At 53.1% G+C, this 125,113-nt stretch overlaps 5 protein-coding genes and 1 long non-coding RNA gene across 10 annotated transcripts; 4 read left to right on the top strand and 2 right to left on the bottom strand.

Moving 5' to 3' along the window:
* The first annotated feature begins 38,434 nt into the window (after window positions 1-38,434).
* On the top strand, window positions 38,435-71,718 carry SMARCD3 (SWI/SNF related BAF chromatin remodeling complex subunit D3). Of its 2 annotated transcripts, XM_070368913.1 has the most exons (14): window positions 38,435-38,515; window positions 40,030-40,170; window positions 65,390-65,601; window positions 67,310-67,352; window positions 68,216-68,338; window positions 68,450-68,572; window positions 68,817-68,912; window positions 69,112-69,213; window positions 69,464-69,625; window positions 70,384-70,481; window positions 70,647-70,782; window positions 71,030-71,152; window positions 71,261-71,362; window positions 71,538-71,718. In XM_070368913.1, the coding sequence occupies exons 2-14, from the start codon at window positions 40,132-40,134 to the stop codon at window positions 71,589-71,591; spliced, it is 1,413 nt and encodes a 470-aa protein (XP_070225014.1). In that variant the 5' UTR covers window positions 38,435-38,515; window positions 40,030-40,131; the 3' UTR covers window positions 71,592-71,718. The 2 variants fall into 2 exon arrangements, with proteins under 2 accessions (XP_070225014.1, XP_070225013.1); XM_070368912.1 differs by lacking the exons at window positions 38,435-38,515; window positions 40,030-40,170 and adding an exon at window positions 62,095-62,549.
* On the bottom strand, window positions 55,732-61,342 carry LOC138987580 (uncharacterized). The gene is made up of 3 exons (XR_011463919.1): window positions 58,924-61,342; window positions 56,424-56,506; window positions 55,732-55,942 (listed from the first exon to the last, which is right to left on the bottom strand). It is a non-coding gene; the product is annotated as an uncharacterized lncRNA (long non-coding RNA).
* A 260-nt stretch (window positions 71,719-71,978) lies between the features above and the next one.
* CHPF2 (chondroitin polymerizing factor 2) lies at window positions 71,979-77,899 on the bottom strand. 3 transcript variants are annotated; one of them, XM_070368910.1, is made up of 5 exons: window positions 77,530-77,896; window positions 75,897-77,215; window positions 74,871-75,435; window positions 73,991-74,173; window positions 71,979-73,294 (listed from the first exon to the last, which is right to left on the bottom strand). In XM_070368910.1, exons 2-5 carry the CDS (start codon window positions 76,175-76,177, stop codon window positions 71,996-71,998), a joined length of 2,328 nt encoding a protein of 775 aa, XP_070225011.1. In that variant the 5' UTR covers window positions 76,178-77,215; window positions 77,530-77,896; the 3' UTR covers window positions 71,979-71,995. The 3 variants fall into 3 exon arrangements, with proteins under 3 accessions (XP_070225011.1, XP_005907798.2, XP_070225012.1); XM_005907736.3 differs by having other exon boundaries at window positions 75,897-77,896; XM_070368911.1 differs by lacking the exon at window positions 73,991-74,173 and having other exon boundaries at window positions 75,897-77,899.
* A 6,812-nt stretch (window positions 77,900-84,711) lies between these two features.
* On the top strand, window positions 84,712-99,795 carry ABCF2 (ATP binding cassette subfamily F member 2). 2 transcript variants are annotated; one of them, XM_005907735.2, is made up of 15 exons: window positions 84,712-85,130; window positions 85,839-86,041; window positions 90,445-90,657; window positions 91,306-91,488; window positions 91,572-91,743; window positions 92,883-92,978; window positions 94,236-94,338; window positions 95,795-95,890; window positions 96,033-96,152; window positions 96,244-96,333; window positions 96,695-96,805; window positions 97,435-97,497; window positions 97,702-97,830; window positions 98,298-98,501; window positions 99,172-99,795. In XM_005907735.2, the coding sequence occupies exons 2-15, from the start codon at window positions 85,882-85,884 to the stop codon at window positions 99,307-99,309; spliced, it is 1,878 nt and encodes a 625-aa protein (XP_005907797.2). In that variant the 5' UTR covers window positions 84,712-85,130; window positions 85,839-85,881; the 3' UTR covers window positions 99,310-99,795. The 2 variants fall into 2 exon arrangements, with proteins under 2 accessions (XP_005907797.2, XP_014337655.2); XM_014482169.2 differs by lacking the exon at window positions 84,712-85,130 and adding an exon at window positions 85,436-85,652.
* A 146-nt stretch (window positions 99,796-99,941) lies between these two features.
* Window positions 99,942-105,406, top strand: H2BK1 (H2B.K variant histone 1). The gene is made up of 2 exons (XM_070368908.1): window positions 99,942-102,991; window positions 105,147-105,406. The coding sequence occupies exons 1-2, from the start codon at window positions 102,860-102,862 to the stop codon at window positions 105,381-105,383; spliced, it is 369 nt and encodes a 122-aa protein (XP_070225009.1). The 5' UTR covers window positions 99,942-102,859; the 3' UTR covers window positions 105,384-105,406.
* Window positions 105,407-107,415: 2,009 nt separating this feature from the next.
* Window positions 107,416-124,696, top strand: IQCA1L (IQ motif containing with AAA domain 1 like). The gene is made up of 19 exons (XM_070369925.1): window positions 107,416-107,426; window positions 108,137-108,464; window positions 109,721-109,840; window positions 110,095-110,280; window positions 113,156-113,227; window positions 114,577-114,782; window positions 115,727-115,811; window positions 116,236-116,358; window positions 116,493-116,568; window positions 116,918-117,024; window positions 120,177-120,260; window positions 120,356-120,414; window positions 121,097-121,179; window positions 121,342-121,449; window positions 122,076-122,275; window positions 122,717-122,803; window positions 123,054-123,231; window positions 123,942-124,180; window positions 124,589-124,696. The coding sequence occupies exons 1-19, from the start codon at window positions 107,416-107,418 to the stop codon at window positions 124,694-124,696; spliced, it is 2,460 nt and encodes an 819-aa protein (XP_070226026.1).
* Window positions 124,697-125,113: the final 417 nt, after the last annotated feature.

Genomic DNA, 125,113 nt, shown 5'->3' with positions numbered 1-125,113 from the left:
GTTTGCATTTTGGTTGCTATAGGTTTTGTGGTGATAAAGAATCAGGGGACTTCTGCATAACTGGTCTTATTTCTGATGCAATAAAACCAGAAAATCCTTAAACATTCTTTGCATGACCATGAGATTTAACACTAAATGTTAAATCTATCAGTTCTTCCTAGAAAAACCAAAAAGAAACAGGAAGTTTTGGCAGTTCAGCTTTATTTATAGTTGTTTGGATCAGAACAATATACATGCATTGGGATAAATTATGTACTTAACTAATTTTTTTATAGCTGGGAAGATGGATTTTAAAAGAAAATAACGTCATTCTTGACTTTTTCTATTTATAAATGGAAATTTCCGAGTGGTTATAAACTAGAATTTGGGGGGAATTTGAGTGATGATTCACACTTTGGTCTTGCAGGTTTTCAGTTTCACTGCTATTTGGAGATGTGGTCTTTTTATTCAGCATCTTGGCTGGATGAAAAGAAAGTGGAAGGAGCAGAGAAAACAAGCAGGTGGACAGGGAGCTTTGTTCCCATCTGATTGGGAATACATAATTTCCTTCATCCTTAAAAATGATAGAAGCTGTAAAAAGGTATGGAGAGATCCGATAAAAGAGTTACCCAGATGCTCAGGAAGCATGGGCTGGGAAGACGGATCTCAGGTCCTATTAGAAAGTGTAAAACAGTATTATAGTTAAAAGACCCTCCAACCAGCCACTGTTCGCCATCCTCCAGTGAATACCATGGTCATGCAGTATCACACAGGAAGATCAGCATGTCTTCTTTAAGCTCTGGGGATAGACTCTATCCCAGTTTTTCAGGATACAGTTCAAAGGAGTAATGCTGAAATTGTTAACTCCCATCTGTAAGAGAGAAAAAAGCAGCATCCAGTGCCTTTGCCCTTTTCCACCAGAAGTGTCCCTCCCTGCTCTAGACGGGGGTGGAGACAGGTCTTCCACCTCAGCGTCCTTCCCTGGCCAGAGTTAACCTGTCCCTTACCAGCACAGCTGTCCCATCACCATCCCTCCCCATTCTACCACCGAGGTGGGGTGGAGATACATCAGGGATAGACCTGATGGTGTCCCAGACTGATGTCCAATTCCTCACCAGTAAAACCTTTGCCCGCCTCTTAAGTCACCCAAGGTGCAGTCAGAGTAAGCTTCCAGAATGCTTCCCAAGCTAAGACTGCCAGGAGAAACATTCATCTCCTGGATTCCTGGGCATGGTCCCGAGTCTATTCCTGACCACAATAAGACTGGTAAATCATAAGGGGACCAACATAAAACCAAGGTGTCCCTTCCGAGCATCACCACACCTGTATAAATGATAGCAAAAGAGATGGTGAAGGCCCGGCCAGTGAGGAAAAGGTGATTTTTGTCAAGTTATTAGGGCCAGTCCTTCCAGTTCATCCCCACAGATTCAACAGAAAGAATATCTAAGGAGTTGAGACAAAAGCCACTGGAGAGCCTTCTCTGGCCCCCTAAGAGCTAGGGTTACCAAAGGAAGAAGCCTGCTGTACTTCCAATCTGAGTAACTTTTAGCCTGGAAGATGCTTTTGGAGCTAGAGCTCCACCTGCCTTCCAAACGTGCTCCTGTTGTAAATCTCAACTAAGCTAGGCGCTTCCTGTGGAGAAGGCAGTGGCAACCCACTCCAGAACTCTTGCCTGGAAAATCCCATGGAGGGAGGAGCCTGGTAGGCTGCAGTCCATGGGGTTGCTAAGAGTCAGACACGACTGAGCGACTTCACTTTCACTTTTCACTCTCATGCACTGGAGAAGGAAATGGCAACCCACTCCAATGTTCTTGCCTGGAGGATCCCAGGGACGGGGAGCCTGGTGGGGTGCTGTCTATGGGGTCGCACAGAGTTGGACATGACTGAAGCGACTTAGCAGCAGCAGCAGCAGCGGCAGCAGCAACAGCAGGTGCTTCCTGACTACCAATCTAAGCTTGGGCTCTAAGTCAAAGTGCATAGTAACAGCATAGATCACAAGTCCCTTGAAAGTTTATGATTCGACAGATTAGGTTAGTAGTTTCAGTTTCCAAGGCAGTTATGAAATGGTCAAAGAGACCAGGAAATGTTGACTGAGAAAGGAAAATTCAGTCCACATGCTTTGCCCATTTCTGGCCACTCCCCTCTCGGGGATGTTGGATGCCTCTTGGCATCGGCAGGTTGGTATAAACCCCCCACAAGGCTCCCCTTTTGGGGCTGCCTTCAGTCATTACGAGGCATCACAGAACCGCAAAGCAGGGCTCAATGCTCGCTTCGTGGTCAATTCCATGTCTCTTTGATGCTACTTTCACAGACGGGCACACGGTAGAGTTAGTAAAGTACAGCAGAAAATGTGTGTAATAGGAGAACAAAGAACTAGAGCTCCAAGCATCCTTACCTGTCTTAAAGATCCCAGATGAGCCCCCAATATGAAAGGTTGTGGCTGCGATCTGTGAGCTATGCCAGGATTTGTGACCTCCGGAGAAGAGGATTTCAATCTGGGGCCAGAGTCGAGGCTTGACTACTCAAAGTTTTTGTGTAATAAAGTTTTATTAAAGTATAAAAGGGATAAGAGGAAGCTTCTGACATAGATATCAGAAGGGGACAGAAAGAGTGCCCCTTTTGCTAGTTTTTAGCAAGGAGTTATATATCTGTTAGCAAGTTTCTAATCAGATAAAGTGAAAGTGAAAGTCGCTCAGTTGTGTCTGACTCTTTTCGACCCTCTGAGTTACACAGTCAATGGAATTCTCCAAGCCAGAATACTGGAGTGGGTAGCCTCTCCCTTCCCCAGGGGATCTTCCCAACTCAGGGATCAAACCCAGATCTCCCGCATTGCAGGCAGATTCTTTACCAGCTGAGCCACAAGGGAAGCCCAAGAATACTGGAGTGGGTAGACTATCCCTTCTCCAGGGGATCTTCCCGACCCAGGAATTGAACCGAGGTCTCCTGCATGGCAGGAGAATCACCTGCAATGATAAAGAATCACCTCAAAATTGAAAGAGTTGGATCATTCACTTTGAGATAGCATTGGCAGAAGGTGAGTCATCCCCAGCCATAAAACAATTGACATGAATCTTAAAGAAAGGCAAATTTCCAAGCAAATGCATAGTTTTATTAACATAGCTTAAGACAACATTTCTATGAGGGAAAATGCTTTGGTTAGCTCAAGGTTTGAGAAAAACTAAGTTCAGGCAGAAGCAGGTGTTGTCATGGCAACACAGAATTTAAAAGAAGCCTCCTTTTAATTTTGTATTAAGAAATTTAAAAAAAAAATGTCTGCCACTTGCAGTTTATTTCCTCTGCTTGAAGACCCCTAGCCTTCCTACCTGTTACCCTCTCACAACCTTCCACCTCATCAGATGCACACAGCTATTTCACAGCTCTAACTGTAGGTAACTAATAGCCACGCAGAGTTCTTAATCTATAACTAAGCAGATTCTGCCCTTTAAGGTAGAGGTTCAAATGTCTTGCCTCCCACCCTGTGGAAAACCAGATTTACCTCCATTTTCCATTCATTTCAGCATTCCTTTCCTTTCCTCCATATGAATCTGTGCTTCTTGGAACCATATAACATCTGCTTAGTTCACTCATGAGTTCAATAAAATCTTCAACATATGTTCATTTTTATATGTGAATTGAGTCATGATTTTACTTTTTTCTGAAACTTACCTTTTAACACTTTTTATGCCAATGATAAAAGATGGCAGCAGCACCTCCAGGCATTGTTAGTGGTCCAGATGAAAAGAAAAGGGAAAGGCTAAGAATGAAAAGTATGTCAACTAACTCTGTCCGTTTTTATCTGGAAAACCATAGCTTATCCAGAAGCCCCAACCCTTAGCTTCCTCTCACTTTTGACTGATTAGAAGAAAAAAAAAAATGTCTCCTAGTCATTCTTAGGAGACTGTGGTGCTGGAGAAGACTCTTGAGAGTCCCTTGGACAGCAAGAAGATCAAACCACCAACCCTGAATATTCACTGGAAGGACTGATGCTGAAGCTGAAGTTCCAATATTTTGGCCACCTGATGCAAAGAGCCAACGTACTGGGAAGACCCTGATGCTGGGGAAAGATTGATGTCAGGAGGAGAAGCAGGTGACAGAGAGTGAGATGGTTAGATGGTATCATTGACTTAATGGACATGAGTTCGAGCAAACTCTGGGAGATTGTGGAGGACTGGGAAGCCTGGCATGCTGCAATCTACAGGGTTGCAAAGAGTCGGACATGACTTAGTGACTGAATGACATTGCTGACTCGTGGAATCTGATATAGTACACAAATGAACCTATGTATGAAACAGAAGCAGAGACACTGAGAGTAGACTGGTGGTTGCCAAGGGGGAAAGGGGTGGGAGAGGCTCAGACTGGGAGTTTGGGATTAACAGATGCGAACTGGTATATATAGAATGAATAAACGACAAAGTCTTCCTGTATAGCATAGGGAACTATATTCGATATCCTATGGTAAACCATAATGGAAAAGAATATGTCTATATATGTATAACTGAGTCACTTTGCTCTACAGCAATAACACAAAATTGTTTACTACACTTCAATGAAATGAGTGAATTCAACTGTCCATCAATGAAAAATAAATTTAAAAAAGAAATCTAGACTTCATAGTCTAGAAGATATGAAAGCTTTTCTTATTTCATTTGCAAAAGAGTGGCAGGATAGAAGGGGCATAAATAAGGTCAATCTGATGACCACTTGCAGGAAGGACTAGAGAGAGGGGTCTGGAGGGCATTGCAATGATTCAGGTAGGAAGAGATATAGATGTGGCTTATAGCAGTAGTTCATGGACTACTGCTGGATGCAAATGCTCTGGGTGGGGAAACATACAGTATTTGATGACTACTCAGATGAAAGAAAATAAAGGAGCAAGTCAAGTTCTACGATCTTAAATTTTTTTTTCCTCATGTAATTTCACATGTAGGCAATGTAACTGAATTCATGGACTCCGATGACATTGTTCAGAGGCTTTTATCCAGTCCCATGGCTTTAAATAGCATCTTGACCTTGATGGCTCTTGTGCCAGTGTTTTTAGTTTCTAGGTATGTGTTTATATATGGACTTCCCTGGTGGCTTAGACAGGAAGGGATCTGCCTGCAATGCCAGAAACCTGGGTTTGATCCCTGGGTCTCAAAGATTCCCTGGAGAAGGGAATGGGTACCCACTCCAGTATTCTTGTCTGGAGAATCCCATGGACAGAGGAGCCTGGCGGGCTACAGTCCACGGGGTCGCAAAGAGTTGGACACGACTGAGTGACTGATACTTTCACTTTCATATGTTTGTGCATGCTTTCGTGCCAAGTCGCTTCAGTCATGGCACTTCAAGTCGCTTCAGGGCTTCCCTGGTGGCTCAGCTGGTAAAGAATCAGCCTGCAATGTGAGAGACCTGGGTTTGATTCCTGGGTTGGGAAGATCCCCCAGAGAAGGGAATGGCTACCCACTCCAGTATTCTGGCCTGGAGAATTCCATGGACTGTATAGGCCACGGGATCACAAAGAGTCAGACATGACTGAGTAACTTTCACTCACTTCGCTCTCAAATTGTTATGGTATTTAGATATCATTGCATACATAAGCCAAGAGTGGCATAATAGTTTCATTTTAAAATATGTTAGTATCTCCACTAAATTTGGAGTTGCATTCTGTAGAGTCTTTTAAGTGGCGTGACAGTCAGTCAGTCGTGTCTGACTCTTTGTGACTCCATGGACTATACAGTCCATGGAATTCTCTGGGCCAGAGTAATGGAGTGGGTAGCCTTTCCCTTCTCCAGGGGATCTTCCCAACCCAGGGACTGAACCCAGGTCTCCCACATTGCAGGCAGATTCTGTACCCACTGAGCCACCAGGGAAGCATAAGCTATGTGGGAAATTGAAAACTGTGAGGGGTGCCTTTGAAGAGACCACCTTGCCAAACTTAGTAATCATCCTGAGTTCAGGGATCCTTCTTGTGGTGAGATTCAGAATTTGTGTCTGTCGAGGACAGACACGTGCTCTGAAAATGCCATTTTTGGCAAGCCACACCGTCCTGGGTTCATTTCCTGGCATCGGTGTGTATAGATCGTGAACCCAGTAGGGGTTCAGTTCACCTGTTGGTAACGGACCATCATGTTCCATCGTCACCTTGGCTCCCTTCCTCTCAAAAGCAGGAAAAGATTTCACCCCTCTACCCAAGCTCAGAATCAAATAGAGGCGAGAAAAGCACCCTACACACCTCACCAAGCAGGCTGTTTGATGATCATTCATTCATTTGCCACATGTTAATTCAGTACCTACTATGTACAGGCATGATGCGTGGTGATCTAGGGCAGGTCGCCATCTGCTAGTAGAATCTACCCTCTTCTCTTTTAAAAAGCTTAAAGAAGTTCTCAAATAAAAGAGGAATCCAGCAGTAACTAACAACCACAGGTTTTCACCACCCCCCCCCAAAAAAAAAGATTAAAATGGTCCCAAACATTTAAAAAGACATTCAACCTTTCTGGGCTTTCCAGGTGGCTCAGTGGTAAAGAACCTACCAATGCAGGAGGTGCAGATTTGACCCTGCAGTTGGAAAGATCCCCTGGAGGAGGACATAACAATCCACTCTAGTATTCTTACCTGGCAAATCTTGTAAACAGAGGAGCCTTGCGGGCTGCAGTCTGTAGCGTCACAGAGTCAGACAGGACTGAGCACACATGTGAAATGGTTAACGGCTAGGCAGGTCTCACTAGGGAGGCCAGAGGTCCCCAAGACCACAGGAGGAGACAAGTGGCAGGGAACTGGTTTTTTTCCCTGAATTTCTTTCCCCTGCTTTAACCCCATAGGAAAGTGAAAGTGAAAGTCGCTCAGTCATGTCTGATTCTTTGCGACCATACAGTCCATGGAATTCTCCAGGCCAGAATACTGGAGTGGGTAGCCTTTCCTTCTCCAGGGGATCTTCCCAACCCAGGGATGGAACCCAGGTCTGCCGCATTGCAGGCAGATTCTTTACCAGCTGAGCCACAAGGGAAGCCCAACCCCCGTAGGAGGCTGCTTTAATTCTGTGTTGCTATGACAACAATCAGGTCTGCCTAAAAGTAACTTTTTTGCAACCTGGGAAATGTACTTCTTTGTACTTTGCTGGTGAAAATAGAAATTGGCACAAAAACTTGAGGGAAAATGAAAACTATTAAGGTTTTTTAATTAAGTTCATATCTTTTGACTTGTTGATTTCGCTTTTAAGACTGTCCTCATGACCCTGGCCCCAGCCTGCTTCTGGGATTGTCAGGACTTTGCTAAGACTTTGATTACACGTCCCCAACCATGCCCCCCCCCCATTTTGGGGGGCCCTGCCACATGGCATGTGGGATCTTTGTTCCCTGACCAGGGATTGAACCTGCACCCCCTGCATTGGAAGCATGGAGTCCTAACCACTGGCCCTTCATAGAAACCCAGCCACGCCCACTTTTGAAGACCAGCCTCTTAGGGCTCTGCTCCCAACACTTTCTAGTGTGGAGAATGGAGAGGGGACGGGGTGCTGACTCTGCCACCCAGATGCAGGGGCTCAGGCTGCCCTGACCTCTATCCCTGGCCTCCTTCCCCACCCCATCCCCACACACTGGGGAGAAGGGCTTGAATTTGACACCCAGGAGACCTGTCCCGTATGCCTCAATTGTCCTCCTGTCCACAGAGGGGTAGACTGAACGCCCTTCCAAGTTCCCCAGCTTTAACCCTACTTCTGCCCTCAAGGAATTTATAACGTAGGAGAGGAGGCACTAGTGGCAAAGAATCCACCTGCCAATGCGGCCGTAAGACACGTGGATTTGATCCCTGGGTCGGGAAGATCCCCTGGAGAAGGGCATGGCAACCCACTCCAGTATTCTTGCCTGGAGAATCCCATGGACAGAGGAGCCTGGTGGGCTACAGTCTGCAGGGTTGCAAAGAGTCGGACATGATTTAACATGCACACACAGAAGAGGCAGGCAATATACCTTAATGTGTGGGAACACTGAACGCTGTGAGGCAATAAAATGTTAAATATATATATAATTTTTAATTAATTTTAAAACTTTTTGGTGCCCCACATGGCTTGTGGGATCTCAATTCCCCAACCAGGGATTGAACCCAGGCCCCTGCAGTGAAAGCCTAGAATCCTAACCATTAGGCCACCAGGGAACTGTAAAATAGATATAATTTTCTAAAATTATTTTTCATAAAGATAAATAATACAACTACAAATAAAACATTAGGAATGAAAGTAAATATTCAGAATGAGAAAAATATTTTATAAACTTTTTTAAAGTTGAAAAAATAAACTGTGGGAAATTCTGAAAGAGATGGGAATACCAGACCACCTGACCTGCCTCTTGAGAAATTTGTATGCAGGTCAGGAAGCAACAGTTAGAACTGGACATGGAACAACAGACTGGTTCCAAATAGGAAAAGGAGTACGTCAAGGCTGTATATTGTCACCCTGTTTATTTAACTTATACGCAGAGTACATCATGAGAAACGGTGGACTGGAAGAAACACAAGCTGGAATCAAGATTGCCGGAAGAAATATCAATAACCTCAGATATGCAGATGACACCACCCTTATGGCAGAAAGTGAAGAGGAACTAAAAAGCCTCTTGATGAAAGTGAAAGTGGAGAGTGAAAAAGTTGGCTTAAAGCTCAACATTCAGAAAATGAAGATCATGGCATCCGGTCCCATCACTTCATGGGAAATAGATGGGGAAACAGTGGAAACAGTGTCAGACTTAATTTTTCTGGGCTCCAAAATCACTGCAGATGGTGACTGCAGCCATGAAATTAAAAGACGCTTACTCCTTGGAAGGAAAGTTATGACCAACCTAGATAGCATATTCAAAAGCAGAGACATTACTTTGCCAACAAAGGTCCGTCTAGTCAAGGCTATGGTTTTTCCTGTGGTCATGTATGGATGTGAGAGTTGGACTGTGAAGAAGGCTGAGCGCCGAAGAATTGATGTTTTTGAACTGTGGTGTTGGAGAAGACTCTTGAGAGTCCCTTGGACTGCAAGGAGATCCAGCCAGTCCATTCTGAAGGAGATCAGCCCTGGGATTTCTTTGGAAGGAATGATGCTAAAGCTGAAACTCCAGTACTTTGGCCACCTCATTCGAAGAGTTGACTCATTGGAAAAGAATCTGATGCTGGGAGGGATTGGGGGCAGGAAGAGAATGGGATGACAGAGGATGAGATGGCTGGATGGCATCACTGACTCGATGGACGTGAGTTTGAGTGAACTCCGGGAGCTGGTGATGGACAGGGAGGCCTGGTGTGCTGCGATTCATGGGGTCGCAAAGAGTCGGACACAACTGAGCGACTGATCTGATCTGATCTGACCGCAAACATAATAAAACCCAGAAAAATAAAATATCTTTATTAATTATCTGCTACATCTTTGTAACATTTTTTTCCTTAGTTGTTGGCTACAAGTTCTTTGGCAAACTCTTTAAATGACAATAGTCTTATCAGGGAAATTCGAAAGATGGCCTAGCCTCCATCATGGTGGTTGAAGTTTCCTCAGTTTTGGGGCTAGTTATCAGTTTATTGCGTCTCACCTCCCAGTAGCCCTTCACTGTTCTCCTATAATTAATTAAGCTTGTTGTTCAGTTGCTAAGTCATGTCTGATTCTTTGCAACCCCAAGGGCTGCAGACCACCAGGCTTCCTGGTCCTCCACCGTCTCCCGGAGCTTGCTCAAACTCACATCCATTGAGTCGGTGATGCCATCCAACGACCTCACCCTCTGTTGCCCACTTTGCCTCTTGCCCTCAATCTTTCCCAGCATCAAGGTCTTTTCCAATGAGTCAGCTCTTCGCATCAGGTGGCCAAAATGTTGGAGCTTCAATATCAGTCCTTCCAATGAATATTCAGGGTTTATTTCCTTTAGGATGGACTGGTTTGATCCCCTTGCAGTCCAAGGGACTCTCAAGGGTCTTCTCTAGCACTACAGTTTGAAAACATCAATCCTTCTGTACTCAGCATTCTTTATGGTCCAATTCTCACATCCCTACATGACTACTGAAAAAACTATTGAGCTGGACCCTGGAAATACTTGCCTTTAGCTTCTCTTCTTTTTTCAGCTATTTGTAAGTCCTTGTCAGACAACCACTTTGTCTTTTTGCATTTTTCTTAGGGATGGTCTTGATCACTGCCTCCTGTACAGTGTCACAAACCTCTGTCTGTAGTTCCATATACAAAAAAGATCTTCATCACCCAGATAACCACAATGATGTGATCACTCAACTAAAGCCAGATATCCTAGAATGTGAAGTCAAGTGGGCCGTAGGAAGCATCACTATGAACAAAGCTAGTGGAGGTGACAAAATTCCAGCTGAGCTATTTCACATCCTAAAAGATGATGCTGTGAAAGTGCTGCACTCAATATGCCAGCAAAGTTGGAAAACTCAGCAGTGGCCACAGGACTGGAAAAGGTCAGTTTTCATTCCAATCCCAAAGAAAGGAAATGCCAAACAATGTTCAAACTGCCACACAATTGCACTCATCTCCCACACTAGCAAAGTAATGCTCAAAATTCTCCAAGCCAGGCTTCAAAGGCATGTGAACTGAGAACTTCCAGATGTTCAAGCTGGATTTAGAAAAGGCAGAGGAACCAGAGACTAAATTGCCAACATCTGCTGGATCATCCAAAAAACAAGAGAGTTCCAGAAAAACATCTACTTCTGCTTTATTGACTACACCAAAGCCTTTGACTGTGTGGATCACAACAAACTATGGAAAATTCTTAAAGAAAATTTTAAAAGAGAATTCTTTTAAAAGAATGGGTGGTGGGAATACCAGATCACCTTACCTGCCTCCTGAGAAATCTGTATGCAGGTCAAGAAGCAACAGTTAGAAGTGAACATGGAACGACGGACTGGTTCCAAATTGGGAAAGGGGTACATCAAGGCTGTATATTTGTCATCCTGTTTATTTAACTTGTATGCAAAGTACATCATGTGAAATGCCGAGCTGGATGAAGCACAGGATAGAATCAAGATTTCCAGGAGAAATATCAATAACTTCAGATATGCAGATGACACCACCCCTATGGCAAAAGTGAAGAGGAGCCAAAAAGCCTCTCTCTTGATGAAAGTGAGAGAGAAGAGTGAGAAACCTGGCTTAAAACTCAACATTCAGAAAACGAAGATCATGGGATCTGGTCCCATCACTTCATGGCAAATAGATAGGGAAACAATGGAAACAGTGGCTGACTTTACTTTTCTGGGCTCCAAAATCCCTGCAGATGGTGACTGCAGCCATGAAATTAAAAGACACTTGCTCCTTGAAAGAAAAGCTATCACCAACCTAGCCAGCATATTAAAAAGCAAAGACGTTACTTTGCCAACAAAGGTCCCTCTAGTCAAAGCTATGGTTTTTCCAATAGGCGTGTATGGATGTGAGAGCTGGAAAGAAAGCTGAGTGCTGGAGAATTGATGCTTTTGAACTGTGATGTTGGAGAAGACTCTTGAGAGTCCCTTGGACTGCAAGGAGATCCAATCAGTCAATCCTAAAGGAAATAAGTCCTGAATATCCATTGGAAGGACTGATGCTGAAGCTGAAACTCCAATACTTTGGCCACCTGATGCAAAGAACTGACTCATTTGAAAAGACCCTAATGCTGGGAAAGATTGAAGGCAGGAGGAAAAGGAGACGACAGAGGATGAGATGGTTGGATGGCATCACTGACTCGATGGACATGAATTTGAGTATGCTCCAGGAGTCGGTGATGGACAGGGAAGCCTGGCATGCTGCAGTCCATGGGGTGGCAAAGAGTCAGACACAACTGAGCGACTGAACTGAACTGAACTGGAAATGTTTGCTTGCCAGCAGCTATGCGTGAAGCTTTGCCAGGAGAGGGCGCTGGAGGGACACTGGATGAGAAAGAGGTTTCCCTTCCTGGTTCAGGAGCATTCCTGGTGGCGGCTCCTGTAACATAGGGGCTCCCCTAGCATCTGGCTCCTGCAAGACACACGACTTCTGCAGAGTCTGACTTTTCTAGCAGTACGTGTGGCTTCTGCAGCACTCAGGTCTCCTGATACCCAGCAGTCAGGAGCTCCCTTGGTACCGAGGCACTGTCCTCGGGCAGGTTCTGCTTCGAACAGCAGAACCTGGAACAGCTTCCTGCAGGCATTTTCTCCTGTGGCTTTGGGGCAGGTTCTAAGACTTGACATCTCCTAGTGGATGGTTCCTCTGGTACTCCAGCCCCAGATTTCCATTCTGACAGAGGTGAGGTCATATCTCATCGTGGGTTACATTTCCCTGACAATTAGCGACGTTGAGCATCTTCTCATATGTCTTTTTGCCATGTGTATGTTTTCTTTGCAGGAATGTCTATTCAGGTCTTCTGCCCACTTTTTAATCATGCTGCTTTTTTTTTCTTTGTGATGTTGAGTTGTATAAGTTGCTTCTATACTTTGGATATTAACCCCGTATCAGTCATACTATTTGCAAATATTTCCTCCCATTCAGTAGGTTGTCTTTTCATCTTGTTGATGGTTTTCTTTGCTGTGCAAAAGCTTTTTAAGTTTAATTAGGTAGGGTTTTTTTGTTTTTGTTTGTTTTTATTTCATTTGCTTTAGGAGATAAATCAAAAAAATATTGTTATGTTTTATGTCGAAGAGTGTTCTGCCTGTGTTTTCTTCTAGGAGTTTTATGGTTTCTGGTCTTACTTTTAGGTCTTTAATCCATTTTGAGTTGATCTTTGTATATGGTGTTAGTAAAGTAATTCTTTATGTTAAACTTTCTTGTTTAAGTTGTGATGAGGTTTCTGCCTCCTGATTGGACCCTGACTAATACATCTTTACCACCCACTGTTGGTAACAATCAGTGTAAATTTTAAGGATTAGTTTTGCATTTAAGGAAATCTTTATCAAGTTTTGGCCTTACCAGGTGGTGCTAGTGGTAAATAACCCGCCTGCAAATGCAGGAGACATAAGAGACTATGGTTTGATCCCTGTTTCGGGAAGATCCCCTGGAGGAGGAAATGGCAACCCATTCCAGTTTTCTTGCCTAGACAATTCCTTGGACAGAGGAGCCTGGCCAGCTACAGTCCATGGTGTTGCAAAGAGTTTGACACAACTGGAGCGACTTTGCCCGCACACTATCAAGTTTTACATATGAGCTGTAAGAACTCAGGGCATTTTGAATTATTTTGCTCAGTGACTAATCTTCAAAACCCTTTGAAGTCACGGATGGCCACCCTGAAGTAGTAATCTACGAGTTTTATTTTGTCTTTATCAAGGTCAACATTTCACGTCAAATTGACAAGAAAGTCACATTCTTTTCCAATGTGTTCATGCAGTTAATTAATCAGATTATCAAACAATCCAAAAATCTATTCATTATTTTCTATTCAAAATTTTTATTTCCCCTAAATCAATTACTGCTTTTCATGTAATCTGAAAGCTTACTGCTACAATTTGCTTCTCAGTGTCAGAATAATTTATATTTAATTTCTTTTTCATCTTTATTGCTTCTGTTGTGTTCAGTTGCTCAGGCATGTCTGACTCTTTGTGACCCCATGGACTACAGCGTACCAGGCTCCTCTGTCCACCGAATTTTCCAGGTAAGAATACTCCATTGCTTTTGTTAGAGTTCACTAATTTTAAGTTGAATTTAAAGATGCCAAAAGGAAGTATCCTAGGGACTTCCCTAGCGGTCCAGTGGTTAAATCTTTACACTTCCACTGCAGGTGGTGTAGGGTAACTAAGATCCCACATGCCATGGAGTATGGTTAAAAAATAAAATTATCCAATAACCACAATCTAGAGTCTATAATTTATTATTCACTTTATTAAAATGGTCCAAAAGAGTTTTTTGAAGTTGCAGTTAAAAGATGGTATCCCAGTTTTATCAAACATGCCCATTGCCATCAAAAGAGGGGGAAAATGTGCACTGTGCTTAATTAAACTCTGCTGAAGACGTGTCCCAACAACACCTGCTTCAGACAGGTCAGGACTTGAGTTTTCTCTGGGAGCATCACCAAATCCTCCCTCCCCTGGATTTAGTGATTCCCTAGCATCTGAAGTCCTTCATCTGTTTTAATGTATCTCTATGTGTGGATCAACAGACTGATTCCAAATAGGAAAAGGAGTTTGTCAAGGCTGTATATTGTCACCCTGCTTATTTAACTTCTATGCAGAGTACATCATGAGAAACACTGGGCTGGAAGAAGCACAAGCTGGAATCAAGATTGCCGGGAGAAATATCAATAACCTCAGATATGCAGATGACACCACCCTTATGGCAGAAAGTGAAGAGGAACTAAAAAGCCTCTTGATGAAAGTGAAAGAGGATGGAGAAGGAAATGGCAACCCACTCCAGTACTCTTGCCTGGAAAATCCCATGGACTGAGAAGCCTGGTAGGCTACAGTCCATGGGATTGCAAAGAGTCGGACATGACTGAGTGACTTCACTTCACTTCACTTCTCCCATAGCGTACATCCAAAGCTCAAAAAAAGTCATGTCCTTGAACAAGAGATACTGCTGCCCATGAGGCCTACTTGTCTAATGTTTACATCCTCCTTAAAGGGGCCTTAGGCTTGGACTTCTTATCAACCTGCCTGAGTTAACTCAGGCATATATATATATATATGATCCGCCTGGAATCACTGTGTGGTCTTGTTGATTTATATATATGTACACACACATACTGTTTTTGGAAACATTAACTATGCCACAACATGTTTTCTTGTTTAGATCATGAGTCCAAGACCAGACACTCCTGAGCCCTGGTAACTGCTTATCTGAACTAACGTGGTGTTGAGGAGAAAATAACTAGAATGCTAGTCTAAGTCAGGGCAGGTAATATCCCTCCTCCCCTACCCCTTGCAAGCGTGGAACCATTCTATGCTGTGTCTTCAAATCTGATGTATCTCAAATGCAGAAAAAACCCTTGAAGGAAGTACAGGGTGCTTTACAGATGCGATAGCTGATGGTTCCATTTGTAGTAGATCAGGAAGCTTCCTTCCATTTTCTCCTTTATTTCTAAAGTGTCTCGTTTCTGTAGCTCCTACAGACACAAAAGCGAGATTGCTCATTGAAGGTTTGTAAGCTTGCTAATTGCATTCCCAGCCTAGATGGCTCTGTGTGTTTAAAAAAGATAAATAAAATATAATAATAATAATAAAAAGAAAGTGAAAGAGGAGAGTGAAAAAGTTGGCTTAAAGCACAACATTCAGAAAACTAAGATTATGGCATCTGGTCCCATCACTTCATGGGAAATAGATGGGGAAACAGTGGAAACAGTGTCAGGCTCTATTTTTGGGGGCTCCAAAATCACTGCAGATGGTGATTGCAGCCATGAAATTAAAAGACGTTTACTCCTTGGAAGGAAAGTTATGACCAACCTAGGTAGCATACTAAAAAGCAGAGACGTTACTTTGCCAACAAAGGTCTGTCTAGTCAAGGCTATGGTTTTTCCAGTGGTCATGTATGGATGTGAGAGTTGGACTGTGAAGAAAGCTGAGCGCTGAAGAATTGATGCTTTTGAACTGTGGTGCTGGAGAAGACTCTTGCGAGTCCCTTGGACTGCAAGGAGATCCAACCAGTCCATTCTAAAGGAAATCAACCCTGGGTGTTCTTTGGAAGGACTGATGCTAAAGCTGAAACTCCAGTACTTTGGCCACCTCATGCGAAGAGTTGATTCATTGGAAAAGACTCTGATGCTGGGAGGGATTGGGGGCAGGAGGAGAAGGGGACGACAGAGGATGAGGTGGCTGGATGGCATCACCGACTCGATGGACATGAGTTTGAGTGAACTCCGGGAGTTGGTGATGGACAGGGAGGCCTGGCATGCTGTGATTCATGGGGTCGCAAAGAGTCGGACACGACTGAGCGACTGAACTGAACGGAACTATGTGTGGATCTGATCCCTGGGTCGGGAAGATCCCCTGGAGGAGGAAACGGCCACGCACTATAGTATTCTTGCCTGGAGAATCCCATGGAAAGAGGAGCCCCGACTACAATCTATGGGGTCGCAAGAGTTGGACACAACAGAGCATAGAGCACACACACGCATTCATGTAGTTAAGGAAACCCTCTTATTAGGCGACAATCACCACCCCCTGCCCTCCAGAAACAGAAATTCTGGGCGTCCTTTTAGCCTCCCCAGCAGCTTCCTGACAAACACGTGGAACAGTTTCCACCGATCAGCAACCTCCCTTCCAGGTCTCAGACGGGAAGCTAGAGCCTGAACTAGGCAGGATCTATACAAACTCACTCAAGTCTGTGTGCGGGGGAAGCGGGTGGGTAGGGGCGGGGCGGAGCGGAGAGGGGGGCGGGGCGTGGAGAGGGGGGGAGGGCGTGGCCTTGAGGGGCGTGGCGTGGCGTGGCGGGGAGGGGCGGGGCCTGGATGGATAGAGGGCGTGGGGGTGTGTGGCGGGGGCGTGGTGGGGCGTGGCGGGGCAAGGGGAGGGTAACACTTTGCTACTGAAGAGGTGAGATTACAAAAGGCCCAGGACTTCACCGAGCGCTCCAGTAGGATGCTCCGTCCCGGAGCCCAGCCGCCATGTCATGAGGAAGCTCGAGCTGGCTGTGCAGGGTGCCCACACCCGGAGGCTTGTGCCGGAGTTCTGGCTGACCACAGGTCTCAGCCCTCAGACCTGCAGGGAGCCAGGCGGCCTCCGCGTGATTCCAGCCCCAGACCTCGAGTCCCCCCAGTCCCCCAGGCTTGCCAACTGAGTTCCCAGACACGGTGGAGCAGGGACTACGGTCCTCTCTTTGCCTCGTCTGGGTTCCCAACCCGCAGAACCCAGAGGCGTTTAAAAAAAAAAAACACAAAACAGTCAATTATTGGCCTTCCCTTAGTCCAGTGGCTAAGGCTCCGGGCTCCCAATGCAGGGCTCCGGTTCCCTCCCTGGTCAGGGAACTAGACCCCAAAGAAGAGTGAAGATCCCCACGTGCTGTAATTAAGGCCTGGTGCAGCCGAATAAATCAATCTTTGGTGGTGGTTTAGTCGCTAAGTCATGTCTGACTCTTGCGACCCCATGGACTGCCAGGCTGCTCTACCTCCAGGCAAGAATGGAATCCAAAAATACTGGAGTGGGTTGCCATTTCCTTCTCCAGGGGATCTTCCCAATCCAGGAATCGAACCCCAGTCTCCTGATGCTTTACCAACTGAGCTATAAGGGAAGCCCAGTCAATCTATCTATCTATCTATTTTTTTCTAAAGGTCTCTTATGACACCAAGTTTTGAGGAGGTGGGTTTACAACAACCGGTTAGAAGTGCTTGTCCAGAGCTGTGGGCAGGGTGAAGGCAACCAGCTGCCCCAAGAGGTGCCCTAATGGGACGGTGACCCCCCGGCCTGACGTTGGGCCGTCATGTTAGTGGAGCCCAGTGAGGGCTGGAAGTGGGCGAGGGGACGCCCAGAGGAGCAGACATCCTGAGGCTCCAGACACTCTGAGCCCCTGGGGTGTAGCCCTGAGACCCAGCCACACAGGAAGGGTGGAGAATGAATCTTGGGGTGTGGGGGCGGAGAACCAGCCTGCAGGGCTGGGACTTGAGAAGTGTGGATGTGTAAAACCTCTCACAAGTGACGAGCTGTGGAGTGGGAGCCCTTCCCCAGGAGGGTTTTCACCAGCGGGTGGGGCGTGGCACAGTCCCTGGATGTGTTGAGCAATGCAGTGAGCACCACTTCCTGCAGCTCGTTTGTCTCCGAGCCTCTGTTCCAGCCACCCTGGTAGAGCCCCGAGGCCTCCCTGGCTGCCCTGATGACGGCTGGGCCCCCACGTCTCCGAGGGAGGTGCACAGAATACTAAAAAATTTAAATGCCGCAATCAGGACTCTGAAAGTAGCTGGAATTATTGAGGGAAATTTACAAGTGAAATAACCTAAAAGGCTGCAGATGCAAATGACATTAAATTAGCAGGGACTTGGGGAGCCCAAGAACCACTCATCCTTCCCGGAGAAAGAAAGTGGTCAGAGATCACATCACAAACCAGGAAGGACAGGGGACACCCCCCCAAACCCCATATTCCAAGACGGTGTCCTCAGACCCCAGCCTCTAAGGAGCTGACCCCAACCTCGCAGGGTAAGTACCGCCGTACCTTGCTTAACAGCAACTCTGATGCAACACTGAGCACCTGAGTCATTTCTGAACTGAGCGAATGTTTCATTTGGTTCCAGGTCCCCCTGGGAGCTGGCTGCTCCAGGCCCTCTGCTGGGGGAGCATCCTGAGGACCCCCTGACCTGGGGAATACGAAGTGAACATGCAGAGCAGCGGGATGCTATATTGGGACACATGCAGAGTGGACACAACTGCCTTTAGCGCTTCTATCCTCAACGTGAGCTTAAAATGCAGATTCTGGTGTCAAGTTTTGCCAACAGCAACCCCTCCGCGCTGGCCCACTGGCCCCTCTTTCTCCAGAGGGACATCCCACGACATCCTCAAGGCTGAGCAGCTGAGTGCAGGTGACCTTCAGGTGAGAGGCTGCCTCTCCCGTTGTGAGCACCTGGGAGCAGGTGGGGAGGAGAGAGCCCTGAGTGGGGAGTCCAGAGACTTCTCAGCTCAGCTCAGCTCTGTCTCTACTGACCTTGGGCAGACCCTGTGCCCTCCTGGCCTCTGCTCAGTGTCTGTAGGGGGCTCTAAGATCCCTCCCGGTGCTGAGACTCTGACTCCGTGGGGGAGAGAAGGGTCACAGAGAGAAGGAAGGATCTGGAGAGCCCTCCCAAGGTCACTTACATGAGCAGAACCCACTGCCCTTCCGTTCTAGGAGGAACCTCTACCTGCTTATCAGCCTCCGCTGCCCGGTGCCTCTCTGGTGTGACCGGACTTGGGTGGAACACAGCGAGGCCTTTGTTCTCTCCATGAAAAAAATCTCAGATAAGGACAGGGCTCTACTACAGCCAGATCAGACTGGCCTCCGTGATAGCAACCCACCACCCCTTCCCTTGATACCCCAGCCAGCCCGCCTCCTGACCCCAGGACATAGTCACCTCTGCATGCATGCACAGCGTGCTGGGTTGGTACGAGCTCAGTGCTTCCCTGATGTGGAGCATCTAGTGCTCCTCTCTGTCCACCCACCCCTTACAACCCAGCTCAAGTTTCATCTCCTCCGTGAAGCCTTCCTGGATACATCTACCTGCAGACCAACAACATCAATTCTCCCCCATCTCAGCCATAACACTTAGTGCCTAAACTGCAGACGGAGGTCTAGATCATTTCTAGGCAATATTTAAATGCAGCTTCTAATATACAAGCCAAGAAATGTCTCCAGAGCATGCCTTGTGTGGCCTTTTTCATTCATCAGATTGAGTTCTTCCAAGGACTTTTCATCTATAGATGTACGATACTCAGTTCTGGAAAATGTTCATGTACTTTTACAAATTAACCTCTCTCCTATTATATTTTTTGTTCCCTATTTCTAAAACTGCAATTTTGAGATTCTGGATTTATCTTCTAATTTTATTTTCTCTCCTAAATTCCCAGACTTGAAGGTCACGAAATACATAATGCAAGAGTACCCTAAATGCCCCATATGATGTAAAATCAGACCCCCTCAAAAGCACATCATCATGAATTTTCAGGATGCTATGGATAAAGAGAAAACTCTGAAAGATTCCAGGAAGAAAAAGAATAGATTTCACAGGAGAGGTCATGGATCAGAATAGCCTTGGATTTCTCATCCACACCCGGCAGTAGCAATGCCTTCAAAACTCTAAAGGAAAGTGATTCCCAAACAGCATTTATATACCCAGCTCAACCACCAAGGATCGCTGTTATTCAGTCGCTGAGTCATGTCCAACTCTTTTCGACTCCGTGGACTGCAGCACGCCAGGCTTCCCTGTCCTTCATCATCTCCCAGAGTTTGCTCAAACTCATGTCTATTGAGTTGATGATGCTGTCTAACCATCCGATCCTCTGTCGGTTAGGAGGAAATAGACAACGTTGAGTGGTGCGTGGTCTCAGGACTTTACCTCTCACACGCTCTTTCTCAGAAAGCTACTGAAGGATGTGCTCAGTCAAAACGGGAAGTTAAAGCAATAAAGAGAAGAAAGAGGATACTGAGGACCCATTGTGATCCAGAGGCTAAAAGTCTGTGCTCCCTAAGCAGGGGGCCCAGCTTCCATCCCAGATCCCGCATGCCTGAATTAAAAATTCTCATGCTGCAATTAAAGGTCCCACACATCACAACTAAAAGTCGAAGATCCCTCAGGCAGCAGTTACGACCCAGCAGTGCAGAATAAATAAGTAAATATTTTCTTTAAAACAAAAAAGAAAGAAAGAGGATCCAGGAAATGGGCCTCCACCCAAGCAAGAAGAGGGCAAATCCAGGACACTAGGTGGGCACCAGGCCATGATCCCAGTTCATTTATATCAGAGCAGGGCAGAAGGAACCAGAAAAAAACTCTTCAACATACTGAAATTAATAGAGTATCTGAATTTTTTAGAACTTGTAAATTGATTAGAATTTAGTAATAAAATGGTGATAAACCTATGGAGCATGAAGCAAAAGCTAAAGCAAGACGATTTATAAATCCAGAGCAAATGAAGGTGGCAGAAAGGAAAAAAATTAAAATCTATGACAAACCTAGACAGCATATTAAAAAGCAGAGACACCAGTTTGCCTACAAACATCTGTCTAGTCAAAGCTGCGGTTTTTCCAGTAGTCATGCATGGATATGAGAGTTAGACCATAAAGAAGGCTGAGTGCCGAAGAATTGATGCTTTTAAACTGTGGTATTGGAGAAGACTCTTGAGAGTCCCTTGCACTACAAGGAGATCCAACCAGTCAATTCTAAAGGAAATCAACCCTGAATATTTATTGGAACACTGATGCTAAAGCTAAAGTTCCAATACTTTAACCACCTGATGGGAAGAGCTGACTCATTTGAAAAGACCCTGATGCTGGGAAAGATTGAAGGCAGGAGGAGAAGGGGATGACAGAGGATGAGATGGTTGGATGGCATCACCGACTCAATGGACATGAGTTTGAGCAAGCTCCGGGAGTTGGTGATGGACAGGGAGGCCTGGCGTGCAGCAGTCCATGGGGTCACAAAGACAGGACTTAGAGACTGAACAACAATTTGCCAGGATGCTCCTGGAGGCCCAGGAAGGGCTGCAGGGTGTCCATCCCGCGACAGCCGCCAGGTGGCGCCAGAGCCCGCGCATCCCCTCCACGACCTCCCTGGACGCCCAGCTCAAACCCCGCTGGGGGGTTGCAGGTGGGTCTCAGGAGTGCACACTTTCAGTCTAGCCTCCGCATCCTCAGGGGAAAATTGTTCCAGTGGAAAATTTCAAATGTATCCCGAAGGAGAAGGAATCATACAGCGAAGGCTCATCTAGTTTCTCCTACCCGTCCACCCCTGCCTCCCTACCCAGTTTATTTTTCAAGGCAACTCCCAGACATCCAATCATGTCATCTGTAAATTTCTCTCCATAAAATGAGAACACTTTAAAAAAAAAAGTCGTAGTCACAACGTCCTTACTATAAACGTTGAACAAACGTAGGTCCCGAATCAGGAATCTGAGGCTTGGGGCTGGGGGCAGGGACCTCCTGGGTGAGGAAAGAGTGGGCACTCCACACAGGGCATGAGGCAGTGGGCAAGCGGAGGGACAGGGACCCCCAGTCCCCGTGTGGACGCCTGCAGAGCTGGGTCAGCTGGATAGGGCGGGAGCAGGGCGGGTGACGAGTACCTTTCCGGGGCTCTCCTGTCTGCTCCCGTAAATTCAGCACGATTCTTAAGGCTTAGAGAGTCCCTGGGACAACAAGGAGACCCGACCAGTCCATGCTAAAGGAAATCAGTCCTGAATATTCTTTGGAAGGACTGATGCTGAGGCTGAAGCTCCAATACTTCGGCCACCTGATGCGAAGAGCCGACTCACTGGAAAAGACCCTGATGCTGGGAAAGATTGAAGGCGGGAGGAGAAAGGGGATGACAGAGGATGAGATGGTGGGATGGCATCACCGATTCGATAGACATGAGTTTGAATAAACTCCAGGACTTGGTGGTGGACAGGGAGGCCTGGCGTGCTGCAGTCCATGGGGTGGCAAAGAGTTGGACACGACTGAGCAACTGAACGACAACATAGGCTTAATCTGGGGCCCGTTTCTCCGCTCGTGTGCCCAAGGAACTGACCATGTCACCTCCAAGCTTCACCCCTACTGGCTCCCTCCCAGAGCCGCTTCCCCAACTCTGAGCGCAGTGGAGGACAGGCCAGCTCTACCCCTTCCTTGTGCTCCACCCTCCCTTGTCTCCCCCGTTTCAGGGCCAATCCCTCCAAGGAAACGGACAGGTGGCAAGAGTCATATTTGTCCCCCATCTCCACTGGCACGCTGCCTGGGGCTCCAAAGCTGGACTGGAGGGTCAAGGCCCAGCTCTGCCTGACCAGCCGGCTGACCCTGGGCAGGCGACCTGCCCTTTCCCGGGTGCAAATCTTCATCCATGCTGGGGGGCAGTGGTATCACAAATCACCCTGAAGCTCCAGGGAGACCGTCCTCAGTGCTGAGCTCATTGTGTCCCTTGGTGATGTTCCCGTTCAATCGGCCTCTCTCATTCGTCCTCTCAACAAGCCCCTACTAAGTGCTGGGTACCAGGGAGCTGCTTTGAAGGAGACAGAGCCACATCTGCCCTGGCCAAACAGGGGTTCACAGGAAGACCCAGACCATTAAGGGCCGGGCAGGTCACAGGAGGGCAGGTCAGGGGGCTCTGGGGACGTGGGTGCCAGCTTTGGGGTGAACAGGGTTTGCTCAGGTGAGATGAGCTGGTGGACTGTCCCCAAGGCAGACTCACCTGACCTGCTCAGGGCCATTCAACCCAACATGACACCTGCCCAGCACCCTGTCCTCTGCTCTCAGCCCCTGTCTCCCCTTGGTCTCAGCTGCTCTCCCCTTCCAGGCTTCCCCGAGCCTCTGGCCCATGTGATGGGAAACAGAGGCCTTGGGAGCCCCAGGAAGCTTGTTGCAGCTCAGCCACCTGGGGAGACACTGGGTCAATCAGAAGTACTTGGGTCTGCTGCCTGGGACCAGCTCTGGCCAGTTGGGTCACGTGGGACTGGAGGCCACAGGGTGGACCTGCATCTGTGTGGACGGAGAGAGGGGGTGGGCGAGGGGATGACCTGGGTCCTGGGAGCTCCGCCCAGCCTCCCAGGGGTTTCTCTTCTCCCACCCATAGGGGCCCTCCAGGCATTTTGTGGATGAGGAAACCAAGGCTGAGGAAGGTAATTTTGTTTCCTAGCTGCTGGAAAACATCACTGTAAACTCGATGGCTCACACAACAGAGAAGTGTTCTCTCTGCAGCTTCGTGAGAAGCTCTCAATGCCTACGCAGTGGAGGAGGGAAACACACTATTGTTCACAGGGGTCTTTGTGCAGTTGTTCAGTCATTCAGTCGTGTGCAACTCTTTGCAGCCCCACGGACGGCAGCATGCCAGGCTTCCCTGTCCTTCACTGTCTCCCGGAGTTTGCTCAAACTCTCGTCTACTGAGTTGGTGACTCTATCCAACCATCTCATCCTCTGTCATCCCCTTCTCCTCCTGCTTTCAACCTTTACCAGAATCAGGGTCTTTTCCAATAAATTGGCTCTTTGCATCAGGTGGCCAAAGTATTGGAGCTCCAGCTTCAGCATCAGTCTTTCCACTGAATATTCAGGACTGATTTTCTTTAGGATTGACTGGTTTGATCTCCTTGCTGTCCAAGGGACTCTCAAGAGTCTTCTCTAGCACTGCAGTTCAAAAGCATTATTCTTCAGTGTTCAGCCTTCTTATGGTCCAACTCTCACATCCATACATGAGTACTGGAGGAACTATATCTTTGACTATACGGACCTTTATCAGCAAGGTGATGGCTCTGCTTTTTAATACACTGTCAAGGTTTGACAGTTTTCCTTCCAAGGAGCAAGTGTCTTTTAATTTCGTGGCTGCAGTCACCATCTGCAATGATTTTGGAGCCCAAGAAAAGATCTGTCATTGTTTCCACTTTCCCCCCATCTATTTGCCATGAAGTGATGCGACCAGATGCCATGATCTTGGTTTTTTGAATGTTGAGTTTTAAGCCAGCTTTTCACTCTCTTCTTTCATCCTCATTAGTCCCTCTTTAGTTCTTCTTCACCTTCTGCCATAAGGGTGGTGTCATCTGCATATCTGAGGTTGTTGATATTTCTCCTGGCAATCTTGATTCCAGCTTGTGCTTCATCCAGCCCAGCATCTTGCACGATGTGCTCTGCAATTAAGTCAAATAAGAAGGGTGACAAGAAGCCTTGTCGTACTCCTTTCCCAACCTGGACCCAGTCTGTTAGCCACCATCAAATGGAAGTGCCTGAACCACTGCAGTCAGTCCCACTCCTGGGTGGTCCTGAAAGACAGTGGTGAAGGGACAGCCTCCCAGTATTCCCATTTTGGCCAGTCAATCTGATTGTTGGCTTTGCTTTGGAGGAGAGGTGGCTTGGGTCTGTGGGTCTACACTGACTGATGAGTGATGGGCAGTAGCTTAGCTGGCTAGTCCGGAGCCTTGAATGGTTACAACCAGGAAATACAGGAAAGAGCTACATGGATAGAAGTGCCAGAACGAGCACCAGGTGAAGACACGAAGGTATCATGCAAGTTCCCATCGGGGCAGAGGAGGCTCTCAGTAATCAGGCTGATGAAGCGATCTGTGAATTCATCATTCATTCATTCATTCATTCATCAGGCTTTCCTGTGAATGCCGGTCTCCCTGCCCTCTCACCCCAGTGCTTTTTGAGTAGCTACTCTTCATTACGGCCGATACGAATATCATCTCCACTGAGGCCCCAGCTGATAAATACTAACAAAGACCAGCACTGAGTCCCCAGTGTGGCGGAGCAGCCTGTCTTGCTCCTTCACGGGAGGGCACAGTGGTCTGTTCCCTTAGGAATGGAGTCCTGTTCCAGAAACAGCCTTGCTTTCCCCGCTCGCAGAGCTTCTGCCAGCCCCAGATTTTGAGAATGCCCCATTCATTGTCATGGTAACCCACACAACATCCTCTCCAAGCAAGGAACTCATTATAGAGTGAAAGACGTGTGGCACTGAGTTCATGCCCAAGGAATTCACGGGGCCGTGCGCCGTGACGGTAACCCTCAGCAGCAGCTGTTTGGATGAACCGGGGAATGGACTCCCGAAGGCTCAGTTTTGGCACCCGCTGCAGGACGGCAGCCTGCCGGGTGCCTGTCTCGAGGGTGCAGTGTCTCCTCGGGGGGACACCACCTTCATATGGTTCTATTTCCCCCGTGGCCAGAATACTCGGAGGCTGATCTCTCACAGGGCATCCCCAGAGAGGCGGGATAGGTCTCCAGTGAACCAGCACGCATAGAATGAGTCCACCATACTGGTGGTGCTGACTGGTCACAGTTACCGGGGGGAATTGGCCCACTGGGACAGAACAGGGCACGGGGGATGGTGTCTGAACCAGAGGGTGTGCTGGAGTGCCCGCAGTCTCCTCTGTCCAAAGGTGATGGCCAGGCAGGAGCTGGTGACTCAAGCAAGATGGAATTGAGCTTCCCTGGTGGCTCAGTGGTAAAGTTCAGGAGACACGGGCTCGATCCCTGGCCTGGGAAGCTCCCACACCCTGCAGAGCAACTAGGCCCATGCACCACAGCTACTGAGCCCACGAGCTGCAACCACTGATGTCTGTTCACCTAGAGCCCCTGTTCCGCAGCAAGAGAAGCCACTGCAATGAGGAGCACGGCTAGAGAGTGGCCCCCGCTCACTGCAACCAGAGAAACACCTTCGCAGCCACAAAGACCCAGCGCAACCGAGAATAAATAAACTTTTTAAAGAAAGAGTAAAAAGAAAGGCAGGCCCAGGAGAACCTGAATCATGTGGGAAGGAAGGATGGGACCACCCCTGCCGGAAGGCAAGGGAAATACGGACAGGGCGGTGGAGAGAGGAAGCTAAGCGCATCGGCTTAGGTCCTGTGACCAGCATCAAGTGGATTTTCTTGGTCTTCCTTGTTTCCTGTTACTTTCTGTGCAGGGCAGTGTGGGTCTCTAACCCTGTTCTTGTTGGAGGTATGACTGACTGACAGCACTTTGCTGTGATGAATGGGTGAGGGAACTTGGTGTGTCTGCTGGGGACAGACCCTGGGATTTATTCCTTGAAGCAAAGGACAAGAACCCTCTCTGGCCCTCCTGATCCATCCTCTGTCTTCCGGCCTGCACTGTGTCCCAGGAGGCTGACCTTGACGGACCATATCATCCGAGCTCCCTCACCTTCCAGCTTCTAGTTGGATGTGGTCAGTGGACTCCGAGGTCCAGAGGACAGGTAGATCAGGAGATGTATCACGACTTTGACAGCAGCTGCGTGTCCTGACAGCCCCCTCTTGGCCAAGCCTCTTCCTTGGCCTTGACCCCGTGTGGCCTTGACAGCATCACCGCCTCTCCTTGCCCCTTTGGTCCCCCTTGGAGCTAGCGGCTGGATGCTTTATCGTCATTCCTGGCTCCCTTAGCCCTGCCCACATCTCAGAAAGAGGCTCTTCATTAACCTTCTTCAATTAACCCTTCTCTTGGTGTCATCCTTCCTGCTGGGAGTGATCCTGGACCTTTAAGTAATTCAGTTTTACTGAAGCATAAAGTTTAAGGTGGGAGGAAATGGATAAGAAATGAAGCTGCATAGGGACGCTGATCAATCCTGAGAGGCTCCAAGCAGTGTGATGAGGTCAGCTTTACATGCCCCGGACGAGCTCTCCAACCTCTCTGCCTCAGTTTCATCCCCTATAAAAATAAGGATATTGACAGCATACCCCTCTGGGGTGACTGCGCGGAGTAGATTAAAGAAGGCATGAGAAAAATTTAGCATCGCCAGCACGGCAAGCCATCAGCATCGCTAGGGATGGTGAGTCAGGGCCTAGTCTTAAGCAAGGAAGGGACCAGGTCAGATCTGGTGGTTCACAAAGTTATTCTGGAGGAATCGTGGAGAAGAAGTGGGGGTGTCCATGAACAAGTGGAATAAAGCAAGGTTAGAAGCAGGAGCACCAGTAAGGAGACTACTCCAATAGTCTTAGCAATAATAATAATAAAGACTGACGAATTAAACCACCACCCAAAGATGGAATTAAACGAGGATGATATGGGATATAAGAAACAGGAATGCTGACACAGTACTTGAGATCTTTAGGTAGCTAGCTCAGTTTTGCTGAAGCATGAAGGCAATGGTAGAGCTTCCCTAGTTCCACTCGCACTTGGGTCCAGAGAGCATCCTTCCAGCTCACCTTCACGCTATCCACCATTGCGCCACCATTAATTCCTGATACTTGGAATATCCACATATAGAGGCTACTTCCAGGACCCTGAGCTCAGTTTCTCAACTCCTCTCCCGCTCTGATCCCGTCCTCCACCCTGCTTCAGTCTCTGGCTTCCACCATCTTCCCCAGACCTGGTCATCAGCATGCCCACCGTCTTCCCATGCCAGGTCCTCTCTTCCTCCATTCTCCTCTCAGTTACGAGTTTGCTCCCATTTCACCGAGAAGGCAGCAGTGGTCAGAAGAGATCTCCCACCCTTGCTTGGCCCATCCACCTGCCCCCGTGCTCCCAAACTCTCCCTTCCCGATCCCCGTCCTCTGCCAAGTCATCCCGGAGACCCCAAGTTAATGCGTTATGGGTGTGGCCTGGATCTGGGGTCTTTAAATGCTCCCAGGCAATGCTAACCCCCACCGAAGGTTGGAGTCCTGCTGCAGATGAGTGACCCAAGCTCTTCCCCCTCGCCCACTCGAGGACGTTGTCCCAGAGATCGTTCCCTCCTTCCCAGCATCATTCACTTTTCCTCCACTGGCTCTTTTCTCATCCACTACAAACGTGCTAACTCTCCCAATTTATTTTTTTTTCTTTGTTTGGCTGCACCTCGAGACATGCTGGTCCCGTGACCAGGGATTGAACCTGCGTCCCCTGCACTGGAAGCACAGAGCCTCAATTGCTGGACTGCCAGCAAAGTCCCAATTCTCCCAATTTCAGGAAGGCTTTTCAACCCCAATTCTCCCTCCAGCTACTGCTTCCCTGCAAAACTTCTCTAACAGATTGTCTGTGCTTATGTCCGTAATTCCTCTTCTTCCCTTTGCCCCACGGACCCACCAAGGCTGTTACTATCAAATTCACCAGTGGCTTCCTCATGGTTACAACCTGTGCCCACTGCTCAGGCCTCAAACTTTTCATCTCCATTCCCTGTTTTGTTATTTTTTAATTAAACTTTTTGTGTTCAGTTGCTCAGTCATGTCCTATAAGCCAGGCTGTAGGCCGGGCCTTGCCCCCTCCCGGACTCTAAGGAGAACCTACTCCTTACCCTTCCAGCTCTGGCGGCTGGTCCACTGCGTCCTCCTCTCCTCTGCCTTCACATCACCTTCTCCTGTGTGTGTGTGTGTGTGTGTGTGTGCGCGCGCGCGTGCGTGCGTGGGTGTGCCCACACATGCCCACGCATGTGTAATCTCCTTCTGCCTTTCTCTTATAAGGACACTTGTAATGACATTTGAAGCCCACACAGATAATCCAGGATAATCTCCTGATCTCAGGATCCTTAATTTAATTAAATCTGCAAAGACCTTTTCTCCGAAGAAGGCAGCGTTTGCAGTTCCTGGGAGCTGTTACCCAGCTGAGCACAGCAGTCAAAATGCGACATCTCCCCCTCACCTCAGAATCTCTCGAGCTGCCCTCTGTGCCCACATCTATGTCCCTCTCATCCCCACCCTCTCCTGAACACCTGGCAACCACTAATCTCTTCTCCTTCTCTGTAATTTTGTCATTTCAAGAATGTTATATAAATGGAATTACACGGTAACATTTTGAAACTGACTTTTTTCACTCAGCATAATTATTCTTAGTGTCACCTGTACAGCTGTAGGTATCAATCAGTTCAGTTCAGTTCAGTTGCTCAGTCGTGTCCAACTCTGCGACCCCATGGACTGCAGCACGCCAGGCTTCTCTGTCCTCACTCAAACTCATGTCCATCAAGTCGGTGATGCCATCCAACCATCTCATCCTCTGTCATCCCCTTCTCCCACCTTCAATTTTTCCCAGCATCAGGGTCCTTTCCAGTGAGTCAGTTCTTCGCGTCAGGTGGCCAAAGTATTGGAGCTTCAGTTTCAGCCTCAGTCCTTCCAATGAATATTCAGAACTGATTTCCTTTAGGATTGACTGGTTGGATCTCCTTGCAGTCCAAGGGACTCTCGAGAGTCTTCTCCAACACCACAGTTCAAAAGCATCAATTCTTCGGTGCTCAGCTTTCTTTATAGTTCAACTCTCAAATCCACACCTGACCACTGGAAAAACCATAGCTTTGACTCGACGGACCTTTGTGAGTATCAATAGCTTATTCCTTTCCATGGCTTAGGGGGAGCTCATGGTATGGTTGTGCCTATTTGTTTAACCCATCATTCACCCACCCAAGCCATTGTGGTGGTTTTCAGGTTAGGGCTATTATGAATAAAGCTGCTATGAATATTCACAGGCAGATTTGGGGGTGAACATAAGTTTTCATTTCTCTGGGATAAATACCCAAGAGCGCAATGACTGTGTTAAGTGCATATTCAGATGTATAAGAAACAGCCAAACTGCTTTCCAGAGGACTAGTCTGCATTCCCACTGGTAATGTATGGGCAAGTCGTTCAGTTTCCCTACGTCTTCACTGGCATTAGGTGTTGTCACTAGTTTCTGTTTTAGCCATTCTGATACACGTATATTTTAATGGGTAGAGTCAGTGAACAGCCTTCCATAGGCTCATCTGCCACCCTTACTTCCTGTTTGGTGAAGTGTCTGTTCATGTCTTTTGCACATTTTCTGATTGGATTGTTAGGGTGTTTTCTTTTTAAACCTCTCAGTTTGAAGTACTCTTTGTAGTCTGAATACTAGGGATTTGTCTGATAAGTGATTTACACATATTTTCTCCTACCCTTTAGCTTTTATTATTATCCTCTTAGCAGAGTCCTTCAAAAGCAAAAATTTTAAATATTTATCAATTTTTCCTTTTATGGGTGGTGCCTCTGGTGTCAAGTCAAAGAGCTCTTCACCTAGCTCTAGACCCCAAAGATTTCCTCTGATATTTTTTCTGAGAGTTTTATAGTTGTTGTTTTTTTTTTAATTTTTGAATCTGGTTTTTGCTTGCTTGCACTTCTTTTATTTAGCCACTCCAAGTCTTAGTTGAGGCATGTGGGATCTAGTTCCCTAACTAGGGACTGAACCCCAGGCCCCCTGCATTGGGAGAATGGAGTCTTAGCCACTGGACCACCAGAGAAGCCCAGAGTTTTACAGTTTTATCTTTTACATTGAAATCTGTAATCCATTTTGAGTTAATGTTGTTTAAGGTGTGAGAGTTAAATGGAATTCTTTTTTTTTTTTTTTGCCTTTGAATGTCCAGTTGTTCCAACGCCATTTGGTGAAAGGTTATTTTTTATCCACTGAATAGCTTTCACACTTCTGTTATAAATCAGTTGAGCAGGGCTCCCCTGGTGGCTCGTGGATAAGAATCCACCTGCCAGCCCAGCTGTGCTCCAGCTCCTCGAGTGGCGGTGATGGCGTCGCTCACGGTGAAGGCCTACCTTCTGGGCAAGGAGGACGCAGCCCGCGAGATCCGCCGCTTCAGCTTCTGCTTTAGCCCGGAGCCCGAGGCCGAAGCCGAGGCCGCGCCTGGCCCCCGGCCCTGTGAGCGGCTGCTGAGCCTGGTGGCTGCGCTCTTTCCTATGCTCCGGCCCGGCGGCTTTCAGGCGCACTACCGCGAAAAAAACAAAAAGAATCCACCTGCCACTGCAGGAAACACGGGTTCGATACCTGGTCCGGGAAGATTCCACATGCCGTGGGGCAACTAAGCTCACGGGACACAGCTACGGGGCCCGTGCTCTGGAGCGCGGGAGCTGCAGCTACTGAAGCCCGAGCCCTATAGCCTGCGCTTCGCAGCAAGAGAAGCCCCTGCACGCACAACCAGAGAGAGCCTGCACGCAGCAGCAAAGACCCAGCACAGCCAAAAATAAATACATAAAATTTAAAAACTCACTGGAGCCTATTAGTGTGAGTTTATTTCCGGGTCCTCTGTTCTGTTTTATTGATCTACCTACGTATCCCTCTGTTGGTATCATGCAGTCTTGATTACTATAGCTCAGCATGGGGGAGAGTGATTCTCCACCTTATTTTTCTTTTCCAAAAGTGTGTTAGGTATTCTAGTTCCTTTGCCCTTCTACATAAATTTTAAAATAATCTTCTCTCTGTCAACCAAAACTCCTGCTGGGATTTTGATAGGAATTGAGTTAACCTAAATATCAGTTATTTTTGAAAGAACTGATGCCTTGGCTATGCTGAATCTTCCAAACCATCCACATGCTGTCTGTCCACTGATTTGTTTTCTTTGACTTCTTTCTTCTTCGTTGGATAGTTTTCAGCATATACATCCTGCACATGTTTTGTTATATTTACACTAAATATTTTCACCTTTGAGTAATCATAAATGGTATTGTATTTTTAATTTCAATGTCCACATGGTCATTGCCAGTACGCAGAAATGCTATTGAGTTTTTTAAGTCATCTTATAATCTGTGGTCTTGCAAAACTCACTTATTAGTTCCAGGAGGTTGGTTTGCTTGTGGATTTTTTTTTAAATATTTATGGGATTCTCTGTACAGACAATCATGTCATCTTAAAATAGGGATACTTTTATGTCTTCTTTATAATCTCTATGTCTTTTCTTTTCTTTTTGCCTTCTTGTTCTGGCTAGAACTTCTAGCAGCGTGCTGAATAAAAGTAACAAGAGTGGACGTTTTTGCCTTGTCCTGGATCTTAGGGAAAAAGCAAGCCGTCTTTCATCATTAAGGGTGCTGTTAGCTCAAGGTGTGCTGTAATGCTCTTTATCAAGTTGGGGAAGGCCCCTCTATTCTAAGTTTTCTGGGAGTTTTTCTTTTTAATCATGAATGGGTGTTGAATTTTATCAAATGCTTTCTCTGCATTGACTGACATGCATGTGATTTTTCTTTAGCCTGTTAATGTGGTAGGTTGCATTGATGGATTCTTCTGGATAGAAGCAAATTTGCATGCCTGGAATAAGCATCTCACATATTTTTCTTACCTGTTGTCTATCTTATCTGAAGGCTAGTTCCAAATGGAAAGAAACTTTTTGGTTCATTTTATTCACTGCTGTATACTAGTCCCCCAAACAACGCCAGGCATGCAGTGAGCTCTCGTTATCTATTTGTTGAATGAATGAAAAAACAATACAGAGATGTAGAGAATTGCCAAGATTAAGGTGAAGGGAGAGTCCAGCTGTGGGCAGCCAGTCCATGTAGAACTAGTCAGAAAGCCCCAGAAGAGCCTGCAGAGTCTGAATGCCCTGAGAATTTTAGATAGTCTGCAGAGCGTTGGGGTCGATTTGGTGATGATGATGTGTGTTGTTCAGTTGTGTCCAACTCTTTGTGGCCCCATGGACTATAGCCCAGTGGGTTTCTCTGTCCATGGAATTCTCCAGGCAAGAGTACTGGAGTGGGTAGCCACTCCTTTCTCCAGGGGATCTTCCTGATTTGATGATAAGTATGTAGAAAACTTGGAGAAGGCAATGGCACCCTACTCCAGTACTCTTGCCTGGAAAATCCCATGGACGGAGGAGCCTGGTGGGCTGCAGTCCATGGTGTCGTGAAGAGTCGGACATGTCTGAGCAACTTCACTTTCACTTTTCACTTTCATGCATTGGAGAAGGAAATGGCAACCCACTCCAGTGTTCTTGCCTGGAGAATCCCAGGGAAGGGGGAGCCTGGTGGGCTGCCGTCTATGGGGTTGCACACAGTCGGACATGACTGAAGTGACTTAGCAGCAGCATGTAGAAAACTAAGCAAACAAGCATTTTTTTGGAAAAGGTAATTATTATTGTGGTACGTCCACACAATGGAGTATTATTCTAAAAAGAAATGAGCTTATAAGCCATAAGAAGACATAAAAAGAGAAGGCTTAAATGCATATGACTAAGTGAAAGCATCCAATCTGAAAAGGCTACATTCTAACTATATGACATTCTATTAGTATGATGCTAATTAGCATGAATCTAACTGTATGACACTCTGAAAAAGACAAAGCTATGGAAAGATCCTAATGACCAAGATAACCATGATGGTGTGATCACTCACCTAGAGCCAGACATCCTGGAATGCAAAGTTAAGTGGGCCTTAGGAAGCATCACTATGAACAAAGCTAGTAGAGGTGATGGAATTCCAGTTGAGCTATTCAAATCTTAAAAGATGATGCTGTGAAAGTGTTGCACTCAATATGCCAGCAAATTTGGAAAACTCAGCAGTGGCCACAGGACTAGAAAAGGTCAGTTTTCATTCCAATCTCAAAGAAAGGCAATGCCAAACAATGTTCAAACTATTGCACAATTGCACTCATCTCACACACTAACAAAGTAATCTCAAAATTCTCCAAGCCAGGCTTCAACAGTACGTGAACCATGAACTTCCAGATGTTCAAGCTGGATTTAGAAAAGGCAGAGGAACCAGAGATCAAATTGCCAACATCTGCTGGATCATTGAAAAAGCAAGAGAGTTCCAGAAAAACATCTACTTCTGCTTTATTGACTATGCCAAAGCCTTTGAGTGTGTGGATCACAATAAACTGTGGGAAATTCTTAAAGAGATGGGAGTACCAGATCACCTTACCTGCCTCCAGAGAAACCTGTATGCAGGTCAAGAAGCAACAGTTAGAACTGGACATGGAACAACAGACTGGTTCCAGATTGGGAAAGGAGTATGTCAAGGCAGTACATTGTCACCCCATTTAATCATGCAAAATGCTGGGCTGGATGAAGCACAAGCTGGAATCAAGACTGCAGGGAGAAATATCAATAACCTCAGATATGTAGATGACACCACCCTTATGGCAGAAAGTGAAGAAGAACTAAAGAGCCTCTTGATGAAAGTGAAAGAGGAGAGTGAAAAAGCTGGCTTAAAACTTCACATTAAAAAAACTAAGATCATGGTCCCATCACTTCATGGCAAATAGATGGGGAAACAATGGAAACAGTGACAGACTTTATTGTTTTGGGCTCCAAAATCACTGCAGATGGTGACTGCAGACAAGATATTAAAAGACAGCTGCTGCTTGGAAGAAAAGCTATGACCAACCTAGACAGTGTATTAAAAAGCAGAGACATTACTTTGCCAACAAAGGTTTGTTTAGTCAAAGCTATGGTTTTTCCAGTAGTCATGTATGGATGTGAGAGTTGGACCATAAAGAAGGCTGAGCAATGAAGAATTGATGCTTTTGAACTGTGGTGTTGGAGAAGACTCTTGAGAGTCCCTAGGACTGCAAGGAGATCCAACCAGTTAATCCTAAAGGAAATCAGTCCTGAATATTCAGTGGAAGGACTGACGCCACCTGATACGAAGAACTGACTCCTTGGAAAAGACCCTGATGCTCGGAAAGATTGAAGGCAGGAGGAGAAGGGGACGACAGAGGATGAGCTGGTTGGATGGCATCACCGACTCGATGGACATGAGTTTGGGCAAGCTCCAGGAGTTGGAGCAGGGAGGCCTGGCGGGCTGCAGAACATGGGGTGGCAGAGAGTCAGACACGACTGAGTGACTGAACTGAACTGAGGGAAACGGTAGATCAGTGGTTGCCAGAGGTTAGGTTAGGAGAGGGAAAGATGAAGGGATGGAGCACAGAGGATTCTTAGGCAGTGAAACTATCCTGGATGATACTGTGATGCTGGACACATGCTGTTGTTATACATTTATCCAAACCCAGAGAAAGTGCACCAGCCAGAGTGACCCCTGTGGTCACCCATGGGCTTTGGGTGATTGAGACGTGTCAGTGTGTGTGTGTTCATCAGTAGTAACAGGTTTAACCGCTCTGGTGGGAGATGCTGGTTACAAGGGAGGCTGTGTGTCAGGTGGGGCGGGGGAGGGAGTATATGGAAACTGCCCGTACTTTCTGCTCTATTTTGCTGAGAATCTAAAATTGCCCTAGGGTATTCCTTGGCAGTCCAGTGATTAGGACTTTTTGCTCTAACTACTGAAGGCCTGGGGTTTGATCCCGCAAGCCACGTGGTGTGACCAAAATTAAAAAAAAAAAAAAAAAAGCTCTAAAAAAATAAAGCAGGCTTAAGCTAAGTATGAACTCTAGAGAAAATAAAAGGTACCCAGGAAAAGAGGAACATTCACAGTTTGCTATATGGGCTCAGCCAGGTTTCCTGGGGCCTGAAGTTTATACAATTGAGGGAGAAGTCTTTAAGAAAAGAACAACACTAAATCAGAAAAAAATCCGATCAAATCTCAGAGAAATTTCTGGAAGCTTTGTACTTTCCCTGTCCTGACAAAGCCCAAACTCCTGAGCAAGCACCGCAGACACCCTGCCCTGGACACGGATCTTCACCTGCTCCTGCACAAATGGGGGGCCGGCAGTGCTCAGCTTCTCAAAACTCAGCACCAACACCCCCTCTTCTGTGAATGTACCCCGCTACTCCCTTCCCCAGGGCTTCCTGCAGGGCGTGGGAAGAAGCCGGAGGCGGATTTGAATCCCAGCTCTGCCACGTAGGAGCTACATGGCCTCGGACACATCCTTTGACCTCCCGGAGCTTCGTGCTTTATCTTCTATAAACACAAATACTAATGTCTGTCCTACAGGAGGGCTGGAAAGAACAAACACCTGATCCAGAGCTGGGAATGTGGGGAGGGCAAGGAAACACGTCTTTCTTGCTGCCTAGCAGCATTAATTTTTCTTTTACTTGTGGTAAAAAAAAAGAAAAGAAAATTTACCATCTTAACTTTTTTAAGTGTAAGGATCTGTGGCATCAAGTACTATCACCTTGCTATTAGACCATCAGCACCACCCATCCACGGGGCTCTTTTCATCCAGCAAGACCAATTCTGTCCCATTAAACCCTAACTGCCCACTCCCTCTCCTCCCAGCCCCAGCACCCTCCGTTCTACTTTCTGTCCCCTCCAGCACTGGGACTGGCCTCTGTGACTGCACTGCGTGAGAGTGAAAGTGAAAGTTGCCCAGTCGTGTCCGACTCTTTACGACCCCACTATACAGTATACAGTCCATGGAATTCTCCAGGCCAGAATACCAGAGTGGGAAGCCTTTCCCTTCTCTAGGTGATCTTTCCAAGCCAGGGATCAAACCCAGGTCTCCCGTATTGCAGGCAGACTCTTTACCAGCTGAGCACAAGAGAAGCCCAAGAATACTGGAGGGGGTAGCCTATCCCTTCTCCAGCGGATCTTCCCTACTCAGGTATTGAACCAGGGTCTCCTACACTGCAGGTACATTATTTACCAACTGAGCTATCTATTTACATGTATTCATCCCCCACCTGGAGCTTCCCTGGTGGCTCAGATGGTAAAGAATCCACCTGCAATGCTGAAAACCTGGGTGTGATCCCTGGGTCGGGAAGATCCTCTGGAGAAGGAAATGGAAACCCACCCCAGTATTCTTGCCTGGAGAATCCCATGGACAAAGGATCGGGCTACAGTCTATGGGGTTGCAAAGAGTCAGACATAACTGAGTGACTCACACTTTCATTTTTCAACCCCCATATGGCCCAGAGGCGTCTCACACCCCTGTGCCACAGTCTGGTACAGAGCCAGGCCCACAGTAATACCAGCTCCAGGAGGAGATGCAGGACCCCTGAGCGAGATACACAGACAGAAGTTCTTGAATGGGTTCATGGATTCCTGGTCTGATTTTACATAGCAGGTGATCAGAAAATATTAAAAGTCTTACAGAAGATACAGATGATTTTTGTAAGCATTTACTTATTTGTTGAATGGGTAAAATAGTCTAAATTCAAAACCTACAAGTGAAAATAGAGTGGAAAGTAAATGTCCCTCCACTCCAACCTCCAGCCCTCTGGTGACCAGAGGCCACCACTGTGCCCATTTTCTTCTGGATCCTTCTAGAGGACTTGTGAGTGTGTATAGTGGAGCACTCACGAGCACATACATCACACATCACACACTGTGGCACACTTTGCTCACCGTTCTGCACACTTTTCTTTTATTCTCTTGTCTCATCTTTGAGATTCTTCTCTATCCTCCTCTATCAGCACACACAGGGTTTCCCTACTGTTTGATAGATTCATTGAGTGGCATATTCATCTTGTCACGTTTACATCCGTCACCTGATTTATTTACTTTGTCACCTGCCAACGAACATTTAGACATTGCCAGTTTCTTGGTATTCAAGCAGCACTACAGTGAACAACCCCAGATCTCACTGACTCACGGCTGAATTTTATATAGTGTGTATCTGTTAATCCCAAACTTAATTTATACCCCCATCCTCTTTGGTAATCCTACATTTGTTTTCTGTGTCTGTGAGTCTATTTCTGTTTTGTAAATAAATTCATTTGTGTCATTTTTTTTTAGATTACACGTACAAGTGATATGATGTTGTCTTTCTCTGTTGCAGTCAACAGAATCTTATTCAGCCTTAAAAGAGAGAGAATTCTGACACATGCTACAACATGGAAGAACCTTGAGGTCCTATGCTAGTGAGCTGTTAGTCACTTAAGGGCAGCTATTGTAGGATCTCGCTTATGCCAGGCTCTCAAGATAGTCAGGTTCACAGAGATAGAGAGGTGGGCGAGTGAGCAGAGAGGTTCATCTGGGCTTCCAGAGTCCCTGCAGAGAGAGGAGCAGAGCTGGAGGGACCCACATGAGACCTTGGGGCTCCCCTGATAGCTCAGCTGGTAAAGAATCCACTGGCAATGTGGGAGACCTGGGTTCGATCCCAGGGTTGGGAAGATCCCCTGGAGAAGGGAACGGCTACCCACTCCAGTATTCTGGCCTGGAGAATCTGACACATGCAAAGAGTCTGACGTGACTGAGCGACTTTCACTCACTCACTCAGATTGAGACCATGAGTGTGCAAGCAGATAATGGGGTGGGGGATATTGGTCCGAACCTGTCCCAGCACGGGTGTGTGTGTTTGTGGGGTGTGTGGGTGTGTGTGTGTTGTGTGTGTGGTCTCTGTGTGCCTGGTGTGTGGTGTGTGTGTGTGTGCCTGGTGTGTGGTGTGTATGTGTGTGGTGAGTGTGTGTGTGGTGTGTATGTGTGTGTGATGTGTGTCTGTGTGTGTGGTATGTGTGTATATGTGTGTGGTGTGTTTGTGTGATGTGTGTCTGCGTGTGTGGTGTGTGTGGTGTGTGGTGCGTGTGGTGTGGTATGTATGTGTATGTGGTGTGTGTGTGGGGTGTGTGCGTGTGTGCGTGTGGTGTGGTATGTGTGTGTGTGTGGTGTGTGTGTATGTGGTGTGTGTGTGATGTGTGTGGGGGTGTGTTTGGTGTGTGTATGGTGTGGTGTGTGTATGTGTGTGTGTCCTGGAGTGGATACCGCCTGCGATCACTCGGGATGCTCTGGCGGTCTGGGTAAGCCCGCGGAGGAGCAGGCGCGTCTGCAGACCTCCAGCGCATCCGTGTTCAGCCCGAAGCTCACGACGGGCCTGCGAGCCCGGCGATCACAAGTGCGGATGCACGGGGCGACGCCGTCCGCTCCGATCCCTAACTCATTATTAAGCCGCTCGCTCTTTGCAGACGCTCCCTGCGCCTCCCCCGCTCCGGGCTGCGGCGGCGGCGCAGGCGCCGGGCCGAGCCGAGCGCCGAGCGGGGAGCGAGCGGCCGCGCTCCGGGCCGGGGTCCCGGGGGAGCAGGTGAGCGACCCGCGCCGCGCGGTCCCCGGGCCACCAGAGGAGACGCCGCCGGGCCGCGCTGCGCCGGCGCCCCGGCCTCCCTGTTTGTCGGTGCCCGTCTTGCCTGCGTTGACATCACCCCCCTCCCTTGCCTGGCACCCCTCCTCCCCCACCCCGCCTGCTATCTCCTTTCCTCCCGCCTGCCTGGCATCCCTCGCCCCCCCCACGTCTGGCATCTCCCCCGCCTCCCCTGGCCTGGCATCTCCCTGTCCCCCCACCCCGGCTGGCACCTCCCTTCTTTCCCCTGCCTGGCACCTCCCCTTACCTGGCAGCCGTCTTCTGCTTCTTCCTCCTCCCCTCCTTCTTTCCTGACCGCCCCCCCCCCCACTCCTGACTCTCTCCCTCCCCTGCCGGGCACCTCCCCCACTCCCTTTCTTGCACCTCTTCCATGCCTGGCAGACTCCCATCCCTCCCCTCGCATTCTCCCCCCTCCTCACCCCTGCCTGGCATCTTTCCCTCCCCCCCCCACCCAGTACCTCCCCATTCTCCCCTGTCTTTCCCCTCTTTCCCTTTGCCTGGCACCCTCCTGCCTGCTACCTTCCTCTCTTCCCCCATGTCTGGCACCCACACCCCTCCCCATCGCCTGGCACTTCCTCGTGCTGCTCCTGACTGGCACCCTCTGCCTCCTCCCCACTCCCCGCCTGGCACCTGCCCTCTTTCCCCAGCCTGACATCTCCCTTCCTGCCCACTGCCTGCCTGGCACCTTCCCCATCTCCACTTGGCATCCTCTGGCCTGGACACCTGTCCCCCGTTCAGATCGTCCCGCTGTCTCCCACCTTCCCACAGGTTACCTCCTCCCAGCCCTGGCCTGGTATTGTCTCCCCTCTTGGCATCGTCCCCATCTCATTGCCTCCCCTTCCTCCACACCCTTCCGGCCAATACCACCTACACGTGACCCTCAACTGCTCTCAAGCCCCCCCATACTTACTGAACTGCCCCCCGACACCCCACCATCTGCCCTGGTAGTGACCCTCGCTCCCACCTGTCCTGCTCTCGCGTGGGAGTAAAGCCAGGAAGGCTGTGCGCACAGGCAGGGCTGTGTGAGCTGGGCGGAGTACAGAGCAGGTCAGCTCTACCTACTGGCCACCCCCAGGATTCCCTTGGGATGGGGCCTGAGCTCCAGAAGGCATCCAGCTCCCATCCTGGCTCACGGTCCACCTTTCCGTTCTGCCAAGTCTCCCAGATTGCCCTGCCCTGCCAGGGCCCGGGCTCTGCCTGCATTCTCTGCTCTCATCCTCCCAACTCTGCCAGGAGGACCTGGCCTCCGACAGCTTTCTGCTCTCACACCTGTCCTTCTTGAACCACCCAGCCGGGCTGGCTCCTGCTCAGTGCACCTCCTGCCTTCCTCAGACCGTGCCAGGGAATGCCCCACACGTGGGGCCCCTCTAGCATCTTCCCCCGCCTCCTCGGGCCCACTGTGAGTCTGCTCTGTGCTCAGGGTCTGGGCCGCCCCTCCCACTGCCCTCTTCTTTCAGATCCTCCTCAGAATGGCCCTTGGTGCTGCAGGCACGGTAGGCTCTGGGCACGGGCACCAAGGGGGCACTGGATGAGTCCCCCGCTGCAGGACCCTGCCACCTATGACCGCAGGCCTTCAGCACCCGCCCGCCGTGGTACAGGTAGGCTCTGCCTTCCCCACCAGCCCCGGAGTGGCTGGGCCTCTGCTCACACTCCACGGCCCCCTCTTGGCACTTCCGCCCCCATCTGGCCCCTGGCAGTGCCTCTTCTCATGCCCTGCGAGGGCCGGAGCCTCTGCCCAGACCCTGCTGCCAGCTCCCCCTATCCACAACCCCCGCCCACCCCTACCCCCCATCTTGCTCGGTGTCCCTCACCTCTCGCCGTCCCTGGGCCCTGCCTTGCACGGCCATTGGAGCCAGGGACACGTGAGCCTGAAGCCAAATTTTTGCTTCATGTGAAAATGGTCTGGGGGCTCTGGCTTGTCCCACTTCCTCCTTCTTCCTTCCTCCTGGCTTGTGCCCAGATTCCCCCCCGCCCCAGACACACACCTCCGTGCCCCTCACCTGTGTGTAAGTGCTCACATGCGCCCATAACACCCCACAAACACACACACTTACTGCAGCCAAGGGGAACCTGCTGAGCTGTGGTACAACTTGGGCCCTGGAAACCTACCCCGGACATGCTAGGGCGCACATCTTCAAAGCCTTCTGAGCCCCAGGCAGGGCTTTGTTTGGGGCGGGAGGGGTGATGGTGGTACCCTGTTGTTGGGTGTCTGGTGGCGGCTAGTCCTGTGCTGACACGAGGCAGGCCCGGGCTCAGGGGTGCTCTCAGGCCCATTGCACATGAGTTGGATCCTCCTGAGTCTCCTCCCGGCAGCGTGGCAGAGAGGGGGACAGCCTGGCTAGTCCCAGGGCGGTGTCCCTGGTCCAGAAGGAAGCACTGAGGCACTGCATGGAAAGGCTGCCTGCCCCAGAGCCCGGACCATCCATGGGAGGGGGTTGGAGCCCAGTCTGAGCTCTCCCAATCCAGCCTCACCAGTGGGCATCACCTGGTAACAGATTGGTGCTGTCGGGGGCCCTGGAGGTGTGAGGGCCCGGTCCCTGCCCTCAGGCCGGCAGTCCAGCAGAGGGAGCAGACTTGGCTGGCCGGCCCACAGGAAGTGCCCTAAGTAGCGCGATTTGAAGTAGGCGTTGGAGAACAGGGGGCTTCCCTGGTGGCTCAGCTGGTAAAGAATCTGCCTGCAATGCAGGAGACCTGGGTTCGATCCCTGCGTTGGGAAGATCCCCTGGAGAAGGGAAAGGCTACCCACTCTAGTATTCTGGCCTGGAGAATTGTCCATGGGGTCGCAAAGAGTCAGACACTATTGAGCGACTTTCATTTTGGGAGAACAGGAAGGTGGGGCAGACTGGTGATGCGAGGGTAGGGGGTGGACCAAGTAAGAGTGCTAGTCTCGGCTTCTCCTCCCTCAGAAGGAGCAGAGGAACTTGCTTTCCTGCCTGGACTGCTCTGAAGTCCAAGGCAGTCCTGCCCCTCTCTGCCCTGCACCCCTCTGGTAGGCTGGGCCCAGGGTGGTATGGGGCAGGGGCAGCCTGGCTGGCCCAGAGATGGAGCAGCACTGGGTGGCAGAGAGGCCGTGACCTGGTGCTGGTTACTGCGGAAACAGGTGCAACTCATCCAGGCCCCCAGACAAAGGTTGACCCCCTATCCTGCAACCTAACCACCGCCAAGGTTAAGGGCGAATGTGTTCCTTAGTTTGTGGGGTTGGATTGTAAAAGGTGTGAGCTAGTCTACTAAATACATTCTTCCCAGGCAGCTCTGAAGTTCTGGGGCGTCTGAAGGTGGAGGCCAGGTCAAATGTGGGGCTGGTTGATGGGAAGTCAGCCGAGTTTCCCAGGTACCCCAGAGTCAGGCCTCCACTTGGTGAATCCTCGTGAATTGCAGTTGCTCTGGGATGCACTGAGATAATCCCTAAGGGGGTCCCCAGCAGCAGTAGGTGGGTGCCCTGGGCTGTTCCAGGCCTTGCCCAGAGGACCAGAGGAGGTCACCTAGCTGAAGGGGTGGGTGGAGAGGGAGGGGAGGCTTGAGAAGACCCCGGGGGGTCAGGAGGCTCTGGGAGCAGTAGGGGCACCTTAGTAACCCCTCGTCCCCGAGAGGCCCCGGTCATGCATTGAATCGAGGGTTCAGTCTAAGACTCCTGGGGAGCTGGGTACTCTGACCTCCCCACATGATGAAGGTGGTGAGGAGTGAGGTGCTGTGGGGTTTCTGGCGTTACATTTTGGAGTCCCCATTACCATAAAAAAAAAAAAAAAAAAATGGGCTTCCTTTGTGGCTCAGCTGGTAAAGAATCTGCCTGCAATGCAGGAGACCTGGGTTCAATCCCTGGGTTGGGAAGATCCCCTGGAGAAGGGAAAGGCTACCCACTGGAGAATTCCATGGCAGTCCATGGGATCACAGAGTCGGACACAACTGAACGACTTTCACTTCACTACCATAAAACTGGCCTTCATTCTGCATGTGCAGTTGCAGGCAGGGAGTGGGCTTTGACGCCCGGCGGCTTGGGCACGTGCTGTCATTTGGATGCTGACAGGCCCGTGCCAGCGTCTAGACGGCGCGAGGGGTGGGCAGGCAGGCCAGGCGTGCAACAGCTGGAGCTGTCTTCACCCCAAATGCCCGCAGTGTGATTGCAAGTGAGAGCTGGTTGTCAGTGAGCTGTGAGCGGCAGAAGTAATGAGCTGAGGTGTCACCTGGAGAGGTGTCACCGGGGGACCCAGAGCCACAGACACTCAGGATGAGCACACGGCCCTTGATTTGGGCTGGATTCTGAGCCCTCTTGAATCGCTGCACCAGAGGGTTCAGCTGCTGCTGGGGGACACTCGGCCGAGGGTGACTGGGCAGCCATGGCTGTGTGGGACCTGCTGACCCCCAGTACCTCACAGGCGCCTGTGGGGACATGGTTGAGGGGGGTTTTGTGGGTGGGCAGCCATGGCTGTGTGGGACCTGCAGACCCCCAGTACCTCACAGGGGCCTGTGGGGACATGGTTGAGGGGGACTTTGTGGGGGGACAGCCATGGCTGTGTGGGACCTGCAGACCCCCAGTACCTCACAGGGACCTGTGGGGACATGGCTGAGGGAGACTTTGTGGGGGGCGGCCATGGCTGTGTGGGACATCCTCAGCCTGGCCCACGTCTCGATCTGCTACCTACGCTGTGAAACCCATTTCTCTGTGACCCGAACTCACTTCCAGGAAATGTGAGAAATCGTCTCAGGAGTCTGTGGCTGTCCATGCCTTTACTGGAATGTAACAAACTTGGATCATCTCCCGTGTCGGCCTTCCTTTCCAGACGGAAGAACATTCTGGGGCTTGGAGTGAGGAGCAGTACGCTGTGAGGGGAGGGCAAGGGAGGAAAGATGCACTCGCAGTACGCTGTGAGGGAGAGGCAGGCAGGAAAGATGCACTCGCCTCGTTCCAAGAGAGCTTGAGGTGGTCTGCAAAGACACACAGAGTGAGGGGCCCGGGGCAGAGGACCGCAGGGCGGGGAGGGGACGCTGCGGCCCAGGGTGAGGTGAGTGGGAGGAGGCCCGGTGTCACAGGGCAGTGTTAAGTGTTACACTTATAACAGGGCAAATGTAAGCAGTTACAGTTGCCTGTAAGACAAAAACCTAACCATTTGCCCCCCAAAGACTATGATTTCTGGCCCAGAGACCCCGAGAAGTGTCTCCCGTGAGGTGACGTGAGGGGAATCCTGTGTGACAGTTTTAGCGACATCCTCAACAATTCCACAGCAGTTTCCTCGGGCGCAGCCGAGGGCTGACAGAACATCGCGGCCATTTAAGTCCTGCTGACTGTGCTCAATCCAAAGATAAAATTTAGAGCAACTGGAAGGATGCACTGCCTGTTAGTATTTACAACAGTTTCCAATATGTGTCAGGCAGCAGGGAAGTCTATTTAAAATCAGGAATCAAGTACAGAGTCACATTCTTGGGGAAGGGGATTATCCTCATAGGAAAATAAAGACCTCCATCAGTTCATCTGCCTGCAAAGCAGGAGACCCAGGTTCAATTCCTGGGTTGGGAAGATCCCCTGGAGAAGGAAATGGCAACCCACTCCAGTATTCTTACCTGGAGAATCCCATGGATGGAGGACCCTGGCGGCCTACAGTCCATGGGGTCACAAGAGTTGGACACGACTTAGCGACTAAACCACCACCACCACCAGTATATGTGCCTGACAGGTGAGCCTGGGTACGGGAAGGGACCAGCCACACACCCTTACCCCCAGGTCTTGAACCCTCCGAGGGCTAGACACAGATGCCAGGGATTTAGCAACTATTTGGCAGGGAATGCCGGATTGCATCATCAAAAGCATCATTCAAGTCTTGACTTAAATACCACTTCTTCAAGGGGCACTCTCTCCCCACCTGAGGTGTAAAGTTCCACCTTCTTATATCTTACGAGTACATGCTAAATCGCTTCAGTCATGTCCGACTCTTTCTGACCCTATGGACTGCAGCCTGCCAGGCTCTTATTCAGAATAGTGCTGGGGAAAAAAACACAAAACCATGTGTTTTTTTATGGTCATGCAGCTTGGGGGAATCTTAGTTCCCCGACCAAGGGTTGAACCTGGGTCATAGCAGTGAAAAGCACAGAGTCCTAACCACTGGGCCACCAGGGAATTCTCACTTTCTTGAATGAATGAGCAGATGAATAAGGCAGTAGGAGAGAGCAGGTGGCCCTGACAGCTGACCCTAAAAGAAGCCTGAGATCCCTCTGCACTGTTGACCCCACACTCTCTATGCGCCCACAACCCAAGGGTGGGCCTTCCCGGCCTGCCCGCCTTGACCTGCCAACACCTGAGCTGCTCTGGGGGGCCACACCTGGGGCAGTCCCTCGAAGATAGAACCTGTTCACCGTGATCCAGGAAATCCATCCGCTCTTCAGTCGTTTTTGTGGTGAGGGAGGCTCTTCCCGCAACCTTGGTCTTGCCCTTGGAGTTACAGAGGATGGACCTCTTTTCTGCTTCCATGACAGGCCTCCTTAGAGACTGAACTCTGCCCTCTGCTTCCACATCTGACAGCCTCCAGCAGCTTGGAGGCAATTCTCCCACAGGCCCTGCATCTGCTCTGGGGAACGTCCAGCTCTGATCTCTTCAGACAGTCCCTACCTGGGGGCCTGTGCCGGCTGCTCGGACCTTGGCGCCCACTGGGAGAGCAGGATGCATAGGCTTCCAGGTCCCCCAAGCCTTCTTAGAGACTGAACTCTGCCCGGTCCCTGCCCCAGCCGACCTGGGCAGAAGCACTTAGCTCTCAGGCTCAGCGTCTGCAGTTAAGACGAGGCTTACTACCTCGTCTAGAAAGGTTCAGGCAATGCTGCAGACCGAGCTCTCTGCTCAAGGCCCGCACACCATGGCTGGCCTCGGCCCCTCATCACCGCTGGGTTAAAACGTGATGCTGGGCGCTGTGCCACCTCCAGGTGTCGTCTGTGGACCCCAGGGCACTGCTATGGTGACTCGTGTCTCCGTAGATTCCAGCCTGCTGTGCTTACTGCCGAGGGTTGTGTTGGAGTCGGCGAGAAGCCCCGGGGGCTTTCCGCACGCCCCCATCCCAATCCCCGCAACCTCCACCCCCCAGCAAGAAGGGCATCTCCGGGCCGGTTCTGAGAACTTGTGAGCCTTGTTACCTTGTGAGCCTCCGCTATCTCTCCAGCAGCATCTGGCCGTCCAGCCGGACGCAGTCTTTAGGAGGCCTGCCTTCTTGGCCTTTCATGACTTTTTTAGCTGGAAAAAAAAAAGTGTGGTCCTCCGTCTGTCCTGGACTTGCAAACAGATTCCTTCCGGTCTCCGCAGCTGAATCAACAGCGCGGGCCAGGTGGGTGGGCTTGGAGGAGGCGATGCCAGCGCGGGGGAAGGTACTGCCGGTGGGGGCGGGCCCGAGTAGAGGGAGGGGAGGCTGACCTCCGCCAGTCTGCGAATCCCACTCCCCGCTGCCCCCACTGGCAGGTGCATCATGTGCTTTTGCTTTTTCTTGCCTGTTTCCCCTCTGAGCCCCAATTTTATCACCCCTCCCCCTATTTTGGTGGCTCAGATGGTAAAGAACCTGCCTGCAATCAGGAGACCCAGGTTCGATCCCTGGGTTGGGGAAGATACCCCCCCCTCCCCCGCCCCAGAAGGGAATGGCAACTCACTCCAGTATTCTTGCCTGGAGAATCCCATGGACAGAGGAGCCTGGGGGCGGGCTCCAGTCCTTGGGGTCCTGAACAGTCAGACACGACTGAGCGACTCTTCTTTCGCTTTTTCCTTTACTCCCATTCTACCCAGGCCCATTCCTTCAGGAGAAAACAGTCTTAGAAAATATGCCCCCTGGGGGGTGGACAGACCCCACTTTCTTCGCAGCACCTGAGGCCCAGTGCTGCGACTTCAGAAAGAAAGTCGGGGAAGCAGGCTGGGGTCAGACTAGGACAGCCAGTGTAGACCGAGGGCTTATTGGGGTTTGCAGACTCTCCTGTGGCTTAACTGGTTTATCTTCACCACAACACTGTGAGTTAAATATGATCATCACCACTTTTAAGATGGGAAACTGAGGTACACAGAGGCTAGGGAACGTCCCAGTGGTCAGGGAAGAGTCCCAGCTGAGTTCTGTCCACTGCTTCCTCAGAAGGGCCATGACCCAAACCGCAGCCCCCAAAGGACAAAGCAACCAGCCCTTTATAAGTGACCCCTTTCACCCCAGCTCTGAGGCAGAGGTCAAAGGCTAGTTGTCATGGTCTACAAGATCCACCCTACTTCCCATTGATTGCTGGGTCTCCAGGGACACGGACTTCCCACGTGGCACCACTGGTAAAGAATCCACCTGTAAGGCAGGAGATGCCAGTTCAGATCCCTGGGTGGGGAGGATCCCCTGGAGGAGGAAATGGCAACCCACTCCATACTGTTGCCTGGAGAATCCCATGGACAGAGGAACCTGGTGGGCTACAGTTCATGGGGTCACAGAGTCGGACATGACTTAGCGTGCACACGCATGCATGCCCTAGGGGTGTGAGAGACTCAACCAACCCCTAAAATAGGGAACAGGATGCTGTGGATTGTACAGCTCACACCCCTTCAGAAAGAGAGCCCCTCAACTCCATCTGTGTTGCCAGATTTCCAGTGTTTTAAGAGATTCTGAGAATCTGGCTTTTTATATGAAAGCTTCCCACTTTTAAGGTTTTTTTAAAAGTGTTTTGAGACGCACTATGGGCTGAGTGAAGCCTGTCTGGCTCTCCCAGCTTGCAGCATCCACCTCGAGCTTTCCTTACCCTGTCACCTGTCACCTGTCATCTCTTCTAGCCTTCAGGCCCTGAACCCTACATCGGTGTTTCTCAGGGGGCCCCAGTCTGAGACACACAGCACGAAGGGTTGCTGTCATTTTAGGTGGCCTCCTGTCATCAGTGAATCAGAAACAAAATGCAGAGTCTTGTCAAACACTCAAGGACCCTCTCCCAGGCAGAGAAGCATCATTCATCAGTTCTCAGAGATATGCTGCTTATGGGAAGGGCCGGGGCCTTGGACATGCTCCCTGTCGACTTGTCCATGTTGTAAACCCAGAGCAGGGGATGCTGGGGGAATTCAGGATGCTTGTGACAACCAGCAGGGGTGAGGGAGCAGTCAGATGATGAGCGGAAGAGAATGTTGACCTTGAGATCAGAACATGAGCATTTGAGTCCCTACTGGCGATCTGGCTCTAAGTCAATCATTAACCTGTGTTACTCATCTTTAAAATGGGTATACTAATGGGGCTTCCCTCATAGCTCAGTTGGCAAAGAATCTGCCTGCCATGCAGGAGACCCCGGTTCAATTCTGTGTCGGGAAGATCCCCTGGAGAAGGGGTAGGCTACCCATTCCAGTCTTCTTGGGCTTCCCTTGTGGCTCAGCTGGTAAAGAATCTGCCTGCAATGTGGGAGACCTGGGTTTGATCCCTGGGTTGGGGAGCTCCTCTGGAGAAGGGAAAGGCTACCCACTCCAGTATTCTAGCCTGGAGAATTCCATGGGCTGTATAGTCCATAGGGTCACAAAGAGTCAGAGCACAACTGAGCGGCTTTCACTTTCACTTTTCACTAATAGTAAACCTATTCGTGGATGGCTCAGCAGGTAAAGAATCTGCTGCAATGAAGGAGACCTTGGTTCAATCCCTGGGTCAGGAATATCCCCCGGAGAAAGAAATGGCAACCCACTCCAGTATTCTTGCCTGAAAAATGTCACAGAGGAGCCAGGTGGGCTACAGTCCAATGGGTCACAAAAGCCAGACTTTTAATTTCCTGGGATGTTGAAAGAACCAAATTAAATCAAGAATATTGAACCGTTTTATCAGCTGTTAAGCTCCATAAAGATTCATGTGTTCATTTGGAGGCCAAACAGCTTGACAAAGTTTCTCCCAGTAGCTTGAGTAAGACACACACAGGTGGCCTGAATGCAGTGTGCTAGTGAATATTTACAACTGGCTCTTGACAGGGTGGGAAGGGGGAGCTGAAATCTGATTTGTATCATCTGCTAATTTCTGTGGTATAAATACTCTACCAGAGCTGATTTTAAACTACCAACATGACACTCCAGCACATCACTGGGTATTACTGTGACTGAGTAAATTTGCTGCCAACTGAGGGCTAAGCCAACAGGGTGTAGATCATTTGGAGAGAGGACTTGTCCTGTGCCTTTTTCAGTACATTCCATAAAGATTTGGATGAAGAGAGACGGTCCCACTCACTGGATTTATGAATGATGCTCAACTGGCAAGGGGGGGGGGAGGTAAATATATTGGATGAAAGAATCGAGATCCAAAAGCTCTTGAGCTGGAAAAACCACTTAATTCTTACAAGAGGAATATCCTCGAATCCAAAAAGGCAACTTTAGAAGTATAGAATGGGGAGAGATGTTTTGTCACAAAATAGAAAGGGAGTCAAGTTTTTAATTGACAGGAAATTCGGTACAAGGCCAAAGTGGGGCGAGTGTTCACCAGAGAGTGCTGTATTGTGAACAGTGAGGACTTCATTCAGTCCTCTGTGACTTAGAGGATTTTCACACGTGTCCTCTTGTTTCCATTTTCCTACTCACAATAATGCAGTGAGAGAGGGGAAATGATGCTGAACTCATCTTAGAGACGAAGAGACTGAGGCTAGAGAGCTTGGCCCTTTGTCCTCCCGTCGATAGGCGATGGAATGAAGACTCAGACTCAGGTCTTCCAGCCCCCAGGGCCTGCCCTGTGTTCTGCTCATAAGCACATCACTCTTTTTTTTTTTTTTAACTTTTTATTGGAGTAGAATTGATTTACAATGTTGTGTTAATTTCTGCTGAACAGCAAAGTGATTCAGTTATACATATATACACATCCTTTTTTTTTTTTTGGCCTCACCACAGGGCTTTCTTACTTGCTGGACCAAGGATTGACCCTGGACCCTCGGCAGTCAGAGGGCGCAGAATCTTAACCACTAGACCGCCAGGGAACTCCCATCTTTTTCATATACTTTTCTATTATGCTTTATCCCAGGATATTGAATGAAGTGCCCTGTGCTATTCAGTAGGACCTCGTTGTTTATTTAAGCACACTGTTCTGAGCACCCTGTGTTCCGTGGCTTCAGGCAAACCAGAGGCTGTGAGAGGAGCGGCTGGGTTGGGGGGCATGGAGCCCAAGGAATAGTGAGGAGCAGTGTTGAGAGGATAAGTTTGCTAGACCTGCCAAGACCAAGTGCCAGACTGGGCGGCTTTAACAATGGAAATGCATTCTCTCACAGTTCGGAGGCTGGTAGCCCAAGACGTGGGCAGGGCTGGTTCCCTCCAAGAGCTGTGAGAGAAGGCTGGGCTCCAGACCTCTCTCCGTGGCTGGTAGGCCACTGCCTTCCGCCTGTGTCTCCTCACATTGTCTCTGTGTCTGCCTGTCTCTGTCGTAACCTCCCCAGTTTTATAACACCAGCCATATTGGATTAGGGACACCTTAGTGACCCACCTCATTCTAACTTGGTCACCTTCTTAGAGACCTCATCTCTAAAGATGACGTTCTGAGGTACTGGGGTTAGGTCTCCAGCAAAGGAATTGGGTGGAGGGAGGGGACACCATTTTCCCATAACAGGGGACTTTGAGAGCTGCCTTCAGAAGGTGGTGGTGGTGGTGGTGTAGTCGCTCAGTCGTGTCTGACTCTTTGCGACCCCATGGACTGTCCAGCCACACTCCTCTGTCCATGTGATTCTCCAGGCAAGAATATTGGAGTAGGTAGCCATTCCCTTCTCCAGGGGATCTTCCTGACCCAGGGCTTGAACCCGCATCTCCTACATTGCAGGCAGATTCTTTACCAACTGAGCCATCAGGGAAGCCCCTTCAGAAGGTGGCGTCCTGTCTTATGAGAAGGGAGTTAATGAGTGCTGGGTGGCCAGAACCTCCAGGAGGTGACCTGGGTCACACCCACCACAGGAGGAACCAGGGCCCGGAGGAACAGTTTGACTTGCTGCCACCACGGACTCCCTTGGGCCTCTTGGCTGCCGGACAGCAGCTTCGCACCCGGCTCTGTGTGGGAACACGCGGAGGTGGTGGAAGGCCTCCAGCGGTTCTTTTCCACAGATACGTGGGCAGTCTGGTACCCTGTGGGTACTTGGCTCAGCAGTATCCACAGCCCGTCCTCGGGCAGCTCTGCCATTCCTCAGCCCTGGTGCCCCCACTGTCTCTGCCAGGGTTTGGGTGCAACTCCCAGAAACTCACAGATTTCATCATCACCCTGGGGCCTGGCTGTGGCTGCTGGTGGCCCTACCACAGTCACCAGGGCCAACGGCCCCAGCAGGCCACAGTCCCTCCGAGGAGGACGCTCTCGGGGGCATTTGCTGATCTTTTCCGCAAGGAAGCCCAGAGCTCTGGGGTGAGGTGCACTGGTCCTCTGCTCCCCCCTCCTCGCATTGCGGCTTTCACCGTCGGGGGCAGGAGCTGCCATGTGCTTCTCTGTCTTCCATGCTGTCCATGCCTTCAGCCCCGTCCATTCCCACTCAGTCCTCAAACTCAGAGTCCTGGGGGGCCGAGGCTGTGTCCAGTGTGTGAATCAATGGTACCACGTACAAGACGTCACATAGTGGGGGCTCACTGGACACAGGAAGGGGCCAGCAGCGGGGGTCAGGGGTCAGGGGCGTGGTGGGAGGCCCCGCGTGTCCTTCAGATGCCTCCATCAGCAGCTCCCAAACCTCAGCTTCCCTGGACCCAAGGGTTTCCTTCCAGTTGATTCACTACTCGTGGTGGCTTCTCAGCGTCTTCCTTTCCCTCCTTCCCTGCAGCCCCTCCCACCCTGTGTACTCACGGTCATTCTCCAGTCAAAGAAGCTTCCAGTGGTTTGGGTAGAACCCAGACTCCCCTGTGGCTCCCTGGCCACTGTGAATAATTGCCTGGCCGACCCCTCACGGCTACCCTCCTGTGGGACTCCTGATGGCCCGCAGCTGAGGGCTCTGAGGGCTCCTGTCTTCAGCAGTTCCCTAGCTGGGGGGTGGTCGGCAGCAGGACCCAGGGGTCAGGCAGGGGCCGAGCCCACAAGGTCCGGCAGGCTTAGCGTCAGAACCTAGTAATAGCAGGCACTTCATTAACAGTTTACTCTGCGCCAGATGCTGTGCTGGTCTGCCCACGTATACGACATCGTTTTAATCCTCACATCCACCATGAGTTAGGTGATGGGCTCCATGTCTTGCCGACGGGGAAAATGAGGCTCAGACTGGTCAAGTGACTTGTACTTATTTATGGTCATGCAGGGGCTGAGCCAGGCATGAACCCAAGACTGTCTGATTCTAGAGTTGTGATTCTCAACCCTGGGCAGTTTCACCCTCTAGGGACAAAGGACAGTGTCTAGAGGTGGGAAGAGGAGCGTACTGGTAGAATTTATTGGATAGAGGCCAGGGATGCTCCTAAGATCATACAATACACGACGGCCCCACAGGAAAGCATTGTGTGTGTGTTAGTTGCTCAGTCATGTCCAACTCTGTGACCTCGTGGATGGCAGCTCACCAGGCTCCTCTGTCCATGGGATTCTCAAGACAAGAACACTGGAGTGAGTAGCCATTCCCTTCTCCATGGGATCTTCCTCACCCAGGGCTCGAGCCTGCATTGCCTGCATTGCAGGTAGATTCTTTACCATCTGAGTCACCAGGGAAGCCCACAGTAAAGCATTATCCAGCCCCTAAATGTCCACAGTTGCCACAGGTGAGAAGCCCCATTCTTGAGTCCAAGCTCGGAGCCATCACGCTGAGGAGCTTGCAGAGACCTCCCCCAGGGCAGTAGGTTCAAGGCCTTTGGGAGGACAGGACCCCAGAAGAGATGGAGCAATGGGCAGGGCAGTAAGGCCCTGTGGTCACAGCTCTGGTCCAGGACAGAGTGGCTTGCAAGTGGGCCCAGGCAAGTGCCCAGATCTGGGATAAGGGCATGGGTCAGGGCAGGCCAAGGGGCTACCTGGAGGGGATTCACTATACAGGTGCAGGGTGAGGGCACCTGCTGGCCTGTTACACAGGTTTGCGGAAACCAGGAGTGATCCCCCAATCAGGTCCAGGCCCTGAGACCACCCACTCTGTCTCCCCCTGCCTGCCCTGTTGTGGGGCTTCATGAGCAGCTGTTCGAGCCCCAGAGACGTCTGGGGTGTGCTGTGTGGGGACATGGGAGGGGCCTGGCCTGGCTTTGACCATGACATCCTTGATTCCCAGACCATTGTCTCTCAATCCCACATACTTTTGCCTGGTTCCCCAAGAAACCTCGGGCCCTCTGCACACGGATAGAGACTTCTGCCTTTTGCTCGGATCATTTCTCCTACCTTCTTAGACCAGATCGGACCCTGTGAGTTCTCCACACCCATGACCGTCGAGTGGTATCAGGAAGGCAGGACGAGGTGGCACTGGGGCTGCCCACAGCCTGTGGGCAGGTAACCACGTGCTCCCAAAGGAAGCAGCTGGGGTGATTCCTGGAGGACAGGGAGCCATCCCAACATGGTAGACCATGTGCGTGGGTACCAGCCAGGAGTTCTGTGGATGCACACGTATGCATCCATCTGTCCAGCCAGGAGAAGCCCCTGAAGGGCCCACTGATCCACCCACAGGAGCGAGGAGCCAGGGGCCTGTTCAGAGTTTAACTAGGATTCATTTTTTTGGCTAAAAGGTAATTCATACACAGGAACTAACACAACTTCCTCCAACACATTGACATGAATTTTAGACACCTTGATGGCAAGTTTTCTGGAATTTATATTCCCAATGTTTGAAACATTCTGCTTGAGATTTTTGGAGAGTGAGTTTTAAAAGATAATTGAGGGTAATTCAGCTTAAATGTGCACGCCTCCGGGGATCTTGATTTCCTTCTTTAAAAAACAGGTGTTTGGGGAAGGTGGAGGAGTGTGTGTGTGTGTGTGTGTCCCCAGCAGGAAGGCTCTCCATGAAGGGACACCAGAGAGGCAGATTGAGGTGAAGGAGAGAAGCCAGGGAGGGACCTTGACGTTGGGAGACCCGCTCTGCAGTCCCAGCCCTAGACCAGCATAGCAGCTTTGGGCAGGTCATATAGTGCCTCCTTTTCCTCATCTCTAGAAAGGGAATCCCAGCCCCCACAGGACAGTTAGACCTTTCAGTTAGACCAGTTAATGAAAGTGCTTGAGCTGATGTTGTTGCTGTTAATCTTGCTAACCTCAAGCACAGATTGTAACATCGCCCAGCGTTTGGAAACACGCTGGAAATCTTGAGTAGACTTGGAGTGGGTTCTCATTACTCACACCTTTGAGATATTGGGGCTTCCCTGGTGGCTCAGTCAGTAAAGAATCTGCCTGCAATGCAGGAGACCTGGGTTCGATCCCTGGGTTGGGAAGATCCCCTAGAGAAGGGAATGGCTACCCACTCCAGTATTCTTGCCTGCAGAATTCCATGGAGCCTGGTGGGCTACAGTCCATGGGGTCGCAAGAGTCGGACACGATTGAGCGCCTAATACCTGAGATATTGGAGTCTCTGCCATGTGCCAGATCCTTGGGATTTATCCACACACAGGACATCAAGATCCTGGTTTTTGCGGAGCTTACCTTCCAAGGGGGGAAAGAGAAGAGAAAGGCTAATGTACTAAATAAGTAGATGATACAGGACAAAGAAAGGTGTTCAGGACTTCGGAAAGAAACCCAGGAGGATGAAAGAGAGAAGAATGTGCAGGGGGGAGGGAGAGGGGGAGGGAGGCTTCTAACAGGGTGGACAGAAGTGTCCCATTGAGAAGGGGACATTAGAACAAGGACTTTAGAGAGGCCACAGTGTTAGCTGGAGGAAGCATGTTCCCGGCAGAGGGAACAGCAGGCTCCAAGGGGCGGAGAGAAGAGGGAGGGGGTGCAGGAGAAGGACACAGAGGGAGCCGGGAGGGGTGATGGGACTGGGTCCTGGGACCCCCAGGACTCAGCCCTCACTGGCAATGAGATGGGGGGAGTTTGTGGGGGCAGAAGTGATGGCATCTGACTCCCTTTGCTAAAGGACCCCTCTGGTTGTGTGCTGAGAGTAGACCACTGGGGTCCAGGTTGGAAGCCAGCTTATTCACTGCTCATGGGTTGGAGTGGGCTGGGAGCCGTGGAGACGCGAGAAGCACTGGGTTCTGGATGCAGAGCCAACAAGACTTGCCTTCGGATTGGATGTGGGGTGGGAGAAAAAGACAGGATTCCAGGATGTGCCCAGCTTGCGGAAGCAGTGGAAAGCAGTGGGAAGCAGGGTGAGGAGGGCGAGCAGCGAGCGGTGTTTGAGGTGCGAGAGCGGGGGTTTTGTTGTGGGCGAATCTATTCAAGATCCAGGTGGAACTGATAGTGTGTGAGTAGACACTGCGTGAGTCTAAGGGCTGGGAGAGAAAATGGGCTGGAGGAAAACTTGGAGAGTTGTCAACATAGAGAAGGTATTTACAACTCTGAGACTGGGTGATGGATGAGATCTCCAAGGAATGATTGTGGAGCAGGGAACAGGAACATGGTGCGGGGCTGAAGCATTGGAGCCACGGCCCAGAGCGTTCCAGACGGGGGACAGCAGCTCATATGCAGGGGGATGGCCGGGTTTAGGTGGGAGCACAGAGAACTCAGCTGCAGGAACCAGGGGAGCGGTTGCCGGGAGGTGGGAGGATATGGTGGGATCTCTGGAAGTTCTTCAGAAGCTTCTCTTTTCTCCGGGAAGGGAGAAGCAAGGGCATCAGCTGGGAGAGAGGAGGAGGTTGGAGGAGAAAGAAGATGTGGAAAACTCACATAGGAGACTGAGAGCGGGGAAGGACCTGATGGTTTAGAGAAGGAGGGGGCCAGTGGGCAAGATGAGGCCAGCTGAAGTCCAAGCTCCAGAAAAGACAGTGGGGCCAGGTCGTTGCAGTGGCGTGTCTTCTCCAGCCACATCAGGTCCTGGAGTGCAGGGGAGGGGTGGATAAAGCCGGTTTAACTCTTAAATAAGCGCGCCAAGAGTATGTGCAAGGGAAGTAAAAGTGGTAACGTTTACATTATGTATGTTTTTTGTTGTTCAGTTGCTAAGTCATGTCGGACTCTGGGACCCCTTGGACTGCAGCATGCCAGGCTTCCCTGTCCTTCACCATCTCCTGGAATTCGCTCAATCTCATGTCCACTGAGTTGGTGATGCCATCCAACCGTCTCATCCTCTGTCACCCTCTTTCTCCTCCTACCCTCAATCTGGGTTAGGGTTAGGGTTAGGGTTAGGGTCTTTTCCAATGACTCAGCATCAAGGTCTTTTCCAATGAGTCAGCTCTTTGCATCAGACGGCCAGAGTACTGGAGCTTCAGCTTCAGCATCAGTCCTTCCAATGAATATTCAGGGTGGATTTCCTTTCGGATGGACTGGTTGGATCTCCTTGCTGTCCAAGGGACTCTCAAGAGTCTTCTCCAACACCGCAGTTCAAAAGCATTAATTCTTGGGCGCTCGGCCTTTATGGTCCAACTCTCACATCTGTACATGATTACTGGAAAAACCACAGAGGTATGTTTTACCATAACTAAAAATAAGAAAGAGTAAGTGTAAGAAGGTGTGTTTGTGATGAGGGGTGCAGGTCAGAGAAACGGACCAGCAGTTCCAGTGGCATCACAGACTTTGGATGTCAGGGAGCTGGACAGGGAGATGGTGGTCAGAGAGTGGGGTGTAAGGCTGAGATTGGTGGTGGGGCTGGAATGACAAGGATGCAAGAGGTGAAGCTGGCATGAGTGACTGAGGGAGGGCAGAGAATCTCGGGAGGAGAGGCAGCCCAGGAACCCAGAGCCCTGACGTGTGGGAGGGACTGTCCATGAGGATCTGGGAAAGCAGCAGGAAGAGGTCAGGGGTGACAGAGGGAATGGCTGTGAGCCAGGAGCTAGGATGCTCCAGAAAAGAAGGCGCCATGGAGGTAAGATGCAAAGCCAGGGGTCTGGAAGCAGCAGCAGCGAGGGGCAAGGAGGGTCCTAACCCACCTGGAGGCCAGTGGCAAGGCGGACTCTGTGAATACCACTGCCTTGCACAGAAGATTTCAGGGGGAGTGGTTACTCAGTGGTTTCTGCCACAAGAAGGCAAAACAGATGTTCACAGAAATGGCTGAGTGTATTGGACACTTTCCTATGACAGCCCACATGGAGAAGAACTTGGGTTGGGAGATGGCTGCGGAAGAGGGGTGCACAGAGCCTTGTGGGGCCCAGGGTACAGGAGTTGAGGGGAGTCTGGGCCTTTCGATGACTCTGGACACAGTGGGCACACAAAAGGCATTAGGGCAGGAAGGCAGCCCCCCACCCTGGCCCAGGGGACACCAGGGCAGAATGGCACCTTAGTGTTAAGAGGAGAGGGGGCCCTTTCAGACCCTGTGAGCAGGGCTCACCCTTCCCTCCTAAAGGAGTTACAGAGGTCTGGAGACCTAGCCTTGGGTGGGTCCCCTGGACATTTTATCTGTACATTCCACTGCCTGCTACCACTTGGCTTAATTTCCCAAAAAATCCTTTAAGGAAGTAAGGATGTTTTTTTTTTTTTTTTGGTATCAGTTTTCTTGACTGAGGTGACATTTCCGGCCTCAGAATGCAGTGGTTCGCAGGACTCCGTCCAACCCCCTGGTCAGAGCCCTGTAGCAGAGCTTAACCTCCTGGGGTGAGGGCTGGGGTGCTGGCCACCAGCACCTTCTCCTGGTGTCAAACAGGTGTCAAACAGCTATGGGACAAACAGGAGAGGAAATCAGTAGTGCTGGATGGGGCCCCTGTCCGCCAAGAAAGAAGACGGCCGGGGTGCCAGCAGGGCAGAGTGCTGGCTGCAGCCCCTCGGGGGTGTGAGAGGGTCTCCCCAGGCTTTGTAGCGAGGTAGGCACCTACACCCCCACTCCCCAAGAAAGAGAGGGAGAAGCCCCCTTCTGCTTGGAGCCCTCTTGCTTTTGCCACTGAATCTACCCAGACAGACGGGTGCTGGAAGATGAGTAGGGAGCAAGGATGGCTCTGTGGGACACCTACCTGCCTGCCGCTCCCCCACTCTGGCAGAGCTATGCCCTGGGTTGTGCCCTGAGGCTGTGGGAGCCATCTGGGGCAGTGATAGTACCCCTCGGCGTCCTGGAGAAACACCACCCCACAGACCCACCTATCCTCTCAGAATGGGTCCAGGCCAGTGTGGCTTGCTTTTTGCTACAGGAAGTGGAAGTGTTAGTTGCTTGGTTGTGTCTGACTCTTTGCGACCCCACGGACCATAGCCCCACCAGGCTTCTCTGTCCATGGGATTTCCCAGGCAAGAATACTGGAGTGGGTGGCCATTCCCTTCTCCAGGGGATCTTCCTGACCCAGGGATCGAACCCTCATCTCCTGCATAGCAGGCAGATTCTTTACCGTTCTGAGCCACCAGAGAAGCCCGACCTGATTAATGGTGGCCCTGAGGGGAGTGAGGGAACACGCTGTGAATCCCAGATGGGCCTTCCGTCTGAGCCCCAGAGGTCCAGGGAACAGGGAAGTACAGTGACTTGCCCAAGGTCACATGACGGTCTTGGCACCCTACTTTTTTTTTTTTTTTTTTTTTCTTTCTATCATATTTGTGTCTCTTGTGTTTGCAAAACTGACACAGAAAGACAAAGTCCCACGGAGACAGACAGCCCCTTTGGAGAGCAGCAGAGCAGGTCTTGGGCCCAGAAACATCCTCGAAGGAGGAGGGACGCTACTCTGGCCTCAGAAGGGCTTGGGGGGAGTAGCTAGGACGAGGGGGAGGACTGTGCCTGCCATGCCCCTGGTCTGGTCTACCAAGGTCCTGCCTGCTGGCTGGAGGAAGCCCCTCACCAGAGGTGGGGCGTAGGGTGCAGACTCCTCTTGGCCCAGCCCTGGGGACTGGGCCAGAACCTGAGGTCTAGCCAAGGTTTCCTGGGGGCCTGGGGCTTGGGCTAGGCAGGTCAGCTGGATCAGAGCTGCCTCTCGGCCCCTCTGGCATGCCCTGGCGTTTAGTGACCAGCGGAGAAAGTGGAAGCTGGGTTTAGGGGTGGGCCAGAACACAGAAAATCAGGGGTTCTCAGCCTGATCCAGTGGTCTCACTTCATTCCCTCTCAATCTCTCTCACACGCACACGCACACACAGTCTGTGGGGGTAATTTCATGGCCCTAAGGAGACCTTCATTGCTGGGGATACGGGGACGCGGGCGGTGGAACGCGGTCTCCCCCTCCAGCCTGGCTTCCTTTGTTCCTCCCTCGCCGTCCTCCCTTCCCGATCGGCTTCCCTCCTCTCCTAGCCTCCTTCTTTCCATTCTGCCCCTCCTCCCCGTCCTGCCCCCTCCGCCCCACCCCCAGCCGTGTGCCCGCCGCGGGGACTCCCGCGGAAGGCGGGAGGGTGGGACCCTCCGGGCGCCCCGGCCCAGCCTCGGTAGCCATCCTCTCGCCGGGAAAGAGTTAAAAGTCTCTCGGCTGCATCCCCCCGCCCCCCCCACCGCCGCCGCCTTTGAGTCCCGCAGCTAGGCCCTGGGCTGACCTTCACCGCGAGGGAGGCGGCAGTGCGCATGCCCGGGCCGGCTCCCGCCGCTGCCCGGTTCCCCGGGCGGGCGAGGGCGAGGGAGGGCCGCCGCGGGCCGGGCCGTGCCCACCCCCACACACCCCCAGCGCCGGCCGCCCCCCGCTCGGGCGCCGTGGAGAGGGGGGAGGCTGCCGAGCCCGTCCCGGCGGTCGCGGCGCATCTCTCTGCGCGCGCGGGGAGAGGCGCTTTGCCATTTGGTGCTGGTGGTGCTTCGGCAAGGGAAGGAGAGATGGGGGGACGGCAGGGGGGACTCCGGCTCCGGGCGGACACGCGCGCGGCCTGCCCGGAGCGCGGCCTGGGCCCATCGGCCGTGTCGAGCTGGGAAGGAGGGCACCCTGCCCGCTGAAACCGGGGCCCTCCTGCCCACCCGGGGCGGGAAGCAGGAGCCAGCAGGCGGCGTGGCTCTTGCTGAGCGCCCTTCTGGGGCTGAGCCCTGAGGATCCTGGCCTTTGTGAGATGGGAGTCCTGGCCCCGGGACACCCACACTGGCGCCCCTGCTTTCTGGTCTGAAGGCAGCCCCCGCCCCGGGGGTGGGGGCATACCTGGGGTCGCCCCTGTAAAAGCAGTCTGCTGGTGAGGGCCTTGTGAGTGGGCAGATCGTGATTGAGTTGTGCCCGTGGGTGCAAATTCACGTGACTCCTTGTTCCTCTGGCCTTTGCATTGGTGCTTGCGCCCTGGGGGACACATATGCACTATGTATCTGCTGTCTCTGTGTCGGTAAGGATGCCTTCCAGAGAGAGGCTGCAGAGCGAGGCCCTGGGCCTGGGGTGGCCCAGGAAGGTGTTGTCTGTCGACTTGAGTGACCCTCCCCTCAGTACCACCAGATCCCTTCCTTGGCCTGACCATCTCCTTCAGTCTTGCCCACCACCAAGACCAGCCCCTCACAAATGCCAAGTGTGCCCACTGGCCCCATCTACCTCCTATGCTGTCTTCTTTCTCCCAAAGGCCTCCCCAAGAGTTGAGAGCTCCAAGCTTTACACAAAGCTAGAGGTGTCTGCCCTTGTCCCTGTCCCCCAGGGGGACATGTCCCTGCTAGAAGCACCCACCAGGAGGTGGGGTGCCCTTGATGACTCACATCTTCAGGTAAGAGGCAGAGGGTGAGCTCTGTCCAGTGGCCCACTGAGCTCTGGGTGGTTGCAAGTGTTAGTAGGCATTGGTCAGGTCTAGTCCCTGTGTGCAGGCACGGGGGGGACAATGGACCTGAAAACCAGCCCCAGACTTCATGGGGCTGCAGCCCATTTGGAAAACTCTACATAACACACATGAAACTCAGGCACATGAGACATTAGTCAGCAGCAAAGTGCCATTTCATGGCCAGGGTAGATGGTAATGGGCATTCACAGAATAGAAAGATCTGTGCACGGAAGTGGAACCAAGGAAAGCTTCCTGGAGGAGGTGGGGCTCCAGACGGGCTTTAAGGTATGAATGTGATTGGGACAAGTAGAGAAGCATTTTCAGGGATTCTAGGCAAAAGAATAGCAGGAGCAGAGGCTTGGAGATGGGAATGAGCGAGGGGTTTTGGAAGTTAGACAGACTGGAGAGATTACCTCCCCAGGTTACCAGCAGCCACCTTCGTGGCCAGTGGCAAACAACCACCCGTTCCCACCCATCAGGACCCATTATCTGTGAGTGTGGGTGTGGGGGAAGCCTGGGTAGAGGTGTGGTAGGAAGGGGCTCTCTAGGTCCCTGGTAAGGTAGAGGAGGAGCTGCATGGACCACCTGCCTTCTCTAGCCCTTCAGGGGATTGGCTGTGGGCACTGAAATGGACAGTGACAGCCAGAAGCACAACGGGGCCAAGGAAATCAGGCTGCAGGCAAAAAAAGACTCCCTAGGCAGAGCCACTCCCTGGGTTCTTGGTCCCGACCTCTGACGGCTTTCTAAAGGGTTGAGGGTCAGGCTGGGTCTTCAGGATCTAACCTCAAATAAAAAAGTGTACGCTGGGTCTTCAGGATCTAACCTCGAATAAAAATTTCCAGCAAATTCCCGGGGCCCTGCCCCGCCCTCACCTGGGTACCGACAATGCAGCCCTTGGAGGCATAAACTTGACCCCTTCTGGTCCCAAAGCCCCTGGGGCGCTTCCTCCCGGAGGCGGGGAGAAGGGTGTGGCCTCTGGGGCGTGGGCGGGGCCAGGGCTCCCAGCCTGGGGACTCGCAGGGTTTGCCCCTCCTGTTTCCTGTCCCTCCTTCACCCCAGCTCCCTCCATACCACCCCGTCTGGGGCTCCCTCACGGCTCCACCCCTACCCCTGCTTTCTTTGGGGTCCAGAGGCTGGCCCTACCATACCCAGCGCCCCAGCTCCTGCAGGTCCCCCGCTCCCACCCACACCCCATTCCAAAGCCGTCAGGTCGCGCTGGCCTCCCCCTCCCCACCCATCCGTCCACCCCAGTTCCTTGCCTGCCCCCACTGCTTCCCTTCCCGTTCTCACGAGCCTGGCCCACCTCCCTCTCTCCGAAATTTCCCCTACTGCCTCGACTTTGTCACAGAGAGACAAAGACTCACATAGCCCGAAATAGACACCCGGAGCGGGGAGACACAGACCGTGTCCAGCCACATACACGCACCCGCGCCCGCCCGCGCGCGCGCACACCGGAGGCTCTGGTAGAGGGAGGCACACAGAGGAGGCATTTATCTGTGCACGCACGTAAACATCCACACCCACGGCCACCGGCCGTGCCCACACCAGGGTGCAGACACACTCGGCGGTGAGACAAGGGCGCACACATCTATGGACTGCAGGGCACACCGCCTCCGGGGCACACCCACCACGGCCGCCCGGTGCCGGAGAAAGGCCTCCTCCGGGCTCGACTCCCGCCCCCCGCCACCACCACCCCCTCCACCCACCCCGGATTCCTTCCCAGCGAAATGTTTCCCTACTTGGCCTGCCAGGTCTCTGGGGAAAAGGGCCTCAGAAATGCGGCAGGAGCCACTTGGGGGCAAAGTTGGAACGGCCTGTTCCCGGCCTGTTCCCTGCCGGCGAATTCCCTAAGCGAAAAACTATTTGCGGCGAGAGAGGCCGGGTGGCCGGCGAGCCCCCCGGCCGCCTCCCCTCGCGTCCCCTCCCGCGCCGCCGCCGCCGCCTCCCCGCGGCCCTCGGGCGGCCTCGGGCAGGCGGCGCCGCTGCCCAGCGGCCCGGAGCCGCGCTGGCCGGCGAGCCTCGCCGCTTATCTGCGCTGTTTGGGCCTGGCGAGGCTTGGGAAAGGCAGGCTTCTCCGTCCCCGCCGAGTCAACAGGCGGACCCCGGGCCGCCGGACTATTTCTGTCTTATCAGTGCAGGAATGCGGCAGCCGCGGCGGCTGGCGGGCGGCGGCGGCGGCGGCGGCGTGGGCCGTGGGCCGTCAGGGCAGCCCTGAAGGGGCCCCCTCCCCACTCCGCTCGAGTAGAAGTGTGAGAGAGCCCAGCAGGACTCAGAGGGGAGAGTTGGAGGAAAAAAAAAAAAAAAGGCAGAAAAGGGAAAGAAAGAGCAAGAGAGAGAGAGAGAGAGTGAGAGGCGCCGCTGAGCCCACCCCGATGGCCGCGGACGAAGTTGCCGGAGGGGCGCGCAAAGCCACGAAAAGCAAACTTTTTGAGTTTCTGGTCCATGGGGTGGTGAGTGGGGGAAAAGTTAGCGGGGGAGGGCGAGCGAGCTGGCTCGGGCTGAATGGAGGGAAGGTCGGGAGAGGCCGGGAGGGGGCTCCCGCTCCCCCCACACCCCACCCCACCCCTCTAGCGGGAGCGCCGCGGCCCAGCGGGCCCGGCCCCAGCCCCGTGCCGGCGCGCCCCGGGGGCGCCCGAACACGTCGTCAGGCGGCTTGGCCGGGGATGGGTGCCCCGGGGCGGGGAAGACAGGCGTTTGCATGGGTTCCTGTCAGGGGCTTGGGGGTAGAACTTGGGGACGGTCTCCCCCAAAGTGGGTGGGTGGGTGGGTGGGTCACCTGTGGGGACAACCCGATGGGTTGTCTTCCCTTCTTTCCTGGTGGGGCCCAGGTGCGACCCCTGCCCTGGGAGTGGGGGGTGGGACTTGGCATTGCTGTGCTGGGCTGCTTGTTCATCAGTTGGGACAGTGTCTCGGGAGCAAGGAGCAGGTGACCCTGGCGGCCCTGTGAGTGGGAAGCTCTGAGGCTGAACCACCTTTGCATTCGGGCTGAGGGCTCTGGGGCTCTGCCCCTGGCCTCTGCCAATCGGGGCCAGAGAGAGGCCCTCTCTAGGGGCAGACCCCAGGTTAAGGGGTCTGAGGATCCTTTGGCAGCCTCCACCACCAGAAGCTGATGTCCTTAACGCCTCAAAGGTGTGAAGGAAGAGCTGGAGTCAGGGACCGGAGGCCTGGAGACCAAAGGGGCAGGTTTAGAAGGCCCACCGGGAGCCTGAGCAAGCCCAGGGGGCCTGAGGGGGTGGGGACGGGTTGGAAGGGCTGTGGCATAGGAGAGGCAGAGGCTCCAGGACCTGGGACGGCCAGTGGTGCTGAAGCCGGGCAGAAAGGAAGCAGTCAGGTTTACTATGGCCAAATTTGGTTGTGACCCCAAGGAAGGCACATTCTCAGTAAGAGAGGCCAGAGCCCCTAGAATGTTGGCCCTTCGGGCAGATCACCCATCCCTGCTGGCCAGCACAGCCTTCTAGGGGCTCTGGAGGCCTCCCTCTTGGGGTCTCCTTAGCAGATCAGTGAGTACCACCAGCCTGGTTAAATGGGAGAGCAGCTGATGAGGAAAGGGGCTTTCCCAAAGCAGCCTGTCTTCCAGGCCCATGGGTCTCTGGACTAACTTCCAAAGGGTCCCCATGTTGGTTAGCCTCATGACCAGCCCTGATCTTGCTGCCTAGGGTGTCCCAATAAAAGGCCCATCTAGGAGTGAGAGTCTGTACACGTGGATTTTTTTTTTTTTTAACTCAACTCAGTGCTTCAGTTCTTGGGTGGCCTGAGCCCCACTCCCGGTGCCCTGTCTGTGCTGGTGGGGAATGGCGGGCCTGGGCTCCATTCTGGGCCACCACCCTGGAGGTGTGAGTGACAGGGTCAGGTGGGGGAGGCAGACACATGGACAGGCAGGTCTCACTGCCGAGGCGGCGATGGGCAGAGACAGCTGGCTGGCTGGGGGTTAGGGTTAGACACAGCACAGGGCAGGAGGGACCGGGGGAGGGGGGGACAGTTCGAGGAGATTCACTAGGCTCAGGGGCAGGGTGCCTCCCTGTTCTGGGGAGCAGCTGCACCCCTGGGGTGGAGTGGGTGGTGCTCAGACAGTATAACAGGGGCACGAGGTCTGCAACCGTGGCTCCCTGATCTCCCTCCTGCTTGACAGCCCCTTGGGCCCTCCCCAGCCCCTCTTCTGGAATGGGATAATGAGGTTTTACGAGTCTGTGGGACACTTCACTCGATGCACTGGGTTGTCATCTATATTCCGGCTAAGTGCCCAGGTAGTGGCAAGGGCACACACCTGCCTCACCTGCCTCCCTGTGGCCCCCTGGGAACCCAGACTTCTGACCTCACTGGGGTAGGGTGGGGAGTCTGTAGGATGGGGCCATCTCTGGTGATTCAGGCAGACAGGAAGGGAGAGATAGATATAAGAGAAAATGTCCATCCTTTTGACCTACCCAAGCCCTCTGGACCACCCATCACCAGTTAAGCCTCATAGCCCCCCCTCAATAGGAGAATCCTGGTAAGGTCTGACCTCAGCCCCTCAAGCTGCTTCTAGCCCTACCTCCAAGCCTTCACCTTGAGAGTAAATTATGCGGATGGGCTAATTCAGCCAAGCCCCTGACGGTAGAGGCTGGGAATCAGAGCAAGGGGACGGGGATTGGGACCGAAGGGTCAAAAGAAGGGGCCCAGAGAGGAAAGTGGGTTGAAGGCAGGGAAGGCAGGACCGCCCTGGAAATGGACTGGGAAGCAGGCAAACGGGAAGGCAGGCGGCAGAAGTCCGGAGCAAGAGAGCCCAGCCCTGAACTAAACGAAAGCAGCAGAGAGCACAAACCCCGGGCCCCTCAGGAAAGGGCCTTGCACGACCTTGGCTAGGTTGCCTCTCTCCTTGAGCCGCGGTTGCCTCATCCGTCAAGTGGGGATAGAAGGCCCCCTCAGTCCGTCTTGCAGAGGAGCGTGTGGACAGGAGCATCCTTTGAAAAGGTTGAAAGGCGCCATTAATATTCATCTTCGCGGCACCTTCCGCAAATCCGAGGCTGGCGATGCCCTGTGCAGTTAGTTGCCTGGCTTCAGTTAGCTTCCTGCAGCGAGACGCAAAGCCACCCCCCCCTCCGCCCCCTCCGCCAAAGCCGCGCGGTTCCGGCGCCCCCGCCCCTCCCCACCCCTCCCAGCCCCATCGGCATCGCGCCGTCGGCTGCAGGGTCACGGGCCGGGGGTCTCGGGGTTCGGGGGGGGAGACGCAGCTCCGCGCGCCTGGAGCCCGGAGCCCTGGTTCTGATCGCAGGGTGCCTGTGTCTGCTTCACGCCCCCCCATCCCCCTCCCCAGCGCCCCGGGATGCCGTCTGGAGCCCGGATGCCCCACCAGGGGGCGCCCATGGGCCCCCCGGGCTCCCCGTACATGGGCAGCCCCGCCGTGCGACCCGGCCTGGCCCCCGCGGGCATGGAGCCCGCCCGCAAGCGAGCAGCGCCCCCGCCCGGCCAGAGCCAGGCCCAGAGCCAGGGCCAGCCGGTGCCCACCGCCCCCGCGCGGAGCCGCAGGTAAGCGGGGGTTGGGGGGGGGCGGTGACCAGAGCGGAGGGGGCTGACGCGGGACCCGCAGGGACGGGTTGGGAAGCCCGGGCAAAGAGGGGTCAGCAGGGAGCAGGCGTCCCGGGTGGGATGCTTTCCCAGGAGGTGGGCTGAGGGGGCACTGGCCCGGTTCCTTTGTGTGCCCACACGGTGGAGACAGGCGGTGACCGTCGCGCCCTTCTCCTTGTCACCTGCTCTGTCCCTCTCTGCACCCCAGTCCCCTGGTTCTCGGGGGATGGAGGCGGGGCTGTGGCACCAGGGCTCAGGGCCGAGCTTTAGACTGCGTTTCCTAGCGCGATTGTCCAGTGCGCCTTCCTTAGAAGCGCCCCTGGCTTGACTTCTCGAAAGCCCCACTCCGAATCTTCTTAATCTGAATCCCTGGCCAGTGGCGGGAGAGCCTGGGATTTGCCCCATGGGTGGGCAGTCTCTGCCCCCTGGCGCTCTCTGGTGATTCTTAGGCACTCAAATGTTGAGGAGTTGCCATGGTCTGTCTTCTGGACTGGGTCTGCCCCCAAGCCACCAAGGGCCAGCCTGTTTCCTTGTCTGAGCCAGCCGGTGGCACCCCCAAAAGCCCCTGCTGGTGCCTGGCAAGGAAGATACCCCTGTGGGTTTCACTGTTTAGCCAAACACACATGCTTCCTTTTGCACACCAGATGGAGTCCTATAAAAGGTGCAATATGGATTTTACCTCATTATTAAATATTTTTTTTACATGTCAAGGAAAATTCACCATTTATAGGAAGCCCATGAGGAATTCTTTCCAAAGTGAGTCATTCTTTTGTAGAGTTCCTGATTTATCTTGTACTACTGGAGAGTTTCACAGAGATAGTTTCTTCAAAACAAATCAGCCCTTTAGTGAAACCTGCTTGTCTAGCCTTGAATAGATTTTTGGCCAGGGACGGGGGCAGTGGTTGAGACCACCACACGGGGGCAGTATGCAGCCATTCCCTAGGCTGGGTTCTACTCGCCAAGGGTTTTCTGGGGTTGCTTCTGGGAGTCGGAACCAGCTAGTGGATCCAGCAGAGTCCAAGTCCCAGCTGCTACCCCAGGTCCAGCCCGCCAGCCACACCCAAGAGGGGAACATCCGTACCCACTCTCTCTGGATACCTGTGGGTGTGTCCCTGGGCTCTGCTGGCAGGTCCAAGGGCATGAGCACACCCTGCCCATCAGGGTCCCCTTCCTAGCCCAGGGTGGCTGGGGTGCTGGTCGTCACCAGCTTCACAGCATCACTTCCTGCTCCTGGGATGGGGCAAGGGGGTCGGCTCCCCTCCCCACCAGCTCAGCCACCTTGGGCTGTGTGCCCCTTTCTCAGAGAAGGGAAAAAAAAAGTCCTCACAATGTATCCCCCCACTCTGTCCTCACCGCCGCCCAGCTTTCCCCAAACGTTTCTGCAGTGCCCCTGCTCCGAGCCCCTTCCAAGTCTAATTTCTCTGGCCCTGGGGATGTGGCGGAGCAGAAAAGGGGCTCCCAGGCCGGAGAAAGGACGGAGTCATCTCCGCTCCCCGTGAGAGAACAGAGCCACACACAGCCGGCGGCGTAGCCCCTCGGGTGGGCAGATGAGCGGGCTGTGGGAACCCCAGCCAGGCGGGCTGAGATGTCGGGATAATTTAGCAGGTGGCCTCCTTACTCCCAGATCTGTCGCCATGGTAACCTGGTTTTTTCTTTAAAAAATGTACAGTGCCAAGAGGAGGAAGATGGCTGACAAAATCCTCCCTCAAAGGGTGAGTGCCTTTCACAGCAGCCCCCAGCCCACCCCACCCCCAACCCTTTCCTGCTCCGCCCTCCTCTCCCCTCCTCCCCACCACCACCACCCCGGGCCACCTCCCCTCCCCCCTCAGGAGCAGCGCTTCAACATCATAGTCACTTTCACTTTTTTTGTTTAAAAAGATAATTAAGAAACGAGGCTCCCCCAGGGCCAGAAGGACGGGGTGGGGCAGAGGGGAGAAGCAGAGCCAGAGAGGGTAGGATCCTGGGTCTGGGTCGGGGGCGCAGATTGAATTCCAGCGGTCTGTAGAGACATAAAGGCAGGGGACAAAGGGGCTGAGAGCTCAGGGACCGCAGGCTGGCAGAGGAGCGAAGGGAACAGAAGCTGGCCGGAGGGCCCAGCAGCACAAGGGGACCCAGGCCGAGCTGGGTCCAGAGGACGGCTGAGACCCCAGCTGGAGCAAAGCATCTGGGTGAGGTGTCACTGTAGGCCCAAGCTTCGACGTCTCCTGTCTCAGGGACCTCAGGGGCCCCTGACCACTTCACAGACGCCCCAGGGAACCCAGAGGCTGTGTGACAGGGGAAAGGACAGGATGAGCAGGTGAAGCCCTAAGCACTTGCTGGCCTCCATGGCTGCTCCGGCCTCCCCTAGTGATGAAACGCATGGATCTCCGTAGTGGTTTTCATCCTTGTAACATCCAGACCTTCATGGCTGGATTCAGAGGTCCCGTCTGCGCTGTCCAAGTTACCTGCCCTGAATGTGGCCAGCTCCCCGCCCGCCACACTCGCACACTCCTGGGGCCACGTGACACCCGCACGTTCCAACCTGCAAGATTGGCTGAGCCCCTGGTTCCCTGCCTCGCTTCCTCCCCGCTTCCAGATCCGGGAGCTGGTCCCGGAGTCCCAGGCTTACATGGACCTCCTGGCGTTTGAGAGGAAGCTGGATCAGACCATTATGAGGAAGCGGGTGGACATCCAGGAGGCTCTGAAGCGGCCCATGAAGGTGCCTTGGCTTGGGGGCGGGGTGAGGGCGCCAAGTCCTAGTCCCTGAATGGAAGAAGCCGGGGCTGGCCCCCTGGGGACTGGCTCTGTATGACACTCTGTATCTCTACAGCAAAAGCGCAAGCTGCGTCTTTATATCTCCAATACTTTTAACCCTGCGAAGCCCGATGCCGAGGATTCTGACGGCAGCATTGCCTCCTGGGAGCTGCGGGTGGAGGGGAAGCTCCTGGATGACGTACGTCCTGGCCCAGGTCTCTCCAGGTGTCCTGGGGTGGGTATGGGGCTGAACTTAGGCCGGTACTGGACGTGTGCACCAAGGGCTGGGGAAGTCAGCCCTGGCTGCGGGAGGGTGGTCCAGAGAGACGTGCCCAGGCCTGCTTCTGACTGCGCGGCCCTACCTGGCCAGCCCCCACCCACTCCCAACTCACTCTGCCCCCGTGGGCCCTGTTCCGCGCCCACGGTCCATGCCTCTCCCACAGCCCAGCAAGCAGAAGCGGAAGTTCTCGTCCTTCTTCAAGAGCTTGGTCATTGAGCTGGACAAAGACCTTTATGGCCCTGACAACCACCTCGTGGAGGTAAGAAAGACCCGGACCCCTCCTGCCCTTGAACTGGCCACAGACCACGGTCCTGAAGAACCTAGAATGCAGTCCTGTTAGTGGCGCAGACTTGGATCGGGGACCCCCTTCCCCAGCCCCCCAGTCCTGCACCCAGAGCTCCAAGGCCCCACCAGCTCAGACGGGCCTATGAGGTGACTCAGCTCCTACCCCTGGACAGTGGCACCGGACACCCACCACTCAGGAGACGGATGGGTTCCAGGTGAAGAGGCCAGGGGACCTGAGTGTGCGTTGTACGCTGCTCCTCATGCTGGACTACCAGGTACGTGCCCTCACCCCCAGACACCGCCCCGCACCCCCCATCCCCCCCCAGCATCCCGCCTCCTATACCCTTCTCCTGGCTGGGGTGGGCCTTGGCTTGCAAGCTGTTATGCCCTGAGAGACCCCGTTCTCCCCTCCACCCTGCCTGCTCCAGAAGCTTGTTTCCAAGGAGCCCAGGCCCCGCAGCCCCTGAGTTCCGAGCCCCTCCCGCTGTCTTTTTGTCTCATTTTCTCACGGCCTCCTTGGTCCAGCCTCCCCAGTTCAAACTGGATCCCCGCCTGGCCCGACTGCTGGGATTGCACACACAGAGCCGCTCGGCCATCGTCCAGGCCCTGTGGCAATATGTGAAGACCAACCGGCTGCAGGACTCCCATGACAAGGAATACATCAACGGCGACAAGTACTTCCAGCAGGTACCCTCTCCCCGAGCCTGGGGCCATGGGGAGGGGAAAGGCCTCTGCTCAGGAACACCACCCTGCCTCCTTGACTCCACTGGGAATGATCTCAGAGCCGGAGACCCGGCTTCCCATCTGGGCTCTGCCACGACACCACCCTGTGCTGCAGCCTGCCCGTCTCAGCCCCCCCACCCCCGAGGTGAGGAAGGTCGGGAACCCCAGAAAGCTAGCGGCTCTGGGGAACATGTTCTTGGCACCTGGAGCTAGGGCCCCCAGGTTCTGGCCCTGGGTCCAGACACCGGGTCCATCACTTAGCTGTTTGCAGCCTTGTTCCTTATCTTCACCACGCCTGTCCCGTCTCACCCGCTGGGCAGTTAGGAGAATCAAACTGCTGTGGAAGTGATTCTGCCAAACTAGAGATTATTATTAATATAACTTTAAAATAAATACCACAGGTAGACTTGAGTGGTGAAAACAACAGTCGATGTTTATTGAGCACTCACCGCATGCCAGGCGCTGCTTCAGGCACTTCGTGTATAACTGACGCATTTAATTCTAACAAGCCCCCTGAGATCGGTGCCTCTGCCTTCGGCTCCCAGAGATGGAGAGACCGAGGCCGAGGTGTGAAGTTGAGCAGCTCGGGGTTGCGCCGTGAGCGGTGGAAGCAGGCCTCAGGCCCAGGGCTGGCCTCCCCCGTGAGAGGTGGCTGCTTGGGGGGCCTTTTGAGAACGGAGGCTCTTTTGAGCGCAGAGCAGGGAACTTCTCTCCTACTGCAGATTTTTGACTGTCCCCGGCTGAAGTTTTCTGAGATTCCCCAGCGCCTCACAGCCCTTCTGCTGCCCCCTGACCCAATTGTCATCAACCATGTCATCAGGTGAGGCCCCCCAGCCCTGCTCCTCAGAGCTGGGAGTCACTGTGGTGGTCCCGCGCCACCCCCCCGCCCCTGTCCCTTGCTCTGCCCACCCCCCGCATCAGGCCTCAGGGGCCCTTGGCCTCCGTTGGGGCAGCACATACGCCAAGGGCTGGCCTTCCCTGGCAGCGTGGACCCGTCGGACCAGAAGAAGACGGCCTGCTACGACATTGACGTGGAAGTGGAGGAGCCCCTGAAGGGACAGATGAGCAGCTTCCTGCTGTCCACGGCCAACCAGCAGGAGATCAGCGCTCTGGACAGTAAGGTGGGGCTGGAGCCTGGCACTGCAACAGGACGGTGACCCAACGGTGACACATGCGCAGACACAGCAGGACAAGGACATGGGAGAGGACGGGGAGGGGCCCTGCCCTTGGGACTTGGAGCTCTACCCACGCCCCCTTCTCAGGGACTGCCCTTCCAGGGGACAGCGGCAAGCCCCCTGCCACGCCCCCCGCCCCCGCTTCTCCCATCTCAGCCTGGCCAGGTGAGAGCATGTGTCTTTCTACCTGCAGATCCACGAGACGATTGAGTCCATCAACCAGCTCAAGATCCAGAGGGACTTCATGCTGAGCTTCTCCAGAGACCCCAAGGGCTACATCCAGGACCTCCTCCGCTCCCAGAGTCGGGACCTCAAGGTGAAGGGGGCCTCGGGGGGCGCTGGGTAGGAGACAAGCATGCCGGGGAGACAGTGAACGTCGTGCGGGGGTGTCCAGGCTCAGGATGACCCTGCTGCTCCCTCCCAGGTGATGACAGACGTGGCGGGCAACCCGGAGGAGGAGCGCCGGGCTGAGTTCTACCACCAGCCTTGGTCCCAGGAGGCCGTCAGCCGCTACTTCTACTGCAAGGTGTGAGCCCGCCCCCCGCCCCCAGCGCCCTCGGCTCCCCGCTCACCCCCAGAGAAACCCCCACCCTACCCCTGGCCGCATGGGGCCGTCCCAGCTCCCAGATGCTCCTCCAGGCGGGTGGGGCCTGTCACTCACCAGCAACTGGTCACCTGCGCCTGCTCTCCTTTCCTTACAGATCCAGCAGCGCAGGCAGGAGCTGGAGCAGTCGCTGGTCGTACGCAACACCTAGGCGCGCTGGGGAATCGTGCCGCTGAGGGTCCCCGGCCCTGCCCCGGCCTGTCCCCTGGGGCCTGGCTGTCACCCCCGAAGCCTTGTGGGCGAGGCAGGGGCTGGATTAAAGGTCATTTACCTGATAACAGCCGTGTGGTCATTGGCAACTAGGGTGGGAGGAGGATTGGGGGGGCCAGGGAGAGGGCAGTGGGTCCCTCCGGGAAGCTCCCCACCCTCTCCCTCAGAGTCTCCTTACTCCCATTTTTCCTAGACCTAAAAACAGTTTGGCAGAAGACACTTTTAATAACATTTTCTTATTAAAAAAAAAAACACAGCGGCGAGCTCTCCCATCTGTCCGTGCACCTTGCCTCCCCGGGCGGGGGCCGGCAGGGGCTGTGTGTGGAGGTGCGGGGCCCGAGCACTCTAGGTGCTGTTGGCCTGCTCCTGCTCGAACAGGGCCATGGCCAGCTGCGCGCGGCCCCCCAGCCCCTCCAGGTTGCTGAGGCGGCACCGGTGGTAGAGTTCCTCGCTGAGCCGAGGGCTGCAGTCCCGTAGGGAGAACTTCTGCACCAGCCCTGGCTCCACGGCCCGGAAAAGGTGGAGCCCTGAGAACCGGAGGAAAACATCCATCACCTCCAGCCCCTCCAGGGCTTCCTCCTCTTCCTGGCCTGCCAGGTCGGCGGCCAGCCGGGCTCGGGCAGCCAGGTAGTCCGCGTTGTAGAAGCAGCCCTCTGCCGAAGCCTGCCGGTCAAACCTGCCCCCTCCAGCAGCCCCCCGGGCAAGGTCTGCACCCGGAGGGGATGGGGGGTCGGGGCCAGCCCCTGGGGGCGGTCTCTGTGGTGCCAGGGCGGGGTTGAACTCCTGGAAGTGGACCGGGAAGAAGGCCTGCCAGCCGGAGATGGCGTTCATGCGGCAGCGGTTAAGGACCTCGGGCCCCGGCCTGGTCCACACAGTGGCGAGGAAGAAGAGCGTGTCCACGGGGTGCTTCTTGGAGACCACGTCCATGAGCCGCACCTGGGAAGGTGCCTCCGCTCGCACGGCGAGCCAGGCCAGCCTCGTCCCGGGGTATCGTCGTTCCAGCTCGGCCGCTGCCGCCTTCACCCCGACGAACGGGTCTGGGGCCCCTCGGCCCCCTTCCCGCGGCCCGTAGACCAGCAACAGGGTGAGTAAGGCGTGCTCTCGGGGTTCCAGGACCCCGGCCGCAAAGGCCTCCAGGAACGCGGGGGCCGCGGCAGCCTCAGCAGCCTGCAGCGGCAGCACCAGCTGCACGCGCGTGGCCTCGGTGACGTAGGGCATGGGCAGGATCTCCACGCGGCTCAGCGGCCGCAGCAGGCTGACCCTGCGCGCCAGCGCCCGCCGGTGCCCCCGCTGCGTCACGGCCTCCAGCAGCAGGTCCAGCGTGTACTCCATGCCCCGTGCTGGGTCAAAGCGCCGGTAGCCGTTGAGCAGCCGCTGCTTCTGGAAGCGCAGGCGGGGCTGGTAGCGCCGGTTCAGCTGCTCCAGGGCCGTCTCCACAGCGTCGCCCACGTCTGCCCTGCTCGCCCCTTGCAGGGGGCACTTGGGGGCCCCGTCCACGCAGGAGAAGGTGTGCTGCTCTGTGAAGTAGTCCCAGCCCAGCACCTCAAAACGAGAGTGCGGCGTGAAGGGGGCCGGGAGCCCAAGGGGCCAGCTCAGCCCCGCCTCGCCCTCAGGGGTCAGCGCGGTCAGGTTCCGGATCTGAGCCTAGAGCAGGAGGGACGCCCCGTTAGTGCCTGGCGAGGGAGTCGGGACCCCAGCTCGCTCCAGCGTCCTGGGTTCTGAGGTCTGTCCTGACTCCATCAACACTCAGTGAGGCCAGGCGCTGAACGGCCTGTATTTGACAGCCTGTCTGTATGGGGCACACGGACCCACCATCCACACACAGCTGCTGTGGGGAGGAAGATGGGGTGGGCAGAGTGCCACTGTGGAGGGCAGGGGACCCTGACGTCTGGGGCTCCACGGACTTTCTCTTCCTCACTCACAGGACTCACGCTCTCTTCACAGAAGGAGACCTTTGTTTTCACCTGGATCCCACCTCGGACAACCCCCTGCCATCAACTAGAGCATTCTTCTACCTTCTGCCCTTCGGCGTTTTAAGGACAGTGCTAGAAGTCCAGGGACTGCGGGGTTTCGGCGAGGCATTACTGGAGAGGAGAGAAACCCTTCTGGTGCCAAGCCTGCTCCTCAGAGCTCTCCTGCAGATCCTCTCAGGTGAACCCACATCGTGCCAGGAGCTTTCAGCCAGAGCACCCCGAGCCCCTTCTCCCTGGGGTGCTTTTCAATGAGGTTTGATCGGTACAGTCAGCCTCCTTCTGCCTTGGCCCGCCTCCCCTCTTGCTCCTACGTAAGCCTGGACATCTGAAGCACCCTCTGACCTGCAACCCTGGGCCCCCGGCTCACCTGCAGCTGTTCTATTTCACTGTAGGCCCGCTCCAGCTCCAGAGCACTGAAGCGCTTGTGGAGCCGGTACATGAGGGTTCCCTCGGAGACAGGGTGCACCGCGAAGGCACTCAGGAAAGCTAAGCTGCTCTCCGTCTCGGGGTCCCTATTTTTGGCCAGTTCAAACGAGCGATACCGCTGCCCCTGGGGGACCATGAAACCAATCAGTGCCACACAGGGAGGAACTGCCTGGCCCAACCACCCTTGACCACCCTTGGCGCTCACACCTGTGACTGCCACTGCCGCCGAGGCGGCCAGAAGGGCATAGGAGCTCATTCTGGGGTCCCCTCAACCTTCACCTTACTCTCACCGGATTCTGGAAAAGAGAGCGCTTGCTAGGCAGCTAGGATGACCTCGTCTCCCAAAGAATCCTGCTGTTTCTCAAAAGAATGAAAGCTGAGAGCCAGCAGAGACGGCCAGGACTCCGGTGGAGGAGGAGGGCCCCTCTGGGATTGTCCCCTCTTCTCCAACCAACAGGGAGGCTCCCGGGCCACCCTCCTCCTCCAGGAGAGCGGGCCCCTCAAGGGCACTCCCAGGTCACTGGAGACGGTGCAGGTGTTGGGAGGAGGGCGAGGGGCCAGATGGGGGCAGACTGGTGAGGAAGGGACACCTTTCAGGCTTGCTCAGAAGGTCCCCGACAAGACGCCACTTTTGACGCTCCAGGGATCTAAGGCTGCCAGAGGTGGGCAAGGGAGAGTGAGAGGGGCGATTGGGGCTGAGGAGGGCACAACGACCACCCCAGGAGCTGCGGGGAAAGAGCCGGCAGCCCCCCAGCCTCGAGACCAGCTGCTGGTCTCTGCTAATTTGTCGGGGATGAGGACTAACTTGAAAGTGCCTTCACCTGGTGTTGCGAGACACAGCCAATGCCCAGAGAGTCAATGAGGCAGCGGCCGAGCCACTCGTCAGGTCGGGCACTGAGAATGTCTCCACGGCAGCCATCCAGATGTGGCCGCAGCCGAAGCAGGAGGCTCCGTGACAACAGGTAGCCAAAGCCCCCGTGGCAGTACCGGGCCTGCTCGCCAGCGCCGATGAACTCCTCTGCCCGGCCCAGGTACAGGTCCTGGTTGATGCTGAGGTGGCTGGCCAGGGCCGCCAGGCGGGGGGCCTGCACGTACGTGTCGTCCTGCATGATGAAGAACCAGTCGTAGTCGGCCCCGAAGTGCGTGTGAAGATGGCGCAGGGTCTCAGACATGAGCCAGGCTGGCCGTTCGTCCCCGTGAGATACCACCTGCATCCCTGCTGGGGTCCGGGCCCCTCGCTGCCCAGTGAAGTAGAGCAACCGGGGGAAGTGGTGGGCCACCGTACGGTTCACAGCCACAGCCAGAGTGGACAGCGTGGCCCGGGAGGTCAGGACAGCCACCAGCAACCGCTCGCGAGAGCCCAGCTCCGTCTGGATGTACCGAGTCCTGCGGGGAGACCAGTGTGCCAGGGTCAACTCCCTAATCTTTAGGAACCCAGCGTGTCCAGCGTATACCTTCCCCGGGGAATTAGTGAGTTGGGGATGAGACGAGAAGGGGGAGACCTCCTCATCAACACTAATGAGCTACTGGTGAGAGCATCTACTGAGTAGCTGACACTGGAACTGATCTCGGGGAGAGGTGGACCCAGGATGGATTAGATGGATTAGATGCAACTCCTGCCCTGCTGAAGAACATCCAACCACTAACTTAACACCAATGGGTGAGGCTTTCTCAGGCCTGAGGAGGAGGAAAAAAAACTGGAACCATGATGGTAAATAAGGCAGAGAACTGCTTCAGGGAGGCTAACGACGATTACCAGTGACCACAGATAGGATGTGGAGGCAAGGACTCGGAGCAACCCTGAAGTGGGGTGTGGGGATGATGCACACACGTGCACGTTAACTCACCTGAGCACCTTCTTGTAGGGCTTGTTGGGATCCCTGTAGTAGGGGACAATCCGCGGTTTGAAGTCTTCATCGCTTTGGTCAAGCTGAGTTCTTGAGTCTAGACTCTGTGGCCCTCCGGCTTCCCCCACAGCCTCTACGCAGGGATCATCCCCCTCCCCCTGGATCCAGGACACCCTCAAGAGGCTCAGGCTGCACCCCAGAGACAGCCCTAGGATGAGGGGCAGTGCTGGTCGCAGCAGAGCCAACACTGAGCTCAGCCGCATGGCGGTGGGCCCTGCCATGTGTGTGCCCTGGAGGGCACAGCCTCAAGAGATCAATCAGTGACCAACAGACTCTTTCAACAAGGGAGCCTGGGGCCAGTGAGGTCAACAAGAGAACAAGGTTGTGTTTGCTTCTGGGCCCAGGATCCCCAAGAAACTCCTGCCTTGTCTTCTGCTGTCAAGGTGCTGGTTCTAACCCTCAGTCCAAATGGTAGTAAATGTTAGAATCAATTTCACCCACCAACAGTGGGGTCCTCTAGTCCAGAAGAGAAAGAAGCAAGACTCAGTCCTGCCAAACCCAACCCCCAAAGAAGGACTACATACATCTGGTAACACTATCTAAGCAGAGAGATGGCAGCAACTGATAAAGCTGGGGTTAGGGAAAAGCACATTGGCCATCAAAACACCAGCACCCAGCTAGAGGAACCTAACTCCACAGGCCTTTCTCAAAGAGCATCTGGGAGGAGCATACATCTCACTCACTCACTGAAGGGGCTGCCGACCCCTGGGAAGTCACAGAGATGGAGCCCAGGCCTTCCTACTCTCTTCACCCGCGTTAAGGAAACACTCGGGCCAGAGGAACCCCTCCCCCTGGCAGTCAGGAGCCGTCAGGAGCCACTGGCACCGCGCACAGACGTTCTGCCCCACCTAATGAGGTGGAGGGATGTGGTGACTCAGCACGGAGGACAGCCTCAGAGGAGCACAAAAGCCGATGGAGCTGCTGGGCAGGGCATTCTCCTCTGAACCCCCGGTGCTGAGAGCCCGAGGCTGCCCACCATCCTCCAAGAAGAGACCGGGCCGGTGACAAGCCACTCCGGCTGTTGTCAAGAGCGATTCGGTGGCTGCCTTTTCCCAAGGCCCCAGGCACCCGAAGCAAAGCGAGAGGACTACAAGAAGCTGGCGCGGGCGGACGGATGCTCGGGTGTCAAGCCCGGCAACTCCCCGCCCCACGTCTCTTTCTCCGCCGTTACAGACCAGCTTCAGGCCTAAGAAAGGAGGCCCAGAGCGAGCTTGAGCCGTTCTTCTTGCAGCAGAAATAAGAACTGGTTGCGTCACGGGCTGTCAGAGGAAGGGGGGGCAGGGAGGCTCCGTTCGAGCGACGCGGGGAGAGGAGGGCAAAGACCCCTCTCTCAGGTTCGACTGGGCGGCGGACACCCAGGGGACACGCCGGGGGCCCGCCGAAGGGGGGCCCCTGCTCCGGGCCGGGGGCGACGGCGGGCCGATAATAAGGGGCGGCCGCCGGCCGGCGTATGGCCGGTCCCGGGGAGCTCCGGGGGGCGAGGACGTGGAGCTGGGACCGGAGCTGGGGTCGCTCCTGTGGAGCGACGCCCCCTTGCAGGGTTGTGGGGAAGGACGCGAAGGGGAGAACAGACCCCAGAGCTCCGCCGAAGCGCCGGCTCCGCCACCGCAGCCGCTGCCACCTCACAGCCCGGCCCACTCCTTCCTTTTCCGCTCGCTGTCAGTCCCCGTCTCTATGGTGACCGCATCCGGCCGCTCGCTCCGCCTTTGCGCTCTCTATGGTCGTCCCGCCCCAACTCGGCGCCTCCTGCGGGCCGGGGTAGGTGACTTGCTCATCCCGCCCACCCTCCGCCCTCCTCCGCCCGGAGCCGGCCCGCGTTCCGCAGCCCCTAATGCGAGTGGACCCAGCCTGAATCCGAAGATGACCCAGATCTTCAACCTCGACTCCCTTCTACCCTAGGAAAAAACTCTTCTCCCCTTCGATGAGCGCGTTTCTACCTCCTTGGGCTACTGCCCCCAGCGGGCTTCCGGAACCCAGTTACCTACTCAAGTTATTTCAGAAATGTTTGTTGTTTGCCTTCTAAGTTCCAGACCCATGGTTGATGAGGTGGGCATGGTCCCTGCCCTCAGTTGGAAACGGGTATTAAACACACATTGACAAAAAAAATAAACATTTAAGTTTAGGTCGAAATTACAAACTGTCCAAAGTACCATGCAGAAAAGTAAAGACTCCAGTGGAGAAGTGTGGCAGGAAGAATTAAACTGAGGATTTGGGAATGCTGCGATCGAAAATTCAGTATGTTACCCGGGCAGAAAGAGGAAGCCCGGAAAGAGGAAGACTGGCCCAAGAACTCGGAAGCCAAAGCAGCTAAGGCTGCTGAGTGAGGGGACAACAGGTTAAGAGAAGCTGGAAGTCAGGTGGGCCTTCAAGCAACTGTGGTGGGTTCCCACCCAGGATGGCACATTTCTAGGGGGCAATTTGGAAATGCAGGAAGGCAGCTTTGTTGTCAAAGAATTGAGGGGAGAATGCTACATGTACATTGCAAGATTGTATCGCATTAGAATTGTTTTACACAGCTTTCAAATGTCCTACAAAGATTCATTTTAGAAGGGGAAAAAATGGTTAAAATCAACTACTTTTTGAGTCTGTTTTATATGTAACAATTAAGTAATTTTGCAGGGTTGTAATGTGTGCTCAATTTTCAAAGAATGTTAACTATATTGTAAATGGAAAGAAGCCTGTACTTGAGTTTTGTCCCTTGAATGTACTTGTTACCATTTTGTAACAAGTGAGTGACTAATGATGTTTTCCAGCACAGGGAAGTAACTTTTCTTGTGAAGGATTTCCTTTTCTTTCTTCTGTTATCATTACACTGTAATTTTTTGAAATTTATGTATGTAGTTAGGTTGTCACAAACAAACTTTATTTCAAAAGAGGAAAAGAGGTGTTACTTGAAAAGTTCCTCATTAAAAGAGAACATTGGGGCTGGTAGAGTCAGGAACAGGTTCTAGGAGGCACGTGGGATGGAACACAGCAGCTGGGTTCCCCTTCACTGTGTTTTGGTCTTACGCTCAGATTGACTGCAATTTGGTCTCCCCTCAGCAACTGGCACAGGGTAGGTGGTAAATGGTTTTTAGGCTCCAGACCAGCATCGTCCATTAGAAATACAATGTGAGCCATATATGTAAACTTTAAATATTCTGGGGCTATGGGAAATAGATGGGGAAACAGTGGAAACAGTGTCAGACTTTATTTTTCTGGGCTCCAAAATCACTACAGATGGTGACTGCAGCCATGAAATTAAAAGACGCTTACTCCTTGGAAGGAAAGTTATGACCAACCTAGATAGCATATTCAAAAGCAGAGACATTACTTTGCCAACAAAGGTCCGTCTAGTCAAGGCTATGGTTTTTCCTGTGGTCATGTATGGATGTGAGAGTTGGACTGTGAAGAAGGCTGAGCGCCAAAGAATTGATGGTTTTGAACTGTGGTGTTGGAGAAGACTCTTGAGAGTCCCTTGGACTGCAAGGAGATCCAACCAGTCCATTCTGAAGGAGATCAGCCCTGGGATTTCTTTGGAAGGAATGATGCTAAAGCTGAAACTCCAGTACTTTGGCCACCTCATGCGAAGAGTTGACTCATTGGAAAAGACTCTGATGCTGGGAGGGATTGGGGGCAGGAGGAGAAGGGGATGACAGAGGATGAGATGGCTGGATGGCATCACTGACTCGATGGACATGAGTCTGAGTGAACTCCTGGAGTTGGTGATGGACAGGGAGGCCTGGCGTGCTGCGATTCATGGGGTTGCAAAGAGTCGGACACAACTGAGCGACTGATCTGATCTGATCTGATGCTGTTTAGGTGCTCAGTCATATCCGACTCTTCGTGGCCCCTTGGACTGTAGCCCATTAGGTTCCTCTGTCCATGGATTTTCCCAGGCAAGAATACTGGAGTCGGTTGCCATTTCCTACTAAGAGTGGGATTACTGGATCATCTGGCAACTGTATTTTTAGTTTTTTAAGCAACCTCTGTACTATTCTCCATAGGAGCTGCAATGGTTTACATTCCTACCAATACTGTAGGAGGGTTCTCTTTCTTCCACACCCCCTCCAGAGTTTTAATTATTTGTAGATTTTTTTGATGATGGCCATTCTGACAGGTGTGAAGTGATACCTCACATTGTATCATTTCTCTAATAATTAGTGATGTTAAACTTTTCATGTGGCCACATTTTTTTAAAAAAGCAAAGAAACAGGTGAAATTAATATTTTATATTAAATATATCCCAAATATTAACATTTGACCACGTTGTTGTTCAGTTGCTCAGTCATGTCCAACTCTTTGAGACTCCATGGACTGTAGCACGCCACACTTCCCTGTCCTTCACCATCTCCTGGAGCCCACTCAAACTCATGTTCATTGAGTCAGTGATGCCATCCAACCATCTTGTCTTCTTGTCCCCTTCTCCTCCTGCCTTCAATCTTTCCCAGCATCAGGGTCTTTTCCAGTGAGTCAGTTCTTTGCATCAGGTGGCCAAAGTATTGGAGCTTCAGCATCAGTCCTTCCAATGAATATTTAGGATTGATTTCCTTTAGGATTGACTGGTTTGATCTCCTTTCTGTCCAAGGGACTCTCAACAGTCTTTTCCAATGCCATAATTTGAAGGCATCAAGTCTTTGGCACTCAGCCTTCTTTATGGTCCAACTCTCACATCCATACATGACTACTGGAAAAACCATAGCTTTGATTAGACAGACCTTTGTCAGCAAAGTAATGTCTTTGCTTTTAATATGCTGTCTAGGTTGCTCATAGCTTTTCTTCCAAGGAGAAGAAATTTCATGGCTGCAGTCACCATCTGCAGTGGTTTTGGCGCCCGAGAAAATAAAGTCTCTCACTGTTTCCATTGTTTCCCCATCTATTTGCCATGAAGTGATGGGACTGGATACCATGACCATAGTTTTTCGAATGTTGAGTTTTAAGCCAGCTTTTTCACTCTGCTCTTTCATCAAGAGAGAGGCTCATTAGTTCCTCTTTGCTTTCTGCCATAAGGGTGGTGTCATCTGCATACCTGAGATTATTGATATTTCTCCCATCCGCCTTGATTCCTGCTTGTGTTTCACCCAGTCTGGCATTTCCCATGATATACTCTGCATATAGAGTAATCAATATAAAAATTGAGATATTTTAATCTTTTTCCTATCCACATGCAATCTTCAAAATCACCCCCACCTCATGCATATTTCACACTTACAGCATATCGCAGTTCAGACTAGCCACATTTCAAGGGCTCCATAGCCACATCTGGCTAGAGGCTACCACATTGAACAGCAAAGTTCGAGACCTTTCTCAGTTACTAGGTTTCTAGGTAACTCTGGGTGAAACATTTCCTCCCTTGGGTCTCAGTTTCTTTGTATTTTAAATGAAGAGGCTGGATGCTGCTTCCTGTTCCAGCACTGACCTTCAGTGATTTTCATATTTAGCCAGGCCTTTTCTCCTCTGATCTCTCTCCCTCTTATTTCCCCATTTCTTTTCCCTTCAAATCCTAAAAGATGATGCTGTTTAAGTGCTGCACTCAATATGCCAGCAAATTTGGAAAACTCAGCAGTGGTCACAGGACTGGAAAAGGTCAGTTTTGATTCCAATCCCAAAGAAAGGCAATGCCAGACAATGTTCAAACTGCTGCACAATTGCACTCATCTCACACGCTAGCAAAGTAATGCTCAAAATTCTCCAAGCCAGGCTTCAATAGTATGTGAACCGAGAACTTCCAGATGTTCAACTTGATTTAGAAAAAGCAGAGGTACCAGAGATCAAACAGCCAATATCCATTGGATCATCAAAAAAGCAAGAGAGTTCCAGAAAAACATCTACTTATGCTTTATTTACTACACCAAAGCCTTTGACTGTGTGGATCACAACAAACTGTGGAAAATTCCTAAAGAGATGGGAATACCAGACCACCTTACCTGCCTCTTATGAAATCTGTATGCAGGTCAAGAAGCAACAGTTAGAACTGGACATGGAACAACGGACTGATTCCAAACTGGGAAAAGAGTACGTCAAGGCTGTATATTGTCACCCTGCTTATTTAACTTATATGCAGTGTACATCATGTTAAATGCTGGACTGGATGAAGCACAAGTGAAAAGGAACTAAAGAGCCTCTCTCTTGATGATAGTGAAAGAGGAGAGTGAGAAAATTGGCTTAAAACTCAACATTCAAAAAACTAAGGTCATGGTATCCAGTCCCATCACTTCATGGCAAATAGATGGGGAAACAATGGAAACAGTGAGAGACTTTATTTTCTTGGGCTCCAAAACCACTGCAGATGGTGACTGCAGCCATGAAATTTCTTCTCCTTGGAAGAAAAGCTATGAGCAACCTAGACAGCATATTAAAAAGCAAAGACATTACTTTGCTGACAAAGGTCTGTCTAATCAAAGCTATGGTTTTTCCAGTAGTCATGTATGGATGTGAGAGTTGGACCATAAAGAAGGCTGAGTGCCAAAGACTTGATGCCTTCAAATTGTGGCATTGGAAAAGACTGTTGAGAGTCCCTTGGACAGAAAGGAGATCAAACCAGTCAATCCTAAAGGAAATCAATCCTAAATATTCATTGGAAGGACTGATGCTGAAGCTCCAATACTTTGGCCACCTGATGCAAAGAACTGACTCACTGGAAAAGACCCTGATGCTGGGAAAGAATGAGGGCAGGAGGAGAAGGGAACAACAGAGGACGACATGTTTGCATGTTGGACACGACTGAGTGACTGAACGGAACTGAACTTTCCCTTCATGTCCAGGTCTGTCCCCTGCAAGACCTAAACCCTGGATGAAAATGGCAGAACTTCTAACTTTTCTAGGCCACTCTTACTGTGGAGGAGACTTTGCCCAGCAACTGTTAATTTATGGGAAATCATGGACGTGATTGGTTGGTCTGCAGGTAGATTTAGAGAAGTAACTCATTAGTCCTTGCCATCCCAAGTCACTTTACATAGCTGGAATGGTTCCCAGTACCAGAAGAGTTGAGCTTCAAACACTGGTACTGTTTCCTACCAGCAGCGTTATTTTTTAAATAGCTCTGTGCCTTTATTTCCAATCTGTAAAATTGTATTTATACCCACTTTATAGTCTGTTGGGGGAATTAAATTTGATGGCATAAATGAAGGAGCATAATTATGTTAGTTCTCTGTAACCTGAAACCTGCCTGTAACCAGGCGTTTTATTGAGGCTGGGAGAGGCAGGCATATTGTAGACCTCCCAGGAGGCTAGGTGTTTGCATGAGTAATTTTATGTGAACCACAATCATATATAACTTCCTTATTTCATAAAGAAGGGCACTGCAAGCAGTGAACTATTGTCTGTATATCTCTACCTAGAACAATGTTTGGCTCGTATGGCACTTATTACCTACATGTTATGATCTGTTTCCTTTTTAAATTTTTCATCTTGTCGGTAGAGTTGTGAGTTAAGTTTTATTTGGGGGCTTAATGAGGACTATAGCCCAGGAGACAACCTCTCAGATAGCTCTGAGAAACTACTCTGAAGAAGTAGGAGAGGTGAGTATATATATGATTGGTGGCTGGTGGAAGTGGTGGGAGGAGGGGTATGTACAGTCAAACACACATTTTGGCAGAAGGTTGTTACTAGCCACAAAGAGCCCTTGTCTCCACTTTTTTAGACATGAGAAGATGCAAGAAATTGGGCTCATAAAATCTTCCCCAGAAAATATCTTAAGGTCTGTTTTGTCAATTTTCCCCAGAGCACAGAGTGCCTCATTCCTGATCTCTGTCCTGAACTCTTTTCAAGGTGTGTGGATGCTCCATGACTGCAGTAGCTAGTGACCTCATCGTTCTAAAACCGGATGGTGAGCAATAACTTTCAGTTGGCATTCTTAACTGTGAGCTCCGTGAGACCAGGGAAAGACGTACCACCACTGCAACTCTAGTATCCAGCTATGAGTCACACGTTGGTGAGTTAGTCTAGGAAAAGGCATGCTTAAAGGCCAAGAGGTGTGAAATGGCATGGCTTACCTCAGAAACGCAAGTAATTAGATTCTGCTGGAGCATCAAGTTTGAGAAGGAAAACTAATTCTATGAGGAAGTGAAGTGAGCTCACTTTTTTTAAAGGGTCGGGGGCTCTACTTTTGGATCAGGTGCTTCGCTTAAGCCGAGGAGCAAACTGAGATTTGCCGTTTCCAGTGCCGGAAATAACAGCTTCCTCTGCTCCCCCTAGCCGTGTCCCTGTGGGAGGCATTACTGATCGGAAACCTGGAGAAGTATTTGATAGACTGCAGATTTAGGATTTGCTTACTGCAGGCTATGAGAAGCCCGTGAGGGGTTTTAAAACTATGAAAAGTAACGAGGGGGAAGGAAGAAAGAAAAAAAACTAACGGGCAAGTGACGTTATTAAAGGTAAACTCCGAAGTCTTGATTTTCACTTCAGGGCTCTTCCCATCAAACTTACGGACCTTGGATGGAAACTTAACAAGTTCTGCAGTGGATAGGCAGAGCAGCGACGATTCAGGAACAACGCTCGGCACCGTCTAAAGTTTGGTTATCACTGGACCAGCCTCTAAAGCTTCGGTTTCACGGAACGAGGACGCCTTTCCTTCACGGAGGGATAATTCTGTTCTTCGCATCCTCTTGGAAGCGATGAGCGTTTTCCCGGCCCTCTCTCACCGGTCGGCTCACCTTTCCTTCTCCTTCTCCTCCTCCTCCCCGTCCCGCACCCCCCACCACCCCCCCCCCCCCCCCGCCATTGTTTCGACCCATTGCAGCCTGACGCCTGCTGGGAAGTGTAGTAGCTCGCCCTGCTGTCTGAGCCGGTTTGGCGACCCTGATGAAGCCGGTAGTTCCGCATAACCCCTCAGCTATTCCAGCGGCAGGGGAGCCAGGGACGGTCCAGCCGCTCCTCTGAGGAGCAAAACTGGGACTCGCCGCTTCCGGAGCCCGAAGCGGACCGCTAGCAGAGAGGGCTCTGGGACTCCAGTCCCCCTCAGCCGCGCGCATCGTGATGACGTCACTCCGGCCCGCGAGGCCCCTGGGATCCGCGGTAGTTCTCGAGGAGCGGGTCTCAGGTTCGGCAGCGGTGGCCGGAGGACGACACTTCCCAGGAGTCTGCGCGGCGGCGCGACGAGAGCCGCGCGAGGCCGTGATTGGCTGGTGAGCCGGCCGCACGCGGAGGAGCTCAAGAAGCCGCTCTGTTGCGACAGAGGCCGAGCGGCGAGGCCCAGTGAGTTGGGGGAAGGGGCGCTGGAAGGAGGCGGGGGCGGGGGAGGGTGCAGGCCGGTGAGGGGGTGAGGCGGAGGGGGGGGACGAGAAGAGGGAGGAGGGACTGGGCTGGGATGGAGGCGACTGCAAGGGAGGAAAAGGGGCCAAGAGAGAGAAGCTGACGGGCGGAGGCTGGGGGAGGCTCGGAGGGGTGGTGGTGGGTGGCGAATGAAGAGACTTCGGGGGGTACTCACAACGGGGGGTGGGGGGGAAGACGAGGGCGCCCCGGGGAGAAGCTGGACTCGGCGGCCGGGTGGTGTGGATGGGGAAGACGGGGAGGAGGCCTGAGGTAGACGGGAGGGAGGAAGCCCGGGAAAGTGAGGCGGCCGGCCGGAGCGTGGAGCGCCAAGTTGTGGGGAAACTGGAGACCGGGGACCTGTGCCGAGGGGCAGAACCCGGTCCCTCAAGTGGAGGCCCTGAAAGGAGGAGCGTCTTCAGAGCGAGGCCGTGGGGATTGGTGGACAAAGCCCTGAGGGAAGAGCTGGTGAGATGGGAAGAGCGGCAGAGAAGCCGAACTGGCTGGAGACATCCTGACAAAAGTTGGAAGCGACTTTAGGCTGGGGCGGAGCTGGGTAGCAGAAGCTTGCTAGGAAATTCCTGAAACTGATGGAGCACAAGGCCCAGGCACTGTGCGGAAGTTTAGAATTTGGGGGTGTTTGCCTTCCTTCAGGCTTTCTGGAAGAACAGTAACGGTTTCCCTGTGGTTCATCACCATGCCCTCCGACCTGGCTAAGAAGAAGGCAGCCAAAAAGAAGGAAGCTGCCAAAGCCCGACAGCGGCCCAGAAAAGGACATGAAGAAAACGGAGATGCCATCACAGAGCCACAGGTGGCAGAGGAGAGAAATGAGGAGGCCAATGGCCGAGAGACCACAGGTGAATAGAGGGAGAGGTGGGTTCCTGGGATGGTTGCTGGGACCCAGTGGATGCCCCTGCTGGAATCTGAGTCGGGATGCTGGAGATGCCAGAGAGTGTATCTGGTGCCACAAACTTTTCATGATGAACCGAACCAGTAGGGTTGGAGCTTGATCAAGGAAACTGAACACAGTTCTCACATACACAGTGGCAAGCAAATATGAGAGTTGTTGTGCTGCCTTGCTGCCCTGTCTTCTAGATTTGCAGGTCAGGTCCCTGCCCCTTTCTGAATTTTCATTTCTACACATGGAGGCAGTGTGCCAGGCTGTTTGCCACCTGATACCCTTGTCCTCCTGGGGCAGTGACTGTACCAACAAGACAGAAACATATGAATTGTTTTATGGGTTTTTCCTGGGAAAGAGATGTGTTTCTGTTACAAGCGCTTCTCAAGTATTAGACACAAGATCACTGAATACTGAGGCACTATAAGCATGGGCTTTCCTCTGATAACTTGCAGTCTAGATGGGGAAACAGGGAAGTGTGTGATAAAGAATATTCCAGGCTCTTGGTTGTCTATGCCAGCCTTCTTCCTTGCTCCTAAAAGCTTTCTAAACAGGCCTTCTCTATTGTCTACTGTTGTCCCTTGAATAGTCACCACATTTCTGTCCACTTACAAATTGAGGTTCTTATACTCTAATTTTTATACTAGCTACATTTGACATTTCTTTTAGGGCCCAGCTCAAGGTGGTAAAATCTTTCCCTGTCAAGCCTGACCTCAATAATACTGCTATTCACTATATCCCTGTACTATCTATCCAGGGCTTCCCTGTGTCTCAGATGGTAGAGAATCTGCCTGCAATGCAGGAAACCCAGGTTCAGTCCCTGGGTCGAGAAGATCCCCTGGAGAAGGAATGGCAACCCACTCCAGTATTCTTGCCTGGAGAATCCCGTGGACAGAGGAGCCTGGTGGGCTACAGTCCATGGGGTCACAGTGTCGGATACAACTGAGCGCGTGCGCACGCACACACACACACACTATCTCTAGGGTTGCTTTTTCTTTGGCCAGTACCACACGGCATATGGAATCCTAGTTCCTAGACTAGGGGATTCAACCCATGCCCCCTGCAGAGGAAGTAAGGAGTCCCAACCACTGAACCTCCAGGGGAGTCCCAGCGTTACCTTCATTGTATCTCTCTCTCCATCTGAATTGTTTGATCTTTGAGTGCAGGGACTGTGTCTTAGGTAATACTTCTTTTTTTGCATGATTACCCTTGCAGACAGAGATACTAGGTAAAGTAGCAAGAGGAGAGAATTATTCATGCAAGTTGCAACAGAGACAGGAATTCCAAAAAAAACAGGGTCTAAAATGATTGCGAGGAGAGAGTTAAATGGTAGGAATCGTCTCCAGAATAAGAGTTGTGAGGGAGGACTGTGTGGTCAGGTCAGGCAGCCTTCCTTCCAGGCAGGGCAGCGGGGAGATTTTCCTCCTGGCCAGGGGAGCAGGGAGATAGGTAGGTAAGAACGGTGGGAGGGGACAAGAGGGCTGGTTTGTGATCTGTCAAGTAGGGCTCCCTCTAGGCTCTCAGGGACAGGGGTTAAGCCTCAATTCTGTAGTACTTTCTGGATGAGTTGGAAAAGTAGACAACCGAATCCCACTTTGAGACTCTTGTCCACAGTTCCCATTACAAACTTCTTTGCCCTTCTTCCTAGAAAACCAGAATTTGTCAGGGCAAACCCAGCTGTACCACCCCTAACTCAGTCATAAGGGAGCTTTGGGTTTCACCCTGCTTCCTCAGGGAGCTACTGTTCTAAAATATAAAATCTGGGTTTTTTTCCCAGCTTTCTCTCTGAAAATATTTCTTATTGCCAGGGACCCAGGGTCATTTCTGCTTTCATAACTAATGGATAATCTGTCCTCTCTCACAAGACTGGGTCTGCTCTCTTCTCTGAGTTTGGAATTACTTAATTCTCCAACCTGGTAGTTACCATTGCTACATGGTCTTCTTTAGGTAGTGAGATATGGAAAGATCAAGAAATATCAAAGAAAGTGACTTCTGACAAACTACTCAACCTTTCGAATGTGAGACCCTTTAGGATGGGTACTGGAGTTCATCTGGTCCCCTTGTTTGGGAAATGAATAGAAAGGGGCTGCTTGTGAAGTCTACAGTATTCCTTCTGATAAAGTTTATTCCAGAATCCTTTCTCCCATTTATTCAGTGCTGTTCACTTATCTTTTGAGCCTGTTTTCTAGGATGCTATAGGCCAAGACAGTAAGGTATAAGTCTTAAAGCTCAGGAGATGATTTAGGTCATAGATGCTGTAAACTGGATAAGTGAAGTCACTCAGTCGTGTCCAACTTTTTGCAACCCCATGGACTGTAGCCTACCAGGTTCCTCCGTCCATGGAATTTTCCAGGCAAGAGTACTGGAGTGGGTTGCCATTTTCTTCTCCAATAAACTGTCAAAGATCAAGAGAAAAGTTGTATAGCTGTGTCTCGGTGTCTGCTGGGGTTTGGTCCCAGGATCCTGTGGGTACCAGAATCCACAGATGCTCAAGGCTGCTACATAGAATGGCGTATGTAGTCTTTGCATATAACCTGGCACATCTCTAAATTACTTACTGTACCTAATACAACATAAATACATGAAATAGTTGCTAGTGTGTGGCAAATTCCAGTTTTACTATTTGGAACTCTCTGAAGTGTTTTTTTTTTAACCCACATTTGAATTAAACATGATTTTGGATGCAGAACTGTGGATACAGAGGGTTGGCTGTGTAGCTTTCCTTTCATTTTGATCTTCTTGCCTGAGCACATGGAGATACAGTCCAGAGATCGGCAAACTTTTTCTGTAAAGATCCAGATAGTGAATATTTGCAGCTCTGTGGCCCATTTGGTCTCTGATGCAGCTGTTCAGCTTTGCCATTGTGGTGGAAAGCAGCCATAGACAACATGAAAATGTTGGGTGTGACTGTCTCCCAATAAAACTTTATTTACAAAAGCAGGCAGCTGGCCAAATGTGGCCAGCCTGTTTTGTAAGCCACCCCCTCCCAGGCTAAGAACGTCTTTTACATTTTTAAAGTGGTTATGTTTCAAATGGTAATGGATGTACCTACGTAATAGTTGTGATTTTGCTACTAGGGCTATAACCCTAAAATATTTACCATCTGGCCCTTTAAGAAAAAGTTTACTAACTCCTTGCTGCCAAGTCGCTTTAATCATGTCCGACTCTGTGTGACCCCATAAACGGCAGCCCACCAGGCTCCCCCATCCCTGGGATTCTCCAGGCAAGAATACTGGAGTGGGTTGCCATTTCTTTCTCCAATGCATGAAAGTGAAAAGTGAAAGTGAAGTCGCTCAGTCGTGTCTGACTGGCAGCGACCCCATGGACTGCAGCCTACCAGGCTCCTCTGTCCATGGGATTTTCCAGGCAAGAGTACTGGAGTGGGGTGCCATTGCCTTCTCTGTACTAACTCCTTATCTAGATCATAAACTTCTCTCTACACTGTCTTCTCAAGATCTAGAACAAGGATTGGCACAAAATGGGGCTGTGAAAAACCTGGTGACTCAACTGTGTAGAAAGACTTTTTAAATTCCTCTCCTCCATCAGAACTGCCCTGGACCCCTCTGTATTTTCTCGTACTGGTTCCTTCCAGGCAGTATAGCTTCTTGGAATTAGCACCTGGAAACTCTCTAGGTTGTAGAGGAAGAGAGCTGTACCTCTGTAGCATCTGCTTTCTCTGGGGCATTGATACTAATTTGGGGGCTTCCCTGATGGCTCAGTGCTAAAGAATCTGCCTGCCCATGAAAAAGACACGGGTTCGATCCCTGGGTTGGAAAGATCCCCTGGAGAAGGAAGTGGCAACCACTCCAGTATTCTTGCCTGGGAAATCCCATGGACAGAGGAGCCTGGTGGACTACAGTCCATGGGGATCACAAAGAGTGAGACGTGACTCAGCGACTGAACGACAGCTAATTCTTTAATACACACTCATAGAGGACGATTTGGAGTTCTAGCCATTGCTACCATGCGTCATATCATCTAAGAACAAGAGAAGTTAGAATTAAAAGGACAAGTTGTGAAGTAAAAAATGTCCATGAAAGCAGGATACCAGGGCCGAACTACATGTAGTGTACACCCTGTTAAAGCTTGTGAAACATCTGAGTCAGCTCAACCTGATCTTCAGCCCTGGTCCTTCAGGACACGCATTCAGCCTTTGGATTTTTATGTGTTAATACGTGGTAACTTAAAGAAGGGCAAAAGCCACAAATGCCCAAGCAGGGGCCTGAGCCCTCAGCCTTCACAGTAAAAGTCTGATGCCCTTCTGACTGAGCCACCCAGATGCCCCAAGATGTGCCTTTTTGTGTAAGAGCTTAGCATGGCTTACAGCCCTCTTCCCAAATTGCTTTTCTTTTCTGTCCCCAGAAGTGGATTTGCTGACCAAGGAGCTGGAGGACTTCGAAATGAAGAAAGCTGCTGCTCGAGCTGTCACTGGCGTCCTCGCCTCTCACCCCAACAGTACCGACGCCCACATCATCAACCTCTCCCTCACCTTCCATGGTCAAGAGCTGCTCAGTGACACCAAACTGGAATTAAACTCAGGCCGTCGCTATGGCCTCATCGGCTTGAATGGAATTGGTGAGGCCCTTGGAAAGCAAGGTGGGAGGTATCTCTTCTTGGCTCATCTGTTGCTCAGCAAGTGTTTCCTTAGCACCAGCTGTGTACAAAGCTGGGCATTTGCAATATGGGTGGGAGCCAGATGTGCCCACCTACCCATACAGAGTAGTCATGTGATAAGTACCACGTGAGTCATTGCAGGCAGTAGGTGCTGGAGAAGTGGGTAGGAGCGGGTGGGAGTGGTGTGTGAAGTGTCTGTAGGTGCACAGACTTCACAGAGGAGGACTGGGACAGGACCTGGCAGAACCGTGTCCCACGGAGGGGGCAGTCATAGGATTTCAATGAATGAAAGGAAAGAAAGGACTCAATAAACAGGGAGGTCTTAGTTTGACTGGAAAAGATTGAAGGCGGGAGAAGGGGATGACAGAGGATGAGATGGTTGGATGGCATCACTGACGTGATGGACATAAGTTTGGGTAGGCTCCGGGAGTTGGTGATGGACAGGCGAGCCTGGCGTGCTGCAGTCCATGGGGTCACAAAGGGCTGGACACGACTGAGCGACTGAACTAACTTGGTTTGACTGGAGTGGAGGGACTGATGTGGGGCAGTGACAGGCAGAGCTGTGGTGAGCGTCCCCTTCTCTGCCTGTTTGTCGCCTGCCCCTCTCAGGAAAGTCCATGCTGCTCTCTGCTATTGGGAAACGTGAAGTACCCATCCCCGAGCACATTGACATCTACCATCTGACTCGGGAGATGCCCCCTAGTGACAAGACGCCCCTGCAGTGTGTGATGGAAGTGGACACGGAGCGGGCCATGCTGGAGAGGGAGGCTGAGCGGCTGGCTCACGAGGACGGTAGGGCTCCGGACCCAGGGGCATGGGGTGGCTTCTCCCCGGGAAAGGCCCCAGGAGCCTCACTGGCCATGCGCCATCCACAGCGGAGTGTGAGAAGCTCTTAGAGCTCTACGAGCGGCTGGAGGAGCTGGATGCCGACAAGGCGGAGATGAGAGCCTCGCGGATCTTGCACGGACTGGGTTTCACGCCTGCCATGCAACGCAAGAAGCTCAAAGACTTCAGTGGGGGCTGGAGGATGCGGGTTGCCCTTGCCAGGTGCGTCTCCCCCACCTCTGCCCTCCGTGGCACCCTGTCTCTTCTCAGGGTTGAGTGCTGTCTCCCACAGAACTGTTTAGAACAGGGGTCGGTTGTCAGTCTGTGCCAGATACCAACAGTGTGGATGGGCGGGGGTGATGTACATGAGCTAAAGAGTGAGCTTCCTGACCCAAGTGGTCCCTATTGGACTTGGGCGCTGTGTTCAGGAATCCTAGGGCCAGCTCTAGGTAAATGGGAGGATGGGTCTGTCTCTTTCCTCTCGACTGCTCTCCCCCCCTGCTTTTTGGGCTTCAGCCTTTCTAATTCTTGTTGTATAAAGATAAACTATTAGGCAGCCACTAGGGTATCTGTCCTTCTTGCCTCTCTTGACCTGACCCGGAACCAGTTTCTGTAGGCCGTCATTTCCGCACCAATCCCCCAAGAAGTCCCCAGTCACGTAAGTGGTTCCCTCCCCCACCCATCTCTGCGCAGAGCCTTGGGGAGGCTTGATACACTGCTTCAGCAAGGCTGCGTGAGTGTGCCCTGGAACATAAGAGCCTTGGTTTCATGAGCCGGCAAGGAGTTGTAGCCTCAGATTCACTAGGCAGCTTTTACACACACGGATTTCCTGGCCTCTTCGCATCTGTGCTGGAGTCAGACGTCCGGAAACCTGGTTTCTAAAAAGCGCTGCAGATGTGGTGACCGCAGGGGTGGGACCAGCGCTGTCCCCTTGTTCCTCCTGCTTGAGATGCCATCTAAGAAAAGAACATTCTTGGGCCTCTTTGCTAGAGTCTCACAAACCCACCAGTTAGGTTTCACCTGCATGCTTTTTAGCAGTGTACTTTTTCTGTATCCTTTTGTGTATCCCAGTGGTCACCAACCTCAGTGTAAGAGACTTGTAGACTCAAAAGGAACTTTTACAGCCTCACGTCCGAGCTATATCTTCCCTCTGCTTCCCAGTTCTATTTTCTGCTCTTTAACCCCCACCCTTCATCTTTGGTTTCTCTCCTACTTCTCACCTTTTGTCTGAGGTGTAGACCCTAGAGTTGATTTCAGGACTCAGCGCAGGCCTGACCAGAGCTGCAGGTGGCAGGCAGGCCGTCCCCTCCTGTGTAGCACGTGGTAGACTGAAGTGGTTCTGTCTCCTTTCCTGTCTTCAGAGCCCTCTTCATTCGACCCTTCATGCTGCTCCTGGACGAGCCCACCAACCACCTGGACCTCGATGCTTGTGTGTGGTTGGAAGAAGAGCTAAAGACGTAAGAGGCGGGGCTGGGGGGAAGGGCAGGTCCTCAGGGAGGGGCTGAGCAGAGTCCAGGGGAGATGACACCCAGGCCCACAGTGACACTAGAGCAGTGAGCAATGGAGCGAAGTGAGGCCAGAGGGAGACCAGACTGAAGAGGTGGTGGCCACCTTTGTTCTTGTTTAGTCGCTCAGTCGTGTCTAACTTGTTACGACTCCATGGACTCTAACCCGCCAGGCTTGTCTGTCCGTGGGATTTTCCAGGCAGGGATACTGGAGTGGGTTGCCATTTTTTTCTCCAGAGGATCTTCCCCACCCAGGGATCAAATCCATGTCTGTTGCATTGCAGGCTGGTTCTATACCACTGAGCCACCAGCAAAGCCCAGTAACCGTCTTTAGGGCAGGCCATTTTGTTAGCTTTTGTTTAGTCTTAAATATGTGAATTTTTTTGTTTTTTTTTCCTATTATTTAAAGTATAACATCTTTATTAAAGATAATATTTTTTCTTAATTGTATTTGTATCATATTAAACAAGGATCCTTATATAAGATCACGATGCAGTGACAAAGAGAAAAATAGCCCATATGGCCGTGGTCCTTTGCTTGAGAGCCAGATAACCTGGAAAGTTGCCCCAGTTCTAGAAGAAGGCTTTCCATGGTCTCTTCAGTGACCTGCTACCTTTATAAAAAGGAGTGGTTTAGTTGCTAAGTCATGTCTGACTCTTGTGACCCCATGGACTGTAGCCTGCCAGGTTTCTCTGCCCCTGGGATTCTCCAGGCAAGAATACTGGAGTGAGTTACCATTTCCTTCTCCAAGCCATCTTCCCAACCCAGGAATCGAACCTGGGTCTCCTGCATCACAGGCAGATTCCTTACCAACTGAGCTATGAAGGTAGTAATATGAAAAGGAGAGCCTGGTGATTTTTGCTATACCCATTCCAGTTCTCTTCTGGCTTTAAATGTGTTTATGGGTGCTTGTGCACACTTTTGATTTTACCATCACTATTACTGCCATCTCCACTCCATTCTTTTGAAAGTTAAAACAGAAGTTTGAGGAATTTCGACTGCCTCGCCACACTTTGAAAAACGTCTAGTGTCCTTATACACAGATTGAGCACTGGCAGCTCAGAGCTGGGAATTGGCCAGGAAATCTAAAGGACGCTCAGGCATAAGGGTGGGAAAGGATGAAGGTTTTTTGGGCCCGACGTTCAGCTCCCCTGTTGTGAACTGTCTACCGTGTTGAGCTCCTCCCTGATTGGTTCTCTGGCTTTGCAGTTTTAAGCGCATCTTGGTCCTCGTCTCCCATTCCCAGGACTTCCTGAATGGTGTCTGTACCAACATCATTCACATGCACAACAAGAAGCTCAAGTATTACACGGTGAGTGGGCCCAGCTCCTCCGCAGTGCCCTCTGTGCTTACCCGTTCCGTGAAGTTCTCCTTTAAAAAAAAACTGACTTAGCAGCCCTTTTCTACCTATTGCTATAAAAAGATGTGGACAGGGAGTTCTGCAGCCTGTTTTATTTTAGTCCCAAAGTAATTGCTTTCAGGCCATAGGCCACGGATTGGCAGCCTGTGCACAGGGTGTATGTTTGCCTTATGCAGAGAGGCTGCCTCTTCACGGTGCCCAGGCAGGCCTTGCTGCCCTCTGCCTTCTTGAGTAGCTGCTTATGAAAAATAGAATTCCTCTTTATTCATAGTTGTACTCACCAGAGGAGTGTTAATAGTTCTTACATAGTTTTTCAGAAATTTCACATGTACTTGCAAGCATTTGTAAAAAATTTTATGTACCTATACCATGATCCTGTTGGTTGAGTTTAAATTTTAATATGTCTTAGACAGCTTTCCGTATGAGTATATTTAAATTGCCCCCTTTTTTTTCCAGTGACTGCATGGTATTGCATTGCGTGGCTGTCCTGTAACTTATTTGTCAGACTCTGATGGATGTTTAGCTTGAGTCTGGGTATTTTCAGACAGACACCATGGAAATCCATAGTGCAGGGTTTGCTACTGCTAAGTCACTTCGGTCGTGTCCAATTCTGTGGGACCCCATGGACGGCAGCCCATCTGGCTCCGCCGTCCCGGGACTCTCCAGGCAAGAACACTGGAGTGGGTTGCCATTTCCTTCTCCAATGCATGAAAGTGAAAAGTGAAAGTGAAGTCGCTCAGTCGTGTCCGACCCTCAGCGACCCCATGGACTGCAGCCTACCAGGCTCCTCCATCCATGGGATTTTCCAGGCAAGAGTACTGGAGTGGGGTGCCATTGCCTTCTGCCAGGTCCTAAATCTGACTGGTCTGGTGTCTTCCCACCTGGAGGCAGTTCTTGTGGCCCACCTGGGGCTTCAGCCTCTCCAGGTGGGGAGGGGATGCACGTGTCCTTGGAAGGCTGTGAGCCTCTTGATGATCAGTACGACAGTGGTTTTCAGGGCTCCTGCCTGGGCTGTAGATGTCTTTATGGCTAACCCGAGGATTTAGTCTGAAGCCCTGCTCTAGGAAGGAGAGGCACATAGTCTGAAAAGACCTCAGCTTCTAAATTCAGATATGCTTCTTTTTTTTTAATATTTATTTATTTGGCTGTGTTGGGTCTTAGTTGTGGCATGTGGGATCTAGTTCCCTAATGATGGATCAGACCCGGGCCACCTGCATTAGGAGCTCAGAGTCTTAACTGCTAGACCAGTAGGGAAGTCCCAGAATATGTTTCTTTAATGCACTTCCTCTTCCCCCGCTGCACCACCTCATAGCCAGGGCCAAGTCAGGTGCCATCTCGAACACCCCCTGAGTGAGGACCCAGGGCCGAGGCTAGCGCTGCCCATCTCACCCGGTGCGTCTTCTTGCAGGGTAATTACGATCAGTATGTGAAGACGCGGCTGGAGCTGGAAGAGAACCAGATGAAGAGGTTTCACTGGGAGCAGGATCAGATCGCACACATGAAGGTAGGGTCACGATCTCCTCCTCCGAGAGAGCTGACGGAAGGCGTCTGGGGAGGTGAGGGGGCTAGAGAAGTCCTTTACCCTCTTTTCAGATGAATCACGGGGTACCTGCCCACACGCAAGCCCCCTCTCTGCACTCTTTCAGAACTACATTGCTAGGTTTGGTCATGGCAGTGCCAAGCTGGCCCGGCAGGCCCAGAGCAAGGAGAAGACGCTACAGAAAATGATGGCATCAGGACTGACAGAGAGGGTTGTGAGCGACAAGGTAGGGTCTGGTTGGGTGGAATTATGTGGCCTAAGGTGAGATGGATAAGGAAGGACCTGACTTGATAAACACCTTTTTATCCTCTTCTTAGACGCTGTCATTTTATTTCCCACCATGTGGCAAGATCCCTCCACCTGTTATTATGGTGCAGAATGTCAGCTTCAAGTACACGAAAGATGGGGTGAGTACTTGGGTGTGGTTGGGAGGCTGGGGTACATTGTATGAGGTGTCAGCTGGCGAGAAGAGCGTCCTGTTTGCTGACCACATCTACTAACCCTTGTGGTGCTGGGGAGTTTCCAGACCTGGCAGCCTGGGTTGCCTCACTGAGAGCCTTAGAGGAGTGGGGGTCCCCTTCAAGTACTTGGAGGGGACATTGCTCAGCCGCACTGGTGGGTGGAGGCAGTGGTAGGGGGCTGCCATGGAGCTTCCTTCCTCCTCACTCCCGCCGCCTCTAGTGGTGACTGGGGGCTCAGCGAGATCGCTCTGCCAGTTGTATTGATCACCCTACCCCTGGGTCTGTTTCTCTCCCCCGCCCCCCTCAGCCTTGCATCTACAACAATCTAGAGTTCGGTATCGATCTCGACACCCGAGTGGCTCTGGTGGGGCCCAATGGAGCAGGGAAGTCAACTCTTCTGAAGCTGCTAACTGGAGAGGTATGGTGCCAAGTCGGGGCGTGGGACTCCAGCATTAGATGCCAGCGTGTCAGGGCCGGGGGGCGGCATGCAAGGGCCACTGGTCTTGGAGGGCCTGCGTGCTCTCATGACGAGTGAGCCGTCCTCTGGGGGGCGGGTCATCACTGGCCAGAGTGATGTTTGGGGCATTTTCTTAGAGAAAACTGGGAGAAGGAGTGTGTGTGTGAGAGAGCCTGTGAGAGACAACCCAGGCCTGTTCTCACCGTCTTCCCGTGTCTTTGTTCAGAGCATTTAGAACACAGGAGTGGCTCTGCATTTAGAAACGTCTTTATTGTAGAAAACGTATGTTGGACCCCTGCGAGTCCTCTGTCACAGTTCAGTGCAGGGGATAGTAGTCCTTTAATAACTACCCAGTGGATCATGTGGTGTGTGTCTCTGCCTCCCCTGAGAACATCTGTCTCGGTGTATTTTCTCCGAGTGGCCAGAAGAGCAGTTTGTGAGGTGGTGGTGCAGGTTCTGTTTTGGAAGTTGTAGGAGTCTTGGTTGGTGTGAACGTATGTTTGCTTCCTGTCTGCTTCTGACCAGGTTTCCTTGTCTGTGTGCTTATCTTTCCACGGTCTACTCTTTTTTTTTTTTTTATCTTCCTGTAGCTACTGCCCACAGATGGAATGATCCGAAAACACTCTCATGTCAAGATAGGGCGCTACCATCAGGTACAGTCCTGGCGGGGAGCAGGGAGCTGCCCAGGGTGTGCGAGCAGGGCCGAGTGTGCCCAGGTCAGCTCCGGGTGCTTCTGCAGTCTTGAACAGCTGCCCAGGGAGAGGTAGAGAGACGGTACGCGGCAGCTACCCCAGCAGGCTGCCTTTGAAGAACGCCAGGCACACCTGGGTGGGTTCTTTTTTTTTTTTTCCCTGTAGCATTTACAAGAGCAGCTAGACTTAGACCTCTCGCCTTTGGAGTACATGATGAAATGCTACCCCGAGATCAAGGAGAAGGAGGAGATGCGGAAGATCATTGGGCGATACGGTCTCACTGGGAAACAGCAGGTCAGTGGATTGGGGTGGGAGGACCCCAGGCAACTGGGACACATGGGCTGGGCGTCTGTTTTTTCCTCTGCTCTAGGTGGTTACAGATTGGAGCTCTAAAGTCTCAAGGGAGGGTGGGGGGTCGCGTGCTGGTCTCTGACATGCCCTTGCCCCCAGACTAGCAGGATGGGCCATGGTGTTAAAAGCAAGGGAAATTGAGACCCAGAACGCAGGGTCCTCTGATCCAGACTCAGGTCCCCTGACGGCTCCACTGCGTGAAGACCCTGTGCCAAGGCAGGCTTCAGACTCCCAGGTGTGTCCCTTCTAGGCCCTTGAGGGACTGGCAGGGTGCCACTGTCTTACTGTGTGATCTGGGGTCTTCCTGAGCCCTGCTGTCTGTGTGATAACAGAGAAGCCATGGGGAGAGGTAAGTCTTGATGCCTGGTGAGGGCAACCCCAGACCTCGTAAATGACCTGGTTCCACGCAGGTGAGCCCGATCCGGAACCTGTCTGATGGGCAGAAGTGCCGAGTGTGTCTGGCTTGGCTGGCCTGGCAGAACCCCCACATGCTCTTCCTGGACGAGCCCACCAACCACCTGGACATTGAGACCATCGATGCCCTGGCAGATGCCATCAATGACTTTGAGGGCGGTATGATGCTGGTCAGCCATGACTTCAGACTCATCCAACAGGTGAGACTCGCGGCCAGGATGCGGTTGGGGGTAGAACACCCCCATGGCACATGGGGGACACTGAATCCACATTACCGTGTTTGGGAAAAGGGCGCAGGACTTAGGGTGGAGAGGACCAGATCTTATGGTTTCTCTGAGAAACTTAGAAAGCCTTCGTAGAGATACTTTAATTCTTCATTAGCTGTTTGTGGCTGTTAACCTACTTGGCATCGTTGGCCAAAATCAGGGGGAGAATTGAGTAGCGAACAGGGTGCTTTTGCTATTGTTTCCAGGATTCTTCAGCCTGGAAATAGTATTGTACTAAGGAGCTTCTGGATTAGACAGAGGGCTCCTGCTTGTCACTGGGGAGAAAGCTTCTGGTCATTTCTCTGAAGCTGTGAGGAAGACGGGGTGGAACGCAGGAAGCCGAGAGTGAGGCCCTGAACAGGTCTGGGTCCTGCTGGGGAACTGGCAGTTGGGGTGACCGGCAGGTTCCAGCTTGGAAGGCCCCACCCTCTGCGGGTGTCTAGATTAGACCATCCCCAGAAACGCTGAGGGGGTGAAATGGAGCTGGATGTGGGCCGGTGGGAGCTTGTGGGGTTTTCTTCTCAGACTCAGCTGGGAACAGTCTCCTGGGCCGGGGTGGGAAGGGCGCTGGCCAGGGTGACTAAGTCTGGGGTTTGCTCTCCAGGTTGCACAGGAAATCTGGGTCTGTGAGAAGCAGACAATCACCAAGTGGCCTGGAGACATCCTCGCCTACAAGGAGCACCTCAAGTCCAAGCTGGTGGGCGAGGAGCCCCAGCCCACCAGGCGGACCCACAACGTGTGAGGCCTCGCCGGCCGGCCGGCTGAGCCGGGCCCCCGGGGCCACATCCTGCATTGCTGCAATCCTGCTCCCCAGCCCCTGCCCCCACCTGCCTTAGCTGCACTCTGATCCTGTCTACAGCTGGACAGGACCTGTCCGTCTCGTGTCCTTCCAGCTACTGTGTCCATGTCTGGACTCGGCTGGCTGTTCCCGCCAGCTCCTCGCTGGTTCTGACCTGATAGTGATGCAGCCAGAGGCCTCCGAGGGTCAGCCCGCAGGCCCGTGCCCCGGGTTGGCCTGTGAAAAAGCTTAGGATCCTCGTTCTCTGGGTTTTGGTGATGTTGGAGGAATACCCCCCCAGCCCACCGCCCCCATTCCTTTCTGCTTCTGGTTTGGAGCTCTGGACCAGGGCCTTAATCCTGGTTGGTTTTTAAATAATTATTTAACGGTGTAACTTTTAGACCTGCGTGACATCTACAAAGCGTCCAATAAAGAAAGAAGAAGCCATGGTCCCCGCCTTTCTGCTTGGGTCTCTGGGTCCTCTCCTGCTCCTCCCTGCGGTGCCACCATTCACCTGCCCTCAGCATGGGCTGGGTGCAAATGGAGGACTGTCCGTGGGCACTGGAAGAACTCTCTTCTCTTCTGATTTGAACTCATGCCTTTACTTAGGCCAGTGGTTCACAAACATTAACGTGCGTCAGAATCAGCTGAAGACTCATTGATCACAGACTGCTGGGTCTCGCCTCGGAGTTTCTGGTTCCGTAGGTCTAGATGAGACCAGGAATTAACATTGCTGAGCGTTCCCCAGTGCTGCTGCTGCTGTATTCCTGGTGGGATACAAGAAGTTCTGTGATGTTAACCTGTCCACAGCCTTAATTTTCATCAGCGCTGTGTCCATTTTATCAACACTTCCAAGCCAGGGCTTTGCATAGCCTGACTGAACTTTAATAGCACATCCAGCCTTTGTGTCACCAGGCTTCCTGCCTGCCTTCACCTCTGAAATCAGCAACCATCCCTGTTTCCCGCAGTGGGGAAACATACACAGCCATGGTTTCTAAGACAGTAAAACACAAAAAAAGTCCCAGATGGTCTCTCAACCCCCGAGGAGCTCATGGTCTAATGGGAAAGCCAAAAAGACAGAAAAGGGCATAAATCAATGCCCTTTAACTTGTAACTTAGATGGTAGGCTACACAGGAGACCTTAAAAGGGAGGGAAGTTTCTCGTGAGTAGCTGCCCAGAAAGCTGGGATCGGTGCTCTAACTTGAAAGGTGAGTAGGGTCTTCTCAGATGGCTGTGGAGTCCCAGAGCTGCCCTGGGCAGAGGGAATAGGGTATCAGGTGAGTGCCTGCAGCTGAGCCCTGGATCCCAAGGCTGGAGTGAGGGACTCCACCCTCTGACCCCCAGGGGCCTGGCCTGGTTGCTTTGTGCCTCACGGCAGGAGCCCGGAGAAAAATGGCTCGTCAGTCTGTCCTGAGTGTCCAGAGGCTTGGTTAGGAGGATAATGAGAACAGAGACGAGCTGCTACTTTGGCCAAGGGAGGGCCTGGTTGTGTGAAGAACTCCCGCTGAAGTCTGTTGGGATCTCCAGGACAGGGGGAAGGGGTCTCCAGGCCTGGAGGAAAGGACACAGTAGGCTGGTCAGCTTGTCCAGAAAAAGGCCAGCCTCAACATTTTTTAAAATGTTTAAAAAATCCCACAAAAGACACATTTCTACAAGTGCCTAAAATCAGTGCCTTATCTTGGATCCAGAGTCGCCCTCCTGCTCCTCCAACCCCCGGCACGCAGCCGCAGCTGAATGGTGGGAACTGGGGGCGTGTGGGCTTGGTGCGGTGGAGGGTGCTCAGGCGCCTATGGCAGGTGATGCTCATTTGGCTCCTCCCCACCTCTTTATTGAGAAAACCCTCTTCTCACAGCCTGGGCTTATCCCGTTGCTCTCGATTTCCTTAACCACAGCATTCACGGACCTGAAATAGTCACACAAGGTGCAAAGTGAGACCACCTTCTCTGCAGAACAGCACCTTTTTTTCCCTTCCCTTCACAGCTTACTTCCATGGGGGCCCCGTGTTCACAGACAGCACCCCGTGTTTCTCACTCCGGCTTCTTCCAGTCCGCCTTCACCGAAACCCTCCCTGTCAGGCCCTGCCAGCTGTGGTTCCTGCTGCCTTCACCTGTCTGGGCTCAGGTTCTGCTCCATCTTCTGCCTCCCCGAAACCATACCCACTGATTTCTTTCTCCCTTTCCTCCTAACTAAAATCTCTCTCCCCAGTTAAATTGTACCTATCCTACCAGGGGCTTCCTAGGTGGCACAGTGGTAAAGAATCAGCCTGCCAATGCAGGAGACGCAAGAGACCCGGGTTTGATCCCTGAGTGGGGAAGATCCCCTGGAGAAGGAAATGGCAACCTGATCCAGTATTCTTGCCTGGAAAATCCTATGGACAGAGGAGCCTGGCGGGCTACAGTCCATGGGGTTGCAGAGAGTCGGGCACAACTGTGCACACACGCACGTCCTACCAGACCAGCTTCAAATCCCCATTTATTTCCTGAAGCCAGAGGTTTCTTCTTTTTTAAAATCAATTGTCTATTTCTATAGCCTATCTTTAAAATATATATATATAGAGAGAGAGAGAGAAGTAAGTCAGAAAAACAAATATATTTTAATGCATGTATATGGAATCTAGAACAATGGTATAGATGAACCTAGTTCCAGGCAGGAACAGAGACAAAGGGTAGAGGAGGTTCGTGTAGACCCGGGGGAAGGGGAGAGTGGGGCAAATTGGGAGAGTCGCGCTGACATATATATGTGACCACATGTGAAGCAGGTGGCTTCCAGATAACACAGGGAGCTCAGCTTGGTGCTCTGCGGTGACCTCACTACGTTTTTTTCCCGAACTCAGTTTCACACACTTTTTACCCTTTCACCCTTCCCTGATGGTTTCCGGTGAAACAGTCTTATCTCTCTAGCTAAATTGTAGGCCCTTGGAGAAGGGGAGGGGGGCTTCCCTGGTGGCTCTGATGGTAAAGAATCTGCCTGCAATGCAGAAGACCCGGGTTTGATCTCTGAATCAGGAAGATGCCCCAGAGAAGGGCGACCCACTCCAGTGTTCTTGCCTGGAGAATTCCATGGACAGAGGGGCTTAGCGGACTACAGTGGGGTCACAAAGTGAATGAATGAATAACACTAATGAGACTGAGTGAATAACACTTGGTGGGCGGTGCTGGGGGCCTTGTGTTCCTCTTGAAGCTCTCCAGCACTCAGCCATCCATTCGAGCACACGGGTGCTGAGTGAGCGTACAGCCTGAACTCTAACGTGTGTGTTACAAGTATTTTGGGAGACAGAAGGGTGGGGAAGGGGGCTGGTGGAGGCTTATTCAGAGATGGAGTCCTGGGGGCGGTGGAGAGGAAGGAGCCATTAGGCTCTTTCAGGATTAACGCAGAGCACGTTCTGAACAGGGTTGGGCCCGGCCCCGCCCCTGAGCCCAGGTGCTGGCCCCCAGCCCCTCCAGGTGGACGGGCAGCTGACCTCTTAAAAGTTCGCCCAATACGTGGGAGGAGGCCGCCGGGAGGACCAGGAGGATGAGCGCTGAGCACGGACAGCTGCAGCAGTCTGGGGGCCGGCGCGGCCGGAGTCCTGGGGACAAGAAGTCCAGAAGGCGCAGCCGGCGCAAAGAAACCTACTCCATGTACATCTATAAGGTGCTGAAGCAGGTGAGCATGGGGGGGCCACCATGGGCGTGGGGCGGGGGCTGGCGAAAGCCTGGAAAGGGCCTAGATGGAGTTCACTCCCTGCACAGAGGCCCCCGTGCCCCTCTTGTGGGGTCTCTCTTCATCTCAGAGGCCCCGGGAGGCCGCTCCGTGTCTGTCCTGTGCCTGTAACAGGCAGGAGGCAATTCAAACGTGCTCCCACCCCGGTCCAGAGGCTACAGGGCTCTGGGACAGACAAAACAGTCATGTGGGACCTTAGGTGGGACAGTTTAAGTAAAGGAAGACCACCAGAAAGTGCAGGGCTGACGGTGATCAGGTGTCAAACGGGCTGGTCCAAACAAGAGGGACTAGTTAGCTGTGGCCAAAGCGAGGAGTAGCTCCAGTGAATTGCAGTCTTGGGGGAACCCCCCAGCTGGGCGGTGCTCCGTCTTTGAGGGGCTGAGGGGTTGGTCTACCTTATAGATAAGGAACCTAAAGTACTAAGGGCTCAGCAGGGTGACTGGGTCACATGACCTGACAGCAGTGGAGGTTACCCCAGCCCCCCATCCCTGGCCGGCCCTGAGCCTGGGTAAGCCCCAACTGTAACCCACACTCAGACTCCCAGCATGCCTGTGAGGACCATCTACCCCTGGGACTCACGCACTGCCACCAAAGGGCACGCAACTGTGGTGTCTGAAGGATCCCAGGCCGCCTGGCCTCAAACGCTCTGCCCTGCTCAGCAGAGCTGGGCCCCGCAGGGAGCTGCCTGCCCTGGGTCTCCTCCCCTCCCCTGCCTGAGTCTCACCCCTTGTGAGACCAGACCCCAGACATGGGCCTTGTCTCCGGTCTGAAATCCCATAAGCAGTTTGAGTGACCGGACGGCCAGGGTCTCCAGGAGCGCTCTCACGGGGTGGGCCCGGCACACACGTGGACGGGCCAAAGGGCAGCAGCAGAGAAGACTCCGGGGTCCCAATGCAAGTGGGGTGGGAGCCGGTGTTAGTGAGCCCCCTGCAGCTTAGCCTAGCTTTTCAGCTCCAAAGTTGTGAAGGGAGTGTTGGGGCAGGACTGGGCTCCCCGAAGACAGCTGCTGAGTGGGTCCCCTGGGTCGAGGAGGGGCCACTGCCCTGGCACCTCGAGGGAAGAAGATGTGATGACCAGGGTCCAGCTCAGGTTTCCCGCTGTCAGATCCGTGGCCACTAGCGGCTGTGTGGAGAGGGAGCGGCCGGGCCAGGAGCCAGGGTGCTCGTTCACCTCCATCACTGGCCTGATGTGTATGTCAGCAGTCACTTCCCTCCCACTTCGCAGAGAAATGGGCTTCTCTGGTGGCTCAGATGGTAAAGTGTCTGCCTGCAGCACGGAAGACCCTGGGTCAGGAAGGTCCCCTGGAGAAGGAAATGGAAACCCACTCCAGTACTCTTGCCTGGAAAATCCTATGGACGGAGGAGCCTGGTAGACTACAGTCCATGGGGTCACAAAGAGTTGGACGCGACTGAACGACTTCACTTTACTTTTACTTTTCTCAGAGAAATGGTGTCTGCCTGCTCACGTGTTAGGATTGTTATAAGGTCCCTCCCATTTGTTTTACTAGAGATCACCTAGTTCAAAAGCTGGTGTGACAGAAGAGGAAACAGGCTCAGAGGGAAGTGCCTTGTGTAAGGTCCCACAGGACTCACGGGACAGCCCCAGATCCCAGTCTCCTCACTCCCAGGCTGGTGCGGAGAGTGTGTCCCGAGTGCGCCCTTTCTGGAAAATAATCTGGTTAACGATCTACCAAGTTATGTGCACCAGCCCTCTAGGAACTTCTAGGGATAACCAGCTTGCTCATACAAGTGTTCAGTGTTCAAAGACATGTATTTGTTATAACACGATGTAATAGCAAAAAGTAAAGCACACCCCCTAAATGTCCATGAAGAGAGGGATGGTGATATAAACTATGATGCATCCATGGTACAAAACACTGCAAATCATTAAATGGAAAAAGGGGGGGAAAAAAGGCAGCATTCCTTATCTCTTGCAGTTGGGACAAACTTTTCTGTTTTTTAACTTGGATATAGTAGTAACCTGTCTGGCCTCTGGAAAGAGGGTGATGAGGCAGCCTTGCGGTCCCCAACTTGGGGGTGGGGCTTCTGGCATCAGGCAGAGCCCCCCTGTTAACAGATTGCTCCTGCTGCTTCCCCAGGTGCACCCCGACATCGGCATCTCCTCCAAGGCCATGAGCATCATGAACTCGTTCGTGAACGATCTGTTTGAGCGGCTGGCTGGTGAGGCCGCCCGGCTGGCCCAGTACTCAGGCCGAACCACACTGACGTCCCGGGAGGTCCAGACGGCCGTGCGTCTGCTGCTGCCTGGGGAGCTGGCCAAGCACGCTGTGTCCGAGGGCACCAAGGCCGTGACCAAGTACACCAGCTCCAAGTGAGCCGGGGCCCGACCTTAATAAAGGCTGCACTGCTGTCCTGTGTTGTGCTGATTTCAAAAGGGATGTGTGGAGGTGAGGTGTGGTGTGGGGCAGGGTGTCACTACTTTTCACGCCCCCAAGATAGAAGAACACTTATGCATACCTCATACCTCTTAACACCTGCGTTCTGGGTGGGGCCCATGAGTGACATGTGACTCTTTGTAAATGTACAGCAGTCTTGTTCTTAGGTGAGATGAGGGATGACCTGGTCTGGGTTGGAATCCTGAGTCTGCCGCTGGCTGTTTCCATCACGCCCTCTCCGGGCCTGAAATTCCACGTGCATCCCTCCTTCGGGATGGGGTTCTGTGAGGCCATTTCTAGAAGACTATTATTTTTGTCCTGTGCTGGGCATAGGGGCTACACAGATCTACAAGATACAAAAACTAAAGGCCCAAACCAGCTTTGAAGTAACCTACTGGGATCTTGAAGATGTTTTTATTTTCCTCTAAGGTTTTCTTCCCCTTAATTTCAGAACAAATTGGTGAGAATGTTTTTGAGACTCCTAACTTTTCTTCCCCCATTTTATTTTGGGAAAAAAAAAAGCAAAAATAGTACCATAACCACTTGTCCACCCGGCACCTAGATTCACTACATAACACGACCACAGTCTCCTTTTGTCTCTAATTCAGCCTCTGCGGCGGTGGAGTGAAGGGCTGGCTAGGACTGAGTGAACAGTCCAAAATCCTTTACATTCCCTTTGTAACTTCAAGTTCATATATTGAAAGGCTCGCTGTAATGATGGCTGAATTGTTACCCAACATATGTCATGCATGTTTCCTCCGTTGTCAAGCCTACAGTGGAGATGCCACGTGGTGAGAACTAATTATCCACGCTTTTGTCCCACGGCAGGAAAAAGACTGGCTCAGGAGACCTGGCCCGGAAGCTCAGCTCCTCCCCATTCATGCTGTGTTTACACTCCTTGCTACTCTAGGCGTGACTCACAGACCAGCAGCTCTGTAACACCTTGGGAGCTTGTTAGGAATGCAGAATCCTGGGCCCCAGCTCAGAGTGCTGGATGGGAATCTGCATCTCGGCAACGTCCTTGGAAGCTCTGGGGACACGTGGATTCCTCCCCCGATCCTCTTTGCCTCTGTCTCTCTCCTCCCCTGTCCTTTGCCCCTTGCCTCATATATTTATTCAGATGTTCCCCACTCGACACTGAGCCAAAAGCACACCCCAGCAGACCCAAGCCAGGCTGATATGCTTTGAATTTTCCAAAGAATGTCCTTGTGAGCCTGAAGCAGTGATGGGGAAACCCACAGAGAGCTCAGAAGGAGCCCCCAAACACCACTGAGACCCACCCACTACTCCTTGCAACGCCATTCTTTACACAGGTACAGCTCACTCGAATCATGTGAATTGATGTCAGACCCCAGGGGAACTGGCGTGTTTGTGCTCACTTAAAGGGGGAAGCATGGGGACATCCCTGGTTACCCAACGGGTAGGACTCTGCACTTTCACTGCCGCGTGCCTGGGTTCAGTTCCCGGTTGGGGAACTAAGATTCCACAAGCCGCGTGAGCCCAGGCCTGCCAAGCCCAACTCCTGCCCCTTCGCCCCTGCGGTGCAGTCACACACGAGCACAGGGAGGCTGGGCCTGGTCTCCAGCCGAGAGGACAGCTGGACAAATGCCTTTAGGACTAACAACCATCCAAAACCTCACGGTCTACAGGGTGACGTCAAACAAAGCCCATTCTTTCATTTGATCCTTGCACGGGAAGTGGCCGCGGCTGACCCTACTGTCCACCCTGGCCACGGCTTGCTACAAGGGAGCCCACGCCCTCTGGCATGCCACCTCCGAGGTGTCCTCCAAGATAAGCGTCCCCAATCCTGTACCTGCACCCCTTGCCCTCACAGCCTTAGAACTTTGAGACAATGGGACAGAACTCTTAAAACTGGGCTATTCTGGCTTTGTGGAGCGGAGTCCGGGTGGAACCACAGACATTCTGTGGATTCCAGGACCAGCTCACAAAGGGCAGAGTGGAGTTGGGCACCATGTCTGAGGCGTGAGTGAAGGATGGGAGAACGAAGGGCATGGCGCCTCCCTGGTCCTGGGGACAAGGCCGGTGGGAGAGGGGCTTCTGAGGTCCGGCCCCACCTGGACCCCGGACACTCACACAGCCACCCTGGCCGCTCCTGCCTGCGCTCAGGTTTCCCTTGGGCTACTGATTCCAGAACAGTCCCTCCGTACAGTCCCCTTCTCTACAGTTCACCCTCACCCCTGCTTCCAGCCCACCATCCTAGACCATTGCAGCATTGCTGGGTGTCCCTCCAGCCTGGAGGGACCAGCCACAGACTCCGAAAGGCCCCTCCCTTGGCAGGACCCGTGGCAGATGCCCATTCGTCACCCTCCTTGTTCCTCCCTCAGTCCCTTGGCTTCTCTAAGCCTCAGGGTGTCTCCCTGGGGCACCATCTCAGTTCCCTGAAGGTCTCTCCCTTCCCAGAACTCCACCCCGGGGCCATGAGTCTCCTTAGCATCACATCTGGGACCTCGAGTTCAGGTCTTCAGGCGCCTCAGGGGAGCCCATCCCTCCCCCTCCGCCCTTACTCTTCTGAGGCTCAGGGCGCCCCCTCCTCAGCCCCCCCCCCGCTCCTCTGAGGCTCAGGGCGCCCCCTGCTGCCCCCCACCCGCTCCTCTGAGGCTCAGGGCGCCCCCTCCTCGCCCCCTGCCCCTCCTCTGAGGCTCAGGGTGCCCCCTGCCGCCCTCTCCTCCCAGAGCTTACCAGCGCCTCTGGGACTCCTCCCACCTGATCTTGGAAGAGCTTCTGGACCAGGAGCCACTGCTGGGGGAAGCCGTTTCCGAGAGCGAACGGCAGCCCTTCCAGTACCGGCTCTCCTCGCTCTATCTGCACTACCTGGGGCTGCTGCGCCGCTTCGACACCCTTTACGACCAGATGGTGCAGCCGCAGAAGCGGCGGCTGCTGCGGCGCCTGCTGGACAGCGTGGCCTGCCGCGTGCTGGAGCTCAAAGACGATCTGGTTCGCGCCGACCTGTGTGAGACCCACTGCCTGGACCAAGTCCTGCAGGACTTAAAGCTCACCCCGGTGCGCGGGCTGCTCAAGCAGTGCGCCCACCCCAGCTCGGGGGGCGGGGAGCTGGGGGGAGGGCTAGCCTTGATTTCCCCCTCCTTGTGGAAACAAACCAAGCCCCAGCCAGCTGGGAGTAGGGGTGGCCTTGACTTTCCTCGGACACCCCAGGCTTTGGGATGTCATCTGCAAGGGAAGGCGGGCAGGGCGATTGGACCATGGGGTTTGGAAAATTCACGCATTGTGGTTAGGAGGTGACTTCCCTGGTCGTCTAGCGGTTGAGAGTCTCCCTGCCAATGCAGGGGACACGGGTTCAATCCCCTCTTTGGGAAGATCCCACGTGCCATGTGGCAGCTGAGCCCATGAGCCACAGCGACTGAGCCTGGAGCCTGAGCTCCCCAAGAGAGGCCACCGCAGTGAGAAGCCTGTGCGTCCCCAGCAAGAGAGCAACCCCCATTGCAGCAACTAGAGAAAGCCTGTGTGCAGCAACGAAGACCTAGCACAGCCAAAAATAAATAAATAAATCTTAAAAAAAAAAAAAAGTTAAGGGTGGCTGGGGAGTCAGGCTGGAAGTTCTGTCTGGCTCGGAGAATCCACGAACCCCTCTGCAAGGGATTGCTGGAAAGGGTCCCCTGGAGGCTTGTTCCTCAAAGTGTGGTTCATGGACCAGCAGCATCAGCATCACCTAGGAGCTTGTTAGAGATGCAGAATCTCTGGCTGCACCCCAAAACCACTACTCTGCCTCTGCATTTTCACAAGACCCTCAGTGGATGTCTGTGCATCAGCAAGTCCCAGAGCACAGTGCTTCTGCACTGGCCTCCAGCCCGCCCCAAGGTCAGGGCTCCCTGTTCCATGTCTAAGGAGGACTCAGAGTTTCCCCAACTAGCTGCCTGAGACCCATCTGTGGGCTTGATAAAACAGACCTTCTCCAGGCCCTGCCATCCTGATGTGGTTGCCCAGGGAGGGCCTAGGAGCCTGCATTTTAAGAGCTTGGGTCCCAGTTGACTCAGATGTACAGCTAGGACTGGGACCACTGCCCATTACCTACCATGATCCTTCAGAATTCAACTCTGGCCACATGACAGGGTCAAAGAAAGAGGGAAATGAGTCTAGGGGCCATCTGCCCAAAATCTGTACATTTCCACCCCCACCCCCCTGCAGCTCTAGGATAGAGGAAGCCAGCCCCAGGGGTGTGTATGCAGCTGAAGGCGGTAACGGTTTGGCCAGAGTGTCTGGAGGTTTATTCCCAACTCTCCTCCTGTGTTGCCCCAAAGGCAGACCTGGAGGTTCCGATTCCCAGGTATTTCGAGCTGGAGCGGTCCAGCATCCTGAAGGAGCGAGAACACATGCTGGTGGAGCTGCTGTCCAGATTGAAGCCAGAGATCTCAGAGGGGGTGAGTCAGGGAGACAGCCCGGCCCTGGAACAGAGCCTGTCCTTCACCACCTCAGAGTGCGCTCTGGGTAGTCCTGACACCCTCACGGCTGTGCTATGCTCCTCGTAACCTTCCCCCGCCAAGGCAGAGGCACACGACTTGGGCACCTCACTGCCCTGGGACATGCCCCCAGCACGTCTTTGGGGGACTGGTCTCCCAACTGGAGATGGCAAACCCTCCCTCATTTCCTCCTCCTTTGCTCCTGCTGTGGCCAGAGCTTTCCAATATTAAGCCGGACTGAGGCCATAATCCTACTGCAAAAGGCCGAGCGGGCCAGGCAAGGCAGGCTCCGGGCCACCTTCATGCGGGAGATTCGGAAAGAGGAGGAGCGAGACCGGAAGATTCGGGAGGAAGGTCGGTTCAAGTTCAGTCAGGACGAAGCAGCCATCACCATACAGAAGGTAAACCCCCCCCCACCCCCCACACCAGGCACCCTGGAGGAAAGTCACCTCCTCCAGGAAGACTGCCTGGCTCAGCAATTGATGACAGAAATACAGGCGCTTGGATTCTGCTGCCCCACAACTAGATGTTAAGCTGCTGCTGCTGCTAAGTCGATTCAGTCGTGTCCAACTCTGTGAGACCCCATAGACGGCAGTCCACCAGGCTCCCCCATCCCTGGGATTCTCCAGGCAAGAACACTGGAGTGGGTTGCCATTTCCTTCTCCAATGCATGAAAGTGAAAAGTGAAAGTGAAGTCACTCAGTCGTGTCCGACTCTTAGCGACCCCATGGACAGCAGCCTACCAGGCTCCTCCGTCCATGGGATTTTCAGGCAAGAGTACTGGAGTGGGGTGCCATTGCCTTCTCCGAGATGTTAAGCTAGGGACTTTCATCGGTAATAAACATGTATCTTATTTATTATTTGTTCTCCATCTCCCCCAAAAGACTTGAAGTGGGATGCCATAAAAGCCCCCCAAACAGAAGGATCATTAAAATCAGAGGAGAAAGGGAATTGTCTGGCAGTCCAATGGTGAGGACTCCTCATTCTCACTGCCAAGGACCTGAGTTCAATCCCTGTTCAGGGAACTAAAATTCTACAAGCCACATGGTGCGGCCAAAAATTTTTAAAATAACAATAATAAATAAAAATTTGAAATTATGGGAGAAAGATCCATAATACAGCAGCAGAACAGAGTAGATGATCATCCCCAAAACTTGTAAGACGGTGAAAAATAAGTCACAAAAGCTTTTCCGGCCTGCTATATCCTTCTGCTTTTGTGTCTATTCATTCTATGAATTTTTGAGAGTTTGATATTGAAAGTGAGTAAAATGAAGTCTCTCAGTCATGTCCGACTCCTTGCGACCCTGTGGACTGTAGCCCGCCAGGCTCCTCCATCCATGGAATCTTCCAGGCCAGGATACTGGAGTGGGGTGCCATTTCCTTCTCCAGGGGATGTTCCCGACCCAGGGATCGAACCCCGGTGTCCTGCACTGCAGGTAGACACTTTACCATCTGAGCCACCAGGGAAGCTCCAGCTAAAATCTTAGTTTACCCACTTAAAAATATTAGTTGTGATATGTAGTGGAACCATGTGTAACTCTTCTGTATTTCCCAAGTCTCCTGTAAACGTTATCATTCTGTCATAACTGAAAAAATATAAAAGAAAGGCAAAGAAATGAGTCACTGAATTGTAGCCTGAGCCTCCGGGTAGCTGAGGCAAAAGGAAGCATGATGAAGAATATGGAGTCTGAGAACTGATGACTCCAGGTGTCTTTGGGGTCTGGGCCGCCCGAGGTCACCCTTTCATCACACCCCCTCCCACCTCACTACAGAACACCCAGCTCCATCTCTAGATCCCCCGTGCCACCCCACTGTATTGGTGGGCCGGCCTCTCCTCTGTCTCCTGGCAGCCCTGTGGATCTCCCCCCAGGTGCTGCTAAGCCAACCCACATGGGGGCAGTGGTTACCAGCTTGATAAGATGGGAGGCGCCCTAGAGAACGCCAGGGCAGGAAGGCCCAGGACTGCTGACCTGGGGCTGCTGGAGCTTTCTCTCTTAAGTCAAGCTCCTCTCCCATCTTCTATCAAGTCCCAGAGCCTCAAAAACTTCTGTTTCCCAGCCCAATACAGGGGACTTAGGACTTCTTCCCCCAAATCCAGAGCAAACCAGCCAACTAACAGACAGCAGCCTTGAGAACAGATGTCCTCTCCAAGCGAGATAGATTTTCAGATTGCAAATCAGGGAACTCGGGCTGGGGTGCTGTGCATCCCGTACCCAGGTCTGGCTGCTCCATGGGTGAACAGGGGGTCCTTGCCCTCGGGGCTCGCTGAAACAAGCCTTTGGAGAAGGTGGGTCAGCCCCAAAGCTGGAGCATCCTCCCCCAACCTGAAAGTCAAAGCGAGTCCTTTCGTCCCTGTCTCCAGACGTCGAGGGTGTGGAAACACTGCGTCCCAGGTCCTGGGTTCCCCCACTGGCCTCATCAGAGGGGAGAGTATGTGAGGCCCTCAGTTATCAGGGGTCTTGGCTGTGCTCATTGTGGGAGAAGGAGGACAAAGCCTGGCCAGGAGCCTGCCCGCTGAGGCTCTGTCTCAAACTGCCAGATGAGGCACTGGCCCTGCCTCCCTCTATTCTCCTCCCCAGGGCACTGGGTTGTCCACGGGCCCAAGATTAGGTGGGAGAGGAGCCCTGGGTGAGGAGTCAAAAAACAGGGCCTTGGTCTTGGCTCTGCGCCGAACGGCCCTGAGACCTGGGAGAGGCCATGTCCCATCTCTGGCCTCAGTTTCCTTGTAACATGTAGGAATTAATTAGGGGAGCTGCATGGTCTCAACAGCACCCAGGTCTATGGGCCTGAGTGGAAGCAAGCATTTACTCCAGATGCTGGAAGTATGCTGAGAAGTGAGAGTGGGGAGGGCTTCTCAGAGGAGGTGGAATCTGAACTCTGATTTGTGCCTCAAAAGATACAGCAAGTTAGGGACTTCCCTAGTGGTCTGTTGGCTAAGACTCTGCACGCCCAGTGCAAGAGGCCCAGGTTCGATCCCTGGTTGGGGAACTAGATCCCACATGCTGTAACTAAGAGTTCACCTACCGCAACTAAGAAAAGAAATATTTTTAAAGGCAGGTTAGAAGGTAGAGATGAGACAGAGGGAATTCCTGGGGGGCTCTGAAAGTGCCGGGCGTCGGAGTGCAGACCGGCTCCACCCCGTCTGGGCTATCTCTGCTCAGGGGTCAGTGGCCAGTGAGCTGTGTCCTAGAGGTGCCCTCCCCAGAGCTCTGCCCCCTACCCTGCATCCCAGCAGAAAGGCAGTGTGGGAGTGTCCGGGCCCGTGTGTCCCCCCAGGTATGGAAGGGTTACCTGCAGAGGAAACGAACTCAGCAGGACCGGCGAACCGAGATGGAGTTCATCGGCATGGTGAGCGTCCTGCCCCCAGCCCTGTGCATACTTCCCTCCACTGAGGACTGCGGGAAGGGGGTCTGGGGACCCTGATGGAGGGTCACCACAAAGCCACTGCCAAGCCATGTCCCTTCCCGCTCCCCCCTGCCGAGAGCCCTTTGGAAGGAAGTCATACATGGGGTGGGGTGAGGGACGATGGCTCAGAGCATCCTGTCCCCTGGCCCATGATGGAGCTGGCAGGAGAGGCTGCAGGGGGTGGGCCCCGCAGTGGCACGAGGCCAGTTCCCAGGGCCAGTGGGTTTCCTGAAGCCTCTGGGAGAAGCATGTGGGGGGCCCAGTTGGGATGAGGACACACCCCCTTCACCCCAGAGCCTTCCGCAGAGGGCACAGGCTCCCCACTCACTCTGGGATCCCCGACTCCCTCCTCTCCTCTGCCCTGTAGGCAGAATGGCTAAGTGTGAACTAGGTGATGGGCACGAATGTGCACGTGGAGGGTGGGGCTGGGGAGCATGGGCCGAAAGGGGTGAGGGTACAGGGCGGGGAAGACAGACCCAAGTCCTCTGCTCTGCGGTGGTCGGCCCCCAGCTGGTCTCTGCTGCCTTAGGAGAGGAAGCCATCACAGGGGTGAGATTCTGTGATCCCTGAGAGGGCGCTGGGCCCTGGGCAGAGCCGCAAAAGCCTGGCCTATAAAGGGAGATTGGAGGAGGGTCTGGGAGGGATTGCTGGGGTTGGGGGCAGAAGAATTGGAGACCAGGGCTGGGATGGCTGCTCCAAGGAGGCTGGGGGCTTCAAAAGGAGGGAGGGACCGGGCGGCCCCACGCGTGGGAGCAGAGGTCGGAGCTCGCTGATGACCGGGGCAGCCGGACCCCAGGAGGCCAGGGCTGGGTCGGGTCTTGGTGGGGCGCGGGAGCAGGGGGCCATGGCACGACTGGTGGGTGAGGAATGAGCCCGGCCGCCTGGGCCCATCAACAGTGTGAGCTCAGCGTTTTCAGTAATTGTCTCTGCACAGAGTGATATTTAAAATACATTTGGGAGCCAATGAGGCGGGAAAGTGGCTGCGGAGCGGCTGCCAACACGGGCGTTGGGCGTGGGGGTGGGGCTGGGGCCGGAGGCTGACGGGGGGCGGCGCGGGTGCTGGGGGAGCCGGCGGGGTGGAGGGGGCCAGCCCGGATGCATCTAGCAAACTCATTATCAGAGTAATTTACACAGACGAGTTTCAGGCTCCAAACACAATTTCTCCTGATGCAGGCAAGCCCTGTTGTTCCGCGTGGGTGTGTGTGCGCGCGGGGCTCTGTGCGGGGATGAGGGGGTGCTGGGGCGCCCCACTCCCACCCCTGAGCCCCTTGCCTCCCCGTCCACGTCCCCAGCTCCCCTCAGCCAGCCCGGTGGAGCCCATGGGCGCCCGGTCCCAGGCCAGCCTCGGGGCAGATGTGCGCAGGCTCCGGCAGACCGAGAAGGAGGAGGAGTTCCAGCTGGCTGTGGTGAAGGCCCACGACCACCTCAGGGAGGTGGAGGGGCCCGACATGAAGGAGAAGATGAAGGAGCAGATCCGACAGTGGTTCATTGAGTGCCAGTCAGTGTCCCCGGCCTCCGCGGACCCACCCCTCTCTCCCGCTGTGAACCCCCCTCTTGCCCTCCTCACCCGACCCCGGCTTACCCCCCAACCCCTGACATGCTGCTGACACACGGGGTGTAAACTCGGGGCCCCCAGCCTGCGGGAACAGCTCCACACGTGACTTCCTGCTTCCCCAGATGGCAGAGAAAATGCCAGAATAAGACGGGAAAGTGTCCAGGGACACCCCCTCACTGGTCTCCCTACTCTGTTCTGTAACAATCCACTCCCTCTCCCTCTGTCTTCCTTGTTCTTCATCTTTCTCCATTGTCCTCTTCATCCATCCATCCATCCACGCATCCAGCCAGCCACCCATCCGTCCACCCCTCTATCCGTCCACCCACCCATCTGTCCACCCATCCATCATCCATTTATCCTTCTGTTCCTCCGCCCATCTGTTCATCCATCCATGCATCCCTCCACCCATCTGTCCATCTGTCCACGCATCCATCCATCCATCCACCCATCTGTCCACCCCTCCGCCCATCCACCCATCTGTCCATGGGATGGACCCACCCCCTGGGACCACCCATCCATCATCCATTTATCCTTCTGTTCCTCCGCCCATCTGTCCATCCACCCACCCATCCACCCATCCATACATCTGTCCACGCATCCATCCATCCACCCATCCGTCTACCCACCCATCTGTCCATCCACCCACCCATCCACCCATCCGTCCATCCTTCCATGCATCCGTCCATCCACCATCCGTCCACCCACCCATCTGTCCATCCATCCATCATCCATTTATCCTTCTGTTCCTCCGCCCATCTGTCCATCCACCCACCCATCCACCCATCCATACATCTGTCCATCCATCCACCCATCCACCTTTCTGTCCACCCATCCGTCCACCCATCCTTCCATCCATCCATCTCTCCGACCATCTTATGTCCATTTAGTGCCCTCACCGGCCGATTCCCTGATTATCCAGACGAGTCTTTAGGTGGATCCTCCCTGATCTTTGCAGACAAGACTCCAGAACAGGTACCCCAGAGGTGGGAATGGAGGCGTTTCTTTGTTAGGTGGAATCTGAGGTTAGAGAGAGTAACCTGAGTGTCAGCTGAGGGTAGTGGGGGATGGGTGGGAGGATGCAGATGTGGTGGAGGAGGGGGTCCCCAGAAGGAGTTGGAGAAGGCCCCCTCGGTCAGAGAGAGGAGATGTGTCTGATGAGAGCACTGTGACTCCAGCTCCCCACCTCCACGGAGACCCCCGGGGAGAGCAGCAGCTCTGAGCAAGCACCCACCTGCTCAGTTGAGCCCCTTTCTTCCTGGACTCTTGGCGCCTGGGTCCCACCAGTGATGCGAGGCCTTGGGAATCCTGGGTCCACCCCTAGCTCAGGCCCTGGGATTCTCTGACTCGTATCAACCCCCTCGGTCTTCCCCGAAGCATCTTCCTGTGTCTGTCACAGGTGAGGATGGAACTGGAGGTGCAAGTCCAGGAGAACAAAAAAAAAGAGCAAGAGAAAAGTAAGGAGAAAGAAAAGGAGGAAAAAGAGAAAAAGAAGAAGAAGGGAGAAAAGACCAAGAAGGGAGTAAGGCACCGCCTGGAGCCACGGACCAAGGGGGCAGAGAATTCCTGGCGGGAGGCGGGTCTGGGAAGATCAGGCCCAGATGCGCGGTGATGCACGGAGGTGAGGGCTTCGAGGGGAGGATGTCTCTGTTCTAGGAAGCGGACACGATGCTTAGAGCACTGCCTTCCAAATCCATCCCTGCGATTAACGCCGGCCACAAGGAGTACACGAGTGAGAGCAGAGGGGCGGTCAGGCCTGGGGGGTCTTGGGGTGACCATGGTCCCCGGGAGAGTGGGCCCGTGCCATGTGTGGGGACGTGGGGACGTGGGGGTGACGGCTGAGGGGAGAAAGCCAAAGAGGAGAGGGGCGTGAGGTGTGCTCCCTGGGCTGTGGGTCTGAATCCTGTGGCCATAGGCCTTGGGATCAGGCCTCGATCTGCAGTCTGGGTGGAAGTGCCAGGCAGTTTGGTGAGAGGAGAGCTGGGCCAGCGGGCGTGCATGGACCTGTGAGCTTCTGTGTGCACGTGAGTGTGAGTGTGTGTGTACATCTGGATCCCGGACACACGCCCCTGCACCGGCAGATCTGTGGAAGAACCGGTTTGACAGCCTCTTTCCCAGCCAGAGTTTTGACTCTGAGACCCTCAAGATAGAAGAGAGGAAAGACGTGGAACAGGAAATCCGGATACAGGTGAGCGTCCCTGCGGGGCCTCCAAGGATCAGGCTCCATCCTTGCTGCCCACCAGCCCCCGGCCCGCCAGCCTCTGCAGCACCCTGCCTCTAGGCACCGCCTGCCCGGCGTAGTCCTGGCTCCATCTGGGTGCATCTTGGTCCCCGGGGTCCTCTGACGCAGCCCTGAGGGAGGGGGACGCAAGGGGCTCTATGCCAGGGTCATACCCACGATCCTCTGCCCACCCTGTGCTGCCCACTTTGGGAGCATTGGATTACACAATCTTTCCAACAACACATGAGGCAGGCGCCTTGATTTTCTTGACATCACATGTGAGGAAACCGAGGCTGAGAGGTCACGAAATTGCTCAAGGTCATGCAGACTTTATTTAATTTATTTGGCCACATTGGATCTTCGTTTCGGCCCTTGAGACGTTTCATTGCAGCACGCGGACTCGCTAGTTGTGGGTGAGGGGTCAGTAGTTGTGGAGCATGGCTCAGTTGCTCTGTGGCATAAGGGATCTTCATTCTCTGATCAGGGATTGAACCTGCGTCCCCTGCATTGTAAGACAGATTCTTACAACGTGACCAGCAGGAAAGTCCTCCACGCAGACTTTAAACAGTGGATCTGGACTAGGCTAAAGGCAAGGGAGACAATGAAAGAGATACCCATTTGAATGCAGACTTCCAAAGAATAGCAAAGAGAGATAAGAAAATCTTCCTCAGTGAACAGTGCAAAGAAATACAGGAAAACAATAGAATGGGAAAGACTAGAGATCTCTTCAAGAAAATTAGAGATACCAAGGGAACATTTCATGCAGACATGGGCACAATAAAGGACAGAAATGGTATGGACCTAACAGAAGCAGAAGAGATTAAGAAGAGGTGGCAAGAATACACAGAAGAACCATACAAAAATATTTTCATGACCCAGATAACCACGATGGTGTGATCACTCACCTAGAGCCAGACATCCTGGAATGTGAAGTCAAGTGGGCCTTAGGAAGCATCATTACGAACAAAGCTAGTAGCTGCTGCTGCTGCTAAGTTGCTTCAGTCGTGTCCAACTCTGTGCGACCCCATAGACAGCAGCCCAGCAGGCTCCCTCGTCCCTGGGATTCTCCAGGCAAGAACACTGGAGTGGGTTGCCATTTCCTTCTCCAATGTATGAAAGTGAAAAGTCAAAGTGAAGCTGCTCAGTCCTGTCCGACTCCTAGCGGCCCCATGGACAGCAGCCTACCAGGCTCCTCCGTCCATGGGATTTGCCAGGCAAGAGTAGAGGTGATGGAATTCCAGTTGAGCTATTTAAAATCCTAAAAGATGATGTTGTGAAAATGCTGCACTTAATATGCCAACAAATTTGGAAAACTCAGCAGTGGCCACAGGACTGGAAAAGGTCAGTTTTCATTCAATCCCAAAGAAAGGCAATGCCAAAGAATGCTCAAACTACCTCACAATTGCACTCATCTCACACACTAGCAAAGTAATGCTCAAAATTCTCCAAGCCAACCTTCAACAGTATGTGAACTATGAACTTCTAGATGTTCAAGCTGGATTTAGAAAAGGCAGAAGAACCAGAGATTAAATTGCCAATATCCGTTGGATCATCAAAAAAGCAAGAGTTCCAGAAAAATATCTACTTCTGCTTTATTGACTACGCCAAAGCCTGTGACTGTGTGGATCACAACAAACTGTGGAAAATTCTTCAAGAGGTGGGAATACCATACCATCTGACCTGCCTCCTGAGAAATCTGTATGCAGGTCAAGAAGCAACAGTTAGAACTGGACATGGAAGAACAGACTGGTTCCAAATAGGGAAAGGAGTACGTCAAGGCTGTATATTGGTTTCCCTTGTGGCTCAGCTGGTAAAGAATTGGCCTGCAGTGCGGGAGACCTGGGTTCAATCCCTGGATTGGGAAGATCTTCTGGAGAAGGGAAAGGCTACCCACTCCAGTCTTCTGGCCTGGAGAATTCCATGGACTATATAGTCCATGGGGTTGCAAAGAGTCAGACACGACTGAGCGACTTTCACTTCACTTCACTTCATTTATTTAACTTACATGCAGAGTACACCACGAGAAATGCCGGACTGAATGAAGCACAGGCTGGAATCAAGATTGCTGGGAGAAATATCAATAACTTCAGATATGCAGATGACACCACCCTTATGGCAGAAAGTGAAGAAGAACTAAAGAGCTTCTTGATGAAACTGAAAGAGGATAGTGAAAAAGTTGGCTTAAAATTCAATGTTCAGAAAACTAAGATCATGGCATCTGGTTCCATCACTTCATGCAAATAGATGGGGAAACAATGGAAACAGTGAGAGACTTTATTTTCTTGGGCTCCAAAATCACTGCAGATGGTGACCTAAGCCATGAAATTAAAAGATGCTTTCTCCTTGGAAGGAAAGTTATGACCAACCGAAACAGCATATTCAAAAGCAGAGACATTACTTTGCCAACAAAGGTCCATCTAGTCAAAGCTATGGTTTTTCCAGCAGTCATGTATGGATGTGAGAGTTGGACTGTGAAGAAAGCTGAGCACTGAAGAATTGATGCTTTTGAACTGTGGTGTTGGAGAAGACTCTTGAGAGTCCCTTGGACTGCAAGGAGATCCAACCAGTCAATCCTAAAGGAGATCAGTCCTGAATATTCATTGGAAGGACTGATGCTGAAGCTGAAGCTCCAATACTTTGGCCACCTGATGTGAAGAACTGACTCATTGGAAAAGACCCTGATGCTAGGGAAGATTGAGGGCAGGAGGAGAAGGGGATGACAGAGGATGAGATGGTTGGAGGGCATCACCAACTCGAAGGACATGAGTTTGAGCAAGCTCCGGGAGCTGGTGATGGACAGGGAGGCTTGGCGTGCTGCAGTCCATGGGTCTGCAAAATACTGGACCCGACTGTCTGAACTGAACTGAACTGGGGCTTGAACTGAAAGCTGACTGGCTCCATCCTCGGAGCTTCTGCCCACACGAATGCCAGGCTTGAGCATGAGTGAGATGTGGGTCAGGGTTGGGACATTCTGAAAGAACCTTCCACCCCCACCAGCTGCCATCACTGGGCTGGGCTGGATCTTCCCTGAGGGCCCCCTGACCCCGACTTCATCCTCAGCCTCCTACCTGTCCTTCCCAAGCCCTGGTCACCCGAGCACACCCCCTGCCGGCCCCCAGGTGGATGATCTGATGCGTCAGGAGCTGAAGAACCTGAGGCTGGCCGTGGACAGGGAGGAGACGAGACCCGTGAAGCCTCCAAAGGCAAGACGAGGGGCTGGGGCTGGAACAAGGCAGGGCTCTCAGGCGGGGGAGTCAAGGAACAGAAGACCACTGCCTCTGTGTTTGCTTTCTACCAGAAGAAGGCGGGCAAGAAACCTGGGAAGAAGAAGAAGGAAAAAGACCTGACCCCAGACAGGTAGAGCCTGCACTTCACTGGGGGTGGTGGAGTGAGCCCTTGTCCAGGACAGATCTGATGTCAGGGCCTGGTTCTGTGGCTGTGTGACCTGGGGGAAGTCACTTAACCTCCCTGAGCCCTCGTCCTCGGTACCCTGAGTCCCTGCCCCGCCAAACTCACGGGAGAGCCTTGAGGATGAACTCAAGCACAAGAAAGTGCTTGGAAAGTGGAGATTGGGGATGAGCTGTGAGTGGGGCGTTGTTCCAAACGCTCCCTGCTTCCTGTGTCTCCTTCCTTCCGCACTCCCCCACCACCCCTGGGCGTCCCGCTGGGCATCCTTGCCAGTGGCCCCTTTCCACTCCTCTGGTGGTGTGAGTGCACTGGGGCCAGCCCCGCCCCCAGCCTCCCAGAGTGTGTACATCTTCCGTGTGGTTTCTAGGAAGGGGCTGTGTGTCACCCACGTTGGGTCTCAGAGGGTCTTTCTCACACGCCATTCAGACCCCAGGGCACCCAGCTGGGGCACGCTGCCGGCTGGGCCAGCGGGCCAGCGTCGTGCCTTCTGATGCTGTCTGACCACAGGAAGGCAGACAGGGCACCACTGGCGAGTCCCCCTTGCCCCCCGCTCCTGCCTGCAGCAGCACCCCTGCCAATCTATGTCCCTTTCCCTTTGTCCTGGGCGCCCTCCTGTGCCACCCTCTGCCAGGCCTATGGACTCCCTGTTTGAAGAGCTCGTCGTCTTAGGCCTTCTAAAGAAGAGCGAGACAGTGCCCTTGAAAGACTACATTGGTGAGACCTCCCCCCAGCGCCTACTCCAGGGCTGGACCAAGGAGCGGTTCCCCTGGCCGTGGCCATCCCCGAAGCCGACTGCCAGCCCTGTGTGACCCCTCTCCCCGTGTGCCCTGCCCCAGCGGGTGCTGCTCACCAGCTGTGCCCTCCTCCCCTCCCCAGGTGACTGCCTCTATCTCGGATCGGCTCTGAACTTGGCAAACAAGCTGCCTATGCCCTCCCTGGCTGACATCCGGCAGAACATGGCCTTGTATGGGATTCTGCGGCTAGGTGAGAGGCCTGGCGGGGAGGCAGGCCCTGGGGCAGTGCGGCTTCAGGGTGGGCGGCCGAGGCAGGTGGATCCGTCCTGGGCTGTGGGCGCGTGTTGGGCTCCCCCTGTGCCTTCCTCAGGGCCCCCCTGGAGGTCACACCCTGAAGCCAGGCAGGCCCTCAGTCTGCTGAGGACCCCACATTTCCAGCCCCTCCCTCAGTCCTGAGCGATCTCCCCTAGTCTGTCCTGTTCCCAGAAAACCAGCCCCCAACCGCCTGAAACACACCAGAGGCTGGATCTTTCTGAAGGGCTTATGCCCTTTAATTACATCCCTTCAAAATCCAGGAGTGGAAACAGGTGGAATGGAAAGAAGGGGCACTGGGAGGAGGGAGGCTCTCTTCTGAACCCCTTCTCCCCCCCAGTGCCCCCCTTCCCATGTAGCCCTTCGGAATTAGGCTTGCTAAACCATTAGGCTCCATCCAGGCTGCCTCTCGCGGGGGCTTTGTCCAGGCCCTGGGGCAGAAGAGTGCAGCCATGACCTGACCCTCGTCTTGCCCAGCCTGGGGACCATGGCCTCCCCTCACTCAACGTCTCCACCCCCGGCCCCCTGCCGCCCCTAGCCAACCCCCTCCGTCTTCTCTCTCAGGCTCCCCAGATATACACTCCATGGCTCCCCTCATCCGCTCCATCCTCCTGGTGGGCCCCTCCGGTATGGGCAAGAAGATGCTGGTGAAGGCCGTATGCACGGAGACCGGTGCCAACCTTTTCGACCTGTCGCCGGAGAACCTGCAGGGCAAATACCCCGGCAAGACTGGGGTGCAGATGCTGGTGCACGTTGTCTTTAAGGTCTGGGAGTCTCCCGACGGCATCTCGAGTTCTCAGACTGTGACAACAGGGCCGGGTGGGCTTGGCGGGGAGGTCGGGGGGTCACCCAGGTGCAGTGTCGTTTCAGGAGCTGGTGAGGTCTCCCTACCAGTCAGTCCCTGCTGGGAGCCTGTGGATTCCCAAAGCCCCAGTGATGGGGGAGGTGGGAAGGAAGTAGGAGGCAGGGTAGTTTCTTCTTTTGGCAGAGATGAAGCTGAACACATAGCCCCCCGCACTACCACCCCCCACCCCAGGGTGTGGGGTGATGGGTGTTGGAGGGGCGGAGAGGTGGGGCTGGCAGGATGTGTGAACAAATCCGGCCACTGACCGAGGATGGCCCTGACCCTGGGTTTGACCAGATGGGGAGGGGACCCTTCCCCAAGGAAAGTCTAACCTTGGGCTTCTGTTCTCTGATGCGTCCAGGTGGCTCGATACCTACAGCCTTCTGTGATCTGGATTGGGAATGCGGAGAAGACTTTCTACAAGCGAGTCCCCAAAGAAGAGGAGGAGGTGGGCAGAGCCTGTGGGCAGGGCTGGCAGGCATGGGTGTGTTCACGTCACTCCAGACCTCACCCGCCAGGTGGCCTCGGACAAGTCCTTCTCCTGCCTTACTTCCTTACCCTTAAAGTGGGACCGACAGCCCCTCCCATCTGCCCCCACCCCTACCGCAGTCCTTGTGAGGCTGAGGTTTGTGAAGTAGAAGCCAGCATGATGTCCCTGGTTCCCACCCACCCCACCCTCCCCACTGTCCCCGGAACAGATGGACCCAAAGCGAATAAAGAAGGACCTCACCAAGGCCCTGCGGCTGCTGAGTCCCGGGGACCGCGTGATGCTGATTGGGACCACCGACCGGCCGCAGGTGGCCGAGATGAAGGGCCTTTGCCGCACCTACGAGCGAATCCTCCTCCTGCCTCGGCCCGATTATGCCTCTCGCTATGGTGAGGCCCCTTGTGACCCCGTGGACTGCAGCCCACCAGGCTCCTCTGCCTGTGGGATTCTCCAGGCCAAGATGCTGGAGTGGTTAACCCTGTTCTCCTCCAGGGGATCTTCCCAACCCAGGTCTTCCCTGGTGGCTCAGATGGTAAAAAAATCTGCCTGCAATGCAGGAGATGCAAGTTCGATCCCTGGGTCGGGAAGATTCCCCTGGAGAAGGGAATGGCAGCCCACTCCAGTATTCTTGCCTGGAGAATCCCACGGACAGAGGAGCCTGGCAGGCTACAGTCTCCATGGGGTCGCACAGAGTCGGATACGATGGAGTGACTAACACTTTTTCACTTTTTTCATGGTGAGGCCGGGGAATGTGGGGTCAGGTTAGAGAAGGGGTCGAAGGACTGCCCTTGCCAAAGCTCCCCGCTTCCCCCATCTGCCCCTGCTGAGTCCTGACCTCCACTCCAGGTGCTCTGGAAGGATGGCTAGACAAGCTGCCCTGGGGCCTGGAGCCTGGTGTGCCTCTGTAGACATGGGCAGGCCTGTCAAGTCCTCGGAGTCTCGCTTGCCGTGTTAAGTGGGGAGGAAGATCCTTACCTCCCCGGGAGGAGGGCTGCTGCTGGACGCCGGGTGGCTTCCAGAAGCACAGAGCTCCTCTGTAGACAAGGAGGTGCCCACTGCCTCTCCCTGCCGTGTGTCCCCTACCCCCAACTGCACGCAGTGCTCTGGAGGCATATGATCGAGGCCCAGGGAGTCCAGGGGACCCAGCACCTGGACATCAGTGCCCTGGCCAAGGTGTCTGACGGCTACACAGCTGGCTGCATCCTCCAAGCCATCCAGGCAGTGCTGACCGAGCGGCGGCTCCTGCAGTTGTCCAAGCGGCCCCTCCTGACCTCAGAGTTCCTGGGGCCTCTGGCGAAGCTGGACCCGGTGTACAGGGAGGAGGAGGAGTCCCTGAAGGTGAGGCTTTGGGGGGTTCAGGACCAACAGCAATGGGGGAGTCAGCCCTCTGAAGCCCCACCTCCCAGGCCCATAGTGTACTTTGGATCCCTCCATCTGCTCCCCACAGAGCTCAGAAGGGAAGGACTTGTGGGCAGGGCCAGCTGGGCACTCACAGCCACTGACCCCGGGGATGGCTGGGGGAGGACCAGGGGCTACAGGGCAGGGGAGGAGGCCTCTCGCCCCGACCATGGCCCAGAGTATCCGGTGACGAGCGAGGGAAACCAGGGCTCTGGCAGGAACCCTAGGACCCCAGAGGAGAGCAGAGGACCTGCGTGCAGAAGACACAGATCCATTGGAAGGGGAGAGCGAGGTCACCCAGCAGAGCGGAGGGTCTGACCCGTCACCTTCACCCTTCCTGCAACCCAGGACTGGTACTTCAAGACCCCACTGGGCAAGAAGAGGATGAAGCTTCTCAAGGACCAGGACGCTGCTGAGGAAGCCAAGCTGGCAAAGGAGAAGAAGAAGAAGAAGTGATGCTGAGGCTGGGGTGCCTGAGATTAGGAGCAGGACGGGTGGGGCCCCACGGGCCAGGAGGGGTTAGGGGCGGGGCAGAGGTATAAACGGCCGGACGGCTCGGGGACCTGCTCTCTTTGTCCATTTCCGTGCTTCCTGCCCCTTTCTCTGTGCCCCTGCCCGGCTCAGCCTTGCTCCACTTTGCACCCACCCTCTCCCCACCCCCGGCCACGCTGCTCACAAGCCGGCTCCGCTCTGGTTCCCAGACTCCTCTGACCCCCACCTGGTGTCTTCGCCTGCTGTCATTTCCCCGCCCTGGCTCCCCAGCCCTTTCCCTCCCCGAGGTGTTAGTGTATGCATGCTTAGTCGCTTCGGTCGTGTCCCACCTTTTGCAACCGCGTGGACTGGAGGCCGCCAGGGTCCTCTGTCCGTGGGATT

This window comes from Bos mutus, chromosome 4 (assembly GCF_027580195.1).
Source record: "Bos mutus isolate GX-2022 chromosome 4, NWIPB_WYAK_1.1, whole genome shotgun sequence".
NCBI classification, from domain to species: domain Eukaryota; kingdom Metazoa; phylum Chordata; class Mammalia; order Artiodactyla; family Bovidae; genus Bos; species Bos mutus.
The sequence above is the reverse complement of the archived record's forward strand: the minus strand, read 5'-3'. Positions and strand labels throughout refer to the sequence as shown.

What these genes read in the sequence shown, in the direction of transcription:
- SMARCD3 (XM_070368912.1), top strand. Translation starts at nt 62,472, where the DNA reads ATGGCCGCGGACGAAGTTGCCGGAGGGGCGCGCAAAGCCACGAAAAGC. An exon ending in ACAAAATCCTCCCTCAAAGG is followed by an intron (nt 67,353 to 68,215) that starts GTGAGTGCCTTT and finishes CCCCGCTTCCAG; the next exon opens with ATCCGGGAGCTGGTCCCGGA. An exon ending in CTGACAACCACCTCGTGGAG is followed by an intron (nt 68,913 to 69,111) that starts GTAAGAAAGACC and finishes ACCCCTGGACAG; the next exon opens with TGGCACCGGACACCCACCAC.
- CHPF2 (XM_005907736.3), bottom strand. Translation starts at nt 76,177, where the DNA reads ATGGCAGGGCCCACCGCCATGCGGCTGAGCTCAGTGTTGGCTCTGCTG. An exon ending in CCCTACAAGAAGGTGCTCAG is followed by an intron (nt 75,436 to 75,896) that starts GTGAGTTAACGT and finishes GTCTCCCCGCAG; the next exon opens with GACTCGGTACATCCAGACGG. An exon ending in GTGAAATAGAACAGCTGCAG is followed by an intron (nt 73,295 to 73,990) that starts GTGAGCCGGGGG and finishes CTCCTGCTCTAG; the next exon opens with GCTCAGATCCGGAACCTGAC.
- ABCF2 (XM_005907735.2), top strand. Translation starts at nt 85,882, where the DNA reads ATGCCCTCCGACCTGGCTAAGAAGAAGGCAGCCAAAAAGAAGGAAGCT. An exon ending in TCAAGTACACGAAAGATGGG is followed by an intron (nt 96,334 to 96,694) that starts GTGAGTACTTGG and finishes CGCCCCCCTCAG; the next exon opens with CCTTGCATCTACAACAATCT. An exon ending in TGAAGCTGCTAACTGGAGAG is followed by an intron (nt 96,806 to 97,434) that starts GTATGGTGCCAA and finishes ATCTTCCTGTAG; the next exon opens with CTACTGCCCACAGATGGAAT.
- H2BK1 (XM_070368908.1), top strand. Translation starts at nt 102,860, where the DNA reads ATGAGCGCTGAGCACGGACAGCTGCAGCAGTCTGGGGGCCGGCGCGGC. An exon ending in TCTATAAGGTGCTGAAGCAG is followed by an intron (nt 102,992 to 105,146) that starts GTGAGCATGGGG and finishes CTGCTTCCCCAG; the next exon opens with GTGCACCCCGACATCGGCAT.
- IQCA1L (XM_070369925.1), top strand. An exon ending in AGGACTTAAAGCTCACCCCG is followed by an intron (nt 108,465 to 109,720) that starts GTGCGCGGGCTG and finishes GTTGCCCCAAAG; the next exon opens with GCAGACCTGGAGGTTCCGAT. An exon ending in AGCCAGAGATCTCAGAGGGG is followed by an intron (nt 109,841 to 110,094) that starts GTGAGTCAGGGA and finishes TGCTGTGGCCAG; the next exon opens with AGCTTTCCAATATTAAGCCG.